Source organism: Pelodiscus sinensis, chromosome 28 (genome assembly GCF_049634645.1).
Source record: "Pelodiscus sinensis isolate JC-2024 chromosome 28, ASM4963464v1, whole genome shotgun sequence".
NCBI lineage: Eukaryota > Metazoa > Chordata > Testudines > Trionychidae > Pelodiscus > Pelodiscus sinensis.
This window is the reverse complement of record NC_134738.1, coordinates 8684048-8811107: the sequence shown is the minus strand read 5'-3', so window position 1 is coordinate 8811107 and position 127060 is coordinate 8684048. Positions and strand designations below refer to the sequence as shown.

The window sequence follows — 127060 nt, the reverse complement described above, 5'->3', positions numbered from 1 at the left end:
CCTTGAGAGGTCATCAAGTCCAGTCCCCTGCACTAATGGCAGGACCAAACACCATTTAGATCATCTCTGACAGGTGTTTGCCCAGCCTCCCTAGACAATTGAATGTATAGTTTTTCCTACTGTCCAACTTAAACCTCTCTTGCTGCAATTTAAGCGCATGGCTTCTTGTCCTAACCTCAGAGGTTAAGGAGAATACATTTTCTCCCTTTTCCTTGTAACAACCTGTTAGGTACTATCATGTCCCCTCTCAGTCTTCTCTTTTCCAAACTAAACAAAGCCAGTTCTTTCAATCTTCCCTCATAGGTCATATTTTCTAGACCTTTAATCATTTGTGTTGCCCTTCTCTGGACCTTCTCTTGTATTTCCACATCTTTCCTGAAATCTGGCATCCAGAACTGGATACTCCGGTTGAGGTCTGATCAGCACAGAGTAGAGCAGAAGAATGACTTCTCGTGTCTTGTTCGCAAGACTTCTAGTAATACATCCCAGAATGGTGTTTGCTTTTTTTGCAACAGTGTCACTCTGTTGACTCATATTTAGCTTTTGGTCCCCTATGATCCCTTTATCCTTGTCCACAGTACTTGTTCCTAAACAGTCATTTCCCATTTTGTGTGTGTGAAACTTGTTGTTCCTTCCTAAGTAGAGTACATCTGTCCTTATTGACCATGGATATAGCAACCCCAAAAGACCAACTCTTCCAGTTTCAGAAAGATTCTGTATAATCAGTGAAACAAAAATCCTCTCCCACTAATCTGTTCCCCCATTTCTTTACGCAACAAGAAAGCCAGCATTGTTCTGGATGACTGGTGATTATCTGACAGCTTCTCTGGACCACCTATGGAGAACGATGAAAACAGTGTTGGTAGGTCGCAAACACTTCTATCTAATTCAGTGGGGGCAGTGAGCTAGAAATTTAATGATGGTCCCTGGAGGTTAGGCAGTGAGATTAGAAAGCGAGGCAGATAGAAAAAATTAAACCTCCCAAGAGGTCTAATCCTGAGCGGCATCAAATGCCCACTATTTCTTCTGCTTCAGTAGGGATAGAGCTGGATTAAATCATGAGCACTACAGGCCTGTGGCTCCTATCCTGGAATGTTGTAAATACAGGTAGGACCTCTCTGGTTCAGGATTTGGTGGTGCAGCGTAACATCTGTGGTCTGGGTGGACCAGAGAGCCCTGGCATGTGGGGACAGCTAGCGGCAAAGTGGCCGGCAGCCAGGAGCAGAACCAGTAGCCAGGGCTGGAAGCAGAGCTGGCAGCACAGTAGATAGCCAGGCTGGGAGCTCAGCTGAGGCCTGGAGCACGGCTGAGAGTGCAGCTAGTGCCAGGAATGCTGTGGGGGCCAGCTGCCAAGGCTGGTGGCCAGGACCAGGGGCAGGAGCGTGGTCCCTATTGTTGGCACCTCTTGTGGTTCTGAGTTGAGGGGAGTCTCTGCTGCCACTGCTAATGAAGTCCTATACTTCCACCCCTATTTCTATGCTATTCCAAGGAGACTGGGGTGTCAGGGTGGAGCCACAGGGATGCCATGTTGAGCTGTGCCTAGGCTCTGGAATTCTTAGTCAGGTTGTTGGGGATGCTCCCTAAATTCAAGCCTGCACCATGGAATATGGAGGCATATGGTTCGTGAGCTACATGTGATTCTTGCACAGTTAAAAGTGCGGTTCACAGAAGCCCCATCCCCAATCGCCTCCTAGAAGACTAGGCGGGGGGGAGCTCAGGGCTTCTGGCCTGTAGTGGGCTGGTGGGACTACAGGCTTTTGCCCTGCAGGGAGAGGGGTCTGCGGGTTGTAGCCCAGTGGCAGTGGAGGCATCGAGGCAGAAGCCCTGCACCCCTACAGGCAGGGCTGTCTCTAGGGTTGCCAGATGGTTTCAACAAAAATACTGGACACGCTTGACATTACATCACAATCTACATTACGTCTTATTTAGAAAATACTGCACATTTCTGTTTTCTCAATTTGTTTCCCGAACAGAAAGCTCAAATACTGGATTGTCCGGTGCAAAACCGGACACCTGGCAACCCTAGCTGTCTCTAGGGAGGTGCAAGGTCAAGGGCAATTCCCTTAGTAGGGTATGTCTACACTGCTACCCTAGTTCGAACTAGGGTGGCTAATGTAGGCATTTGAACTTGCAAATGAAGCCCAAGATTTAAATATCCCAGGCTTCATTTGCATGTTCCCAGACGGGCGCCATTTTTAAATATCCATAGTTCGAACTACCTGCCCGTGGCTACACGTGGCACGGCCTAGGTAGTTCGAATTAAAGCTCCTAATTCAAACTACCGTTAAACCTCCTTGCAGGAGGAATAACGGTAGTTTGAATTAGGAGCTTTATTTCAAACTACCTAGTCTGTGTCGCATGCAGCCGCAGGCAGATAGTTCGAACTACGGGGCATTTAAAAATGGCGGTGCTCGGGGAACATGCAAATGAAGCCTGGGATATTTAAATCCCGGGCTTCATTTGCAAGTTCGAATGCCTACATTAGCCACCCTAGTTCGAACTAGGGTAGCAGTGTAGACATACCCCTACAGGCCCCACTCCGCTTCTGATCCATCCCCGCCCTGCCCCCACTCCACCCTTCTGCCAAGCCCTCACCCCTTCCTGCCCCTGCTCTGCCAACTTGCCCAAAACCCCCTCACCCAAGCAATCCTAGTTTGGGAATTACCAGGGGACCTGGTGCAGGGTGGCAGCAGTAGTCACCCCCCACACAACCCGGCAGCCTGCTCTGCTCCATCCCGCCGCCCTCCCCAACCCCATTGCCTTCTGCTTCACTGCTGCCGCTCTGGCTCTTGTCACCGTGGTGAGTGTGGGAGGAGGCAGCCCCTGCTCCTGCCCCACTCCAGGCCCTGAGGTAACCCCTTGGGCCACCCTGACCATGGGATGCTTGAGGCAGCCGTCACAAGGCCCCCCAAGCATGGAGCTTGGGACGGCTGTCCAGAACCATCCTATGGCTCTGTCTGCAGGCGCTGTCCCATGGGGCTGCTGACGTGTGTCTCGTGGCTCTCACACTTCTGAGGATTAGTGTGTGTCGTGGCTCAGAGGGTCCGTACACGTGGCCACTCCTGGACTGTGGGCTGAAGCGTCAAGGCAGCCTGCTGTGCGGGAACAGCTGTAGGGATTAGAAATTCACTGTGCACAAGGCCCTTTTTAGTGCAAGGGGAATGGTGCACTGGCCTTGTGCCCCACTCTCTGCAGCGGGGTGAACTGCACCCATGGCTCTTAGCAGCAGGTTTCCAAACCCTTCACAAAGTGAAGCAGCAGGTCTCTCCCACTTCAAAGATGGAGTAACTGAGGTGTAGAGAGAGAGAGAGAGAGAGAGAGACTGAAGGTTGCCATGGTAACGCAGCACCCGCAGAGGGCCTGATCCAATATTTGTTAAAACCAGAGTCCTTCCATTAATATCAGCAGGCTTTAGATTAGGCCAGGGTGAGGAGCAGAACATAGGGGTTCCCTGTCCTGTGTGCTATTCCCCTAATTCTGACAACCCCGGCTGCGTTTATTAAAGGGATGCCTGCGCGTGGAGATTTAATAGCCTAGCCCTCTCAGAAGCCAGCCTGCCTCTCTCTCTCTCTCTCTCTCTCTCGCAGCTTTAAAACTGCCATTTCCCCCGTGCAGCGCTGTCTGCAGATGCTTCCAGCTCTTCAGATATGTTGAGAAGTAATGACTCTCGTAGGCGTCCAGCGCTACAGTTTATTAACAATCCACTGTCGTGCTCTATCTGTGCATGGTGCTTGGCAAAAGAGCAGAATACATTTCCTGCCCCTGAAAAGCTCACAGTTGCCTTCTTTCCTAGGGTATGTGTACACAACAGTGTTATTGTGTACACAACTGACGTTATTCCGAAATAACATAGTCGGCGTCTACGCTACAAGCAGTTATGTTGACATAATGTTAAAATAATGTTGAGATGGAGGACTTGTTACTCTGACTCCTGTAACCCTCATTTCACGAAGAGCAAGGGACATTGGAGAAAGAGCGCTCTTCCTCGGACTTCTTGCTGAGTAGACAGCACCAAAAGCCGAAATAAGCTATTTTGACTTAAGCTGATGTAGCTGAAGTTGCGTAGCTTATTTCAGCTTTAGCCCTGGTGTGTAGACGTGCCCCTAGGCAACTTTTAGCCACATCACACCTCACATGCATGCTATCTTGAAATAGTTTGCTGAATTAGCAAAGAATTTGTTGAATGTCTGCTCCCCTATAACTTCCTCCAAAAAATAATGGTGCTATTCTAGATGGTGTTTGGTCCCGCCATGAGTGCAGGGGACTGGGACAGTTCTAGTATTCTAAGTTCAAAACCCCCATCTGGTCTCTATTTTTAAACTGAATTAAGGTTCCCAGATTTCTCACTGCAAGTTCTGCAACTTTTGCCTTCAGAGAATCTTTGTCCTGCGCAAAACTCCGCAAAGCCTTACCACCCCTGGCACAGACTTTGGAGAGGAGCTGACTGGAATTCTGAAATTTCACAAAAGAATGAAAAGGAATATTTAGACAAAGGTTCAAAAGAAGTGTGTGTGGAGGGGCGGGGGGAGAAGACCTCGGAATTTTTAAAAACAGGATATGGAGTCTTTCACCTCCAGGCTGTTACTGGTCTATGTGAAGTGAACTGAACTGGTGGCTATGTGAGTTGACGGTGACTTTTTTTAATGTTAGTGACAGAGGAGTAAAGCAGAGCAGAAAATATTCCTGCAAAGTCCATTTACAGTGTCAGAGGAGTAAAGCAGGGTAGGAAATATTCCTTTCCAGCCACATGCTTGTTCTGACAGGCCAAAGAAATACAAACCCAAACAGGAAAGTGGGGGGAAGGGAAAAATAATCTTTGATGTCATGAGTGCACCAGTTTTGAACTGTGAGAGCGGAGACAGATGGTGGCTGTAGCAATACAATTCTAAATATTACACTGAGTTGTAACTAACCCCTCCTAATTGACTATATGGCCTTTGGACTCCTGGTGAATAAGAAAGCCAGGGTTTGGCTTATGCACTGGTTTCAGTGTGGTTATTCCTATGAATAAGGGGCGTGAATTTCAGTCAGTGCACAGGTTTGATGGGCCTACCTGTGTAGGGAGATCAAGATTTGACATATGCACAGGTTTAAATGGGGCTGAGCCAGACGTACTGACAGCAATAAGGGGCCCCAGAACAGAGAAATCAGTGCGCTCCCTACTCCTTCAGCTAGAGCCACAAGCCCCCCTGCCTCAAGAAACCCTGAGAGCCCCCTTGACCAGAGGACCCCTGGCTGGTTGCAGCCTCTCCCTCCACCTGCCTGGAGTTGCCCCTAACCTACTTCAGCTGCGCCTTCCCCAGCCCCAACCCCGCAGTTTTTGCTGTTCAGCTGCCCCATAACTTGCATGGGGCTGATCCAAAGCATCTTCGGAGAGACGCTTTTCCCCAGAGCAGGCTGGGCGGAGGGCGCTCAGGGCTTCTCTGGGCAGGAGGGGCTTGCAGCTCTGGCCACAGGGGGAGATTGTGGGTGGAAGGAGGGGACTCATGGGTTAGCCTTCCTTAAGGGGGCTCCACCCACCCATGCCTGCGGCCCTTCTAGGTGATTTTAAAAGGCCTGGCAGAGTTCCCAGTGGTAGTGGCCGAGCCCCCCAGTCCTTTTTAAATCACCCAGGCTTCTGGGTAACTGCCCCTTCCTCCCCCTCCCCCTTGACGGGTCTGGACTGATCATATGAACAAAGGCAGAAGGTTTATCTTACATATGTATTTGAAAGGGACACTCCAACTCCATGGCTGTGTCTACACTGGCATGAATTTCCGGAAATGCTTAAAATGGAATACTATTCTGTTTTCAGTTTTTCCGGAAAAGGAGCATCTACATTGGCAGGCTGCTTTTCCGGAAAAGCCCTTTTTCCGGAAAAGCATCTGTGGCCAATGTAGATGCGCTTTTCCAGAAAAGAGCCCCGAGCATCATTTTCACAATCGGGGCTTTTTTCCGGAAAAGACTGCTGGGCTGTCTACACTGGCCCTTTTCCAGAACAGTGTTCTGGAATAAGGACTTATGCCCGAGCGGGAGCAGAATAGTTTTTCCGGAATAGCGGCTGATTTTGTACAGTAGAGCATCGTTACTATACACGTTGCTTTTCCGGAAATTCAAGGGCCAGTGTAGACAGCTCGCAGCTTATTCTGGAAAAGCGGCTGATTTTCCAGAATAAGTGGCCCAGTGTAGACACAGCCCATGTGTGCTCTGGGGCTAGAGCACCCACAGGGAAAAAACCTGCAAGGGTTCTCATTTATACCTGGACCCTAGCACTCCGATTGGGGTAAGGCACATAGCAGCTATCTCTATAGCCAGCCTGTAACCCAGGCAGAATTCTGATAAATCAATTATCCTGTACCGTTATAATATGAAAGTTAATGGCCAGCCTGTATGAAGACATCAGTGAAAGCTGACTTGCCTTAGAAACTGTCTAGACTATCAGATGGAAACAGTTCCAAGCAGACTCAGAAAGCCGTCTGCAGTGGGTGGGGCAGCTGCTAGCAGACAGCTGGCTCCTTACTAGAGGGAATGGCTGGCATGACAGCATTGTATTTGCAGTCAGGTTTCCTCTCTATTCATGCACGCAGGTCAGGATCCTTTTCTCACAGCCTGATCTTTAGATAGATGTTACTGTATCTAAAAGCTCCTACCAACACCTTTCTCCTTTGTCAGGCCTAACAAACAAGTGGCAGGCTTCTAGGTAGCAAAGAAAAATCAGTTCTGCCACCCATGAGTTGTAATTCTGTAGCTTCCAGCCCCCCCTAAAATCCTGTTGCAAACATCCACATTGTTAGTGCCCCCCTGCATGAGACAGAAGGGAGTGTCCTGGATTTAAAATGACGTTTGCTGCATTTAAAACGCTCTAGTCTGAACCGGATCGGTCTTAACCCTCCTTATGGACAAGTCCTATGCAATGTAATCAAAACTGAGCTTTCTACAGATTATTTTTAAAACCATTCTGTAGGATTGAATGGAAAATTCTCCCTGCTCTAGAAAGATTCCCATTTTAATTACCTTATTGATTCTGATTTGTTTCTATGGAGCCCTAGTGACGTCCTCATTACTGCATGCAAGGTTTTCAGAAGTGAGCTGTGATTTTGAGGACCCTCTGTGGGGCGCCCTAAATGAGCCTGGTTGTCAGAGGACGGGGACTCTGCGCTACCTGAAAATCAGGCCCTGTGAGCTGATCCACCAGCTGGGGAAGGTGAAACACACTCCAGGCAGCTGCTCTGCTCAGTGCTTTCCATATCAACAGAGACTCCAGATAAGACAGGAAAGTGCCGGATCCATCTCACCACCCTACAGGGTCCTGTCTAGCCCTTGTCTCCAGGGTTTCACAGGCAGCTGCCTGACGGATGCAGAAAGCCCCTTCAGTGACTGAGGCTCCCTGCCTTATAGACCGTACCCTGTAGGGCGCATGACTTGAAGCAAGCGTGTGACTTTTCACCTACAACACCCAATCTTAGGAGCCCAAAGACTGCAACAGGTATATTGAGGACAGAGGCCCAAAGCCCAGGCCCCTTTCAAGTGTCCCATGTTGGGTCCCTGTTCTCACAAGTCACTTTAGGACAGTGACATAGACATGGGCCCCTATCTGCTGCAGTTCTTACCTCACACTCTCACCTTCTAGGGTTGCCAACCCTCCAGGATTGGCCTGGAGTCTCCTGGATTCAGCATCAATCTCCTGATAGAATCATAGATTCATAGGGCTGCAAGACACCTCAGGAGGTCATCGAGTCCAGTCCTCCCTGCCCAAGTCAGGACCAATCCCAACTCAATCAACCCAGCCAGGGCTTTGTCAAGCCGGGACTTAAAAACCTCTAAGGATGGTGTGACGTAGTGGGGGTACCTGGCTGGTTTCTATGCTGCTGGCTCTGGGGTAACCCCCACTGGCTGCCGTGGGTACCACGACCCAGCAAAACAGGATGAGTCACTATGCAAACCAGTGGCCAGACACCCCCCATGGAGAGGAACAAAGGAAGGTGGAATGCTGCCCGGGCTGGGGGGCAGGGCTGGAAGAGGGTTAGTGAGTTGCTGGCTGGAAGCATGGAGGAAACAGCCTAGGGAAAGGGGCTGGAGTTTAGGGGCCCAGTCTCCCCCATCTCAAGGGGGCCTGAGGCATCCTAGCCCAGCTCTGTGACCAGATTCCATCTGTGCTGTGCTGTATCCTGGAGAGGCAATAAACAACCCCCATTCTACTGGCTGGTGCAGTCTGTTTGTGCCATTTCGGGGTGCAGGAGACGGGGGAACCCCAACGTGCCGTCACAGATGGAGATTCCACCATCTCCCTAGGTAACCCATTCCAGTGCTTCCCCACACTCCTAATGTAATAGTTTTTCCTAATATCCAACCTAGACGTCTCCCACTGTAACTTGAGACCATTGCTCCTTGTTCTGCCATCAGTCACTACTGAGAACAGCCTCTCTCCATCCTCTTTGGAACCTCCCTTCAGGAAGTTGAAGGCTGCTCTCAAATCCCCCCTCACGCCTCTCTTCTGCAGATTAAACAAACCCAAATCCCTCAGCCTCTCCTTGTAAGTCATGCGCTCCAGCCCCCTCATCATTTTGGTTGCCCTCCACTGGACTTTCTCCAATGCGTCCACATCCTTTCTGTAATGAGGGCCCCAGAAGTGGACACACTACTCCAGATGTGGCCTCACCAGTGCTGAATAAAGGGGAATAATCACTTCTCTGGATCTGCTGGCAATGCACCTACTCTTGCACCCCAATATGCCATTAGCCTTCTTGGCTACAAGGGCACACTGTTGGGAAAAAAAATCTTCTGGGGTAGCTTCAGTCAGAATTGGCAACCCTATCACCTGCCCACCAGAGCCTGTAGGAGAATTGTTTATTGCAGCATGGGTTAGCTCTGAGTTGCTTCCAGTTTGTTATTTCTAGGATTAGCCACCTGGCCTTAGCTGTTTAGGGATGGCGGCAGCAGCAGTTAAGTGTAACTTGAAGTTTCTGCCCTCCGGCAATGCAACCATCCTGCCAGGCCCAATATTTTGCCAGCGTCAGAGCAGATCTGCCCGTCTAGCAGCAGATGCCTGCTCTCACTAGCCTATGCTTTTTTCTGTCACGCACTCCCTTGTGTAAAGCAAGGCTGGGAACTTCAGGAGAGCTTACAGGAGTTGTGAGGTGCCTGTCTCCCACTGAATATATTTCCAGTTGTGCTTTAGTCAAGCATAAGTTACTGGGCATGTCATTTCATCTCCCTCTCATGTTTTCCACCTTCCCTGTGAAGACTGGGCTCTCTGGGGCAAGGCCTCTCATGCTGTGTGTGGTACAGGGGCTAAAACAACGGGACCTTGATCTCTCTGCGGCATCTACATGCTATCAAAATACAAATAATAGTTTGCAATTGAAACATTAATACCAAGCCAGCTGCAACATGAAATTAAGATGTATATATACTGCACCATTTCAGGGATTCATAAGCTCTGTTGATAACACAAAATTAGCCTTTACCGAGGAGCAAAACCATAGAGCATGCCGGCCTCCCAAAGAAAGGCCTGAGCAGGCGTCTGTTAACAGCAGTGACCACTTAACATGCATATGGGATGGGGATGCGGGGAGTATTTTCCAACTGGAAACTTAGTCTCAGGCAGGAAGCCAACCACTTGTTAGCACAAAAGGGACAAGGCCTGGCCCATGGCCATGTTACGCTATCCGAGCTGCAAAGGCTGTGGAGCAGGAAAGTCTCTTGTTTTGCCCACGGTGTGATCATGCAGAAAGGGCTGCTTGGTGAGGCTGCTAAGTGCGTGAGAATGATAGCGAGCCAGCCCTTTCCGATACTTGATTAATTGTTCTCATTTTATTAACCAGTGTGTAAAGTAGGGGTCAGTGCACTAAAAACTCATTAACCAGGGCAAACAGGGACAAGCAGAGAAGCGGACAGGAATTGCATCAGAAGGGTGGCAAACAACGCCCTTGAATGGCCCAAGTCACGCTGATCCAAACGCTCAACGTGCAGCAAATGTTGCTCCCTTCTAGATTATCTAACCAATAGCTATTTATATTACAGAAATACCTGGATCAGGGCCCCAGTGGAGGGAGTGGAGGGCACCCGGCGAGTGAAAGAGTGCCTCTCTTGAAGAGGCTGCATTTTAAATGGACAAGACAAACAAAAGGGTGGGTACAAGAAAGCTCTTATTCTTGTTTTACAGCTGGGCTGTGTCTACACTGGGCCACTTATTCCAGAAAATCAGCCGCTTTTCCGGAATAAGCTGCGAGCTGTCTACACTGGCCCTTGAATTTCCAGAAAAGCAACGATGCTCTACTGTACAAAATCAGCCGCTATACCGGAAAAACTATTCTGCTCCCGCTCGGGCATAAGTCCTTATTCCGGAACACTTGTTCCGGAAAAGGGCCAGTGTAGACAGCCCAGTAGTCTTTTCTGGAAAAAAGCCCCGATTGCGAAAATGGCGATCGGGGCTCTTTTCCGGAAAAGTGCGTCCACATTGGCCACAGACGCTTTTCCGGAAAAGGGGCTTTTCCGGAAAAGCAGTCTGCCAATGTAGACGCTCCTTTTCCGGAAAAACTGAAAACGGAATAGTATTCCGTTTTAAGCATTTCCGGAAATTCATGCCAGTGTAGACACAGAATGGAGCCAGAGTGAGTAGTGATTTAGTCAGTGGAATTTAGTCTTCTAAATCACTTAGGCCTTGTTTTCACTATAGAAAAGATGTGTGTGATGTTGCACCCCAATATTTTTATGGAAATGTGTTTGAGAATATGAATATGTCTAACTAAAAATATGTTTTATGCAAAATGGAGCATATAGCCTATCACTGGAGAGTTTGTAATCCCCATAATGTGTATGCTCTATATGTGTGCATGTATCATTCCTGTATTTGAAGTTGGAAATATGAAGTATATTTGATCTAGGTATGCTACTGAAAGCCATTAGTGGTACTTAAGGAACTTAATGCCCCAGTGATCAAGACAATGATCTGTGAATAGCCTTGTTCTTCCTGTAAGCCTGGAATACCGCTGATCCTGTCAAAACATGTGGCCAGATCACCTGATGCTGGAACCCCCTATTTTTGGATATGGTACTTTTCCTAAGTGGGAAAAGATTAACCCTATGCTCAAGGATGAGTTCTAAAGAAATAGATATTAATGAACAACACATAATTAGTTTGTAGAGCTTGGAGAATTGCTAGGAACAAGTTCTTTATTCAGTGAAGTTGGCTTTTGCTTTTTGCACATTCTGATTTTCTCAAACATATTTGGTAATCAAAATCATTGGCTGAAAAATCCCTGTCAGTAAATCTTGCTCTGTCGGATTGTTGGTGACGATTCATCATTCCAAATTCAAGCTGTTTTGACTGAATACATTGGTCAGATATAATCTTGGAAGCAACTGATATTTTTGGTAAATGTCAATTTCACTGTACCCACAAACTAACAAACACAAATTTCTATCAGTAATCAAAATATACAGATGGGCAGAAAAAATGCTGACACACAACTTCTTAGAGTTTGATTTAAGGATATTCACGTTGTGTATTTTGAGACGCTAGTGTGTGCAGGGGGGCTGACAGCCACTGCGGGCCCCGGGGCCAGGTGTGAGGGGGGCTCAGTTCCATGCCTTTGGAAGGGGCGGGGCCGTGGGCAGAAGGGGTGGAGTCAAGGGCAGTCATCCATTAGTGCTGCCCAGATGATGGCACCTCCCCCCCAGCCCTCAGAGCCAGGCTGAGCAGTGCTCTGGTGCTCCAGTGGCACTTCAAAGGAGCCTGGGCTCTGTATTAGCTGCAGCAGAGGCCAGGAGCTCCAGGTCTCTGATTCTCCGGGCCCTGGGGCAATTGTTCCCTGAGCCCCGCTGTGCTGGCTGGCCTGAATGGGAGTGAGGTAGCCATGGGGATGACAGTATCCTGGAGTAAAACCTGGGAAGACAAAATAGAGAGATTTGGGAAGAAGCCCAGGGAAACAGCAACAGGGATGGGGACTGAGGACCTGGCCTGTGGTTACAGAGTCTCTGGGCTGGAGCCTACGTTCACCTGCCAGCTAGCGTTGACAGGTGTCCGGTATTGACCCGGTATTTTCACCTCCTGTCCGGTAAAAAAAATTCAGAAAATACCAGACACCTAATATGTCCAGTATTTTCTGATTTTTTCCCCCCTACCAGGAGGTGAAAATACCGGACACCTGGCAACTCGATGACACACTCAGCAATTGGCCGCAGGCAAAAAAGCCTCTTCTTAAAGAGGCCATGCTGATTTTCTTTTTATTGCTGTCGGAGTCCTTTTTTTGCTCAACAACTTTGGTCTCTCCCTTTTTTTTTCCTCAACAAAAATTTTTCCCGGTGTTTTATTTTTGGTCAAACCATCTGGCAACCCTACTGCCAGCCATGGGTGACGGGACAGAACCCTGAGTGGGGAGCTGAATGTGGCCTGGCAGGTCCACCAATGGGGGGGGGGTAAAGGGGGCAACTGTGCTGGGCCTGGAGATTCACAGGGGCCCATAGCTATAGCTGCTGCCGGCACTGCAACAGTGGTGGTGGCTAGAGCTTCTGGCCCGTTATATTGCCACTGGACCCCCGTGTGGCACACTCTGGACAGCGCTGAGAGGGGTGGGGGGAACCTAGGTGCGCTCTGGCTTGCTGGTGGCCCCTGCCTGCCCTTCCTCTTCTGCCCAAGAGTCTGTCAGCTTGCCTGCTGCCTGGAGTTGTCCTGCTGGCCTTTGTAATCCTGGAAGAGGTGGCCCGAATGATGGCCTGGCCTGAGGGCCGAGTTACAAGAAGAAAGACCATTGCAGAGTGAACAATGAGAAGCAAGGGGACAACATTCCCAGCCCCAGATGCAGGTGCACCAGCTGTGAGTGGCAATCGCGTTCAACCCTCTTGAAAGGGACCTAAGGATGCCTGGATCTAGTGCTGTCTCCTCTCCCCACTGACATGTGAAATTAAACTGCAGAAACTATAAAGCAGAAAGGGCGGAGGCGGGTAGTCACGGAGATTACCTGACTATAGAAAGGGAGATCCAGAAAAGGAGCAGGGTAGGCAAGATGGAACAGGTGGCCTTGTGGTTAAGGCACTGGACTGGCACATAGGAGATCCAGCTTCAATTGCTGTCTCTGCCACTGTTAGACTCTTGGGCCGTGTCCACACTCAGGGGTTCTTTCGAAAAAAGTACCCTTTTTTCGAAAGAACTTCCCCTGCATCCAGACTCAAGCCGCGTTCTTTCGAAATTATTTCAAAAGAACGCGGCTTTTCTTTCGATGGCGGTAAACCTCGTTTCACGAGGAAGAACGCCTTCCTTCGAAAGTTCCTCTTTCGAAAGAAGGCGTTCTTCAATGTAAAGAGGCCGTCTTCGAAAGAGAGCATCCAGACTCGCTGGGTGCTCTCTTTCGAAAAAGCGGATTTCCTCTATCGAAAGATCCGCCTGCAGTCTAGACGCGATCTTTCGAAAGAGGCTCTTTCGAAAGATGCTTTCGAAAGAGCCTCTTTCGAAAGAAGCCTGCAGTCTAGACACAGCCTTGGTCTGATTTTTGGACCAAGTGTTTAAAAGAACTCGGGGTCAGGTTTTCAAGTGCTCAGCACCCACAATTAGGGCCAGGTATGCAAAAGATCTCTCTGCTCCTGTTTAGAGAAGGCCAAATTTGCTGAAGCAGTCAGTACCCAAAGTTCACTAAATATGTTGAGCTCTTTGGAAAAATCTGGCCTTTAATTTCTTGGGACCTCAGTTCCTTTTTTTTTTTTAAACCAGTCTTGTTTCAGGGTCTGAAGTCTATAGAGCTGGAGCTGTCTTACACCATGTGTTTGTACAATAGCGACCTCAATAAAACCCTGACCTCAGTGGTGGCTTTCTGATGCTACTGTAATGCACATAATAAAAGCTGAGAGAAAGCCAGGCCCTCAGGACGCAGTTGGGACTTTTTTTTCGTAATAAATACTTGTTCACGGACAAGCTAAAAACGCCACATCTGTTGTTTTTCTTATTTCTCCTCGACCTTATGATTTACACAGACCCGGCTCCAAAGACATTTACTCATTCTGAGCCAAACTTTCTATCTGGCCAGCTGCTTGAGAGCAAAAATCTTTCAGTCATCTAAAGACCAGGCCAGAACTGAGAGGACAGCAGATCTCCACAGAGGCTGCAAAGGCCTGAGCTTGATGATTGGTAACCACGGCAACAGGGCATCCTTTGAAATAATTGCTTGCTCCCGATCCCTGTTTTGTGCGGCAAACTGGTCAGCATTAAAAATTGGAGAAGACAAGGTAAGATCTATTAGGCAAGCGAAAGCATCAGCCAGGCCTATCAGAACTGACTGCCATCCAGCTGAGTAAATTAAAGTAGGCACTTCCCGGGCGCGGGAACGGGACTAATGGTGGTTTGACAACACTCAGCAAAAGGCTAAGCAGGCTGCTGCAGCTCCTCAGCTTTTTGAATGCTGAAAATGAAGAGTTAGCAAGCAAAAGTGAGAGTAAAAGGGACCACGTGCTGCTCTCGTGTGAATCTACGGAAATTACTCCAGATGGATGTTATTGTAATGATGAGCAGAATCCAGCCATGGCCTTTGCCATATGGAAAACTCGGAAAGGCTGTTTCTGGGTTACTCTGCTTAGCATGGGAACAATGGGAAGGAAGTTTTATAAACCACCTTGTGCTTCCCATATTGTGGAGAAATGTGGGGTCCTGGCATGCCCATAGTGTAAATTGACACACTGCTCCCCATGCACCCTTGGCACAGTGCTCTGACTACATTGCCCCTTCCTCCCTCATACGTCCCCTCCTTCTGGTTGTCTCAAGCCATCCCTGACACAGCCTTTATATTGAGAGGGGAAGAGGCCTTGTTCTAGCTTTATCCTGGGCAATGAAGCCAACTGCACTAGGGCAGTGTTTCTTAAACTTTTTAAGACCAAGGAACACCAAACAATTTTTTTTAAATGAGGAACACCAAGGATTTTTTGTTGAGGAAAAAAAAAGGAGGGCTGGGGGGGGGGGGGTAGGGGGGAGGAGAAAAAAGTTATTGACCAAAAAAAAAAAAAGAGGCGGGTTGGGGGAAAGTTATTGAGAAGAAAATAAAAGTCACCTGCCCCTTTATGGGCAGCCATTTTGAACTCTGTTGTTTTCCACAGCACACCTCCAACTGCCTAGGGGCACACCAGTGTGCCACGGAACACAGTTTAAGAAACACTGCACTAGGGTAATCACCGGCGTGTGTCTCCAGTAGCTTTCAAACCCTTAGGTGCTGCTGGAGTGGAGCACTGAGGTCAGTCATCACCGAGAATTAGACCCGTAGACTTTAACGTCAACATGTTTTTCAAACATCTGCATGCATTTTACCACAGGGATGTGATTATCTATTAAGCACGGTGGGATATTTACAGAATTCAGTACAAAGGGGTTCTCTAGTTTTTAGTCATTTCCGTGAGACCCTATTACATTTTCAGGGAACCCAGTTGGTTTTATCCCTATGAAAGTCTATAGGACTCTTCTGTAAGTCTCGGGTCTCCCAGGGCACCACTACAGTAATCAAGAGGAACCTGTTGTTCAGGAGAGGTGCTGGTAACTGCAGGCATAGGGCATAGCTACAGAGCAAATACTGCAGAGGCAACAGCATTGTGTCTGCTCCCTCCCTCAGCCAAACCCAGCTCTCATTTATATTGGTAGTAGGAGCGAGGGGCACCATTGGATTCAGTGGATGTGTCTGGTTTTTCCCAAAGGAGCTAGGTGTGGGTGATCCTACACAATGCCTGTGCAACAGTGTTCCTCTAAGCTGGAAGGCAGCACAGCTTCACAGGGGATCAATCAGCCCTGCCCAGTCAGATGCTCAGTGCTTGGAGCTGAGTGACTGTGTGGGGCTGATTAATCACTTGCCAAGCTGTGCTGCCCCCCAGCTTAGAGGGAACCCTGCTGTGCAGTACTCACATCTTCGGGTACAGCTCGTCCCAGTGCAGTGGGGCCACGTCTGGAACTATTTCTGCCCATTTCTCATTCGCAAAAGAGCATTTCTTTGGAGAAGGTCTGATTCGGATACTGCACATTCGGATACTGCCTCCATGGGCCCCTGGGCAAGGTGTGGGGGGTACTCTGCATTCCCAGAAATGGCAGGGCCTCAGGCAGAAGGAGGGGGGCCTTAGACAGGCAGTGGGCAAGAGGCGGGTAACGGGCCACCAAACCCCCCGGGATCCAGGCCACGGCTGCCTTGCAGGCACCCTTCCTATGGAGCAGCTGCAGCCACTTTAAACAGCAGGCTGCTAATTGCTGTGCTGTCTGGGCAGGGAGGAGAAAGCTCTCCCCATCCCCTAGCAAAATCCCCAAGCTCCCATTGGCCAGTTTCTGGCTAATAGGAGCTGAGAAATTTTGCTGAAAGCAGGGTTAGCGAATGAAGCCGCCTCAGTTCCTCCCTCCCTCCCTGCAACTACCTGCCCCAGGCCACCACCCAAACCCTCTGTATCCCCTCTCCCCACCTCCTCCAGAGCACAACTCCCTCCCAGAACCTGCACCCCTCCCCCAGGCCAGAATCCTTTTCTGAACACATACCCCTCCCTGACCCTGCATGCCATTCCCCTGCCCTATGTCACTACCCAAATCCTCTGCACCCCTTTTCCCAAGCCACAACTCCCTCCCAGACCTTGCACCCCCTCTTACACCTCTCCCCAGGCCAGAATCCTCTCCTGTACCCATAACCCCTCATGGACCCTGCACCCCAAGCTCCTGCCCCAGATCATAACCCCCTCCTTCACCCAAACTCTCTTAAGCTAAATTGCAGTAAGCCCTGCTGAAACCATTCTACACGGGGCTTTCACTGCATCGGTCCAGAAGGGCGTGTAGCAACCCCTAGGAACGAGGAGAACCCGTTTCTGTAAGGCAGCGGCGTTTCATTGGGCTCTCAGGGCAGCCAGGACACGTTCTGTTGCCATTACTATAGCAACTTGCTACCTCCTGATTTAGTTATGAATGGCAATAGGAACAGCCGCCGTGCAGGCATCAGCGGACACCCTGCTGCTTTGAGCATGTTTGAGGATGGCTTTCTTTTTAACCCGCTAGAGACCTGTGTGTGCCAGCTGGGGCGTCTCTGGGCCTGCGCTTGTGTTTACCTCTCTGTAGACTTCACAGAGGAGGGACATCAGGGCCAGTTTTCAATACAGGCAGTCCCTGGGTTACATGGATCCGACTTACATCGGATCCCTACTTACAAATGGGGCGAGGCAACCCTGCACTAGCTGCTTCCCCCCAGCAGACCAGGGAGACACGGAGCTAGTCCACCCCCCAGCAGACCAGGGAGACGCGAAGCTAGCGCCCCCTCTCCCCAGCAGACCAGGGAGACGTGGAGTGGCTTTTCTCAGCAGACACCTCAGCTTGAGAATAAAGGACTGAGGGAAGTGAGGTGTGGGAGAATAAAACTGAGCTCTGGAGAAATGTTTGGCTAGAGTTTCCCCTACAATATGTACCAGTTCCGACTTACATACAAATTCAACTTAAGAACAAACCTACAGTCCCTATCTTGTACGTAACCCGGGGACTGCCTGTACATACCAGTGCCGTGGGGCAAAAGGGGGCTGGGCATTTTGGGAACTTGCTGTTCACAGCATCAATCCCCCCAAGTCAATGGGACTCGACGGTGCTCAGCATCTCTCAGGAGAAGGCCCAGAATATGGCTGTGGCTTATCTAATAAGCAGCAGTAAAACATCCTCTCTCCAGACAGTGCCACTCAATTCTTGTTTTCTGTCCCCTCATGCTCCTTCCTCCCTGTTGGATTTTCTGCCTCTGTGAACCTTTGCCTTTTGCAGCTGAAAGACTGCAAAACAGGGATGCATCTATCCCTTATTAACTATTATTTTGAAGTGGCAGTTCAGTGTTATTATCGCCGTTTAATACATGGGGAAACTGAGTCACAAAGAAGGGACGTGACTCCCCATAGGTCAAAGGGTATCATTAGCAGAAGAACATGGGGACATTGGGTTCCTTGTACTAGGCTCAGCCAGCACAATTTTGCTTATTATGTTAGTGCCTAGAGGCCCCAACCAAATCAGGGTGTTGTGCTAGGTGCTGTACACACACACACACACACACGATCCCTGCACTGAAAAGTTTACAATATAAACAGAGAAGCCAGACAAAGGCAGAATGGGGAGACTTGCTTCCCCCATTTGACAGATGGGGAAACTGAGACCCAGAAAAAATAAATCACTTAGGTTAAGTCACACGTGGAGCCCTTGGCTGAGTCAGGAGCTGAACCTAGATCTCCTCAGTGCCACTCTACCATTTCAACATGAAATGTAACCATTCCCCTGCCATGTAAGAGACCGCAGCACTCCGTGATTTGTTCTCTCTAGAAGTGTCTGTGCTGTGTTACCAAGAGGCTTGATTTCCCTGCTGGTAAGTATCTTTCTGGATTTACCATAGGGGTTGGCTCTCTTCTTGTAGTGTCAATTTTGCCGTGCCTGGTTAGAGTTCTAAGGTTCTGATGTGGGGTTTAAACACACCAGCAACTACAGAAACTCTTTCTACACTGAGGATCTCAGAACAACTAATATTGCAGGACTGCTGGGGAATGGTGGAGAAATTGTTCCCTTTGCAGAACATGTGCTTTTGTGTCCATGTAATCCAAGTGATTTATTTTTTCTGGGTCTCAGTTTCCCCATCTGTCAAATGGGGAAAACAAGTCTCCCCCTCCTACCCTTTGTCTGGCTTCTCTATAAGCTTTTCAGTGCAGCTCAATCCCCCTCTGAGTGGAGCAGACAGATCCACTAATGAGGGATAGGATTTAAATGTATTGCTCTTTAGAAATGCCTGGCCTTTCAGCTGTCTGAGGATGATGCATATGTAACGCCGGCAGGCGGAATCAGACCAGGGACCTCTGCAGCTTAGTGCATGAGCCACTACCACATGAGCTAAAAGTCAGCTGGTACTCAGCTAAGACTGTAGAACAGATTCATTATTCTCTCTGTAAATGGTATCAGTGCCACTAAATGTAACGATGCACCACACCCAGAAAGTATGTGGGTTACACATACACCTTGTATACCGAGTTTGAGAGAGACATTTACTGTAACATTAACAATCCTCAGAGCCATTTTTCAGGATGATAATTACTTAATTATATACAATGCAGTGTATTTTCAAGTCACTTCATTTCATTATTGAATATTTCACAGTCCTTTAATCCTAGTACCTCAAGGCATTCGACAGTCATGAATGAATGAATACTTATAATCCACCCCGATGGGTAGCATAGTCTCATCCTCCTTTTACTAATGGAAAAACTGAAGCACAAACTGGTGCAGTGACTTGCCAGAGGTCACAAAATGAGTCAGTGGCAGAGTCAGAAGTGGGGCCCCTGATTCCCATTTCCCTACTGCTGCCCCAAGATTATGTTTCTTCCCTTCATAATCAGATTTTGGTGTGTGGGGAAAGGAGGGGAAAGAGATCTGAGTTTAAGTGAGAAAATTGTTCTGGGCCTAATCTTACGGATTATTGCCTAAACAATCCTTGCACAAAGATTCCCATTGACCTCCATAATATGTATGGAGCTTGCAGCATCAGAGCCCTGTGTTACATTTACACACATTAGCAAAGCAAATAGAACAATTGTAGATGCGCATGTTGCGCTTTTATACTAACCTGACTGCTTCTGTCAGGAAAAGAAAATGGTGAACAGTTAGCGGGTGGCTCCCTTTCTCCCACCGCCCCTCCACAAGCCCTTGGATAAAAGCTACCCATTTGGAAGCTAAGTATGCTACAGAATTGAATGGAACCAGGATGATCTCCATTCTGTTCTGCAGCTCAGTCCTGCAAGACGCTGATCAATGTAGCGAGCAGAGTGTTTAACACATGCTTAACTCTTGGTATATGACAAGTCCTGGGCTACATCTACTCTAGCATGATTTTCCGGAAATGCTTTTAACGCACTTTTTGGAAAAGCGCGTCTAGATTGGCAGGATCCATTTTCGCGATCGGGGCTTTTTTGCGGAAAACAGTCCTGTGCTGTCTACACTGGCCCTTTTGCGCAAAAGTCTTTCGGAAAAAAAGCTTTTGCCCGAACGGGAACAGCATAGTATTTCCGGAAATGCACTGATGATTTTACAGTAGATCATGAGTGCTTTTCCGGAAATTCAAGCGGCCAGTGTAGACAGCTGGCAAGTTTTTCCAGAAAAGCGGCTGTTTTTCCAGAAAAACTTGCCAGTCTAGACACAGCCCTGGTGTTTTCACTATCCACAGGCTTACATGCTTTGCTGGTTCTAGGCTGGTTGCTTGCAATTAGAGGCAGAGTTCATGCAGGTGGAATTGATTTAATCAGTTGCCGTTCCCACTTCAATTTTAATAATGAAACTACTGAAGAGTAAAGTGATTCTTGCCGAGAGTTTTGTGGTCTGGTTTGGACACCAAAGCACATTCTTTGCAAAGGGAATGTTACCTCCACAGTTGCCCAGCCATCCTGCAATGAGGCACATTCTGAGCCACAGGGTAGAAAAAGTTTCCATGGCTGCTCATGTGTTTAAACCCCAAATCAGTTACACCTGCTCAGAGCAAGGCTTTGTCTGTGTTGGGGTCTACAGCTGTGTCCATGCAAACCCTGGAGTAGACCCTGACTAGCCCAGCACTCCAAGTAGGTGTCAGACATACATTTCAGGTATTAGCTATAGACTTATATTTAGACTTGTACTCGCTTATATTATCTCTACTTGAAATATGTGTATCTGGACAGTGCCTTGCACACTGGGATCTATGGTTCAGAGCCCCTATGTGCTAATGATAAACTGCAATTTCAATTAGCTGCAGTGGGCTTGATGCTTGTCTCATGCTGGCTTTAAGGTAACTCTTGATTTATACAGGTGTAAATCAGGGCAGGATCACAGCTACCATATTCTTCATTCCCTGTCCTCAGCTTTTGGGTAGCGCTGCTGTGCACCACTCAAACAGCTGCTTCATTCTGCCCCATTGGTGTAAAAGGCAGCCGTGTATGTGTAAAGCATGCTTGCTAGTTGGTCTGGCATCTCACCATACCTCTTAGCCAGAAAATCCCTTCTGCATCTCTTCTGGATGTTATAATCGGTCTCCCTAATTCAGGCATTACACTGGGTCCTGTCCTTTTGCTGCAAGTGATGTCCTATAACTGATGAGCACAGCTGTTGCAGCAGGCAGAGGGAAACAGGCACACTTAGGGGTGTGCACAGGAATAAAAATGTGGCCACTTTTGGAGGGTCTTTTTCTGTGCCCACCATGACCAGAGGAGTTGGATCCCCCCCCCCCCCCCCCCCCCCGAGCCTCAAGGCTGGAGGAGATTTCATCTCCTACCCCAATCCCATGCCCCTGCTTGTTCCAGCCACCCCATACTTGCCCCTGTTGGCAATATATGTAAAGCAATTTGAGATCCTTCTGGCCATTGAGTGCTCTGTAACTGTAAGCTATTAGTGTTCTAATCCAAGCGCTGGAAGAGTTTCCACTGCAGAGCTGATAGGGGGAGAGATTTGGTGGTGAGTTCATGAGTTAATTCCCCCAAACCTCTGGAATCTCATAGATTTATGAAACTAAAGGTCATAGTGTGGTTTAATAAGATTAGATTTATTCTATGAGTACAACATGAAGGCATTGGTTCAAGTTTAACCTTAGCTAAAAATCACGCAGAGCTAATTTTTATGGTGCAACACAGATTAATCTGATTTTGTCCATTTCTTTTTTTCCTTTTGAGTCGTAGAGTTAGGCGGTGGTATTTTAGTTTAATATTTCTCAGTCTGCTAAGTCAAGCATGACATTCAGAACTGGGACGACCTTGTCTTCCCCCTCTAATTTATCATAGATTTTCCTAGGCATTTTTGTTCCCGGGGACAGTAGTTACATTACTGCAGGAGGGTTCAGGAGAGCTGAGTTTTATTCTTGAGGTCAGGTCTACACTAGATCTGGCAGCTTGGCTTAAGGTATGCAACTCCAGCTATGTAGAATACTTAGCTAGAGTCAGCTTTCCTTATGCCAAGCTTGGCAGCCTCCACGCAGCAGGCCAATGGGTTCCTGTCGGCTTCTCTAATTCCTCACAAGACAGTACTGGGTGTTGGCAGGGGCACCCTCAGAGTTTGATTTAGTGAGTCTTAACTAGACTCACTACATTGAACTCCGGAAGATTGATCGTGGCAGCACTAATCATCTGTGGAGTGAAGACGTGGCCTGACTCTGCTGTAGTGTCCATCTATGACTTTTGGCAGGCCATTTATTCTCTCTCTACCTAAATTCCCCATCCATGGTAGAGGGTAATACTACATTCTGTATTGCCTACTCAGGTTGTGAGGCCAAGATTTTCAGAAGTAACTAGTGATTTTGGGCCCCCAGTTTGAGGTACCTTTAAGGGCCTGATTTTTTAGAATGGACTGAGCACAGTTTCTGGAAATCAGGCCCCTCGAAAGCTGTCTCAAGTTGAGCACCCAAGAGCTGTTGACACGTCTGAAAATCTTGGCATAAGCACTTGGGGGCAGAGGTTCTCTCTTATGAGCTGTTTGCACAGCCCCTTGTGAGACTCCAATCTTAATTAATACCTGATGAATTATAATACAACTGAACATATGGAGACGCTTTCGGCCTGATTCGGTCTCATTTTGTGATGGTCCATGGAGGTTACCTGGCTTGTGCTGGTGGATGTGGGATCAGGATCACGCATTTAGCTGTGAGGGAGCCAGGAAGAGTCAGATTCCTGAGACCCTTGTGCTCCTTGGTGAACGCTTGCTCACCTGATTATTTCTGCAAGTGCTCATCTCATGTGAGGCCAATCTAGCTCTATGTCTTCAATAACATTCCAGCCAAGACAACGAGGAGTCCTTTTGCAGCTACAGACTAATATGGCTACTGCTCTGATACTTATTCCAGCCACAATACATGTTCTTTTTTCTAGAACTCTCTCTGGCTTGCGTTTCCATTTGCTAAATAAAGCATGACAATCTATTTACCTTTGTCAATGGATTCAAGACCTTTCCCCTTCTTGCTCTCTAGGAACTTCCACACATAAACCCTTGTGCTCAGATGAACATGGTTTAACAGTGGAAGGAAAATGGTCCCAGAGCTGTTTTGCTAAATGCCCATCATTCCAATCCCAAGGCTATGTTTAAAACAGCCTCCAAGTCCAAAGCCACCACAGCTTAACGATAAAATCCTCCTGTAAGGCCTCTTACAAACCAGATACAGTACAAAGAGCATTAGCACCTTTCTTTATAGGTGAGTTGCTGAGTAGAATGCAACTTTGGCAATGAGCTGTGTCCCAAAATGCTTTGCTTTGTTAAATGTTTCCATTGTAGAGAGAGAGAAAAAAACTTTGATACAGGCAAAATGGTTGACAAGACTGATTCAGGAAGGCTGCTCCAAGTGGCAGGAGGTAGATTTGAGCACCAATGCATTCAGGGCTTGTCTACACTACAAAAAAGATTGAAGCTGCCACAGTCGATCTTTCGGGGTCTGAATTAGCAGGTCTAGTGAAGACCTGCTAATTCGAACGGAGAGGACACCCCCATTGGCACTGGTAGTCCTGCTCCTCATGAGGCGTAAGGGAAGTGGATGGGAGTGTTTGCTCCCATCAACTTCATGCTGTATGTATGGCGCCAAAACACAATTCAAGATACTTCAACTCCAGCTATGTAACTAATATAGCTGGAGTTGCATATCTTAAGTCTACTTTCCCCTTTAGTGTTGACCAGGCCTCCGAGTAGTTATTAATATGGGTAATATTGGGCAACCCAAACTGAGTGCCTATTAACAGAGTTGGTTGATTAATATCTAATGAAATTTGTCTATGTCTATTGATTAACCAAAATGATTGAATTTTTAGAATCAATAATTCTACTCTGTCTCCCTTTTACAATTGACCATCTGGTTCATGTTGTGACAGGTAGACCATGTTTAGGAACATAAGATTTGTCATGGTGGATCAGATTGTTGGTCCGAGCTTCAGACAAGTACGAGAGACCATGTCTAGTGACAGTTCATGGACAGAACAAGAACCTACTACTGCTGTCACCTAATGGAGTTACTCCTGGAGCACAAGTGGTAGAGACTAGTGCAGAAGATCCCAGGATCAGTCCCTAATGATGCTCCAAGGTGGAGTCCTGAATATTCGATTACTTCCCTATTTAGCATAGTTAGACTTACACTCTTAAAACACGTAACTGTTCAACATCTCTTTGTTTCTTTACCTCTTGTGTCTGTTGAAATGAATGGTCTTCCTTCCCTCCATTCATCAGGCTCTGAGTTCTGATACAGGTGCCATAAGTAGCGTTCAGAAATACACTGAAGTGGGACAATGTTGCATAGTTCGCAGACAATTCTTTCCCTCCAGTCCATACAATCTATTGAGAGAAATAATATACGATGCTTAAATATAAGTCTGGCCCACACCAGAGGTTTAGCTTGATTAATCTAGAGCAGTGGTCACCAACCAGTAGATCAGGATCTACCAGTAGACAGGTGATCCTGACTGGTTTGGCTGGGAGGCTATCAAGTGCCAACACTTCAGCTGCCCCTCCCCCGAGCTTTAAGGATGCTCCCTGGGAGCCTCCTTTTTGTTGTGCAGGGTGGGAGAAACAAAGGTAGAGGGCACTGATGTCACTGTCCCCTTCTCCTGTACCCAATCTTCACAAAGTGAGGAGGGTGGGGCCTGGGAGAAGGGGTGGGACAGGGGTATTTGGGTTTGAAATAGATGCTGGATGGATTTAAATTCAAAAAGTGATCTTGTGCTTGAAAAGGTTGGAGACCACTGATCTAGAGTCAGGCAAATATATTGTATCCAAAATATTTTTCTCTCAGGTTGATCAAAATATTTTTGTGAATTTGTGCTGATTGCATCTACATTTTTCAGTCCGAAAAAAACCCTACAAAATAAAAATAAAATCTGAAAAAAATTAAAATGTTTTGTCCTGGTATTTTCAAACTATTTTTTGATTCAAAATGACTATTTTCTTTTGAAATTTCTTTCATTTTCTTTTAACAGAAGTTGAAAATCAGAGTGAAATGTTTGATTTGACCTGAATTGTTTTTTTTTTCAGAACTGTGGGTTAAAAAAAAAAAAAGAGTGATTCACACAACTCTAATTAAAACAAATATCTCTATCTCAGACACACACTCACACACACACACATAAAATATTCATTTTTCAGTTGTAGGGCAAAAACTTACCATCCACAGAAAATCCATTAGTTTAGTAAAAAATGCAGTGCATACCAGGGAAGCTTTATTATGATTAGAGCTAGTAGCATTCTAGATGAAGAGATTTAGTGAGATCTGACTTTTTATGCCCCCTCTCTACTAATGTTTGATGAGATGCACTGGAATTCCCTTGAGGCATTACTTTGCATTTGTCCTTCTTAAAGGGATGGTCAGTCTCATGAATTCATGATGTTCTAGGCTAGTAGGGACAGCAGACAACTAAAACTCTTGCATGGCAAGATTATAAAATGTCCCCAATTAATAGGCCACTCAGGGGTGGCCTTGGGATTTAAGCTTTGAATGGGAACAGATGAAGAAAAAATTAAAGCAGGAAGGTGGTGGGGGAGGGGGAGGGAAGTGTAACGAGGGAGAAGACAGGAGAAGAGTAAGATTTAGCTGTGGAGCTCACAATTAGGCCCCAATTCAACAAATCACTTAAGCATGTGCTTAGCTTTAAGCATGTGTGTACCCCCAGTAAAATAAGCCCATGCCTCAGTGATTTCCTGAATCAGAGCCTTTCACTGTAACTTCCCTCTCAAAGCGCTTTCTGTACTTATTTGCAAACTATACCTGAAGTTCACCTCCATGACAACTGAAATGCAGCTCCTTCTGGTGTGGAATATGGCTGCTGCTTGACATCACTAAAAGTTTGGCATGCAATCTTTCTGACAAGTGGAAAAGAATGTCATAGGCAGGGGAGCTCAGAGGTTGACATAACATATTGAAGTGAATTGAAATTAGACGGGTGTGCTAGGTGTTAACACCCCTACCCTTCTGAAAAGCCAAGGGCTATTAAATGACCCAAAAAGCAGTCAGCACTAATGTTCCCTCTTATCTTTTCCATCCATGTGCAGAATAAATTTTGATGTGCACCATCAGTAGAAACAAAAAAACTAACTGTGGACACTTAGCTAATCATCTGGACAACATTTGAATCTCTCCTGAGTGGTCGCACAAGTTCACATCTTATAGGGAACACTGGTGAGTGCTTCTGGTTGAAGTCTCATCTCAAAGGCAGAATTTCTTTACAAAGTACTGTCAGGAGCCAAGGTGAAAGAGCCTGCACGGTTGTTGTCTGTGCGCTGCCATTGTGGGGTTAGATGAAAGACGTTAGACTTCAGAGATGGTTGTGTAGCACTTTTCACAAACATTAGTTTATATCTTCAAGAATCATTTTGAAGGGTGGGACTTTGAAAGGGCCGTTAGATTTCCAGTTTCCAGATAGGCAGAGGGAATCAGGCGCCAAATTTCCATGTGTGCCTTTGGAAAATCTACTCCTAAATATTTATCCTACTGGCAGTGGGCAAGATGGCACAACGTAGCTTTCAGGCAGTCTGTTTTCATGGAGTAAAACCCACTGGCAACAAAGCCCGACTGGCAGGAATTCACCATTAGTCAAAGTTGCCAAGGACAAAAACCATAATGGAAAACAAGAGTAGGCAAGGAAAAAGGAGTGTGAAATGAAATGAGCTTTGAGCATGTGAATAGACTAAGCTCTAAGCCCAAAGACTTTCCTTCTGTCTTTAATGTTTTCAAATTAGCATTATTCTTGTTTGAAGTGCTTAGTGTCAGGACAGGCCGTCAATCAGTTCAGCAATTATCATATCCCAAAGAGGAGCTGGCTAATGATTTCTCTGGACACAGCTTAGTCTTTTTGTTTTCATGCTATACTAGAACAGTAACCATGTAATCAAGCATTTTAGGATTGGGTTTGGTTCTTGAGGTCCTGGGTATGATTTTGAAGTGTAGTCGTTGCTGTTTGCTTCCCACTCTTGGTACCTTCCATTATTCCTTAATGTGAGAGTTGGGGGCGGGTGTCTCTTGATTAAATCCGGGGTAACTAAATTGATAACCAATAAAAGGAAATGGTTCTTCCCAAAGCATGTGCTCAGGTAGTAATATTCACAGACTGTTACAGAACTGCATAATAAACTGCATACAGAACTGGATAATTTCAATGGCTGCAAAATGTTATTACCAATAACATTTATGGAGATGGGCTCAAACCCAAACCTTGAATCTGATCACCCCCAAACTCTGGGGAAGTTTGAATTTGGATGCAGATTTAGAGCCAAGCTTTGTGGCTCAGCTCCTCTTAGAAACCTCATTTAGAATGGAACAATCAAATCTCAGACTTCACTTCAGCTTCGTGGAAGTCTGAAAGAAATCCTCCCTCTCGCCAATTCAGCAAGAATACTAAGTACTATAGACTCTTTTCCCTGATGGCTACCGCCCAAAAACCCGATATTGACTTACCGATCTAAAAAACTAGGACATATCTGCATTCCTATGGCTAATAAAGACCCTGGGATGAAATCTTCCATTGAAGCCAGTGGAAATGATGCCATTAATTTTAACAGGGCCAGTGTTTCACCTCAGGTGTCCAAAGAAATGTGGCATGTGACGGGTCATGAATTGTATGGCTCTTAGTGCTTTTGATTACCATGATTGCATGCACAAATCAAGCACTTATCATGTTTGCTTGCAAATGTAAATTAAGCACGCGTTGAACCCCTAAGATCTTTGAATATCTGGGGCCCGGTTCTCAGCAGATGCAAATCACCATAGCTTCTCTGAAGTCAGTGAAACCTCAGTTTACCCCAGTGAAGGATTTGACCTCTGATCCATCCCTTTCGTCTTTTGCAAATATATTGTAAGAAATGTATGTTTCATGGAATTTCCTTCACAAAATAGACATATTTGAAGGGTGCCAAAGATCCTACATTACTTGATAAATGTAGCGTACATTTAAGATATTAATAATTAATTCCTGGTAATAATGAAAGCTCCAGTTTTTTAGGCAGTCTCTGTCATTTTAATAATGGTGATTTAATGGCAGAATGTTCTACTGTAATTTCTGAGCCCTTAATTTTTAAATAATAACCAAAATGACATATCTGGGGCAAGGGTCTCCCCTAAGGTTGCTGGGAAGCTAAAGTAACTTAAAGCTCATGTTGCATTGCATTGCCGTATTACTTCAAATACAATTTGATCATTCAACCACTTATTACGTATGTAGATAATTATGGAAAAGGAATTTAATAAAGCAGAAATGACACTTGTTGTTTTGAACTTGAGAAGTCAGGTGGGTTGTTGCAATCTAGTGAAATGGAGAATCTGAAATATGTAGGATCATGGTATTAGCTAGATACAACATGATCTAGAAGAAAGAGTCCTCAGCTGTATGCCTTGAGACTTCCTGAGACAGAGTGTCCATTGCACCAGGCACTGGCCAGTCAGGAGGCCCTAGTGCTATACCACACTACACAGTGCCAAATTTCAAAATAAACCATTATTCTAAAACGTCCCTTAATTCTTCTTATACCAAGAAAGGAATAAGACTCATAGACTCACTGGATTGGAAGCTGAGGACACGTATGTCATCCACTGGACATTAGGTTACAATTGTGTGCTGCACAAGTGTAGATGTGATGCGTGACAGTAAATATGCTAGAGAACATACCTGTGTGCTGAGGTTGAGGAATTGTTTAAAGGGCAAAAGGGGGAGGGGAGTTTAGGAAAGATTTCTTTCACAATTTGGTCCCCACCAAGTATGGGTTGTAATTGTTTGATCATACCCCTACCATCACTTTGTCCAAACCATGGCAACAGCCATCGATAATAGGTTGGCTTTCCAATGTGCCAACCTCTTCATGGGACACCCTGAGGGAAAATTTCTGGAAAAAATGCACCACAAAACCAACTATATTCCCAAGATACATTGATGATATTCTCATCCTTTGGATGGTAGAGTTTAAGATCCCTCATAAATTTCCAAACTCCAGGCCATTAACTACCTACCCATCAGACTCTATATAACGCTCCCACATCAGCATCAACATCCCCAACACCACAATTAGCAGAAACAGTGGAACTCTACAAACAATATACAAGAGTCCCACTGCTCACCCTATTTACCTTCACAGATCCAATAACCACCCAAAACACACCAAAAAAGTCTGTTATGGATAGCCACATACACTGAAATCACAGAATTTGTGCCCGAGAAAGTCTGGGATGCACACCTAATATCCTTAAATCCATCTTCACGGAACAAGCACACTCCACCAGAGAGAAGCAGATTGCAACACAGAAGACCCCACCCAAATTCCCTGGAACAGTGGTCCCCAACGTGGTGCCCGCAGGCGCCATGGCGCCCGCCGGGGCATTTATGTGTGCCCACTGAGTGAGTGAATGTGAAAGAGGCTTAAGTTTATGGGTGTGCTTTTTATAAAGGAAGAAATGAACTGAGGAGCAGTTAAGCTGTGGAGTTACATGGGTTTGCCAAAGAATTACAATACAGACGCCCCCAAAAAGATCAAGATGACAAACTGCCTGTAACTGATCATTTTAAAAGGCCTGGCATGTGGTTGACTTCAAAGGATCACAACAAAATCTAAAAAAAGGATCATAAATTGACAAAATTGTAAAGCAAAGGTCCAAGAAACAGCTCAACTGAAGCACATAATTATAGACTTGGATTTTCAAATGAAGTTACATGTCTGAATTCTTAGGATCCTTTGACGATCACAGCGATAGCGGCCCCAAGCCAATCATGGGGAGTTATTCTACTGGAGGGGCTTTGATGCTCCGTGCTTGATAAAGGAGGCATTAATGATGCCCAGCTAGCTGAGATATGGTGACTGGAGAGTGCTGCTCAAGAAAAGTTGAGGTCAGATCCAGTTATCAATCTTTTTATGGGATGGGGGAAAAGGTTACAGAGGTGATGGCTGGGTCACTTGAAAGTAACCAGATTTTCATAATCTTCCAGTCTGATTTCGGACAAGGACAGAAGAGTGCATGATACATCTGAGATGGGCCTCCACATTTTTATTGTGAGTTACTTACTGAACCTTTTGATCACGAGGTGAGATAAGGCCTGACAGCATAGACTGATGGAACAGAATAGGGTTGCTTCCAAGAGGTTATGTAATATCTGGAGCACATGACCTATGAGAAGAGGCTGAGGGATTTGGTCTTATTTAGTCTGCAAAAGAGAAGAGAGATGGGAGATTTGATTGCAGCCTTTAACTACCTTAGGTCACTTCCAAAGAGGATGGAGAGAGCTGTTTTTCAGTAATGACAGATGACAGAACGAGAAGCAATGGTCTCCGGTTGCAGTCTAGATTGGATATTAGGAAAATCTATTTCACTAGGAGGAGGCACTGGGATAGGTTACCTAGGGAGGTGGTAGAATCTCCATCTCTAGAGATTAAGTCCCGGCTTGACAAAATCCTGGCTGGAATGATTTAATTAAGATTGGTCCTGCTTTGGGCAGGGGGCTGGACTCGATCACCTCCCGAGGTCTCTTCCAACCCTTGGATTCTATGAGTCTTTGGAGTAAATGGATGCCTGCAGGAGTAATTTTTATTGCTTCTGGAGTTCAGTGTGCATATGAAACCAGAGACTAGATAGATACTTGATGCTCCCTGCATCCTCCCCACATCTCGATAAAGATCCCCCCTCATAATTCTCATAAATGGCCAATCACCCTGGCACCATGATTCAATTGTACAGCAATTGAAGTCCACACTGAATGTGCCCAGAAGTGCCAAACTGACTTTGACTTGTGGCAAAAGTCAAACGTCAGTGGGACAGGGAGCACTCACAGGTCAAGTGACATATTATTGGTGTTTGCTGTGGACAGGTAGAATGGGGTCATTTCTGAGCATGAGAGCAGTGTGGAACCTTAGGGTTATAAGAGTAGCCTGGATCAGCTCTGAAACATTGAGAAGCTGTGATCTTTTCTTCTGGATCCAGGTTTCTTTACAGGTCTCGAAGCCTTCATGACTGGGTTATGGAATTTCATTTAGATTCTTCTGCAGCTCCAAAGCACCTTCCAGAAATGTGTTAAGGGATAACTGAGCTTTAGTTAGGGGTATCCCCAAAAGCCATCATATAAAGTGCAGCAACTGCAGAATGCACCAGTAGAACTGCTCCACAGTTTTCCCATGCTAATGACATTACCAAGATGCTGAGGCCTGAACTGACTGCTTGTTCAGCAGTTGGCTATTAATATTTATAAACCTTAAATAATGCAGGATTTAGCTTACCTGATAGACCATATGTTGCCCCAAGTCCCAGAAAAGCACCTGAGATTGGCAGGGCCACAGCCCTGGGCCAGCCCCAGATACAATCTTGGGAGGAGAAGGGTTTATTCCCTTGAGGACTTGGGTCTCTGGAATGTTCTCCCCCTCGTTAATCACCAAAGCACATTTCCATCATCCTTCAGGGCAAAGCTCTAGGCTCATTTTTCCTTTTTAGTCCAGAGTCTTTTTTATAATTGGACCATGCATGTATTTTATCTTCTCTTACGTCTGACCTTGACGTTACGTGGGCACTTTGCCTAATTAGTGACCATATCTTGATTTTAAAAAAAATATGTTTCTTGCTAAGGTACCTGCTACTCTTTTGGGCACAATAGCCTCTAAATTAACATTTAATGTATGCATAGACATAGATGCATATTAATGAATAATTCATAGCAATTAATAGCTTAGCAACTGAGTTGGGTCCAGAACCACATTGAATATGGACTTAGCCTTAATATTACAGATCTGCATTATTAATGACAGTATCCGATGCTTACAGCTGTGTCAAACCTATTGTGTGTTCTTATTTTTGTGATAGAAACAGCCATCCGCCCCCACCCCCTTCCCCACATTCACACACTCCCCCTGCATTCAGCTGCAATCAATCATTGAGACATTATCAGGGCCCCGTTTTTCTCACTCGGGACCTCTGAAGGGCTCATGTAGGTTTGTAAAATACGATGGAATAAGAGTTTAAAATAAATCTGTTGCCTTCTCCGGCGGGAATGGGGAGCCAGGGACTTGAGGGCGGGCAGGTGGGGTCTGTAGCCCCGCAGCTCATGCAGGGACCGTAGGTAACCAAAGGGTGCAGGGGCGGGGGTTTTGCAACGTGCGGACCTGCCCAGCTGGCAGGCTCCAGTGGCGGATCCTCCCGCTCACAACAGCAGCCGCCTCTCTGCCGAGTCCCGCGGGCTGGTGCTGAAGGGACAGCGCCCGAGGAGCCGAGGCCCCGGAAGGGCGCGTCCTTTGCAGCGGAGCGCTGGGGCGTGCGCCTGCCACACCCACCTCTCCAGCCGGCTACAGGCGCAGCGCAGCGCAGCGCTCGCCCGGGTAGGCGCAGGGTCCCTGCGCGCGCGCGCTAGCTTGCGCCGCCAGCATCAGTCAGTCAAATCTCCGCTCCCACTTAGTGCCCCGGCCCCTGCGGCAGGAGATTTTTTTGGAGGGGGGGGGCTCATTTCGGACCCCGGTGAATGGGCAAAATTCTTCTTCTCTTCCACGCCCCTCTCCCCAGGCCTCCAGGCCTCCCGCCCCCTCCAGGGGACACTGCACGAGCCTGTCACCCCCGGACCCCCCCCACCATATGATTCAGCATTTCCACCTCCCTCAATCCCTCCCCCCCCCCCGCACTGTCCCCCCCTCCTTGCCGGGCTCCCCCTCCAGCTGCTGCCTTGGCCGAGTGTGGAACAAAAGGCTCCGCGCCAGGCTGCATTTGCAGGGGAAGGGGCAGGGATGGAGGGGCGGGGGGAGGAGAGCAGATCCCTTGCAGCTAACTCGCCCCCCTCCTCCTCCTCCAGCAGGGAAGGGGCCGCTCCTCGGAACAACTTGTAGCAGCAGCAGCACGTTGCGCGCAGGCTGCGGGAGGGGGGTGGATGCTCTGAGCAGCGCGGCTCCATTTGCCAATTCGCCAGCCCGCATCACTTCCGGATCAGGCCCCAGCGGCTGCTGCAGAGTGAGGGGCGGGGGGTGAATCCCACCTCCCTCCCTCTCTGGAGGCTGGGAACTTGCAGCCGGCTCCCTTGCCCGTAGCAGGAGCTGCCCCCAGCCCCGCTGGCCATGGCCCCAGCCTCTCCTCTATGAGGGCAGGCGAGCCAGAGCCAGAGCCCGCGGGCGCAGCTGCAGCTGGTGTCTCTCCAGGGGTTTTGATCCGGTCTGGGGTTTGTCCTTAGCAGGGGGAGTCATGGCCGAGAGGCGGCCGGCCGGCCGGCCCGGCGAAGACGAGGAGGTGCCCGCCTTCTTCAAGAACCTGGGCTCCGGCAGCCCCAAGCCAAGGCAGAAATTCTGCGGCATGTTCTGCCCGGTGGAAGGCTCCTTGGAGAACAAGACCATCGATTTCGATTCCCTGTCGGTGGGACGCGGCTCCGGCAAGGTGGTGGCCCAGCAGAGAGACGTGGCCCACCTGGGGGCGGACCCCCACTCCCCCTACTCCAGGAAGGGCGGGGAGCCAGCTGTTGAATTCGGGAGGAAGGTGGAGATCCGGGCGGCCACGGGCAAAGAGGCGCTACAGAACCTTAATGACCAGGTGGGTGCGGCTGGCTGGGGGAAGGAGGGCAGGAGGGAGCGCTGCAGCTTGCACAGGAGTTAGGCTGGGGTGTGTCTGTGTCGGGAGGGGATCTTTAATCAGGCTTCTATTTCACATGCCTCCGCCTTGCATTAAACTTGCCTGCACGTGAGACAGCAGGAGCAGTGAGTCGCATCCTCTGCTCGCCAGACTTGCAATACCAGGGTCGTCTTCTGCACGAGTGGGAGGAGAGGGGGGGATTAGAGAGAGGGCTTGCCTTCCCCTCCCTGCCGCTCCCTTCCTTTCCATCTGCTGATGGAAGCTGACTTTTTGTTTCTTAGGCATTTTCAAGCACTACTCTAGCACAGTGCCCCACCCATCTGATGAAGGCAGCTCACAACAGGATAAAATGCAATTGTAAGCAAAAGAGCAAGTACTGGGCACAACCCAAATCCCCGCCGATTTCCTGAAGGTAACACTCCCCTGGTGCCCAATCCTGAAGGCCTGTCCCAGTTTTCTTTTTTGACTCAGACAGAATTCAATGGGACTTTTGGCCAAGGAAGAATTTTAGGAATCAGCAAATTGACCGAAATGGGCATTTTGCTGGAGTGAGCCTAAATTAGAACTGTAGGAATCTTAGCTTGGATTGTCAAAGGAAAGGGGGGGGGTTCAAATTCCATCGGGAGTAGCTAATCTCATTCAGACTCCTTTGAAAATCCTGGTCTTGACCCATAGTCATAGTCTGCTAACCTACCAAACCATGTACAATTAAGTCCCTCTGAACAAGAATTGTCATACCATAGCTCTGGCTGATCACCTGTAATTTCTTTCCTAGGTAAATTAAAGGCAGTCAACTCAAACAAGCTTTATTTAGATTTAAGCCAAGAAAGATTGTCCCCCTCTGTGAGTTCCACTGACAAACACTAGCCTTGAAGAATCAAGGGAATGAAGAGTTGTCCAGGAATCTGACACACTTCTAGTAGCAAAGTGGGAAAGAGTTCTTCCAAGTATTCCCCCGTGCCCATACCCAAGTATTCCCCCATGCCCATACCCCCAAGGATGCTTATGAAACAACTTCAGTCTAGAATTAATATGAATAGCTGGTACCCACATGGTGATTCACCCAGGGCATGGATGGTATATTCAAGGCAAAAAATCTGGGTGAGATTGTCTATAGGGGCTTGACCTTCAGCACTGAGAAATCATACCCTATATTTATTTGGTACTGCCGAAAACTAAATCTTGATTTTTGCCTGAGAATACCTTGTTCAATTAAGTAGTCCCAGTTAACTAAATTAAATTAATCTCAGGAATAAAATTACTCACCTGCATAAATATTTGCAGGGCATGGGTTCAAGAAGGTTTGTGTGCAAATCAAGACTTAATTTTATGTGGCATTGTTCATACAAACTAACACATGATGCTTCGTGGTACTAACAACAGAAGACCTGTGATGTAGATAGTAGAAAGGTGCAATTATTGTCTTGTGGGGAAAAGTATCCATCTACCATATTAATTGAAAATAGTAAATACGGGTTTATTTGGAGGAAAAATCAGGCATTGTAACAGAATATTAACAGTATTTTTTTAAGTGCCACATTTTATCAGTCTAATAGTCACATTTATAAATATTTTCTTTAGACTTTACTTAAGAAGGCACACAATAATGGCACAATTCACTAGCACTTTTGAATGGTGTTCCATTAGCTGTGCATAATGCTGGCAACAGTCTAGATTTTCCCCCAATGGTGGTATGAAGTCTTCTGTGGTAAATGACTGTTAAGACCCTGGTACTCATTAGCAGGAATGTTGTAGCTTTTATGGTTTCCCAGGTAACAACCTCTGAGTATTGAATTGACTGTCTAGATCCCCAACAGATATAAACTGATGTAGCTTCACTGAAATAAGTGGAGGTGTGTCTGTTTACATAAAATGAGGGGCAGGCTCAATGCATTGATAGAATAAAGGGAAAAGAAAGCACTTGAATCTACTAGACTAAATTCAGACCATTTGGCTTCAATGATTTGCACTTGATTACTCTAGGTCTGAATTTGGCCATTTACTTTCACATGTCAGCTACACAATACAGGTTTATTAATACACTTATAATAGAGCATAACCTAGCTAAGAACAGCCTGTCTGCATTTCTGTATCGATGATAATGTGCAGCATATAAAACAAAATACATTCATTCATAGGCTCCTGAAACTGGAAAATGTAGATTATCTTACAAAAGCCAAGATCTCATAACATGCTGCTTTCTTTTGTTTGGAGCTGAGAATTGTTATGGCCACAACTCACATTCTTCAAAACCCATATGTTTTTGACAGTTTGTTCTCTGGGCTAGAAATCAGAGGGCCATATCACTCTGGTATCAATGGGCAATGGCTCTATTGGAATCAGTGGAGCGAAGCCCAGTTACATTAGTCAAGGATCTGATCCAAAATACATGAAAGCACAGTTATCTTTTCTTCCTGTGTGTAGCATGACCCTATCTTATTCTCAGCAGGCATTATTAATGAGACAACTTGGATCAGCACATTTGATATTTTGCTGTACTCTTAAATTTCTGGAGGATAAAAAAGGAATTTAATTGTCTTGCATTAAATGGCATGTGTAGTTCTGCAGAGTAAGATATGAGGAATCAAAGAGTATGTCTCCCTGGCTATCTGTGGTGTTCCACGGGCACCTCTCCTAGCAGCGTTGTATTGCCATGGTGCCCCAGCTTCCGGGCTTAAAATGATTACTAGTGACATCAGAAAGGGTTTCCATCCTATTTCACACAACATTTCACGGTTAGGTCTTTAGAGGCAGTGTAGCCCAATCAACAGGGCAGACCTTGGGAGTTCTGGGTTCCGTGCCAAGCTCTTCCACTGACTTGCCGAATGGCCTTGGGGCAGTTAACTTCACTTTTCTGTTTCCCCTCCCACTCTTTGTCTATTTAGCTAAGTCTACACTAGCATTTTACAGCGCTGTAACTTTCTGGCTCAGGGGTATGAAAAAACATCCCGCCCCTCCTCCGAAGTTACAACACAAGTTACAGCGCTGTAAAGTGCCTGTGTGAACCAGTGTAAGCTACTTTCCTGCAGGTGTACATAACGCGCTGGGAGAGCTCTCTCCCAGCACTCATGCTGTGGCCATATTCTGAGTTGAAAGCACTGCTGCAGCTGCACTTTAAACTTTTAAGTTTTGTTAAAATGTTGTTAAATTTTGGGTGGGGAATGCCTCACCCTATGGGTTTTGCAGCCAGCAGTAGGATTTGTAGTTATTTGTGTACCCACGATAGTTGTACTTGTTAGCACATTAAAAATAGCAGGGAGGATTCTATGGCACAGTGTCCAACCACAGCTGGACAAACAAGTATGTACCAGGTAAGTTTGAGTAACCCATAATGAAGCCTGGACTCATGGTGTCCTCATTTTATTGTTTAGCTAGAGTGTAGCTAGCACAGGTAGGTCTGTACAAGGTGCATTCCCACCCCTCCAGCAGTGTAGATGTACCCTATGTGTCTGAGCATGTGCTAGTACAGCACTCACCACAATTGGGCACCAACCTTGGAAGGGGCCTCCAGAAAGTACCGTTGCCATAGCCACACTGATTCAGGTAAAAAGACCCAGTGATTTGCTTGAGAAAAGACTTCAAAAGCCTCAAAAGTGGCATCATGAATTTAATTTCACTGCCCAAGTGAAGTGCAAGGAGTAGAAGCAAACAAAAACAATGAAAAGTAAATGAGATTTTAAAAAAATCGAATGTGTTTAATCATAGAATCATAGACGATTAGAACTGGAAGGAACCTCGAGAGGTCATCGAGTCCGGTCCCCTGCCCTCATGGCAGGACCAAATACTGTCTAGACCATCCCTGATAGACATTTATCTAACCTACTCTTAAATATCTCCACAGATGGAGATTCCACAACCTCCCTGGGCAATTTATTCCAGTGTTTGACTACCCTGACAGTTAGGAACTTTTTCCTAATGTCCAACCTAAACCTCCCTTGCTGCAGTTTAAGCTTCTTGTTCTATCCTCAGAGGCTAAGATGAACAAGTTTTCTCCCTCCTCCTTATGACACCCTTTTAGATACTTGAAAACTGCTATCATGTCCCCCCCTCAATCTTTTCTATACTAAACTAAACAAACCCAATTCTTTCAGCCTTCCCTCATCGCTCATGTTCTCTAGACCTTTAATCATTCTTGTTGCTTTTCTCTAGACCCTCTCCAATTTCTCCACATCTTTCTTGAAATGTGGTGCCCAGAACTGGACACAATACTCTGAGGCCTAACTAGCACAGAGTAGAGAGGAAGAATGACTTCTCGTGTCGTGCTCACAACACACCTGTTAATACATCCCAGAATCATGTTTGCATTTTTTGCAACAGCATCACACTGCTGCCTCATATTCAGCTTGTGGTCCACTATAACCCCTAGATCCCTTTCTGCTGTACTCCTTCCTAGGCAGTCGCTTCCCATTCTGTATGTATGGAACTGATTGTTCCTTCCTAAGTGGAGCATTTTGCATTTGTCTTTATTAAACTTCATCCTGTTTACCTCAGACCATTTCTCCAATTTGTCCAGATCATTTTGAATTATGACCCTATCCTCCAGATTAGTCGCAACCCCTCCTAGTTTGGTATCATCTGCAAACTTAATAAACGTACTTTCTATGCCAATATCTAAATCGTTGATGAAGATATTGAACAGAGCCGGTCCCAAAACAGACCCCTGCGGAACCCCACTTGTTATACTTTTCCAGCAGGATTGTGAGCCATTAATATCTCCTGAGTATGGTTATCCAGCCACCTTATATGCACCCACCTTATAGTAGCCCCATCTAAGTTGTATTTGCCTAGTTTATTGATAAGAATATCATGCGAGACCATATCAAATGCCTTACTAAAGTCTAGGTATTCCACATGCACCGCTTCTTCCTTATCCACAAGACTTATTACCCTATCAAAGAAAGAAATCAGATTGGTTTGATATGATTTGTTCTTTACAGATCCATGCTGGCTGTTCCCTATCACCTTGCCACCTTCCAAGTGTTTACAGATGATTTCCTTAATTACTTGCTCCATTATCTTCCCTGGCACAGAAGTTAAACTAACTGGTCTGTAGTTTCCTGGGTTGTTCTTATTTCCCTTTTTATAAATGGGCACTATATTTGCCCCTTTCCAGTCTTCTGGAATCTCTCCTGTCTCCCATGATTTTCCAAAGATGATAGCTAGAGGCTCAGATGCCTCCTCTATCAGCTTCTTGAGTATTCTAGGATGCATTTCATCAGGCCCTGGTGACTTGCATTAAGGGTATATCTAAACTACTTCCCTCTGTGGAAAGAGGGATGTAAATTAGGCAAATTGAAAGTGCAAATGAAGCAGGGATTTAAATAATGGCGTCTGAGCCCTTTTTCGAAAAAGAGTTTTTTTTGAAAGTGCTGTCTAGAGTTTTTTTGAAAGTGCTGCTCTTTCTTTAAAAAAAACAAAAACAAAAACCACACCCCTTTTTTCAATAGCTCTCGTACTCCTACATGGTAAAACTAGTACTCCGAGGAGTACGGGATCTTTAGAAAAAGGGTGACTTTTTTTTTTCAAAAGAACTGCATCTAGACGGTGCTTTCACTGCTTTGTGCCTCGGTTTCCTCTTTTCTAAAGGGGGCTAATAATATTTCGCTACTTCAGAGCTGGGGAAAGGTTGCGAGGTTTAGGTGATCAGTGTTTGCTCTTTGTCCCATGATATCAATGGATTTTTGTGGCATAAAGCATTGTTTGCTTCTAATCCAACTATGGATGAAGGGTATTTATTCTGCCCTTTATGGCTTGTCCCCTATGCTGTGCATAGGCAGAAATTCAGGCTCTATCTTTACAGTCCTCATGTTCCCACTGAAGTCTGTGGGCATGTTGAGTGTTGACTGAAGAAAAGGTGGATGCTCCAGATGTCTAGTTATCTAGAAGGATTACTTTTCCTTGGGGCATAGATAACTGTCTCGTACTATATTTGAATAGCATGTAGCTCAGTGGGGCCCTTATGAGACAAATTAATAACAATGGCTAATAAACACAAACTGGGAAAGCATTTCTATTTTAAAACTGGTCAACACCAAGGGGCTAAACTGAGTTTACCGTACAAGGAAAAAGAGGTTCCCGAAATAGTCTTGCAAACTGGCCAAATGACTGGGGTTGTTGAAAAATCCTCAAGCTCCTATGACCATGTTTGCCTGTCCCTGCAAAAAACGATGACTAACAGGACACTGTACAGAGCACAAAAAAACTTAGACATTGGAATGCTAATGGAGCCATTGTGCAAAGCACAGTAGAGGTTGTTCCAAACAGCTGGAAATGCGGTTCCAAGTTTAATTTGTTATGATGCCAGTAATTTTTCTAGCCTTGCTTCAATAATCACTGCTTGCAGAATAATTACACAGAGAAATGACTTGCATATTCTCCCAAAGGATCATAATCATTTCTCTGGCTACTGAAAAGCCATTTGTCTGGCTATTGAAAAGCCAAACAAAATTCTGCAAGCTTCCTGGATCCCTCATTAACACACCAGTCTACATGTCAGGGGGATGTTACCCATTCTGAGAGTAGATTATAAAGTCTTCTATGAAGGGCTTGTCAAGAATTTACCAATTCACTCATCATTCTGTCAGATGCAGAAAAGAATCCAGGTCTTTGATATGGAGCCAACAAATACCATTTGGACTAACGAGGTTCAACTGTTTGGGCCAGATGTTCAGCAGGTGTAAATTGGCACTGATCTATTTTGGGGCTTTACACCTGCTGAAGAAACAACTTCAGGGAGCAGAATTTGCCTTCCTGTATATTGACAGTACTGATGGGGCACAGTAGTGAAGCAGTCGAGTGCTTTGAAAGCAACCCCCATACAAATAACAGGAACACAGTTTAAAATGATTAACTCATATAAGCTACAAGGCAGTCTTCCAGGTCTGGCCCAAGTGTCTTATGGACCAGGCTGTGTCTTAATTCCTCCTATTATTTGTCATGTGTGCTGTATGTTAAATTTGATTCTGTATCCAGTAGGGTTTTTGGAGATGAGATAATTTTTTTGTGGGGGGGAACCCTTAAAAAAGAGTGGTCCTGTCACATCTTCAGAGAGTATCATGAGCTTTCACGGGCACAATCCGCTTATTTTGGCAGCCAGCTCTGTACCCCAACTAGAGCACCTCAGTTCCCCTGTTCTACACAAACTGCTCTCTCATTTGAATTCCTAAACTAGGGAGGCTTCACTGGGGAGCAAACTTGTGGAAGGATCTAAGGCCCAGCTCCAAAATACCTTGAGATCTGGGTCCAATATACCAAGAATCGACCATCTTTGTGCTAAGATTCAAACACAAAGGAGATTCCCATTCCATGGCACTGATACCAAATGATAAGTTGATGGCGAGATCTACTAGGGCTGTAAAAATGGAACGGTGGAGCCGCTAACAATCACAGCGATTCCACGCGCTGCGGGCTCTGCAGTATAAAGCTTAAGTATTATACGGCAGAGCCAGCAGTGGAGGCTCCCCTGGGAGTGGCTGCCGGCCTTGCTCCTGGGGAGGCATTGCTGTGGGCTCTACAGCTGGCTCCCTGGGAGCGTGGCTGGCAGCGTTCCTGCTCCCAGGAAGCCAGCATGTAACTTGAGGCAAGGGGAGCCCGGCCCACTGTGGACAGGGGCCAGTCAGGTGCGTGCTGCAAGGCTGCAGCAGCTCTTATCTTGGGCGGGTGCCGAGATGCTCTAGTCCCTATTGGTCAACTGGAACCAGCAAGTCTCACCCACTAAGGCTTAATTGGTTAACCTCTTACGTCCCTAAGACCTACCCCGATATTTTTCCTGTCAGAATTTCCCCCAATACAGCAGAGCAGTTGAAGCCACTGTTCATATCCACACAGGACATGAATCTGCTACATCTTCCAGCTTGTTTGTTAGCTGAAACTGGAGGGCCACATCCTTTCCCTTTGGAAGGCCTCTGTTCAGGTGCAGTGATGAGCAGTTTGGCAACTTGACAGTAGATTGTGAGCGCTTTGGGGAGTGTCCTTTTATGATGTTTGTATAGCGCCTTGCAGAATGAGGCTGTGATCCCTGAGGTGCTACTGCAATGTATAAGCACTGCCAGACTGGGGCTATGTCTAGACGGCAGGCTTCTTTCGGAAGAAACTTTTCTGGAAGAGATCTTCCGAAAAAACTTTTCCAAAAGAGAGAATCTACACTGCAAAATTGCATCAAAAACATGATCTGCTTTTTCAGAAGACAGCGTCCACACTGAATGGACGCTCTCTTGCATTTAAGCTGCGATTATTATGGACCAAGTGGCCACCAGGGCACCTGTGCTTTTTCTTCTTTCCTCTTCTTTCAAAAGAACTCCCTCTTCCCTGTCCACACACTCCTTTTTCTAAAACTGCTCTTTTGGAAAAAGGTTTCTTCCTCGTAGAAAGAGGTTTACTAATGTTGGAAAAACCCCTCTGTTCTTTTGATTTTTTTTTCTGAAAGACCGCGATTGCAGTGTGGACGTAAGTAGACTTTTTTTTTTTTTTTTTTTTTGAAAATGGCCTTTTTTTCTGTACAAACTCTGCAGTGTTTGTGCATACCCTGAGTCAGACAAATGGTGCATTGAGCCCAGCATCATATCTCCAATGGTGGCCAGTACCAGACCTCCAGGGAGAGTGTACAGAACAGGGCAATTTTACCCTGTCTGCTCCTCCCAGCATCTAGCAGTCAGAGGTTTAAGGCTGCCCTGAGCATGGGGTTACATCCATTGTGCCCTGCAAGCTGTGTGCTTGTGCAGCTGCTCAGGAGAGAGTCATATACTGCCCAGCTGATTAGCAGAGTGCCCATAGCTAGGTTTTGTTTTTACTGGTGGTGCACATTGGTATGTGCCTCAGTGCACATAAAATGTATTCCGCACGTGGACAGAAAAGATTAGAGGGGACATTGGTTACATCCCTAACCCTCTTAACTAGCAGCCACTGATGAATCTATCCTCCACGAACTTACCCAGGTTTTTTTTTAACCTAGTTATAGCCATGACATTGAGTTCCGCAGGTTAATTGTGCATTGTCAGAAAAACTATTTCTTCGTTTGTATTAATCCCTCTGCCTCTGAATGACCCCTCGTTTCTGTATTGTGTGACAGGGTACATAATACTTCTCTATTTGCTTTTTCTACACCATTCTTGAATTCATAGACCTCTATCCTATCCCTCCTAAATTGTCCATTTTATAAGCTGACCAGTCTTAAGCTTTCTGTACCCTTGATAATCTTTGTTGCCCTTCTCTATTCCTGTTTCCAGTTCCGCTATATTCTTTTTTTTATGAGATGAAGCTATCCTACCTGGGCACAATGTTCAAGGTGTGGCTGCACCAGGGATTAGTAGCATGATATTTTCGGTCTTCTTTTCTGCCCTTTGCCTAATAATTAATGCAAAGTATTAGTAAGCAGTGGTAATAATAACAGTTGCAAAAGGGTGGTGCTTGTTTTGAGATGAGAACAGCGGTGGGTCCAAAATGCTTGGGATAACTTTGATCTGTCCTGGACATGGAAACCATTATCTCTGTGTTATATACGCATGCCTCTCTCTGCCTCATCCAAAGAACATTTATGTCTGTGAAAGCTTCCAGCCAGGGGTCTGGAACTTTCAAAGGAGTTTAAAGGAAGCAGGTACCCTGTTCCCATTGAAAGTCATAAGAAACTTGATTCCTGGTGTTGGTGTTTCAGTTCAACTTCTGGAGGCTCCTGCTTTAAATCTGGAGGTTGTAGGTTTGAACTTTGCTGATACAAGCCCTTATATAAGGGTCTGGGTGAACCATCCCTATGTTTCTCGAGACATTAAGAGCAAAAATGGGAATTAATCCAGAGAGACTTTTATATGCTTCTATTGACCTGTTTGTGCAAATGGAAAATAAACCTTCCACTCATAGCCACAGATACTATTTATTATAACGTCTGACCATAGAGGCTGAAAATAGTCATAAGATTGTAACCCCATGTGCATTTAAGTTATGCTGTAACATTTATTAGCCATCAAAATAAATACATAAATAAACCACTAGTCACAGAAACTTCCCTAGGTAATTCATAGCTATTAAAAATGGACATTTCTTTCATTGCTTTTTGGGAAGGACACATGTGCTCCTACAGATATTTACCAACTAACTGCTAATCCTTTAGTACTTGAGAGCATGTGGGTGGCATGTTGTACTCAATGGGGCTCTGTGCTGGGGCAGCAATGTACAGTGATGAGCAGGGCCACAGTCACCTATATTTTTAGAAGAATTTGTGTACCTGTCTGTCTGTCCGTCCATCTATAAGTCCATTTGTTCAAGAACTCCTCCTAAATGGTATGAGTGAGGACCACCAAATTTGGAATGCAGCTTCCTCTTATCATAATTAAAGCAAGGTCAGGGTTTGGTTGTGCCAGGACAATGGGATGTGCCTGGAATTCGATGGTTTCCCATCAAACGGAAAGGGAGGGTTGTGATAACAGGGACAGTTATACTGCAGAATGACCACAGGGGGGCAGCGAGCATTGGGGACTGTTATACTCCAGAATGACTCCCGGGGAGCAACAAGCAAGTACACTTCCCCCTCCCTTGACAGTCCCAGAGAGCCGCTGAACACCCCCCCACCACTCTAACAGTTCCAGGGAGCTGTGGAGCAGCTGGTGGACAGGTAGCCCGGCCCCCACCCACCTGTTCTGACCCTGGAGAGCACCACCCACTCCCTTGAGCCTTGCCCACACCTCCCAACCCTGACTCCTTCGCCACCAGATCCCTGCCCTGATCGCCTCCCCTCCCCGTATATCTCCAAGCCCCACTGATTCCTGAATTCCCCCCCACTTGCAACCGCCTGCACTGCAGGGCCCAAAAAACACCGGGTAAATCTTCTAGTCTTACCACATATTTTAGAAATACGTATGTTTGTCTGAGTCTGTCCGTGAGTCCATTTGTTCAAGAACTCGTCCTAGCTCTTTCCGTTTAGGAGCACCAACTTTGGTAGGCAGCTTCCTCTTATCATACTTTAAAATAAGGTCAGCGTTTGGTTGTGCCAGAACAATGGGATGTGCCTAGAATGAATTTGTTTCTCCTAAAATGGAAGGTTGGGGTCTGGCAGGAAGGAGTTACATTAGAGAATGACCACAGGGGGGCAGCAAGAGGCCAGAGATGGCGACTGGAACAGTTATAACCCCATTGGGCCAGCAGGGGGCAGCGGTGGAGAAAGGGACAACGATCTACTGTATATTTCAGAGAGTTTGTCTGTGTGTCTGTCTTACACCCCTTCCCTGGCTGTGCCCGCTGGAGCTGCAGCAGCCATGGAGAGGTGTTTCTCAGCTGGTCCCAAGTTCCTGCAGTGAGAGAGGGCTGTGGTTGTCCTCTCTCCCCGGGGCAGCCTGCAAACTGAACCCTTCCTCCCCAGCCCCACCCCAGAGCAATGATTTAAATGGAAAAAAAAATTAATTGAGTTAAGGACCCGAGCAATGATGGGTAAATCTGCTAGTTATGAATAAATGAAAACTTTGTTGGGCCAATCCTACTCCTCCTGAAGGCAATAAAAAAAAAAACCCTCCCATTGATATCAGTGACTGCAGGAGCAGCTAATGGAGGCAGCTTTATTAGCATGTGTCTGTCTTCCTAAGGAAAAAGATAGATAGCTTGTTGTGTCTGTTTCTAAGCTGGTTCTCGCGTACTGATGCTGTTTTGCTGGCATTTCCAGTATTACCAGAGAAGGTTTCAATCCAGCCTGATCCCTCTTTTCCTTGCACTTCAAAATTATACATTTCTGTTCACATGCCATCACACAATGTCATTAGGGAAAGGTTTTAAAGAATTTAATAGGGATAAAATCAACCACACGTGGTAGAAACTCAGCTGAGTCCTATTGCAATTACTCTAAAATCCCAGAGACTTAAATAAAGAAAGATCCTTTCCATACATTGTATAGCAGGAATGTAATTCTCCACTGCGTTTGATAGGACAGTCCAAAAAACCTATTGAGCCATATCCTAAGCTGGTGTAAATAAGTGTAGCTCCATTGACGTCAAATGGAATGGTGTTAATTTACACCAATGGAGGAGATGGAACTGAGAGAGATTCTCATTCCCTATTTAAATTCTATCTATAGGACCTCAGATCGTATCAGAGCGTTCATGTGTGTTTGAAGACCATGATTTGAAGGCAAACACAAAGAAAATGGAAGTTATGTAAGTAGGGGATATGGAAGAAGAGCTGTTGAGCGAAGTTTGAGGAGAGAAGCTGAACCAGAAGATTTGGTGCCCTTGCGAAGAACATGCTGTGCTATCGGAGAGAGTTTTGGGAAACTGAAATGAAGACCCAGTGTGCAGGGGCAGCAGTGAAAAAGGTGACCGGAATAGTTTGGTCCTGGCAATTAAGTAAATAATTGAAAGGAAGAAGCCTGTGCTGTGTTGGTTCATGCCTGCTGTATTGTCAATAAATGGGTTTTACAGAGATGGAAGAAAAGAAGATTGAGGTAGTAGAAATAATACACTGAGAACAATGGCAGACCAACGGACAGAAGACAAAGTACACATGGAAGAAGTGAGGAGGAAGATGAAATTAGCACTTTCAGTGATAGGCTGGAGAGCACGTTTCAGATGGGCAAGACGTGATAATGAGAGATCCATGACCAGCAAAGACACCATGAGAGGAAGAAGATAGCAAGAAAAGCCATGGAAGACCAAGGATAGGATGGACACTTTGGCAAGGGAAGATGGAAGAGAAAAGGACGGGAACTCCAAGACCTATGAACCTGTGCCATAAACTGGAAGGAGTTGTGAAGAATTGTGGGTACCTCCAATGCCATGTTAAGGTTTGGCCTGTCTACTGGGCAGTGTTCCTTGAACACGAAACACGCTCTAGTGCGAAGGATCTGCCATTTTGAGCCCAGTAGAGGCAAAATCTGATGACAGCCATGGTGGAGCCATTGGCCAACAAACCACTGTGACCATGCTGAGCAAAGAGTGGGCAGGATTTGTAGAGGCTGTCCAGGGACTTGCAAGCATGGTGTGAGTCTTTGTGTGGCAAAGGGATGTTAAATTGTGTGCAATCAGCCAGTCGAGTAGTCAATGGATAGTCCATCCGTTACTCAATAAGGGAGGAAACTGCAGAGCCGCAGAAGAGCTAGCTCTTGACCCTGGGAGCTAACCCCACTGCGGCTCTGCTTTTTAAATGTATTAAGAGCCGTCAGGCAGAGGTGCAGCAAGGTGGGGGGACAGCTGATTCCCGGCTTGTTCCTGGTCCTCCCCCCCCCCCAGCTGCGCCTCTTGTTTTAAATGTATTTAAAGCCTGGCAACTCTTAATACATTTAAAAAGCAGAATCACAGCATCTGGGACTGGGCGTGAGATGGGAATCAGCCGATTCCCGGCTCGCACCTCATCCCCTGCTATGCCTCTGCCTCCCCAACCCCTCAGATGGTGCAGGGGAAAACTGGCTTTTAAGCCGGCTCCCCCCAGCACTGGCTTCTGCTCCCCCCCACCCTTGCTGCCTCACTCTGATAGTGTCAGCGAGGGGGAGGGAGGGGAAGCAACTAGTCATATCAGGTAGTCGACTAGTCACTTACATCCCTAGTGTGGCATGTGGTGGGTGGAAAGACTTGGGAACATGTGAGGCACAACTACCTTATCCCCCCGGGTGTGGGGTGGGGAGGAAAGGGCTTGCATCCGGCCCTGCAGAGGCTATTATAACTATTGGGCTATAGCCCCCATGGAATTGCAGAGCAGCTACTCTCAAATCTTGGGGAAGAACCCTTCCTCCTATCATGGTGCACAACCAGACCATTTACTTTTTAATTTGGGATTTAATTGGTGCCTAGGCTCTGTGCATTGGGCAATTCCACCCTTGAGGAGGGATGCATAGGGGGACACTGGCAGAGATAGGTCTAACGTTCTTCCATTATGTCTGACCCAGCAATTTCCATGACTTGAGGTAATATCAGTGACCTTAAGAATCCCACTTCTTTGTCTGCCATTAGGAAGGGGGCATTTAGGGTTTGGGCTGACTGGCAGTTCCCCTCTGCTTATCATTTGGCGAGAAGGATATGGCAAAGAATTTACGGTGTTATCTCGGGAGCATAAAAGTGAATTCCTCTGCTGTCAGAATCTTCGAGCGAGATGATGACCCTTTCCACAGTGCATGGTCAGATTTTGGTAATAGCATTGTTGTGCTACAAACCACTAGGATGTCACAAATTAATCCATTCCATTAATTGTAACCTAGAAACTCACAACTGCAGTTAATTTTGCATTGGGATTTATTTATCTTAATGTAAAGCTTGTGGATTCAGGCAAAATGAAGACCTGTAAACAAAATAACCTCCGATGCAAAACGGCTCTCAGAGAATACAGGTTTTTAATGAATGTGTTTCACTAAGAACAAGGACGCATCGTTTTTAAGATGGTCAGTGTGAAGAAAGATACGGGCTGTCAGTTTATAAGCTATGTTTTCTTTTCTAAGTTACTGTTTCAAGGATGTTTAATAATTGTTTTTAAAAATAATTTATCTTCTGAAGTCTTTTAACTTCCCAGAAAGAAAACTCTTGGGCGCTAGACCCTCCACTTTTGTAATGGAGCAACATAGGGTTACAGCAGCTGAGGGTTTGTCCTTTACACAGACAGGTTAGAGAGGGGTTGTGAAATCTGGATCTGGGAGTGGACAAGAATCTGGATGCCTTTTGTGCTGTTCAGACCTTGACTTCAGGATCAGCCTATTATCCAGAAATCTTAAGTCTTCATCAGTGCTGTCCTGTGTGATGAAGCATCTTATAATTTGGTGATGGAAAAGAATCCCTGAGCATCTTCATATCTGTTGTAGCACTATGGGTGTCTTTGTTAGGCCTTGTCTACACTTACCTGGAGCACGGCGCTGCAGGGATTGATCTCCCGAGGGTTGATTTAGTGGGTCTAGTAAAGACCCGCAAAATCGACCACTGGTTGAACTCCTCGCTCCACTCCAGTGGAGTTGATGAAAGAGTAAGGGAAGTTTCTCCCAACGATTCCCTGCAGTGGAAACGCCATGGTAACTTGAATTAAGGTACGACTCCAGCTACACTATTCACGTATCTGGAATTGTGTACCTTAATTCAACATTGCCTACTAGTGCAGACCAGGCCTTACAGTGGTAGTGTGGTCTAGTAGGTATGAGAACCGCTGGTCTAGTGCCAAACTGTGGGTCAGGACCCCAAAATGGGTTGTGACCTCATTTTAATAGGATTGTCAGGGCTGGCTTGGACTTTCTGGGGCCTGGTACTAAATCAAAAGTCCAAGCCGCACCACATCGGGCAGAAATTGAAACTCTGGGCAGTGGGTCTCTGGTTATAGCCCTGATGCCTAGGGCTGAAGGCCTCAATCTTCTCCGCTCCCTTCCCCCTCCCACCTCCCCAGTGGCAGATTTCAGTCCCCCTTCCCAGGGTCAGGAAATAATTTTGTCAAAATAGGGTTGTGGTGCAGTGAAGTTTGAGAAACCCTGTACTAGATTCAGTTCTTATTTTGGCTGTGTCACTGACCTTCTGTATGATGGTAAGTCAATTCCCCTCTGGGGTTCCATTTCTTCTCCCACAGTTTGCCTTTATAAGCTCTTTGGGGTAGATCACTTAGAACATGGGTTCCCAAACTGGGGTGTGTGTGTGAAGAAATTCCCGGGGGAGGGAGGGGGGAACGGTGTGAGGTGACCCAGCCCCCTCCATCCCCTCCATCAGGTTTTGCTTCCCTGGTAAGTTTGGGTTGTTTTTTTTTTTTTTTTTTTTGCTCAACAAGTTTTGCTATTTTTGGGGGGGGAGGGACATGAGGGTTTCTCAAAAATCAAAAAGGGGGTGTGATGCTGAAAAATTTGGGAACCACTGATTTAGAACAACAGGGTCCTCATCTCAGATGGAACCTGTAGGCATTGCTATGCTACTAATAATCTATGTAAGACTTAAAAAACGGTAACCCTGAATCCAAAAGCTCCTGAATTTTGGCAATGGTCTGATTTGAACTTTATATACATGATGTCCTGTATCTGGCTGGCATTTAATAAATAATACAACAAGGCTACTGATAGGTACATAGTACGATCTACTGTGTATGTGACTTTCCAGCTAATAACATGCTTCTGCTTCCTTACAGCTTCCTGGCTTCATGGTTTGCTGATGCCAGCATTTTATTTCCAGGTCTCCAGTAAAAATGTGCTGAAATGTCAAAACTTCCCCCAGTGCAAGAGACCAGGAGGGGCAAGTTAATACATTTAGTGTTTTCTATTCAAATTGTTAACAGAATGTTAAACAGCCAGTAACACATTAATCATGTGGTTACTGTGATAAGCTGCTGCTTTATCATTTGTTACTGATCAGGTATTAGCGGATTGGAGCATTAACCAGTTTAAGGGTTCCTGATGTCCCTAGTATACTCCAAACTGCTATCTCTTTCTCCCTCCCTGCCACCTCCTTTAATGTACATGAGAAGTCCTGATGTTCATCTCTTTGAACAAATGTTCCCTTTAAAAAGATGTACTGCAGTCCTACACCAAAACAGTTTTTTATCTCTCTTGTTGATGCTTTGTATGTTTTGTCTAGAAGGATCCAAAGGGCCTGATTCCTGCAACCTCCTGCTACTGGAATTAGCCTCTAAATCAGGGGTGTCACTTTTTAGCGGGCAGTTGCGCTCCCCGCAACCTTGTTTTTTCATGCTGGACATTTCGTAGGTCAATATACTCCCATTGTGTCTTCTATTTTGGCACCTTCTTCCCAAACTTCACTGGATATAATATAATCACATATAATGTTCTGTTGGCTAGCATAACTTTGCACTGTCCCCACCCTGGAATTTATCTCAAATGACACCCCTGCTGTCCCACGTGGATTACTTGCATGAGTTAAAAAAGACTCAGAGGGAAAGCTGTGTTAGTCTGTAACTTTAAAAACAATGAGTAGTTCTGTGGCACCTTAGGCCATGTCTACACAAGGAAACTATTTCTATATTAGTAAATTCAACTTAACTCCTGATTTAACAAATTCGAACTAGCACGTCCACACTATTGGGGAAGCCTCGAAATTAGTCTGAGGCTGGCTCTGTTAATGTGGATGCACTGTCTCGGACTTGGAGCCCCAGGAAGCGCTGGGGAGTAATGAGTTCAAATTGCTCTGGAGTAGTTATTTCGAAATAGTGGCACCGGAGTATCCACGTTACTGTTATTTCTAAATAATTATTTTAGAATTAGTGTTACTTCTGATGAAAAGCAGGAGTACAGATTTCGAATTAAGCAGCCAGGTATTTTGAAATAATTGGCTTGGAAGTGTGGATGCTCCACTTATAAATTTGACCGTAGGGGACTTATTTTGAAATAACGTCCTAGTATAGACCAGGGCTTAGAGACTTAACACAAATATAGGAAACCCATGTGTTACGACAGCCCGAGTTGTGACCCCGACTCCCACCCCCACACTTACGACCCCCCCGATTTACGTCCTCGGCCCACATTTATGATGGCGCACGGTACCTATCGTAAATGCAGGTTCACGTTACGACGCCCCTGACTTGCGACGCTTCCCCAGGAAGCAATCGCATCACAAGTCGGGGGCCGCCTGTATACCTAGTACAGTGAGCTTTCTTGGGCAAAACCCACTCATCAGATGATGAGCTGGAGAGTAATAACAGAAACCAAGTTAATTAGAACAGGAAAAAAAGAAGTGTTACAAGACTTGCAGTTTCTGACTTGCAGGGTTTTACAGTTTGTACTGTATTTAACAAGTATAATTCACTCAGCGGGCTAAATAGCATCCTTTGTTAGTTACCTGGCCCATCAAGATCTGCAAGCAGTGGATTTGTGTCCTCTGTCCATGAAAAGGTTTCTTGAATCACACTTTCAAGGAGCTGTCCCATTGCTGTCAGGATACCTGATTGGACAGATATCCAATCAGACAGGTGATTCCAATGGCTTGAGATTGTAAGATGGTTAGAGATCCTATGTTTTCTGTGTGTCTTGTGCAGAGCTGAACGCACTGTGCATAACAGTGTCACCAGCACTTGTTCAAGTTAGTGTTTTCATTAACATCCCAGCTCTTGGAGTCTGATGCCAGAATCTCTGCTTCCATTTATGTTAAAGTAAGTTTCTAGCTCTCGGGCAAAAAGAAAAACTTGAAAACATGACCCAAGAGAGGTTCAACTGCTTTGTTTCAGTTTCTGGCTAAAGTGGAGTTATTGTTTCAAAAAAGCTCATGATTTTTGAGGCCTGTTGGCAGTATTTGAACACTTGGGGTTGGTCATGCTGCAATAATGAACGTGATCTGGATGAACCAATGGCTCTGCTTCTCCAAGCTTTCCATGGAGCCAGAGATGCAGAATATAGATGCCCCTTAGCTACTTGTGTATTTGTGGGGAAGGGTGGAAAAAAGGCAATGGAAAATAGCAGTTTTCCCAATGGAAATGTGAAGGCCTGCCCAACCTGAACCCTGTACAGGCAGTCCCCGGGTTATGTACAAGATAGGGACTGTAGGTTTGTTCTTAAGTTGAATTTGTATATAAGTCGGAACTGGTACATATTGTAGGGGAAACTCTAGCCAAACATTTCTCCAGAGCTCAGTTTTATTCTCCCACACCTCATTTCCCTCAGTCCTTTATTCTCAAGCTGAGGTGTTTACTGAGAAAAGCCGCTCCGCGTCTCCCTGGTCTGCTGGAGGGGGGGGCTAGCTTCGCGTCTCCTGGTCTGCTGGGGGGAAGCAGCTAGTGTGGGGTTGCCTCACCCCGTTTGTAAGTAGAGATCCGATGTAAGTCGGATCCATGTAACCTGGGGACTGCCTGTATTGCTATGCAGGCCTATCAAGAATTTTGAAGCCCAACCTACTCCCATTTCACCCCCCCGTTACAGATTTTTTTTTAAGGGGGTCCCTAAGCTCAGGACCTAGGGCCAATAGTCCTGCCTCAGCCCTGTTGCTCAAACTGCCCCATCTCCGTAATGGCAAGGAAGGGGGCATGGGACAGACGGATGGCGCGTGGGCCGTTTCCTGCTGCCCCTGCTCTCCAGGAGGACGTCTCCGAGGCGACTGACTGGCCTGGCGGTGCGTGGGGGGAATAAAACAGGAGCCCCCCCCTTTCAAAACACTGATCTGAATTTCAGAGGGGCAGGGGGAGCTGCCCCAGGGAGCAGCAGCCAGCTCCCTCTTCCGAAGGGCAAGGCTCAGCCCCGGGTTATGCTCTTCCTTCCTTTCCCAGATGCTTTTTTTTCCTTTTAAAAATGCCCCCTCCCGGTTCTCTTGCTAGCCTGTTACCACCCCCCCAGCCGCTCAGCGTGCAAGCTTCCGCAGCAGCATCTTCCAGCCACGCCAGCACGGTGAGGGGGGGGACCCATCCTCACGCCGCTCTGGCTGGTGAAAAAGGGCGGGGACGGCTCCGGGCATGCGGGGGGGGGGGCAGGGGGAGTTGCTTTGCGTTGCCCCTTTACTGACAGCTGCAGGCTGGGGCATGGGGGGGGGGGGAGAGGGAGCAGGAGGGAAATCCTGCAAGGTGCTGGCTGGCGCAGCAGCAGCAGCCAGGGAGGGGCCATGCAACCCCCCCCCCCCCCCGGCTCCGGGCATGCGGGGGGGGGCAGGGGGAGTTGCTTTGCGTTGCCCCTTTACTGACAGCTGCAGGCTGGGGCATGGGGGGGGGAGGGAGCAGGAGGGAAATCCTGCAAGGTGCTGGCTGGGAGGGGCCATGCAACCCCCCCCCCCCGGGCACTGGGGGGCTCCAGGCAGCATCCTTAGGCAGCTACAGCGCAGCCAACTCCAGCCCCCCCCTGGAGGCTGTTGGAGGGGGAGGGGAGGGGGGCGCCTTCATTGCGCCACTTTGCATCTTCCCCTCCCATTGCACGGCGCCCGCGGCTCATTTGCATAGCCAGGCGGCTGCCAGCCAATCCCAGCCCGCGCAAGGCAGGCTCCGTTCGGGAGAGGAAAAGGGAGTGGCCCAGGGCGCATGCGCCCCCGCTGCCTCCTTGTGCTCCGGCTTTTCGTGCTACGAGGGGTTTTTTTTTTCCGCTCTCCGTCGGGGCTGGGCTGGCGCGCGGGGGCTGCGATCCTGTCCCGGGTCCTGCGGTTTGCAAAGAGCCGGGCGAGCCCCGCCGATTGCACCTTCCCTCCCCGCCCCGCCGCCTTTGCATCGCCCGCCAGCTGGGTGCGAGTGGAAATTAAACCCTTTGCAAGAAGAACAACCCCCCCCCCCCAATAACTAGCTCGCCTGCCCCCGCTTTTATTTCGGGGGTCGCTGCCCGGGAGACATGTCTTACCAGGGGAAGAAAAACATCCCGCGGATCACGGTGAGTTGAGCTCCGTGCAGGGGGCGGGGGGGAGCGGGGGAGGGGGGGGATTAAGCCCTTTGTGTGCTGGGGGGGGGGGGGGATTGCAGGGGTTTTGCAGAGAGAAGACGACCCAGCGCTTGTGCAAAAGCTGCCTGGGCTGCAAAAAGAAGGGGGGGGGGCTAAGAGTGGGGGCCCATCCGTCCCACCGGATCTGGGCTTGTTTCCTCCGCTCAGGGATGCTGCGAGCATGGAGCCCGGCAAATGCATGGCCGCTGCAACACGCCCGGGTGGCTGCCTGGTTTCATAAGCGCTGCCTAGGGGAATAGCGGGGTGGGAAGTGGGCTTGCAACCCACGCCCGGCTTGCAACCCACTCCCCGTGGAATCAGAAGGGCGGCCGGCGGGGGAGTCCTTGCAGCTGCAGGGTGACAGCAGGGCAGGGAGGGATGGATGGATGGGAGAAGGGAAGGGTTGGAGGCAAGGAGGAGATTTTAAAATAAATCCAACTGAGGATACCATCTGAGTTTAAACTATGGGTCAGCCATAGAAATATCCGCAGGGCTGGGCTTCTCCACTACTTGTGGGGTTTTTTGGGGGGGACGGATTTGGCTGGGTTCTGAGTGTGGTTTTTTTTTTTTTTTTTTGCCTGGTGTGATTGGAGCAGCTTTTTCTCCCTCTGCTCATACAAAGAGGGCTGTGATTGTGAGGCGCTGGGGACAGTGTTTGTGTTGTTCCTCCAGGAGGTAATGGCGCTGCTCCGATGAGATGAGCAGATGGGGCTTGTTCTTTTCATCTTCCATCCTTCTTCCCAGTGCAGCGAAAACAATGCTTAAAAAGGGGGGGGGGGTGATTTTTGGGTGCGTGAGATGCTCCCCACCCCGCTTTAAGATTAGGGGTAGAAATGAGAAATTTCTCTTCTCCAGGAATATTCCTGCAACACAGAATTCAATCCACTCCTAATGAAGGGAAAAGAGAAGACGTGATTACATAAAACCATTATTATGGGAACTGATCATAGTACAGTTACCACACGTTCAGAGATACTAACTTTCTGCGGCATACGGGAGGCTGTTAAACATGCTACATATTTATTTTTTGACATACAAGTTTGCATTATTGGGATCAGTGAAAAAGCTTTCCTCTCTTTGGCGCAAGGACACACCCATTATAAATCTTGTTCCTGAGCCTGAGAGATGGAAATGTGAAAGCTCCGCTGTGTGTGTGTGGGATGGATGATATTAAATATGACATTTGGAAATGAGCTGTTGAATTGGATAGCTGTGTATAAATAGGATTTACACAGGCCAGTGTATTTCAATGGTTGGACTATGATAAGACCAATCCTTTAAATTGTAGACGAAATTAGTGGTCTCTCACCAAGAGTCCAGTATATTAAGATTTTTAGGAGACTAATGTAGATTTAGAGGAAGTTAGACATTATTGATGGATGATGCAGGGAATCTCAAGTGAACTGGTGTTTTTTGCTTATGAATGAACACTGCAGTTAATTGGGCTGGGGTGAATGTAACAGACAATAAAAGACAAAGAATAGGAGATGAGCCAGATTCTGATTTGCTTTATTCTGGTATAAACACAGAGGGACTCCATTGGGATCAGTCTGCGTAAAGAGATCAGAATCTGGCTCAATGGGTAGAAGACTTTGACCTGAATCAGCAAGGTAAATATAAACAGGTGTGTACCAGTCCTTTCCACAAATATAAATTGTATATGTGGTTTCATCCACAGCTCATTGCAGCGAATGGAAAGACTCCCATTGATTTCAGTGGGCTTTGGATCAGTCTTAGAGGGGGAAGTATTTACTAGCAGTAAGTTACAGAACGTCATTACAATATGTGTGGCTCATTTTTGTCATTATTTGTATATTTCCCTAGTGACAGTGGATTTAGGACTTTTCTTCTCTCATGATCATCTGGGGCAAAACTCCTACAGATTTCAATAGGACCAGCCTTTAATGACATAAGAAGGCTGCACTGGATGGAATTAATGCAGTGTTTCTAGGAATGATGAAAGCGTAAGACAACTTGCTGTAGAGTACAAAACCTACCACTTTCATGTATCACTTCATTAGCCCTTTTTGTCACTGCAGAACCTACATGTATAATCCAGATTTATTTTGCCACCTGTACTGAAGCAAAATTCGCTATTTACTTTTGTCTTAGATAAGAGAGAGGACTGGAGACTAAAAAACTATGATTTTTGTACAATGATTTCACAATAACTGTCAATATGAATCGTCAGCACTTTGGGCCAGTTTTCTCAACCAGTGCAATTGTAGCTCTACTGAGCAATGATAGTTTATAAACACCCAAGAATCCTGTCCATTATCTAGCATTTGTTTGTAGTCTCTTTGGGGCAGATACTGCTATAGTTATGCTCCTGCATTTTTCTTAGCACAGTGCAGCTTCAATTCTGATTGTCTCCCTGACTGCCCCCTAATAATAATAATAAATACAGCAGAAAGCATGTATTCTAATTTTATGGTCCACATGTTAAGATCATGCACTTTTTCCTCTTTTAAACCAGCCCTGGATTTCCTCTGTGGACAGTAGTACAATAGGCCTGGGGTTATGAAATACTGATTCTGTTTAAAAGAAATGGGAAAAGTATAAGCAGTTTATTTTCAGAATACATGCAAATACATTTCTGAGAGGTAAGGTTTAAATTTAGAATTATTATACATATGCACTGTGAATTAAGTATTAAATATAGGTGCACTTAATGTTTTGAGGAAAGAGGATAAATACAGTGCTAATGTTTCACTTCCCATTTCATCTAAAGATCTTTAAAGTACGTGTTTTGATAGTGTACAATTACTACAAAAGCTTCAGGGGGTAGCCGAGTTAGTCTGTACAGGATAAACTTAAAAAACAACAAATAGCCTGGTAGCACTTTAAAGACTAACAAAACATGTAGATGGTATCATGAGCTTTCATGGGCACAGCCACTTCTTCAGATGACCAGCAAAGCGATGCATTTTGTTTTTCACTTAACATAGCTGCAAAAGATATATGGAACCTAAGCAAATATCTAGAAGGAATGGCTTGAAAGCTACCTCACTGGAATTATCTTTGCTGTTTGATAGAAACAGAATCTAATTTGAGGGAGCTTTAATAATATGGCTTCTTAAATCCTTATCTTTAAGTTAATTTGCTAAGATGTGTTTGTTTTCATTGGATTATGAAATAGCTGTGTAGAAGCATAGTAAAAGATACACTGAACTGAAACCTTGCTAGACTTGGACTAAATGGGTTTGTTTGTGTTGTGTATCCAATAGCAACAGACTTTTGGTCAATTTCTCCGACTACAAGTGTGACTCAATTAGCCAAATAGTGACTTGAGTGTGGGTGGATTTAGGAAGTTATGCCTACAAGGTTAAAAATAAGAGACTTGGTTAAAAACCACTGTATGCTTTTTGGGAAATGGCGTTTAGTGCTTTGGTGGTAGGTGGGTGAATGATTTTGTTTTAATTGGTTGTTGGTGTAGTCAAACAAACAAGTCTCAAAACCAAACTTCTTTTTAATAATGGATATAGCTTGCTCTTGGATCATTAGAGTGATGAAAGAATTTGCAGTTGAAATGATATTTTATCTTTACAGTTGAAAGTACTGTAATTGACTTGTTTTTTGACATGCCCTTTGAATAATTCAAAGCTTGTTTCCCTTTCTTCTTTTATCTCTGAACTTATGCTGCAAACTGTCAGTTTTCTTACAGACTAATTATGTATTGTTACTTTTTTGTGTTTCAGAGCGATCGTCTTTTGATCAAGGGTGGTAAAATAGTTAACGATGACCAGTCTTTCTACGCAGATATTTACATGGAAGATGGGTTGATAAAGTGAGTGCAGCCTGATACAATGGTGTGATTGAAAATAGCAATTGTAATGTAAATGCACTGCAGAACTGCAAGAACAACTCAGTATCGAGAACTATATTAGAATTCAGAAAGAAATGAATGTATAATGCACTGTGAGATGCTCAGTTGGAGAGAGTCTAAAAACACGGTGCTTAAATACAATTAAAAAGTACTATATATTCTATTTAACATATTCATTAACGTTCTGTAACAAATACTTGCATGATTTGAGTTCACTGGAACTCCCCATATGCTTTATTTATGCTGGTCACATGCTTAAGTATCTTTCTGCATTGGGTGCTAGGGAATTCTAAATCCAGAGTATAGCAAACTGACTTGAAGCCCAATCCAAAGCTCATTCAAATTGTCCTATTTATAAAGATTTCATTGACTTCAAGGGGCATTAGATTAGGCCTCTTTCAGGCTCACCTTTGTCTTTAGTCCTTGTGCATGCAGTACTGGCATACTAAATGTATTACACGTTTCTTTGGAATAAAACTCATAGGGAAAAATAGACTGGGCAAAAGTTACAAACCAGGAACTTTTCCTGTTCTGGCTGTATAATCAGCACATCTGCTTTCTTAATCAGTGCTAGACGTTGGAGGAGCAAATGAAAGACCCCTCATTAATTGTGATGTGCCATCCGCAGTTCAGTGTTTGAAAATAAATCTTGGCAAAACCAGACTGAGGGGCTTTTGGGTCTCATCAGGAGCTTGGTAACAGCATATGTGCAGGTTTGTTTTTGTGGTTGCTGTACATATGTTTTAGTGTGAAACAAAGTAGAGAGGAGACATGCAGCAATTCTTGCAATCCTTCCCAAAACAACATGGAAATCTAAATGGCTGTTACATCCCAGAATGAATAATTGTATTGGTAGTTAAGGGCTGAGTTCAGCTTTCTTTGAAGTCAGTTTTAAGACTCACACTGACTCCAGTGGGATTTGAGCCGGCAGAAAATAATAATAAAAAAATGAGATATACTGCTGTGAAGCCGGCCCTCAGTGTAATGAGGCTGCGTTTTGCTATTGCTCTATGTTGTATAGGTAGAGCCCCCCAAATCCATGGATATCCGCTTTACATCCGTGGTATCCGTATATGTGGATGTGGATATCTGTAGCTTATTTTTGTGGATATGAATGTGGATGTGGATACAAATTTTGTATCTAGAACCCTATACATTCGTGCTGTTTCAGCTGCAGGCATGGAGACAGATTTTTTGTCCGCTCAGGCTCTATGGTTCGGTGACATCCGATAAAGGGTATTATATCTAGACCATCTAGCTCACTCGAGCCATGTTCTCATTATTGTATAACATTTGTAACTCACTCACTGATTGAAATCTGTTTACCCAGGCAAATTGGAGAGAATCTGATTGTGCCAGGGGGAGTGAAAACTATCGAAGCCCATGGCCGGATGGTGATCCCGGGGGGAATTGATGTCCACACCCGTTTCCAGATGCCGGACCAGGGAATGACCTCTGCTGATGACTTTTTCCAAGGAACCAAGGCTGCCCTGGCTGGAGGCACCACAATGATCAGTAAGATCTATATTTGTTCCATGGTGAAGTAGGAGGCAAGGGTCCCTTTGCTCTTTCAATCAAACCATATCTATAAGCAGGGCATATAAATTATGGGAAATATCAGTGTATTCGCCTCCCAACGTACGTGTCATCTGTAGGTTAGAGTAGGGGATTGTGAGTTGGGGTTCTGGGTTCCATTCCTAGCCCTGAGAGGAAGTTTTCCAAGGGGTAGAAGAGGGAAGAGGAATACAGGATTCCAGGTTTCTGTTCCTATCTAGGTCATGCAGCCTTCAAGTCAGTTGGTCATTGATTTCCACACCAATGCTGACTGTGGAACCTTGAAAAGTTTTCTTAGGGCCTACTCTTATTAAAATCCATGGGGATTTTGGTCGTAGATGTCAGAGACTCTAGGGTCAGACCTTACTCAATCTGTGCTCAAGGGCTTGTCTTCACTTACCCCAATATGGATGTTCCAGAGATCTATCACTCAGGGTTTGATTTAGCGGGTCTAGTAAGGACCCCTTTCCTGGTACGCCACTGGGTCACAAGGAGTAAGGGAATTCAACAGGAGAAACTCTTGTGTCGACCTCCCACGATGGGGACACTGCAGAAATTCTACCAAAGGTACGTTGACTCCAGCTATGCTGTTCTCATAGTTGGAGTTGTGTATCTTATGTTGATTTTTTTTTCCCTGTAGCATAGACCTGGCCTCAGCAATGGCTCTAATAACATCATCTTCACCAGGGTATTATAGGGCTTAATTGACATATTGTTTGTAAAGTTTGTTTTGTTATTTTAGGGTTTTAGGTGCTGTGCTGTATAAGAATACTACAGGGACACTTCACATGGGGCCTCTTGGGGAAAAATTTGAGTCCTCCTGGAAGGTAGAGGCTGATCATAACTGATGAGGCATAATGAGTCCATGCAAATTGCACATACTGTGCACCTCTCAAAATCAGACTACTTGTTGAGGTGCCTTGCTTTAAGCATCTGCATTTCAGAATTTTTGGCTCTTGCTTTTGTTAGATGTTTTAAAACAATACAGTTGAAATATACCCCATCCTCCAAGTTTGTTAAACAGCCTCTTTCCAGTTCTTGGAATGGCACCATCAAAATAGTGTAAGAATCAAGAAGTGAAACTGACTAAAATTTCTCGGCCGTCTTCTCAGCTGGTCTAAATGGCTGTAGTTCTTGATATCTGTGGCTATTTGCATCAGCTGAGGATTTGCCTCTCTAATTCCAAACATGAGTCATTCATATTTATGTTCTAACTGAGAAAAAAGTGAAGTATGTTTCAGTTCAACCGATAGTTGGCGAGTTGTCCTGGGACATTATACAGTCTGTCCTCTGCAAGTAGTGTTTGCTTCGTAAGCTTTTCTATACTGCCTCTGCTGGCTACGGCTGTGGCATATGCTGGAGTATATGTTTTATACTGCTAGAATTCTGATCTCTCAAAACAAGTTTTTTATCGAGGGAAAGAGATTTCTGCAGCAAAACTTATGAATGAGATCAGCATGTTTCCGTGACAGTGAACGCATGCTCTGCTAGCTGAAATATGATTCTCTTTGGTACCTATATGGGCCCCCCTTACAGTAAAAGATTGTGAAATGCTCACAGATCATGGTTGGCTTATTGTTCTGAGGGTAGTTTGAAGTGCTCAGAGACTGTGTTGTGTTCAACACCTAGGAGGTCTGTGGCAGAGCCAGGAAGTGAATCAGGATCTCTTGAGACCCACAATAGTGGCCTAAGCCTTTCTTTGCATGAAGAGCCTATCCACCCGCCCCATGTCTCCTTATCATGAGTGCTCTTTAAAAAATGCATCATGAGAAGTCAGCCAGTGGGAGGAATTGGTTCAACGCACCCCTACTACTGCCCAAGGGCAATGCAATACGTTAGCAGCAGAACTCCTACTACAGCTCAGCTGTCCTGACAGCCCTGTGCCTTTTAGCCACAAAGTCGTCCTTTCCCCCTTCACCGCCATCCTTCATCTTCATCCATCCTCAGTGAAAGTAGCTTTCTTGTCTGGATTTAAACTTTCCCCTTCCCTGTCAAACAGCAACACTGACTTAACTTGTGAAACTGACCATTATTATCATTAAATTGCATTGTGGTAATCGCTGGTGCCCCGTCTGAGATCAGGGACCAACGGTGGTAGGTGCTGTACAAACACAGACCCGAAAGAGAGCCTCTGTCCTGGGAAACTTACCGTCCAAGTATAAGAAAAGAAACAACAGATGGATTCAGCTCATAGGGAGGATAAAGTAACGAGATTTTACTGGTCAACGTGAAAAGCAGTGGACATAATTTACCAGCTGTCTAATCATTCACTGGAAACACTGTCCACTCTAGAGGGTTTATACTGACCTGCATTGGTGGTCCATTGGGTATGGCAATGGTGTGTGAATAATAAAACTTGGTTTCTTTTCTCAACACTATCCCTGAACCTGGCCAGACACTTCACCCATCTGTGCCTCCATTTCCCCCGTTGGGAAAATACCACCCTTTTCCTAAAGCAATTTGAGTTCCCTAAGTGAATCATGCGACATAAGGGCTATGTACTAACATTATTAGTCTTACTTTTATTGCCCAAACTGAGCTACACAAGGACCATTACATTTTTAGAACTTTCTTCAGTTTTCTTTACATGATAGGTTCTTGGTAACACGAGGAAGAACATTTCCTTTATAAAGGGTGATTGTTTTAACCTGCTATTTTTCATGTTATTGTTTATCCTCTCCACTGATTAAGGGTAGTCCAATAATGAGGGCATTAGCCTAAGGCTTGGGAGGCTACAGACTTCTATGTGACTTTGGGCAAGTCACTTTAGGTCCTAACCCTTAAAGGTATTTATGTCTCCTCTTCCCCACCCCACAGCCCTCAAGTGACTTGTTCATAAGTCATACCATTGGGGCTGGAGCTGTGAGTACAAGCCAGATGTCCTGATTCCCAGAGCTCAGCACTAACTCCAGTAGTCTGCTATATATGTGAGAGAGTTTGTCTATCTGTGCGTGAGTCTGTCTGTCTGTTCAAGAACTCCTAAACAGTAAGAGTTAGGGCTACCAAATTCAGTAGACAGCATCCTCTTATCACAGCTTAAAGCAAGGTCAGGGTTTGGTTGTGCCAGGACAATGGGATGTGCCTGGAATGTGTGTGTTTCATAAAATCGAAAGGGGGAGGGGTCTGGCAGGAGGGAGTTATGCTGTAGAGTGACCACAAGGGGGCAGCAAGGAGCCAGAGCCAGGGACTGGACCAGCTGTAACCCCATTGGGCCAGCAGGGCGCATGGGTGGAAAAAGGGACAGCTATCTACTATATATTTGAGAGAATTTGTCTGTCTGTGTATCTGTCTCTCTCTTGCAGTCGGGGGATATGCATCCCTCCTGTGGCTATGCCCACTGCAGCAGCCACAGAAAGGTGCTTCTCGCCTGGCCTCAAGCTGCTGCAGTGAGAGAAGACTGGGGTTGTCCTCTCTTCCAAGGGAAGCCTGCATACTGAGCCTTTCCTCCCCAGTCCCACCCCAGAGCAATGATTTACATGGAAAAAAACCCCCAACATTATTTGAGTAAAGGACCAAGCAATGCCATGTAAATTTTCTAGTAACATATATGAGGGATGCCTCTTGTTTGGAGGAAAAAATTAAAGGAGAATGTCAGCATGACAAAGTCATGTTATTGTCATTGGGCAAAGCTTTTTCACACACATTCTCCTCTTTTCCACAATGCTCTTGTTGTCATGTGGGTTTGAAGGAATGTAGCTGAAGGCTCCATTCATAACTTTCCCCATTCAAGCCTTGAATGGGGCAAGAAGCCAGCATTTTCTACAAACTTTACAGTTGTATATAAATAGATCCCCAGACCTGCCTGGCACAAAGTGGGGTTCAGGCCTGAGCCTGATCTTTGGCATTCCCTGTATGTGCATGTTCATTGTCATTGTCATGTTACGCAGCTTAAAGGACGGGGGTGAGGTAATTTAGTGTGGAAGGCTGGGTACACTTGGTGTGACTTGGTTGAACTGCCCCATCTCCAGCCTTTGTGTTTCTCCTCATTAACTCCTTTTCTGACTAGGGACGTTAAATTTAGGTTAATTAATTAATGAATCGAATAGTCAATGGGATTTCCATGAACTATTCAGTTTAGTCTATAAGGGCGCCTCCGCCTTTGAACTGTAGCAAGGGCCTTGCCGGGCTCTTGCTACAGTTCAAAAGCGGAAGCCCCACAGGGAGTGTGGGGCCAGCAGGGGACTGGCCCCACACTCCCTGTGGCGCCTGAGCCTTTGAAATGCACGAGACCCGGTGGAGCTCTTGAATGTTTCAAAAGGAAGTCCTGAAGGGAGCTAGAGGCTAGTGGGGGAATCCCTCACTCGCCCCACGCTCCCTGTGGGGCTTCTGCTTTTGAAATGTACAAGAGCCCCACTCTTGCGGGTTTGTGCTGTGCACCTCTACCTCCCTTGCCCCCTGTGGAGACAGTGCTGGGGGGGAACGAGCTTTTATACTGGCTCCCCCCCAGCACCAGCTGCCTCTCTCTGATAGAAGCAGCAAGGGCAGAGAAGGGACTAGTCGCATCACTAGTCAACTATCCGATAAACTTATGCTTATTGGATAGTTGCTTATATCCCTGTTTCTGACCCTTCCTCTCTTCTTTTGTTTCATACACTTTCCACTGATTTTTTTTTATATCAAAGTAATTGTAAAGATCAAAGAAACATCCCTGATTGCTACTTGGACAACACACTCGTTTGACTCCACTGTGGCTAGCTGAAGACTCTGGGAACCAGGATTCCTGGGTTCCTCACCCCCTTACTAGCATGGAGGTTCATGGGAGATGGGCAGAGGGAAAGTGATTGGGGGTAGGGGAATCCCAATTGTTTCTAAATACTTCTCATGGGCCTTTTAATAAAAGGTGAGACTGGCTCTATTGCAGTTACCGGCTTGATCCATTGCCGGACTGGCTCATACAGGATCCATCACTATAAGGATCCATTGGTGTGTGTGTGTGTGTGTGTGTGTGTGTGTGTGTGTGTGTATGTATAGATATATATAGATATCCAGGAATAGCATACAGGATAGGTGGTTGTTTGCTATTCCCTGAATATAAATCCAGGGATAGGTGCTCTATTAAATCTCAATGGCATGTCTTCAGTACGGGCCGCATCTGCGGTGCGGTGATCCATCCAGTGGTAGTTGATTTATTGTGTCTAGCATAGGCATGATGAATTGACCATCTGTTGCTCTCCCATCGACTCTGGTACTCCACCAGAACGAGAAGAGTTGAGATTCAGTGGAGGATTTTCTGTCAGCCCAGCCTGGATCAGACACCGTGGTAAGTAGATCTAAGCTACGTCAATTTGAGTTATGCTACTAACGAAACTCAGCTTGCATAGCTTAGATTGACCTATCCTTGTAGGATAGGCCTGCCCTCATTAAACCGAAATAAAGCTGCTCTCATGCCTCTGTCTTCAGAAGCAAGTCTTCCCTGCTGTTTCAGTGTGCAAGGAACGTGCTGTAATATTGGTTGAGAATGTCACTGCTGGGGCATTTCTGAATGGAGGCAAGGTGAAGGGTGTTCTGGGCTTAATGGAGGATGTGGAAACAGGCCCAGAAACAAGAGGAGGAGACGGGTGTTGAGGGTAAAAGTAGGACGGACTCTTGGCAAGCGCAGGAGGAAAGGGGAGTAGAGATGTGGGCAGGGCAGTGCTCTGCACAGCCAGGTTGATGTGGGGGCCCTGAAAGGACAGGAGTGAAGGGAATGACCTGGCAGAGGAGCCAGGATGTGGAAAGAATGACTGGCAGTAATTGCAGGATATAATCACTTCTATCAAGGGGGATTGTCAAAGGCACAAATAAGAGTTGTCAACTAACTGCCATTTATGCCTTGGAAAATCTTCCTCTTTCTCGTATCTGATCCCCACACTGAAGTGAAACCTGGGCTTTCAGTACGTGCAGCGTCCCTTTCTGCTTAAGGAAAACAGCTAAGAAAGAACCAATATAAATTCACCAGGAGGGAGAGGGGTGATCATAATGCTTGTGTTGATTCATGGAGCTGCCTTTGTGCAGACTGGCAGGGAGACAGAAAACAGAATTCTGCACTATGGGTAAAAACATGAGAAGCAAAAAGTAGAATTCCTGATCCCCAAAGTGGTGAGATACCTAAGAGCGAATGTCTTTGAAATGCCATACGGAGAACACAGGAATTGCCAAATCAGGTGTGACCGCTGCTCTATCGCATCTAGTATTTGGTCTCTAACTGTAGTTAGAACAAGATGTTTCAAAGAAGGTGCAAGAAACGCTGTGACTGGTAGTTATGTCCTTGGGAAAATTTCTTCGTAGGCACAGTTGTGACTTAAGCTGTGAAGTATAAAGGCTTATATCTTGCATGTATTTGTATCCTATCAAGAGTAGGTGTGGATGTGCTTATACAGGTCTAATGTCTTTTCTGAACCCTTTTCAAGCTCTTAGCCTCAGTGATATCTTGTGGCAATGAGTTCCACAGGCTAATTATACGCTGTATGGAATGGTATTTCCTTTTTAAGTTTCATATTTGTTGATGCTCACCTGGATTATGAGAGCACTTGATTTACCTTGTGCACATTCTTGCTTGTCTGATACCATGCTTCCTTGCTAAAATAAGGTAGGTGGAAAATAAAACGTTCTTTGACATTTGCATTTAGGCTGTTCAGTGGATCATTGCTGTTAAACACAAGTATTAAATAGCACTTTTAGTTTGAAGAGTTCTTTACATTTTTTTTCACAAGTGGCTACTGATTTTGGGACACCTAGTGTCTGATATTTTAGAAAAGCCCAAAACCTACAGTTGTGTAGTAGTGAAGGGGAGCATTATGACTTTGACATTTTTGAAACCTAAGCCCCTCATTGTTATATCCATGTACTTATGTATCCCTCATCAGTGTAGTATTCAAGTGGCTTACAGCCTCTGATGCTCACTGTGTTATGCTGATAATATCCTGTGAGATAGGGACGTGTTCTCTCCATTTCATAGTTGGGAACCTGGTGCATAGTGTAGGCTAAGTGACTTGCCCATGGTTAAAAACTCTGTGGCTGAGCAGCGTACTAAAGCCAAGCCAGGGTCCATTCTACCATGCAGTCCTTCCTCCCAAGAGGTCTTTGAGCTGTGCGCTCAAAATCAATGGCTGCATTTGAAAGACTGGCCGATGTTGCATCATTTCTGTCACTGCCATGCACTAACGTTTTTCACGCTGTGTAAGGCTAGAGAGAGATTTCTGGTTGGCAGACTTAAGCAACTGGAGCTGAGCAGTGGAAAAAAGGATGAATAATCCTGCCACACTTCAAAGCTTTGTAGAGGCTGGTTTGCTTCAGCTGTTCTCCTCTCAGCGAAATTATACATTCGCCTAAAGTTTTCTCCGCAAGGAAGCATGGAATTGCTGCCCTCATGAGTGTCCTCCCTGTGGGTGGCCTTTGATTTCTTTTTCCAAAGCAGGTGGGAGCTATTGTTCACTTAAAGATTTTCTTTTAAATAAACCTAATTGTGTTTACTAAACCAGATTTATAACATGGCAAACAAATTGCAGTCTGTAAATAGCACGCAAGAATGTTATCTGTTTGTTTTAAGCATTGTGCCTGGGACTGTTTTTAAGACATTTAAGAAAATTAGCCACCCACTAAATTGCAGTAAGTTGGGTGTCTAACTGCTTTCCCTTCCAGAGTCGATTTAAAAATCTCCTAAATAGCCTTACTTATGCTGCAAACAACATCCAAGATGATTAAAAATGAAATAGTTTTGGAAATCTGATTCACTGTTTGCAGCTTTCACTGTTTTTCCTTTTATACGTATCCCGCAGCATTGACCGAGAAAACAGACCGATCAGTTTCACGTGTCAAGTTTACTTTCTTGTTCTCATGCACTTAGGGTACTCCCAGTAGTGTGTTGTGTGCTTCAATGGAATTGTTTAAAAAAAAAAAAAAAAAAAAAACCTTGGAAGAATTTCTTCTCGTTTCGGGTTTTGTAAAAGCTGTGGGTGAAATCCTGGCTCCAGTGATGTCACTGATAATTCTGCCTTTGATGTCAGTGTGGCTGGGATTATACTCTGTGTTCGGTTTGGTTTCACTGAACTGAAGTTTCTTTTCAAATTTGTTTTGATGTTGTCCATTTTTGCTTTCACACAAAGTGTATGCCAGGGAGGCATAGACAAGTCCACAAATGTAATGGATTGTTTCCAGGCTGTCCTGTATTCTCCTAGATTTCAGTTCTCCTTTCTAAAGGCACTCTTTATTATAGTGTCTCAGCAGGAAGAACCAGATCCTACATCGGAATACATTGGTGTAGCTCCGTTGACTTACACCACCTTGGGATCTGGCTCCCAGTTCTCTGCATCTCAGCTCCTCCCCTAGTCAGTAGAAAGAAAGAATTGCTATTCCTTTCTGCCATACTGTGTGCTGAAGGCAGACTGAACAGAGGCTACCATAGGGTTCCATAATTCTTCTTTCTTCCCAAGCCCTGACCAGGTTTGCTCAGTGTGAAAGTCAAAGATATCTGCAGGACCAAAAGCTAGAAAAAGATATGTGGGCGGTGACAGTCCAGCTATGATCCTCTTGCCTCTGACATCTTCAGCAGCAAAGATTGACAGTGAGAATACTCAGTGAATGAGCGGAGGAGCATATGTTATGATTTGTATGCACTCCTGGGCAGACTGGTGGTGTAAAATGTTGCTTTTTCTGCTGGCTGCAGCCATGTTTGGTGGAACATTTTTTCCCGGGTAGGTCCCAAAGGCAATATCACACATAGGGTGTGTTGACCCTTTCAACCCTTTCAAGGTTTGGACTATTCCTTCTTTTCAAATGCTCCCAAATAGCATTCAGATGTTGTTCATCTATCTTTGTGTGTGAATGAAAGGTTCCAGCATAGTCTAGTATTTTACAAGAAAGAGTCAGGACTCCAGGGTTGTATTCCCATCTTTGCTATTGATTCATTATGGATCTTGGGCAACTCACTTACAACGTATGGAATCCTTAACTGCTGGAACTTGTTGTGGCTCTGACGTCAGTGATACTGTGGGAAATTTACACCAGCTGAAGATTCCGTGGGTCTTGGTTCACCCATCTGTGAAATGGATGTAATATTATTTTTCCTATCTTTATAGCATTGATGTGAATTGTGTTTAATTATAAGGTCAGGTCTGATCTCCATTCCCAGGGTGGGTATTAGGAGTAACTTCAGTGACTTGATTGATGTTCCTCTAACTTTAACCCAGGTAACTAATGTCAGAATTGAGCCCATTGCTTGCAAAGTACTTTGGGCCAGATTGTACCCCTTTGGGATGGAGTGGAATCTTATGACACTACAGTTGTACAACTATTTACGGAATAAAGAACTGCTTGCTGAGAGCAAGGGGTGTCTTTTGAGATCCTGAGAAGATTTGCTATTGACACAAAGGATTCCTGTTGCCAAATCTTACTAATCCTGACTCATTTCAAATCAATGGAAGACTTGCCATTGATAATTTCAAATAGGAGCATGATTTCACCCTATTTACCAAGTCTTATTTTTTTTGCTGTGTTATGATTAATTACATATATTTATTGCCTATCAGATAAAAATGGCCTGTTTCCTTTCCTAATGGGAACTGAAACTACCCAGTCCAGCCCCCCCTCCCCACACACACATTTAATAGGAGGATTTTTTTTTAAAGAGAACTCTACTTTCTATATCTTTGCTGTCCTTGAGAGAAATCGTTTGCTGACATTCCATGAATTGACTCGGTCAACCACCGTTATAATCACAGGGAGGAATTACAGTGGGTAGAAATTATAGCTCTTTCTGGCTTGGCGACTTGGAAGCCAGCTGCCTTTTGAACTTGACTACCAGTTATTCTAATAATATGGAGAAAATACTCTAGGGATCTGGGCTCTTGTATTTTAGGAGATTTATAAAATGGACACTTCAGCTGGTTCATAGCTTGCTTTCCATGTAAAGGCCTGCAGTACTTTGAAGAGGTGACTTTCAAGATCCAGGTACTCCATTCCTGTTGAATTGCAATACACTGGGTACCCAAATCCTTTAGGCTGCTTTGAAACTCCCAGCCTAAATAGTTTAACCCGTTGCAAGGGAATGCTGAATACTCCCTTAGCTTTTACGGGTGTCAGTCATGAGTAATTCAGTTGTAGTGAGATGAGGTCAGAATCGGGTTCGAATATCCTAACGGGGTGAGCTTCCTAGCAGAAATGAGGAAGAGGGACAAGCACAGGAGTGGAGCAGGGTGGGCCAGCTGCTAGGTAAAAGAAGTTGGGCAGGATTGCTCAGAAGAGGGCTGTGGGGGTGAGCAAGGGTTGTAGGAGGAGCTCTCAGATTTCATCTTCATATTAAAGTGATCACACGCAGCGAGCAGTGCACCGTCTGAAATCCCTTCTGAGCTGTTGCCTGTTGGGAGTAGGATGGTCAGTGAAGATAAATAAATAATTTGAAGCAGGGGCAAAAGCATCTGCTCTTACAACACCGGGGTGCAGTGGCATTGGCATTTCAAAGAGCGCTGTTTCAAAGTATTGGGTGTCATGCTTCCCTTCTTCGCACCATGTGTACTTCCATCAGGCTGCAAAATCTGGTCACTCAGCAGCCCCTATTTAACATGAAGTATGATTGTTGTTGTAGCAGAACTCAGAGGTTGAGTCCCCATTGTGCTAGGCACTGTACATATATATAGTAAATGACGGTAGTGTGTTTGCTCAAGTTTGCATGATTCTACAATATGCAAGGTAGTGCATCAACAGGCTATTTTTTGCCTGTGCTTCTAATAACACCTAGACTGTTAAGGACATTATTATTACCATTGATATGTAAATCTTGGGTGTTCGTTAATTATTGAAAAGTTTCCAATTGTTTTTTATCCTTATTAATTATCTTTGTGCTTCACTTGGGTTGTGAAACTAGATTGGTCATTTTCACTCTTTGGGCCTGATCCTGTAACCTTATTCAAGCGACACATTGGGAGTCTTTGCCTGAGCAAGGGTGATATTAATAATGTAATGGTAGAGTCTAGAGAGGCTGATGAAGATTGGACCTTATCAATCTAGGTGTTGCTCAGGCACGTGGTAAGAGTCCTGCTCTGAAGTGCTAAGCATGTAAATAGAGAAGAGCGACAACGGGTGGGTAGGGAAATAGGCATAGTGAGGATGAGGTGATGTGGTCAAGGGCACACGGCAGGTCAGTGGCAGAGCTGAGAATAGACCTCAGTCCACTGCCCTGTCCACTGGATGGCATTGTCTCACCAATGTTTGTTGTTTTATCTGCCTTGCTGCTGCATGGCAGTTTTTCAGCAACAGGAAAGGAACTGGCTGAGCATGCAGGGGAACCAGTAGCTAACACACGCTGCTGTGCACTTTCATGGGGGTGTTGTGTTTGAGGTTCCAGTGCTGACAGCCAACTTTTTAAATTTTTCTGTGCCAATTGCTTGAAAACATCTGTTCTGGGGGGAATCTGTATGGAAGAAGATCCCAGATTAAGTAGCCATGTTCCAGCCAGTCAGATGGTATTTTCCATTGAGGCTCCGCCTTGATTCCCACTCAACTTGCCCTGTTGCTTTGACTTTTAACTTCCGGGCTCTGCTGACGTATCTGTTCCTTTCCATCACAGCAGCCATTAGCCAGTCACTGCAAAGCCTGTCTGGATCCAGACCTGGGCAGTCCCGGTTGTGAGCGCTTCCTCTCAAACCCCACTGAGTCTGTTAGGAGTCTCTGGCTGCAGTGCAGTTTTAAGCCACGCCGTTAGTGCAAAGATGGCAGGGCTCTTGAGGAGGTGATCTGGGTATAGTTCTCAGGCTGCCTCTTTTCCAGCCTGTGGAATTGTATGTGTCGTCCTAACGGTGGGTTAAGAGGGCCCCTTGAAAATGAAAGAACTAGTCCTCTTGCCAGCTAGCGCAGAAGGGAACAGCTGTGGTGTTGTTCTTTCTCAACATACATTGCGTGTATTTGTCTTGCCCTGGGCCACGTGCTGTCTGGGCTGTGTCTCCGTCCTCCAGCCACTGAGCGGAGGGGGCTGATCTAAAAGGGACAGGAACAGCACATCTGCTGTTGTCGTGTGAGGGCTCTGACAGCCTGTCTGGTTACCTGCATTGATGGCAGCTCTGTATAAATAGGACTTGGGGACAGGTGCCTTTCAGGGGTTAGTGCAACATTTTCTTGTGCTTTCACTTTGCATAGGGTTGTACTCGGGCTTTGCCTTGAATTTTGGGTTGGAGCTGAACCCCACACAACTATGTAGATACAGGTGGAACCCCTCTCGTCCGGCACTCTCTGATCCGGCAACATCCGTGGTCCAGCATGATTTTAGTCAGCTGGATGTCCACTTATCGTGGGTGTGGCCAAGTTTCCTGCCATCCCATAAAGTTTGTTTACGGCCACCAGTCCTGTGTCAATGTTCTGTGCTGTTATTTAGCTCTGATTTACCCCTAAATGTCTTCTAAGAGCCAGGCAAGCAGTGGACGTGTTGGTAATGCTGTTAGGAAATATTGACCTCCGGTGGTCTGGCAAATTCTCTAATTTGGCACCTGTCAGCTCCTAGACTAGATATGTTAAATTGCCTTTAATCAGCTAATCGAATAGTCAATGGAATTTCCATCGACTTCTCGATTAGTCGATACGTGGGGAAACTGCAGAGCTGCAGCGTCGCTGCACCTCTGCTTTTTAAATGTATTAAGAGCCTGCAAGTTCTTAATACATTTAAAAGGCAGAGGCGCAGCAGGGGGGACAGGGCGCAAGCTGGGACAGCTGATTTGGGGCTCACGCTTGGTTCCCCCCCACCACTTGAGCCTCTGCCTCCTCTCTTCCCCCCCCCCCAAGAGATGGTGTTGGGGGGGACCAGCTTTTAAGCCGTCTACCTCCAGCACCGGCTCCTGCTCTCTCCCCTTGCTGCTCATCTCTGATAGAGGCAGCAAAGTATGGAAGAAGCAACTAGTTGAATCACTACTCAACTACCCAATAAGCATATGCTTATCGGGTGGTCGACTACGTCCCTATCCCGGACTAGAGAGGTTCAGCCTGTACTTATCTGGCCTCCTACTAGGGTTGTATCCTAGCTCCTCAAAACGTATTTGCCCTCACTGCACCTTGTGAGGCAGAGCAGTGTTGGTCTCCCCTCTTTGATAGACTCTCTTGGCCTCAGTTTCCTTATCCAAGTGATTTGTCTGATGTTAGGAAGGTAGCCTGCAAGCAAGGCAGGGAATTGAGCCACGTTTCCTGAGTCTCCCCTTACACCCTCGCCACTGGAGTGCTATAGAACTCTCAGCTCAACTCCTGATAAAATAAGTGTGTGGTTTTGGGTCAAAATCCTGTGAAACCACTAAGTTTAGCGTGATTTGCCTATAAATCAGCCATTACCTTCCCCAAATTTCCTCTCCTCCTTCACACTGCCCTCACTTAGCCTGGAATCTTCTTTCTTCCTTCCCCCAATCTTCTGAAAGTGGCCAGTTTTTAGGTTTGTAACCATATTTTTAAAAGCAGATGAATTGGACCTCGATTGAGTTTGGGACTGCAGTTGGATGTTCTGCTTTTAGCTAGGAACAACTGAAATGGCAACCGTACTGACCAACTGGTTGAGCGTGCCAGCCTAGTTTTTTTTTTTTCCCGTCCCCATCTCATCCAAAAAGGGTTTTGGCAACTGGTCGAGAGGAGTAACCCATGTTGCGTGTTTCTGCAATAGCAATAAATCCCTAGCGTTCCATAGAATGGTCTGCATCACTAAAGCTGATTTCTCCCTGCATGGGGGGTGGATCACGCTGTCTTGTTCAAAGAGAGCTGCTGTCAAGTGCTTTTGCTGCTCTCTGTCCAGTCTCTCATCTCCTTATGACCAACTTGGAGCATAGGGAGAAAGCTATAGCAGCATTATTCCAGGACACACTTTCCATTCTGCCAACTTCAGGCCCGATCCTCAGCTAGTATAAATCGGTGGTTTGCATTGTGGTAGCACCTACAGACCCAAGTCCTGCATCAGGGCCTTGTGCTAAGTGCTGTACAAATGGAGAACAAAAATAAAGGCCCAGCCCAAAAGAGCTTATGATCTAAGACCAGAGACAGCCCTCGGGTACAGACAGAAGAGGAAGCACAAGGAAGCATTGACGTGAGTGATCGATGCTGATGGCTTTGACTGCATTGAGAAAATACCTACAGGGCCCTGTCTGTGTGCATGTCTGTCAGGTAAGGTCCCTCGCTCTAAAAGCTCATAAGCAAAGACCTCCATCCTTCATTGTGCTCTAGGCAGATCATCCATCTCTCCAGGCAACTTGCAACACGGGGGTGGGGTAACAAGAATTGGGTGCAAATGCTGGTGGAAGCAAGCAGAGAATCAAACCCCAGATATTGAAAATGCCTCCGGGCTCCTGCAGTTGAACGCTGCTCTGTAAGATGATTTTAAGTAATCTTAAGGCCCTTTGTAAGTGGGAGTTTAACTTGTGAATTCTAGTGGCAATTCTCTGTCTGAATACAAAGAATACTGAAAAGAGACAACATCCTAGGTAAATTCTGTTTCCTAATGGCCTACGGTCCCAGGGGTGTTAGCCAGATGGCTTGCACCAGTCTATGTGCGGGGTGTATTTTTGGAATCCTGGGCTCTCTGTGGTTTTTTACAAGCGAGTGACATTCTCTGGCCTGCTGTATTGGCGACGTGAGGGCAAGCCAGAGTTCCTTGAGAATGATCCTCTGTCATCACACAACACTCCTTTGTGTAAAGGAAGCAGGAGAGTTTCCACAGCGTTTTGCAGTGAGGAATATTATTCTAAAAACCTAAATCCTTAGCGGTATGGAGAACAGAGGGTCTGTTTCTTCTTTCCCCTCCCCTTCCAGCATGGCTCCATTTATTTCAGGTAAAAACAATGAGGAGTCCTGTGGCACTTGGAAGACTAACACGTTTCTTAGGGCATGAGCAGTCGCAGGCTGTAGTTCACTTCGTCAGATGCATGAAGTGAAGGAATCAGATGACAGGGAAATATTTCAACATACAGAGTTGGGAGTGTTACAACAGTGTTAATGAGATTAGTTGAATTAATGTGAGAGATGCTGCCATGTGCCCGCAATGCTCTTCTGCTGCGTACATTGAACAAGCTGGATTGTCTCTAGGCAAAAGAATAAATGTACACACATCAGACCTCTGGAACCGTAACATACAAGAACCAGTAGGAGAGCACTTTATCCTCCCTGGATACGCACATTTACAGTCTTGAAAGTTGCCATTAAAACAGACTGGAGCATGAAATTGCTGGGCTGGGATTCATATGCAAATTGGACCCATCAGAATGGGTCTGGGAATGGCGCTCTCGTTACAATAAGTAAGTTTCCCCTTTAGGTGTTCCCACCTTCTTATCACTGTTGGAAGTGGGCCATGTCCTCCCTAGCTGAATTGACACCTTTGTAACACTTCCCTCTCTATGTATAAATATTTCCCTGTCATCTGATTCTTTCACTTTTTGCGTCTGACGTAGCGGGCTCCAGCCCATGAAAGCTTATGCCCTAATAAATGTGTTAGTCTTTCAGGTGCCGCAGGACTCCTCATTGGTTTTGGTGAAACAGACTTACACGGCCACCTCTCTGAAACTTTACTTCAGGTAAATTACTTCTGATTTACACCAGGGTAAGTGAGAGGCAAATTTAATCTAGTATCTTTCCTCCAAAATGAGGCTCTAAATTCTGCACATTCTGGAGTGTAAAGGGATCACTTTCTCCAGCATCAAGGGGAAGCAGCCATTTTTTATCAGTACACAACATCACTACAGGGCTGTTTAGCTGGGGAGGGGAAGTTTGGCCAGGATCCAGAACTAATGCCTGGTACTGCTGTGAAAAGTTTCACGGAATCCGTAGTACGTAGAATTTCTGGTTTATGCCCCCTATGAAAAGATAGTGCCATCAATCACATGATACTAGCTAGCCCCGTTCTCTGCAGAAGCGTGTATCTAGTAGCTCCATCCAGCTACTGACCTGGCCTGATCATCCTTAATGTGTGAGAGAAGTCCAGGATGGTGGTAGATGGGGCCTCAGCATGAAGTGCTGCAACGCTACAGAGATGCTGGGAGAGGCTACCTGTGGATTTCAGAGGAGTTACGCCGACTCTTACATCAGCTGATTCCCTCTCAACAAAACTTTGTCATCCAGATTCAAAGTGGCATACAATAAAAGTAGGTTAGAAAGTGTTATTTACTCCTTCTCATAACTCAAGAACGAGGAGTTACTCAATGAAATGAATGGGCAGCCAGGTTTAAATCAAACCACAGGAGGTATTTCTTCACACGATACACAGTCAACCCATGGAACTCCCTGCCAGAAGATGTTATCAAGGCCAAGACTATAAAATGGTTCAAAAAAGAACTATATAAATTCATGGAGGACAAGTCCATCAACAGCTATTGGCAGGGATTGTGTCTCTAGCCTCTGTTTATCAGGGTTGGGAATGGACAATATAGGAGATGGATCACTTCATGGTTACCTGTTCTGTGCCTTCCCTCTGCTGTCCAGAAGACAGGATACTGGGCTAGCTGGTCCTTTAATATGGCCATTCTTGTGTTGTTGCGCCCACAGCTGGAATCCTACCAACATTCCAGTGTCTGTGCACAGGTGAAAATGTGGGTCCAATTCTGGCTTTTCCTGGTGCAAATTGGGTGTTAACTGCACTGAAGACTGGTTTAAATGAAAGCAGAAACAAGTCCCTGAATCTGTTAATAATAGATGCAGAGATTAATATTGACATATTTCCAGAGCCCCTTCTTAAAGCATGATATCACTTAATCAGAATCACACACGCACACAAATAAAAGGAATTTTCCGTCCTTGAGGAGGGAAGATTTCTGTGCAGACTATACATGAAAGGAATGTTCCAATAAGGACATTTATTTGTAGCACCTCTTAAGTTGCCAATAAAATGCAATTCCATACATGCCTTAGATCTCCCTGAAACTTTATTTTTCAGTGATTTTTATCTTTTCATTCCCATAGATCTAAAACCTTGTTGGAACCATTTTAAACTTTTACTGTAAAAATTGCCTTGCTTGTCTGTCCCCTCTTTGGCACAAATTCTGCCTGAGGCAACACTGGTGAATGAAACTGGCGTTCAGAATCCAAGGGCAGGTCTTAGTAATTTTCCAGATTGACGGCAGAAACTCTGTTGATGGAAAGTAAAATGAGGGTCATATGCTCAGCTAGGAAGAAAACTGACAAAGGTCTGTGGATTTCAGTGGAGCTACACTGACTTTTACATCAGCCGAGCCTCTCCAATTCTAAACAAATTTTTGCCCTCTGGATATTTAGTGTGTTTTACCTTTGCTTTAAATCCAAGGCCATAGACAGTAAATCCCTTGCTCTTTCCTCCCTAGTTTGCAGACCATTTTATATTGAATTATCCTTTGAAGGGTTACATGCTTTTTCATGGGCTTCAAAAGTATAAAATGCCTCTTTGAATCCCTTGCAGGTCCCATTTGAATTGGCTTTCTCTACTCTTTTTATCATGATACCCCCTGAGATACAAAACCTAATCACAGGCTCTGGACAGTTCTACTCTAAAGAAACCAGGGATTTATTTTGCCTGTGATCTGAATGTTTAATAATTCCAACAGCTGAAAAGGATAATTAATTGTTTGGACATATGGCCTTCTCTTGTTCTTTACATTTGGATCCAAAAAACATTACATTATTATTCTTAAGTTTTGGAGCTAACGAGACAGCTGAAAAGACAAATGAAATATTCACTGCCCAGTATGTTGTCAGCTAGAGGATAACAGGACATTATGGTACATTCTCCACCCCCAGACATGTTTTATTCTTCTGACTCTGGTCCAGTTCCTGATTTTTTTTAAAAAAAGTCTAATTTTGGCTCTAGGCAAACACAAAACAATGTGACATCATTTATTCTGCCTTCCTTGGGACTAGCTATCAGAGACGTGCAAACAATTGTATCAGCACTGGGAATGCCGTTGTGTGGAGGGCTTTTAATAAACTCTCAGGAGAATCTAGGTGAAAGGAATTAACATTTAAAAATCTTTGGCAATGGGGGCAAAAAGAAAAATCCTTTTTTTTTTTTTTTTTTTTTTTTTTTTAACGTGACTTGACCCTCGGCAGGGCTCTGATAATTAGTGGGAAGCAGTTTGAGGTATGGTATGTTAAGAGAGTTCTTTGGGATTATGATGTTTCCCCACTGTAGAACAGTGAGAGCTAGTTAGATATTCATCATTCGTCTGATGAAGTGGGTTTTACCCATGCAAGCTTATGCCCTAATCTGTTTCTAAAGTGCCACAGGGCTCCTTGTTGTTTTTACAGATACAGACTAACACAGCTACCCCTTGGAGACTAGTTATATATAGGTAAACTGAAAGCAGCATCGCAGGTTTATGCGGCTGCAGCTGTAACAGAGCACTGAATTTTTTTGGGGAAGCATGATAAGCAAGGCTGGGCCAGAGTTCTAGCTGGTGTAAATCGATGTAGCTCGGGCAAAGTCACTGGAGAGGAGCTGATTTATAGCAGCTGAGAATCAGGCAAGTGGTGTGTGAGTCTCTGAAGTGTGTTATTAATCATGCTTATTAATGTAATGCCTAAGGATTCACTTAGAATGGAGCCCATTGTGCTAGGCACTGTACAGACACGGGAGAGCAGATTGGCCCTGGCCCTGGCCCTTAGCTTACGGGCTAAGTAGTCCAGGCAGACCTAGGTGGAGGGAAACACAGTGTACAATGGCAGCAAATGTGCTGTTCCAGCTGCGGTGATTGGTTGGTTGGTTTATTTGGAAGACGTATTATTGCTTCTCCCCTCCCCCATGCCCAGCTGCAACGTTCCGTGGGAAAGACACCGTGCGCTAAATTCCATTCTGTCGCTTCTTTATGCCACACGCCGCTGAATCTCTCCCTCTTCACAATCTTCGAATGGCGCTGGGAGGGAATCGTGTAGCAGGTGTAACACGGGACTTGCCGCCACAGTACCTCCTGCTGGTTACTCGGGGAATTAGCTCTTCAGCCCTGGAGCGCCCCCTTCTGGCCAGTGTCACCCGTGCTGTTAGCTTTTATTCTCCACCACTTTGTGTTAGGACCCACATCCCTCCCAGACACAACATCCTATGAGTACTGCCCTTAGGGGATAGGGCACTTGTCTGGGAAGCACAGGGTGATGGGTTCGAGTATCCCCTCCTCTCTCCCACTTCTACTCCGTTCACTCTTGGAGTGGCTGGACAGCCAACACAGGCTGCCCCAGGAATGGAGCTGCCTCCCACTGTAGCAAGGCAGGATAAGGGAGCCGCTGAAGTTAGGGAGGTTGGGCGAGTCCGTGAGTGGCTTAGGGCATTCGCTTGGGGAGCACAGGGGTCCCCCACACTCCGGGGTTCTTCCCCTCTGGGAACCCCCTACCTTCACCTTGCCTCAAGGACCCCACTGCCAATCGTCATCTAGCCCCTTTCTTCAAGGGCAAAGTGCAGTCTGAAATGGCCACTCCTCATTGGCAAGGGAGCGTGGACCTGCTGCCTTTGCCTGCCCGGGCTGTTTCTCTGCAGCATTTGTACCCTCAGGCCTTGCCGCTTGGGAGTTTGCCTGGTCAGAGCCTCCCCGCCCTGCCTGCCTTTCCCTAGCCCTGCTTTGTCAGGAAGCCTCTAGCTTCCCGGGCAGCCAGATCCCTCCTGCTCTAGAGCTGGTGCAAGAGTAAGTCTGAGTCTTCCCTCCCCTCCAGGATTCCTTATTTATACAGTCCCAGCTGGACTCTAATTGACTGTCTTTGCCTCAACAGCTGGTTCCACCGCTCCAACGCTCTCCGGGCTGGACTTTAAGCCTTAAAGGGCCAGTGCAGGCAGACGCGCCGTCACACAGGGACTAGAAGGAGGGGTTTTCCTGGTGGTTGTGCTAATTTGTGTGACTTCAGACAAGTCCCACAACCTCTCTGTGCCTCAGTGTCTAGACCTGGAGAATGCGGAGAGTGATACTCAATCTCATAAAAGCGTTGGGACAGTGTGTTAGTAGAGTTAGAAATGTCAGCGTGAAAGGTGACTGTGCCCGGGAGAGAACCTTAGGTTAGAATTTGGCCTTAAAAGTGCAAAAGTGCAAAGTATTTTCACTATGTTGTGAAAATAGAGCCTGCTGGGGCTCTTGTACATTTCAAAGGTGGAGCACCACACTAGTCCTCGACTAATGGAATAGTCGATGGAAATCCCCTCGACTATTCGATTAGTTAATTAATCGAAATTTAACATCCCTAGCCCTGGCGGCCTTTTATAGGGCCCAGCCTGGCTCTGATTGGCTGACAGCCCCCGGCTCTGATTGTCCAGGGTTGTGCAAGACTCCTTTGGTGTTTCTGCAACCCTCTCCCTGCTGGAGTGTGCTACAGCACCGCTACACGCTGTATGAAAAAAGATTTCCGAAGTGACTTTTGGGGCTTTCAGGTTTTGAATGCCCAGTGTCCGATACTGTGAGCATTTAAAATCTGAGGCACCTTCACCCATTAGTGGCTTTAGAAACTGGATGGTGAGGACTAGTTTTGCTCTAACTTACACAATGGGTGGTTCTGTTAATATTTTGGGAATTATGCCTCGTTTCACAGCTTTCTTTTATCAGCGTCATGCCTGTAACTGAGAGAGGTGCAGCGACTCCAAACTCACCTGACTAGAGATTTTAATCACTCTTTTTCGACAAAGTGGCCGGGATCACGATGCACAACCCTGTAAAATAGCCAGATTTCATCAGATGCAGCAAGAACGGTTGCTGCGAAAATTAAGCAGTGTTCTTCAGTCTTAAATATGGACATTCTAATGACCAAGCCACTGTTGAAAATCTGGTTTGGGGCTGGATGTCTGTTAATAGTTTAGCTCAGGCATGTCCAAAGTCCGGCCCGCGGGCCAATTGCGGCCCGTGTTCCGATTTAATATGGCCCCTGCTTCCTGCCCCTCTCCTGGCTCCCCGGCGCTCTTTTGAACTGGCGCGCCGAGCGCGCCGCTTCCGGCCGCGCTGCCGCCGCCCATGGCCTCTGCGGTCCTAGAGCCTGCCCTGTAGGGCACGTCCGCAGCCCCGCTCCCCCGCTCGGCTGCGGGTTCGCCCTGCCCCCGGGCCGCTGTGAGGCCGGCGTGCCCTGCGCTCTCCGCCCGCCTCCGACCCTGCGGGCCCTCCGCCTTGGGGCTGAGAGTGCGGGGACGGCCCTCACACATGTTCACTTCTTCAAATCTGGCCCTCTTTGAAAAAAGTTTGGACACCCCTGGTTTAGCTCATTCCTGTTATGGATTTGCACATTATAAGTGTCTCAAGCAATATGCATATATTAGTTATTGGAGCTTTGATCTGCCTTGCTAGGAAGAAGATCTTTAACATGGGAGTTAGAACCTCAGAGACGTGTTTTTAATTATGTGCAGCTATTGTGGCATGATCCTTAACTGAAGACCCTAGTATTATGCCTCCTTCCCTCTTTGTCAGTGGTGTTCATTAGCTCAGCTCGGGGGCAGGGGGTTCATGTATATTCTAGGGGTCAGATGCATAATCCAGTGAAAAGTACGTGTGGGTGGAGATTCAAACTGAATGCTATTAATAGAAATGTCAGGAAAAGGATGGCTAGGCAAAGGCAAGGTCTCTTTAAAAACAAAGCAGGATGGTTAAAAAAAAAAAAGTGTGCCACAATAGCAGGAAACGGTAAAACCATTAGTCCCCACCCATCACAAACCAGGGGCTGCTAGCTATTGGGCTGTGGTTGAAAGAATCTGAATATCTGTCACTCCAAGACTTGGAGAGGCTGTACAGCTTCTTGTGTGCTAACTGGCGGCAGCAAAAACAAAGAGACGCTGCGTGTTCCTCTGTGGCCTTAGAGTGCTTTGCAGACGCAGAACATAGCTTGGAACCTAAAGCATGTTTCTGGCTTGGCTTAGTGTTTTCTCACTTCTACTTGCACAGCATGAGGCATCTCTGATCAGCCAAGACTAGGCCTTGGAAGGAAAGTGAGCCTAGTGTTTAGGGACACCAGGACAGGACATGGGCGATCCAGATATCCCTGTTCTATCATGGTAGGTCGCTTAGGGCTAGAGTTTTAAAGGTATTTAAATGCCCCTGAGAATTTTTTTTAAAAGATCTGCCCCCTAACCTCTCTGTGTCTCAGTTCCCTTCTGTGTGACAGAAACAACAGCATCCCCGGGGCACTGGGAGGAGAAGCACATGAAAGAGTCTGAGAGACTCAAATACTATGATAAAGGGGTCGTGTAAGTACCTTTGCCAGATAGTTCCAGGAACCTAAGTTTAGGAGTTGGGTATAGGTGATGCCTAGAAATATGCTAGCAGCATTATATGAAACCGTGCTCTTGTGTAGAAGAATCAGCAGCGTAGGACTAGATGGGACCTCGATAGGTCATGTAGCCCAGTTCCCCTGAACTGAGGCAAGACGAAGCATTATCTGGACCATCCCTAAGGAATGTTTGTCTAACCCAGTGGTCTCCGATCTTTTTATGCCCAAGATCACTTTGTGAAATTAAGGGCAGCCCAGGATCCCCCTCCCCGAGGCTCTGCTCAATCCACGTCCCCTCCCCAGTGCTCTCTCTCCCCCACCCTCAGGGCAGGGGATTGGGATTTTGGAGGATGTGTGGGCTCTGGGCGGGGGCCAAAGGGTTCACAATGTGTGGGGGGGTGGGCTGAGCCTAAGGCAGTGGGTTGGGTGCAGGGGAGAGGTGGTAGGGTTTAGCAAAAGGGCACGTTTGCCATCATAGCTCAGTGGTCCTGCTTGGATTTTTAATGCTCACGTTGAACATTTTTGGTGGTTTTTTTTTTTTTTTACTCCACTGTAAATGGCTGTGTTTGAAATGTCCCCTTCAGCTCAGCTCTCCTGTTGTATGCTTTCCCTCTCTCTGTGGCACAGAGCCCTTTCATTGCTTTGCTCCGTCAGATACACTAATGGCTGTTATCTCTGCCTCTCAGCATCCCACCACTGGGACTGGTCGGACACGCACCACTTCACCATGGCTAGGTGCCAGCTCTGACACATTAAAACCGCACAGATAAGATAACAGTGGTTAGTGTTGTTGTCCTACTTTGGCTTATTGTCTGGTTTTAATCATGAGCGGATTAATTTGTACCAGGAGGGCGTGACAGAGACAGAAAGGCGGATTGGGTATGCGGCTGGGGAGGGGGTCGCAGTCAGAATGGGCGGGGGGAGTAAGAACAGATGCACCTGAGAAGCAGGGTGAAAACTGCGTAGAACGACAGAAGACCAAAGACAGGAAAATCCGAAGGGTAATTAAAGGCAATGTAGGATTTCCGAAGTCGTGAGATGCCTGCATCCCATTGACATCTCTTTCCATGGCAATTGGGTTTCTAGCTGGTTTGCCCAGAGAAAAATATGCTTCAAATTTGCTTTTCAGCACCCCAGGAAACATAGTGGTGGGGGGGAAATAAAGATTTGCCATAAAAAAAATGCCGCTGTCAGCTAGTGTAAAAACACATTGCACCTTTGACAGCAGCGGAGCTCCACTGGGTTGCAGCCTTTGTGCGGCGGGTGCTTTGTTTCAGCTCTTGGGTGTTTTTTTTCCAATTCTGTCTTTTTTGTCGAGGTGCTAATTCTTGATGTTGTAGACATGGGCAAGAGGGACCAACTGCTGGCTGGAAACGCACCAGGCTAGAGTCTGGGGGTCACTGTTCTAATCAGGTTTGGCCCTTCCTGTGGGTGAAATGTCAGAATCATTGCAAGGCCTGTGCACCAGGGAAGTTCTATTGAAGCCTTGTTTTGAGGTCTGAAGTGGTGCACGGAGACTGGTGCGAATCCTCCACGCTGGGGCAGATTTCTTCCTCTGGGACACTTCCCATGAAATCCTGCAGTGGGGCCTGGTTAACATACTTCACCTTGCTGCTTCGGTTTCCCCGGTTGGGCCTCACAAACATCCCCCCCCCATCGCAGAGGAGCAATTTTCTCCAGCTCTGAAATCAGGAGTCAGATGCCCAAGGGTTGCCAGATGATTTAACCAAAAATACCAAACACCCCCATCTTCTTATCTCCCCCCCCCCGCCCCCCCAAAAAAAAGCCACCGGGAAAAAATTCTGTTTGGAGGAAAAAAAGGAGACCAAAATTGTTGAGAGGAAAAAAAAAAAAAAAACGGCATGGCCCCTTTAAGAAACGTTTTTGAGGCTTTTTAGCCCTAACAGGTTCCCGGTGGCCGTCCGCTAGACAGCTCCCCTGCAGAACCAGGTAAGCACCTGGGATTTTCGCCACCTGACCAGGAAAAAATCAGAAAATACCAGACATTTTAGGTCAATACCGGACACCTGGCAACCCTACCAAGGAGAGTTCTGCAGGGTCCTCGGGGCGGTAAGCTAAGAATATGAAAATTCCTTTCAAAATTGTAATTGTGTAAGCACTAAAAATCCTGGTAGCGAAGCCTCTCTGGGATTGGGGCCCGCCATGGTTGCAAGCCCTGCTCCTGAGGGAGAAGGCTTCACTGCAGGCTCTGCAGCCGTGTGTAACCTACGGTTGCGGGCGGGGCCAAGCTGCACTCACCATGCGCGGGGGTTACGCTGGCTGGCGGTCTGGAGCACCCCCTGCTTGTGGGAGTGAGGAGCTGCTCCTTCCCCTACTGGCTAAGTAGAACAGGTAAGCCTCTCCCGTTAAGACTAACCCGTTAACCATTGACATCCCTACTTTAAACAGATAACCAGGCACATCCGTACATGTGTACATGCAGAACTGGGTGCCCTGTGTTCAGAAAGTTGCACCGACGCGGTTTAAAAATGGTATCATCATCATCATAAATAGAAAAAGAAATAGAATCACCACAGCAAGTACAGTCCTCAGCAGTGACAGAACTGAACCAATGTGGAAAGCGACTGAACCAAGATGAGTCAGAAAAAACAGGCTGAACCCGGAGCAGGCTTGCTTCTGAATGAACCTTCCAGAAAAGAGATCAAACCGAAATTTGGAGTAGTGCTCTGTTTTGGCACTACCGGGAACAGCGAGTAAATCTGCTACTTTCTAAGTACAATTGTACTGCTTGTTACTGATAACGCTGTAGATGGAGAGCTTTTAAAAAAGGGAAGACATCTTTTTAAAACAGGTAGATTTTTGTTGCTCTTCAGCGACGGTAAGAGACTGGTTGGTTTCCTTTTGATTTTGGTCTCTTTCACCATTTGCTTCGCATGCAGAACCCCAGCCCTGTTGCATGTGGGGTTCCTAATTCTCCTTTGGAGACAGTGAAAATGCAAGTCCATGTCATGGTTTCTGCTCATAATTCACCACATTTTGAGGCCCTTACCTTGGCTTCTCCATTTACCTCACCGGAAGGGGAGCTAAATAAGACGGGACTTACAAACTTCATCCCAGATCCTCAAAATTAGTAAGGTGCCTAATAGCTATTGATTTTGGTAGGAGTTAGGCACCTCAACAGTGTCCCTTCTAATTTTTTCCATCCGTGTGCAGAATAAATTTTGTTGTGTGCATCCAAGCATGTGCAGATGTGCACCACCAGTAAAAACACAGGCTGTCGGATGGGGGACACTTTGCTAATCAGCTGGTGGCATTTAAATCTCTTCTGGGTGGCCTCCCAAGCACTCGGCTTACGGGTAACACTGCCTCAATTCCTTTCAGGATCTTGGCCTTCAGGATTGGGGATGAAACTTGTGCCTTTTCAGAGAGCCAGCACAAAGCCTGTGCACCGAGCGAGTCCCGTTTTGTAGGCTTAAGTGACAGTTGTGTGTGTCACGGGGGAGAATTTCAAACTTCGTGCTTTAGGGCTGTGTCATCAATCACTTTTTTGAAACTTTGAGCTTAAACACAGTTGACAGCTTCCCCTTTAAAGACTAGCATTTGGCATCGTGTGTGCAGTAATAATGGAGACCAGGATGGAAACATCTGGGATGGGAAGGAGAGAAAATCAAAGCAATAAACAAATGAAGAAGTAAGGGGGTGATAACAGCATCTGGTGGAAGAGTTTCTTTTGAATCCATCCTGAAGTAGCCACGCCACACACTGCTTCAGGAATTGAACACCCCTTGCTTCCAAAACAAAGGAGAGAAACTAAGAACAGCACAAGCCGCGGGGTTCCCAGGAGACCAGCTGTTCTGTAGGGGCAGAGCGAGACACTGCATTTCACATGTGAAGCTTCCAGGGTGATCTCTGAGCCTGGGATTTCTGCATATTCTGGTGGGTCAGGGGCCCTTGCATCCGTGGTCTGCTAGCAGATAATACCCAAGGGTCAATGCAAGAAGCTAGGAGTGTGGGAAAAAGGGATCAAGAGGCAGATGGATTTTCATAAACTTCTCTGTAGATATGTGCAGCACAGGAGCCTTAAGGAAAAAGCTTTTGTTTCCCTCTCTGCCAGCAAGCTCTGTCTGAGGCTTGGAACGTTGATGGACATAGGCCCATGGATACCAGCTGGAGAGTTGGCTTGTACATTTTTGTTTGATGGAGCCACTAGTGTGTGGGCCTGAGCTGCGACCTCACTGGTCCGGTTTTCAACTGGCCCCCTTCCCAAAAGCACAGACCCTGCTGGGTCTTTTTCTGTGAGCTGCACACTTATGCGGCCACTCAGAAGAAATGCAGATGCCACACAGATGATTAGCAGAGCGCCCACAACTAGGTTTTGTGTTTCTATTGATGGTGCACCTGCCTCGCTGCACATAAAAAATTATTCTGCACATGGATGGAAACGATTAGTGAGAACGTTGGTTGTATCCTCTCAAGGAAGATGATCGGCTGACAGCAGCTTTTGGCTCCAAGTGTGTCCATGGAGTAAGATTTGGCTTGCGTCATATTAAGCCTTCAAAGAACTAAAGGAAACTACAGCAGTGCTGCGTCCGTGCTAGACGTTCCTAATCCTTAGGGCTGATTTTCTGTCCCAGATGTGTCACTTGCTCCATTTTCATAGCCTGACTTTAACTAGCTGTGGTGTGAGTTGGGCAGAGATCAGAGCGACAGTCTCCGTCCCCCGGGATTCCCCTTGCTCCAGTTACTCATACTCGAATGCCACATGAAATAAATGCAGAAGCAGCTGGCTATCACGACAGGCAGAGACCCACCAACTCCTCTCACGAAAGGCCACTAAGCTGCCATTGAAGGTCAGACAGTGCGTGATCCCGGCTACAGATCCAAGCTGGGGTTGAACTTGGGATGCCGCAGCAAAACATCCTCCGCCCTCTCCGCCCTTGCAGAATTACTTGCTGCACTTAGCAGCAGACCCAGCTTCAAACGAAGGGCACCGCTCGTTGAACCATTAATCGCTGACCCTCGCCCGTCACAAAATGGAGGTGACGGGCAAAGCTTTTAATTCGCGTGGTAAGGACGGTTGCTTGACGTAATCCACTTTGCTTCCTGGATCAGGCGCGCGTCGCGGGCACCTGGGGACAACACAATTTGACTATTCAGGCGACTGGCTGCGGCTAGTGAGGCGTTAAGGGGAGTGACGCCATTTCTGCCGTGGTGTGACAGCAGCGTCCCCTGTCAATCGTGGATGATTTGTCCGCTGCAAAGGAGGCTGTTTGGGGCTAACCGGGCCCGAGGGCTCGATTTCTCCTTTCAGCATTTCCGTCACGACTGAAAGCAAAAGGCGGGGCTGATGGCAGCCCAGATAGTGAACAAAATCGATTAAAAATAAAAATGCTCTTTTCCCCCCCATCTGCTCAGCAGGTTTCATGCACCCCTCCCCCCCTTTGCCAGTGTAAAGTCAGCCATGCCCCCTTCCCACCAACTGCAAGTTCAGTTTCTGACCGCTGAAGCCATGAGGTGACGTGTCTTTGTCTCCCCGCATGAGCACCTGCCCTGTCTCTCGGCCTCTTGCTTTGTGGTCTTGTTGCATGCCTGTGTGTGTGTGGGGGGGGGGGGGCGGTTCTTCCTTGGAGATGTTTGGCCCTCTGGCTGCGCCGTCCTCAGAGCCAGCTGACTCCAGAGAGCTCCTCGAGTACTCACCCAGTTTTTGGAGGAGATCTGGACTGTCCTGGCGCAGGGTTTAAACCAGGCTCTATTAAAGATTAGGCAAAGGCAGATTATCCCATGTCTGCCCAGGCCCCCTGATGGGGGGCAGCAAGGAGGTAACTGCCCCAGGGCCTGGGGATTCGGCTGCAGAGGCAGCCAGAGCCCTGAACTCTGTAAATCGCTGCTGAAGTGCAGTGTGGTGTGCTCCAGGCAGCTCTTTCGCCCGCTTCTCCAGGCAGACTGGCCACGTGCGCGTTCCAGGCAGCTCTCAGGTCTCCCTGGGGAGGCGGGCACTGCGCGGCACATGCCAAGCAACACTGGGGGGTGCACCTGGGTCCACATAGTCTCCCCTTGGCTCTGTTCCTTCTGGTAGCACAGAGCCTCCTCGCCTGCAGCTTGCCCAGGAGTTCAGTGTCCCTATTGGCTGCTCTGTATCTAGCTGGATCTGTTCTGGAAAGCCCCGTGTTCTTAACAGTCCTGAGCTTCCTGCACAGGGCTTGTCACTTGTTGATTTTGGAGCCTTTTACATTATCCCCATTTTACAGACAGAAAAACTGAGGTACAGGGAGGGGATATGATTTGCTGGGTGTGAGCACCAGGTATGGAATGTAGATCTTCTGCTCATTCCTGCCTGTACCCACTGGATCAAGTCGCTGGCAACTATGAGGTTGGTGTTATTTCTAACCTATATAGCGTCATCTGGCTCTGGTCCTGCCGTCCTCCTTCACGTGGTGCTGCTCCAGTTGCAGGCAGCGGAGGCCCCTGAACCAGTGTCCTCTCAGGAGAGGTGGCGGGCAGCACGTTCTCTGTGAGGGTGTGTAGGACTCGTGCCTCCTTCATCCGCCGGAACCCAGATGTGCCAGCCTCTCTGGGCAGGCTGCAGAATCCACCTTGAGCGTTTGGGAGGGGAGGCGGGGGGGGGGGGGGGGAATATGTTGGAGTCATTAACTACTATCGGGATATCGGCAGCTCAATACAATAGACTATAGCCTCCTGTTCTACGCTGTGAACAGACACTTGCAATGGGTTCCTTAGGGAGGTGGTAGAATCTCCATCCATGGAGGTTTTTAAGTCCCCAGTTGACAAAGCCCTGGCTGGGTTGATTTAGTTGGGATTGGTCCTGCCTTGGGCAGGGGGCTGGACTTGATGACTCCTGAGGTCTCTTCCAGCCCTGGGATTCTAGGATTCTATTCATAGGATCCTAGGGCTGGAAGAGACCTCAGGAGTCATTGAGTCCAACCCCCTGCCCAAAGCAGGACCAACCCCAACTCAGTCATCCCAGCCATGGCTTTGTCAACTGGGGACTTAACCTTTGGGGATAGTGATTCTACCACCTTCCTAGGGAACCCATCCCAGTGCTTCACCACCCTCATAGTGAAATAGTTTTTCCTAATATCCAACCTACATCTCCCCCACTGCAACTTGAGACCATTGCTCCTCGTTCTGTCATCTGTCACCACTGAGAACAGCCTCTCTCCATTCTTCTCTGGAACGTCCCTTCGAGTAGTTGAAGGCTGCTATCAAATTTCCCCTCGCTCTTCTCTTCTGTAGATTAAATAAACCCAAATCCCTCAGCCTCTCCTCGTAGGTCATGTGCTCCAGCCCCCTAATAATTTTGGTTGCCCTCCGCTGGAATCTCTCCATTGCGTCCACATCCTTTCTGTAACAGGGGGGCGCAGATACTCCAGATGTGGCCTCACCAGTGCTGAATAAAGGGGAATAATCACTTCTCTAGATCTGCTGGCAAAGCTTCTCCTAATGCTCCCTTAGACTTCTTGGCTACAAGGGCGCACAGTTGACTCCTATCCAGCTTCTCATTTTGTAATCCCCATGGCTTTTTCTGCTGAACTGCTGCTCAGCCAGTCAGTCCCCAGTCTGTAGCAATTCTTGGGATTCTTCCATCCCAAGTGCAGGACTAAGCCGGATTCGAGCAACAAAGCAGAGAATTGGCACAGAAAGTGGATCTTTCAATATCGCCCCTTTGTTGTTTTTAGACTGGAAGCTCTTGAGGGTAGGGCTAGCCCTTTTGTTCTGTGTTTGTCCAGCGCTGAGCACAGCGGGATCCCGGTCCCTGACTGAACCCCCAGCTGTTATGAGAATACAAAAAATACTTTGCAACCTTCCCTTCCTCCTTGGGTACCTTTATCCAGCATCTCCTAAGGCAGAGAGTAGACAAGGATGTCCCTCAGTTTGAGTGTGGAAAGCGACTCACAGATGCTCATGGGTGGTATTGTCTGTTAAGTTCTGTTTGTAACCCTAATAGGAAACAGGGGAGTCACTGTTCGCATAAGTGTACGTGCCGCTCCCTGCAATGGTTTGCATTTGCACTGACTTTGAACTAAGAATTTCATCTGCTTCGTTCACATACAGTTGCAGGAAAATGCTCTTTGGTACCTGAATTATTTCCTCCTTCAGTTTTTGCTTGTAATCAAATTGCAGAGTGGATTCTCGAACCCTGCCTGGGCTTTGGGAAAACCACAGAGCTTTTCAAGCTCTCATTTCCCTTTATCGAGTGGGAAAACCTCCTGTTTCACCAAGTCAGAGTTTGTCTCTTGGACGGATGCTAAAGGCCTTTGGATGCACATTCACTGCTGCCAATGCTTTCTGTCTTTCTGTAGTTGATCATGTAGTTCCAGAACTGGGCACCAGCTTGCTCAGTGCCTTTGACCAGTGGCGAGAATGGGCGGATAGCAAGTCGTGCTGCGATTACTCTCTGCACGTGGATATCACGGAGTGGCATAAAGGGGTGCAGGAGGAGATGGAAGCTCTGGTGAAAGATCATGGTAAGTTTGGGCTCATTTAAATTGATGTTTTTTTTAAATTTTGGTTCTGAGGATTGGCCCTTGCAAATCATTTTTATTCTTATTTATTTGTGTTGGCCAAATTGACGGCCAGGTCAGAGTTCAGAAGTGGTTGGTTTTGGTGGGGGTGGGGACATCAAGAGGCCATGCAGTAAGGGGGCTGGAGAAGTAAAATTAGTGTAAAGGGCAGGACCATTCTGCCTCCTTCTCTCTGGAGTGGTGATTGAGTCGGAAGACGGTGCTGGCTGCGTTTAGGGCGGAAGAGGCGATGGCTGCGGTGGTATTGCCCAAGGCTGATGTGGACGGCTACCCATGTTATTCAGGACAAAGCATAGAGGCCAGATCCTCAGATGGTGTTTTTCAGCATAGCTGCGTTGTCTTCGGTGGAGCTTTGGTGATCGGCAGCAACGGAGGATCTGGACCCTCCCTAGAAACAGGCATCTCCCTGAAGGAGCGATAGAGATTAGGGACGTGACCGTGTAACCGGTGAGCCTCACCCTTAACGGGAGGCTTACTGGTTAAGGTTAACTGGTAGGGGCTGGTTAAGGTTAACTGCTCTGGTGTCCCAGCTGGGGCAGCCTATGTCCGTGGCTGGCCCAGGTGCCCCACAGGCAGGGGCTGCTCCAGTTTGGCCAGTGCACAGGTGGGGGCTGCTCTGTCTGCACTGGAGTAGCCCCTGCCTGTGGCGGGTGTGCCGCTCCAGCTGGGGTGAAACCCCCCCTTCCGCCCTCCTCTTTAATTGGTGGACCAATTAAACAGGGTTTTACATCTCTAATGTTGATGCATGTCTAGGATTTGTGTCTCTTCCGCACCTGGACAGCGCCAGCAAGAGACCTGTAAGTCCTTCGGGGGAGATAGAGGTGGCCTGACTCTCCTTTCGCATGCAGTGGTGCAAGTCAGGAGTAACTCGAGGGAAATCATTGGAGTTAAATGAGTGGAGGAGGAAGAGTCTGGCTCGGGAAGACAATCCTTCAGTGGCCAGTGAAAGCGGGGGAGATGGAGAAGATGATCTAATCGGCCTTTCCCACCTCTCTCTTCCTTCACATTTCATCCCGCAGCTGGAATCATTTCCCATCCAGTTTATGTTTTAAACAATCCAACAAACTTCTACAGCCTCGTACATCCGACAAACCGCACACCCTGGTTAAGAATTGTTACCCTGTCATGTTCTGGAGAATGCAAGGGAGGGGAGGCAGATTTGCATTCTGTGGTTTGGTCAGTGCAATGCTCTGAAAGAAACACTGTTAGAAATTTCCCAGCTGTCTCGCAGGTGGGACTGGGAAACCAGACAGCCAGAACCCGTTTTGCAGGTATTCTGCTTATTTTCTTGCTCAGCCTCCCACAAAGCTGAATCTGGAAGAAGTCTTCCTTTGGGAGTTGAGTGACTCGCTAAGGACCTAGCTCTGCTTTCTGCTACAAGGTGTGCTCTTTCTTACTAAGGGAGTTCCTAATTGCCACATGGCTAAGAAGATCGTGTCTGTGTACTTGTCTTAATGGTGCTCTGGTCCTGCCAGCGTGGTAGAATTGCATAGGAAGGGGAGAGACCTCTTTATTCAAGGCAGGTGAAATTTTACAGGGCTAGGACTGTTTGGCTAGGTCTAGACTGGCATGATTTTCCGGAAATGTTTTTAACGGAAAAGTTTTCTGTTAAAAGCATTTTCGGAAAAGAGCGTCTAGATTGGCACGGACGCTTTTCCGCAAAAGCACTTTTTGCGGAAAAGCGTCCGTGGCCAATCTAGACGCGCTTTTGTGCAAAAAAGCCCCGATTGCCATTTTCGCAATCAGGGCTTTTTTGCGCAAAACAAATCTCAGCTGTCTACATTGGCCCTTTTGCGCAAAAGTTTTGCGCAAAAGGGACTTTTGCCCAAACAGGAGCAGCATAGTATTTCCGCAAAAAGCACTGATTTCTTACAGTAGGAAGTCAGTGCTTTTGCGGAAATTCAAGCGGCCAGTGTAGACAGCTGGCAAGTTTTTCTGAAAAAGCGGCTGATTTTCCGGAAAAATTGGCCAGTCTAGACACAGCCTTTTATTCTTCAGCTCCCAGACCATAGAGTCCGTTTTAGCTCTGAGAACTTTGCACTTGATTCTCTTCTCACTCACGCCTGTGTATTCCCATTCGCATTGCTGCAGTTCCTCCTGATTTTCACCAACACGTGTGGCAGGAGAATCAGGCTCTTGAGCTGTTATGACTGGATGGCCCATCTATTAACCAGTGTGGATCGCTTTGTTTATGTAACTTGTGCCCGGCTCACTTCTAGCGTCCGCGTGGATGATACCTGTGACGTGTACATCCTGGGCATTTTCTTTGTTCTGTTTCTGCTAGGTGTGAATTCCTTCCTGGTTTACATGGCCTTCAAAGATCACTTCCAGCTCACAGATTCCCAGGTAGGAGGGTTTTGTGTTCACAAGTGATGCGTACACAGGAAGTCAGAGTAGATGATGTCATAGTCCTGTCTGGCATATGTTCTGTGCCTGTATCAGTGACTCGGGTTGTGCCATCAGCTGGGATTGAACCAGAGGCCTCTGGATCGAAAAGCGTGAGCTGCTACTGCTGGCGCTTAAAGAGCAGCACTGACAATCGGGCTCCATTGAAGTCAATGGCAGAATTTTGCATTGATTTCAGCAAAGCCACAATTTTACCCCAGGCCTCTTATTTTTGGAGGCAGTAGCAGACTCATAAGCTGCCCTTTATTGTCTGGCCAGTAGAGGACAACAAAGAGCCTCACTGGGGCCGTGTCCACACTCAGGGGTTCTTTCGAAAAAAGTACCCTTTTTTCGAAAGAACTTCCCCTGCATCCAGACTCAAGCCGCGTTCTTTCGAAATTATTTCGAAAGAACGCGGCTTTTCTTTCGATGGCGGTAAACCTCGTTTCACGAGGAAGAACACCTTCCTTCGAAAGTTCCTCTTTCGAAGGAAGGCGTTCTTCAATGTAAAGAGGCCGTCTTCGAAAGAGAGCATCCAGACTCGCTGGGTGCTCTCTTTCGAAAAAGCGGATTTCCTCTATCGAAAGATCCGCCTGCAGTCTAGACGCGATCTTTCGAAAGAGGCTCTTTCGAAAGATGCTTTTGAAAGAGCCTCTTTCGAAAGAAGCCTGCAGTCTAGACACAGCCTGGGTGGGGATGTGGCACTTGTGTAGTAAGAATGCCAGTGCCTGATTTTCACGGCAAAGCGCTTTGTGGTTGTGTCATTGGGACCTCAAGAAGAAAAAAAAAAAAGGCCAGTGGGAGTTCTTTTTGCACTGGGTATATTGCATTGCTGGAATATACAAAGCGCAGACGGTCTTTGCTCCCAAATGTGATGTGCTGGAGATTTTCCTCAGTGCCTGAAAGTCACCTTAAAACTGATTCAGAGGTGACAAAATGTGGTACTTTTTAATCTAAGAATACGTCCAACATTTTCAAAAGGGACCACTGACTGCGATTTTGGGGTGCCCCCGCAAGATCCAAGACACCTCATTGTCAGAGGGGCAGAGCTTCCATGACTCCCATCAAAGGCAGAGAGGGTTGTAGGAGCTAACCAGCTTTGAAAATCAGGCCCAGTGCTTTAAACTTGGGCATCCTTGACTTGAGGCCTTAAAGGTGCCATTTTTGAAATTTTGTCCTTTTAGAAATTCCACATGTGATGCCCTGGACAGTGTACCAATTCCTGCTTTCTGCTCCCTTGGAATAATAATAAATAATAACTCTTATATCCAGGGCTTGCCAAACCGCAGCGAGCCCCGCTCGCCAGCTGCGCTGTCCGGCGATCTTCCGGGTTGTAATCTACTCGCCACAGGCGACTAGATTGCATTACTTGTCAAGCCCTGCTTATAGCGTGCTACTCACCTGTAAGTCTGCAAGCGCTCCAGAAAGGAGGCCGTTATTCTTATCCCCATTTTGCAGCTGGGAAAACAGAGGCACAGAGACATGAAGTGACTTGCCCAAGACTCCCCAGCAAATCCGTGGAAGGGGCAGGAATTGACACCCAACTCTGAATTCCAGTCTAATGACTTATCGTGTAGGGCAAGCTAGAGAGAGCTTTTCCTTTTGTTTTGGTTTTATATAACAGTTTATGCTGCAAGAACACTGGAGTGTTTGTCAGAGTCAAAGGTATCTAACAAATGGCTTCCCTTCTTTCTCCTAGATTTACGAAGTGCTAAGCGTAATCCGTGATATAGGTGCCATAGCTCAAGTTCATGCTGAGAACGGTGATATCATTGCTGAGGTAGCTTATCTCTTTGTTTTGGAATTTTAGCTGCATTTTGCTGTCAGGTTTTCGAAGCCCCCAATCCCTCGCTTAAAACTCACAGCAGGAAATCTCTAAAATGTGTCAAGGCACTGCCTGTCCACCTTAGACACTTCCCTATAGGAAGCAGAGGTAAACTTCAAACGTACAGCTCCTGTAACACACCGTAAAAGAGCAATGGTGTCACAGGTTTATATAGTTGCTTTTATTCAACAGCAGTTACAAACTGTATACAAAAATCTTTTCACTCATCACTGAAATGCAGCCACCTCTGGGGTGGACGGTGGCCACTATGTATATAAATATTACATAGCAATGTAATACAGGAAGTGAAGAAACATTTCTTATGTTTTGCACAGTGCCTAGCCCAATAGGTCTTGGATTTGGTTTGGGTACTACTGCAATAGAAATATTACAATAATAATTAATATATTTGGCCCTGATGCCTAGATGAAGCAGCTTGGAGTTGGATAGGTTTTCAATGCAAGGCTTGATAATTTGGGGGATGTTTATTTTGTTTTCTCAAACACCAAACTCCAAGTGAAACTTGCGGGGTTGTGAAGTGAAATTCAAAGAAGGGTTGGCATGACAACACTACGGATGAATTGGAAGGCTTTGCAGAGCTCTGGTAACCCTGGAAGTTAGTCAGAAAACTGGATCTATTATCCTGCCTTGATGGAGGTACTATGGGACCTTCAGGGAGCATAATGACAGGGATATCAGTTTTACTTCTCTTCCAAATATCTCCAGGTGCTGGAATTAGTTACTACATTGTTTGATGTCATCTTCCTGTTTTTTTCTGCCTTAGGAGCAGCAAAGGATTCTGGAACTGGGAATCACGGGCCCTGAAGGACATGTACTGAGTAGGCCTGAAGAGGTGAGGCTGTTGTCCATTTTCACTTAATCCCCCCCCCATTCTAGGTCATGTCCTAGAATGCCAGTAAGAACCTCACGCCTTGGTGAATGTGTCCATAAATACGGTTTCCATCGTGTGCCTTGGAGCTGTTGAGATGAGAGGAGGGGAACAGAGGAGATTGTTCTGTGGGTGCAATACACACTAGATAATGGTGATGCCATTAGTTTTGATTGGAATTACCGTGGCTGTTATAGCAGAGATATTTCTGACGTGCCGCATGTCCTGAGATCTCGAAATGAAGACCCTTATAAGTCTCATTAGTCCTTGGCACATGGGAAGCAGAAAGGTTAAAGGCTCCACATTTCAAAAACTGCCCACCAACATCAGGTGGCCCCCTGGTGATATAGCCAACCTGAAATGCCGTGGCCTTGCTAGCAGAAGCACTGTGAGCCCACGACGACCTCTCAAGCCAGTGGGAGTTGTGGATGCTCAGTCCCTTTGAAAACCACGTGTTCCAGAGTGGGAGGCACAAATTAACGGACGCTTGAATATTTTGGCTGGAGATCCTTACCCGAGGTCACGTAGCTTGGGGCTGATAGAGAGCCTAGATGGGTAACTGAGGCTACTTTGTGGGCTATAGAAGTAGCCCTCCTTCATCTCCGTGGGCTGCAAGATTGTCTTAATCAAGACGGTCTCCCAGGACAGAGCAGTTTTGCTACTTACGTTTGCATGCCTAGAATTTGCAGGATGTGCCGATAGAACCGTAGCAGCGCTGGGATAGGCTGCAGAGGGGCGCACGGCTCTCAGTCAGTTCTGTGTGCAAGCTGCGCACCCTTCACCTCACGTTCTGTGGCTTTGTAGGTAGGTCGTTTTAGTAATACTGGGAGAGGAAAAAACTAGGCAGATGGAAACCAGTGGAATGTGGCAACGCTGTGCGTGGGCAGCAGTAAACAAAACGTATCACAGGCCACACCCAGAACCCTGATGGGACACGGGTTGCTGTGTGCAAGGTGAAACTATTCAGCACTTTCCTTTTCTTTCATAATGGTCTTGGTCCTGAAAACCGTATTCTGATTTTACTTGGGTCAAAATCCTGGGGTTCTTGCACAGTTCAGATGTCAGCAGATTCCCATTAACTCAGGAAATTTGCCCAAGTAAAAGGCTTTTGGATTTGACTTTGCATTGGATTGTCACTACAATTCAGTTCTCTGTGCTCCATACTCTCAGGTTTGTATTTATTGTTTACTTGGTCCTTGTTTGGGCAAAACTTCTTTAAAAGTAAGTGTGAGTTTGTATATATAGGATCAAAGTTCTATCTGTCTCAGGTTTTTATATGGCCCCCATATAAACTCATGATCAACTCATGATCTTGAATGTATTTACTCCTGTGAGGTAGGGAAGTGTGAAAGACTCCTGTTTTACACATGGGGAAACTGAGGCAGAGAGAGAGAGAGAGAGACAGAGTGACTTGACCAAGGTCATACAGGAAATATGTGGCGGAGTTGTGACTGAAACTGGTGTCCTAATCCTCGAATCATACTTCCTCTCCCATTGATTTCTCTGGGATTAGGTTCCCACATCATACTGAAATTAAGTGGGCAGTTGATACCTAAATCTCTTTGGGTCCTTTTGAAAATTGTTACATAAGTAACAACACAAATTTTGGTCCTAAATTCTGTTCCTACTGTCTTGTACTCCTCTAAACTTTCAGCGTCTCTGGGCAGGACATTTCACCATGAAGGCCTGGCTTTGTGCAGGCTGTCCATTCTGTACAAGAAGATTCTGATTAATCTTCCAGAGCATCAGGGCTTTGCTGAGGGTGCCAGATGTGGGTGAAATCATTTGCACAGCTCTCCCCCCCCCTCCCCGTCCCTTTTCCTTATTTATTTTCCCTCCAATCAAGGAGCATCCAAAGACATTTCAGTGCCAGCCATAAATCTTTCCATTTCAAACGCTGTTGTGGATTGAGAGGAACGCTGCCCGGCCTGAGTGGAACACAAGCCCTCTCCTTTCCCCCCCATTGTTGGCTCCTGGAAGCTGTGTGCAAACATCTGCATCCAGATTTCCCATCCATCCTTGTATTCCTTTGCATATTTTTCTGGTTGCATAAGGAAAACAATAACAGATGGGGGCATCGGAGGAGAACTGCATGACACTTGGGTTCACGCCGCCGAGCACCCTCCGCTCCCATGGACTTCAAAGGGAAAAGAGGATGCCCAGCATCCTGGAGGATTAGCTGAGGCCTTCGACGTACATCCTAAGGAATCCCACTCTCTGATGTGATGGATGGGCCGTTCCTGTACGGGGGGGAGGCAGTGACATCTGCCTCCTGCGGCTTGAAGGAGACGCGCAGACGCTCACTCATCGTTCCCTGCGCCGCTCGTGCTGCGGTCTGAAATGAGAAGCAGCCCAAGTCATCGGGAGTGGGCGGCGGGTATCGCTGCCACTGGACAATGGGCCGCAGTGCCCCCGCTTCCCTGAGAACCCTAATGCCACCGCCTCTCCGTTCCCCACCCCCGAAGGGCCAACTGCTCACCAGGTCCCTCCTCCAGGCGCTGGGGGAGCGAGGGGTGATGCAGTGAGCTTACAGACCCTGGGCGGGGCCTTTCGGGTGGAAGGAGCTGGCGCTCGGGTAGGCTGCAACTGGGCTCTGCACCGGGGCCAGCCAGCGTGTGGTGGCACTGGGACCGGCCCAGCGCTCAGAGAGGCGCTTGGGGTCGGCCTGTTGCTCGGGGCCAGGGATGTGGAGGCTCAGCAGGCAGCTCGGTCTGTAGTCACCGAGGCAGGCGGAGGAGGGCTCCTTTGGTCCAGGGGACCCCTCAGGGTTTTTCTTTTTAAGGGGAGGGGCAGCTTTGGGGCAGGACCTTGGGAGGAAGGGGGGGGGCGTTGAGTTTGCCTCCTCGGAGCAGCGGTCCCACTGCCCATTTCCTGAGGAGCCACGTTCGCACCTGAGGGGAGCTGATTCCATGCAGCTAATGGCGCCATGGCCACGTTCGGCTCCCTGACAACAAAGGTTTATTGACGGGCCTCATCCTGAAAGGGGCTGAAGTTTCCGTTGAGTGGAAGGGGCTCCGCATCTAACAGGCCTAATTCCTGCAAGATGTAACCATCTGGCGACAGGGCCGGCAGCTGTAGACTTGTCTCCTCACACCGGCTCACCACTGTATCAAGGCCTGTCCCTCCCCTGGGGTGGGGAATAAGCGAGTGGGTTGCTCCTTGTTTCCTGGCAGTCCTTGTTTTTTTCCAGGCCTGTGCCTGAACCATAAATGACTGGGAGTTCTTTCATTGTCATCACTGCATTTTGGGGCGCGTGCTGCTCACCTCTTTTTATCGAGCACTCTGAGAACTGATGAAAAGCGCCATGTAGGAGTCGGGCATTTAATTAATTTAGTAAAAAGGCTTCAGAGGGGTAGCCGAGTTAGTCTGTAACAGGAAAACCTTAAAAAACAACAAATAGTCTAGTAGCACCTTAAAGACTAACAAAACATGTCGATGGTATCATGAGCTTTTGTGGGCAAAACCCATGAAAAGAAGTTGGTTTTGCCCACGAAAGCTCATCATACCACCTGCATGTTTTGTTAGTCTTTAAGGTGCTACTAGACTATTTGTTGTTTTTTAAATAATTTAGTGTTCAGTTAAGGATCTGAACCTAGGCTATTCAAGAACTGAAGGACCATAAAATATTAGGTAATATTATTGAACTGTGCTTAGATTTCTAGAGCCCTACGTGGATACAAAATTTGTATCCACATCCATATCCACAAAAATGATCCACTTCCACAGAGGCGGATATTAAGTGGATAGCTGCGGATTTGCAGGCCTCTCTACATTTCTGCTGTGGATTGATTAGATTCTCCAAGAGGACACTCAAACGTCTGTGAAAGGCTCCTATTATGGCTAGATAAATTCTAGGGCCAGATATAGCTGCAACCTAAATTGCTCCTGCAGAATTTGTAAGGGGATCTTATTTCCTTGTGCAACAAGGTGTTCATTGTTGTAATTTTGTGGAGCTTTGCACATCGCAATAGAGCCCAGGCGAAAAATTGTGGTGGGAGGATACAGTTTAGGAGGTTTCCTAAAATATACGGCTAATGTGATCTTCCCCCTACGTGGGACAGGGCACTGATGGCTTTGCTAAGTTAACATTTGATTACTCACTTTTTGGAGAGTATTATGGAAACTGCATCGTCATAATGATCATGCACACTATGGATGACTTTTTAGGGCTTAACACATTCATTGTGTTGGCCCTCTGCACAAGGGTCAATTTCACTGCTAGGCCTGTGACTGAATAAAGAAACTGCCCACAATGTGTAGTAATGCATGAGATTGGCAGTCAAATCTCATGCTTCTGGGTGTATTGTCTGCAGAGGTCAGGAAGGTATTTTCTCCTGTGTGCAGCACTTAATGACTGGTGGGTTGTTTATGGGGAAACATGCTATCCTCTGATAAAAGGTGTAATGTTAGTAAAATGCTCGAGGCAGAAAGCATTTCAGCGCAGTGCTGAGCATACACAGAGAAGATGGTGATACTATTAGGTGTATGATCTGTTCTTGCATGGAAAAATCCTGCCGGTAAAATTGTCACAGCTGGTCCAGCTCCTGTAAACCAGGAAACAGAATGGGAGTGGCATGAAAGCTGTAAACCCTGGATCCAGCCTGGGAAGGAAAAGCCCCAGCAGAGGGGGTGTGGCAGGAGGAACCTGGGGGCAGGACTGGAGCAATTGCCTGGACCATCTATGGGGATTTTAGATGCTGCAGAGCAGCCTGTGTGCAGAGAGGCTGTACATTAGAGCAGCTCTCAAGTCTGCCCAGTTTATGCCCAGAGCCAGTCCAGTCCCTGCAGCAGCCTGAAATCTAAATGATTTAAGGCCACCAAGCCCTCCCCCTTCCTTTGAGTCCCACGCACCCTCTGCTTGGAAGAAAACAAAGGTGTAACTCGGGGGGGGTTGGAAGAGCTGGCCCTGCCAAGCCAAGCGGGTTCTAATGTGCAGGTGGCTTTATTTTGTAGGTGGAGGCGGAAGCCGTGAATCGGGCAATCACCATCGCCAACCAAACCAACTGCCCCCTGTACATCACCAAGGTGATGAGCAAAAGTGCCGCCGATGTGATTGCTCAGGCCAGGAAAAAGGGTAAGTTATTCGTAGCTGCTAACGATGGAAACGTCCTATGAGCTCAGCCAGCCTGTCTCCCTTCCAAGCTGGATTGTTCCTGGAAGGACATTTTCCTGCGTTTTATACGTCTCAAGTAACCGGCTCTGTGTCGCTCCCCATGGGAACACTGCCGGGCTGTTAGGAAATTTTTCCTGATCTCCAGCCCAAATGTTCTCTCTTTGTCATGTATCCTGTTAGGCTGTGTCCAGACTCCATGCCTCCGTCGACGGAGGCATGTAGATTAGCCAGATCGGAAGAGGGAAATGAAGCCGCGATTAAAATAATCGCGGCTTCATTTAAATTTAAATGGCTGCCCCGCTCTGCCGATCAGCTGTTTGTCGGCAGATCGGGAGAGTCTGGACGCGATGCCCCGACAAAGAAGCCTTTCTTCATCGGCACAGGTAAGCCTCGTGAAACCAGGTTTACCTGTGTCGATGAAGAAAGGCTTCTTTGTCGGGGCATCGCGTCCAGACTCTCCCGATCTACCGACAAACAGCTGATCGGCAGATCGGGGCAGCCATTTAAATTTAAATGAAGCCGCGATTATTTTAATCGCGGCTTCATTTCCCTCTTCCGATCTGGCTAATCTACATGCCTCCGTCGACGGAGGCATGGAGTCTGGACACAGCCTTACCCTCAGTAAGTTCCTTTGTTAGACAGTTATCAGGTGCCCTGCCTTTAATAATCTCCTGTATATTTGAAGGAGTTTGTGTGTCTGGACAAGAACTCCTCCTGAATGAGGGGTGGGCAAGAGGGCTTCTGCGGGCCAGATCCGGCCTGCCAAGCAGTGTGATCCAGTTCTGAGGCCCTGCCGCTCCCCCATTCAGCCATATTAAACAAAGCTCTTTCCTTGGAACTCAGTCCTTCCACCGCCCCCCGTCTTTCTTCGTGACGGCTCCCTTCCGTGCCCAGAAATGAACACGATCTCCCCGAGGCAGCTGGAGTGGAGAGAAATGTTCTCGGCTTCCTGATGCCTGTCTCCCATATCACTGCGTTGGGCCAAATTCAACACTGGCGGGGACTTGGGCGCGTTGCTTCCCGCTTCTCCGACTGACGGCGGAGGAAGAAGTGAGCTGCACTGGCCCTAAGTGGGCGATGTGCTGAAGCTGGGCGAGCAAATGACATCACCGCATTCCAGACCCAGGGGAATGACAACGAAACAGCAGCGAGAGCTCCGGTTTCATCCCCTTACGCTGCTCCTCAAGCCTGGTTAATTTCCATTTAAATCATCTGGAGGTGGGCGGTTAAGCAGGAGGATTTTTTTCCCCTTGTGCACTCCCGGATTGGATTGAAGTTGATGCAGTCTAAATGAAACCAAACCACGACACAAGTGACATCAGTTTCCATGTGGGTGCAAGGTGCTGGAAGAATTGGCACTTACTGCAGCAGACTCCAATTCGGGGGGGAGAGAAGTCTTGAGTGGGGAGGGAAGGGGGACATGTGGAGTCACATGCTCCTCTAGACAGGTCATGTGCCCCCCTCGATTTGAATTGTCAGAGCTGGGTGCGTCCCCCCACGCTCCTCCCCCAGCTGCAGGAATGTGTCACCTCTGCCTAGACCCCTGGTTCCTGTTAAATTCATGCAGAGCTGGTCAGAAGGGATCCAGGGCTCTTTTAGCCACAGAACTGGGATGGTACAAGGAGCATCAGGCCTCTCTTAGGGCCTAGAGGGATCACCAGAAATGACCGGGTGCATTCATACAGTGATGGGACGGTGTGGCCGAACACTCAGCTTGCTGACTGTCAGAAAATCGATAGCAATTGCTTGGACAGTCTGTTGCTGCTTTAGCTCTCCTATTGAGGTGACCAAATGATTTGAGATTCTGTCTTTTGGTGGGGTCAGAGAAATCTGCCTCACCCGTTGCAACCTATTGCTTGCAAGTCGCTTTGGTTCTGTTCTCCTCGTGCACACACTTTGTGCGGTGTCTGGTGGGGCTGCAGAAGATGCTGCAGAGTTTCCGAGTGGCTCCCTTGTCTTCCAGGCTCAGGGCCACATGGATTGTCCTTCTGTCAGTCACAGCTTTTCTGATCTCTCCGACAGCAGTTTCGTTCACAGCCACGCACTTTGGGGCAGCTTCTTGGTGGAGCTCTGTTGCTGAAGGCTGTGTTCTGCAACTGCCTCAAAACGTGCCGTCAGGTATTCCGTGGCCAGAGCCTTATCTTCTGTACAAAGGCGCTGTCACTTCCCACTGTCCTTGCTGAGAGACTGCTCTATGGCTCTATCAGACCATCCACCACCAAAGGGTCTGGCAGCTCAGTATACTGCTTCTTGACGATCATCTAGGGCCACGTAGGAAGGAACAATCAGTTTCTCTCACACAGAATGGGAAACGACTGTCTAGGAAGGAGTACGGCAGAAAGGGATCTAGGAGTCATAGTGGATCACAAGCTAAATATAAGTCAAGGGTGTGACACGGTTGCAAAAAAGGCAAACACGATTCTGGGATGCATGAACAGGAGTGTTGTGAGCAAGACACGTAAAGTCATTCTTCCACTCTACTCTGCGCTGATTAGGTCTCAGTTGGAGTATTGTGTCCAGTTCTGGGCACCAGATTTCAAGAAAGATGTGGAGAAATTGGAGAAGGCCCAGAGAAGAGCAACAAAAATGATGAAAGGTCTAGAGAACATGACCTAGGAGGGAAGAATTGGGCTTGTTTAGTTTGGAAAAGCGAAGCCAGAGAGGGGACGTGATAGCTGTTTTCAAGTATCTAAAAGGGTGTTACAAGGAGGAGGGGAGAAAAATTGTTCTCCTTGGCCTCTTATGATAGGAGAAGAAGCAATAGGCTTAAATTGCAGCAAGGGAGGTTTAGGTTGGACTTTAGGAAAAACTTCCTACCTATCAGGGTGGTTAAACACTAGAACAAATTGCCTAGGGAAGTTGTGGAATCTCCATCACTGGAGATATTTAAGAGCAGGTTGGATAGACATCTATCAGGGACGATCTAGATACGGTGTGTGGTCCTGCTGTGAGGGCAGGGGACTCGAGTCGAGGTCCTTTCCAGTTCTAGTATACAAGGATTCTGTGATGCATATCTGGCTAGCCTGTCTTGTCCAACTCACATGACTCTGCTGGACATCAAGTGCAATAGTCTCCCTGGAGTTGTTATTGTCTTTGCTGCTATGAATTCGATCAGTACAAGGGAGAGACCTGCTGTCTGATTTTTCCAGAACTGAAATGTATCTGAACAGTTCTTTTCCTTGGGTGACATAAGTGTCCATGAATTGGTGGAATGACTGGGCATGGTTCATGAAGTCTGCTTCCATTCTGGTTTCTTGATGTGGCTTCTCAACAGCTTCAAATGCGGCAGTGTGTGTTCAAGGTTTCTCCAAGATGTATCTCTTTTCATGTTTTGGGAGAACATAATTGTTCATGAGGACTCCATTTCGAAATGTTACATCCATTTTGAGCAGCTCCTTACCTCACTCTTGAGTTTGTGGAATTTAATGCTGTGGTTATAAGCTGCAGCTGATGACTAAAGCATTGTGAATGTTGGCTCCCCCATGGATGTCTTGAAATTCACTTTCCTCCATCACAGTGCCTGTATGACCCGTGACATTCATTGCATGATGCATGCTTTCCATCTCAGGGTGATCTTTGTCAGCTTTGTTGTGACCGCGCCGTTTAATCAACTGTGCTTTGCCACAGATTCCTTCATCATATGCTGCATAGGTTGTGTCTTGGCCCAGAGATTGAAGCTGATCTTGAAAACATTTCATCATAGTGTACATTGTGTTAACATCAGTTGCTTGGTGCAGGAGTATTTGGTCTTTTTCCCAAATGAGTCCACTCTACAACATAATCCTAGAATCAAAGAATCATAGGGCTGGAGAAGATCCCAAGAAGACTTTGAGTCCAACCCCTTGATAAAAGCAGGACCAATCCCAACTAAATCATCCCAGTCGTGACTTTGTCAAGCCGGGACTTAAAAACCTCTAGGGATCGAGATTCCACCACCTCCCTAGGGAATCCATCCCAGGGCTTTCCCACCCTCCCAGTGAAATAGTTTTTCCTAATATCCAACCTAGACCTCCCCCACTGCAACTTGAGACCATTGCTCCTCGTTCTGCCATCTGTCACCACTGAGAACAGCCTCTCTCCATCCTCTTTGGAACCCCCCCTTCAGGGTGGCTGCTATCAAATCACCCTTCTCTTCTGTAGACTAAGTCATCCCAAATCCCTCAGCCTCTCCTTCTAACTCAAATGCTCTAACTGAATGAGACTTTGCTTCTCTTCAATTTCTATCAGTACTGCACGTAAGTCTGTCCGGATATCTCAAGATGTCTACAACCTTTGTACCTGACCGGCAATACACCATGCATTTCTCCTGGTTACCCCACTATCTTTATTTCTAATGATCAGATCCTCTATTCCTATTACCTGGCTCTTGCTAATAACTGGGGGGTGGTATCCTGAGTCAGAGAGGCTACCATGACATCACCTGGAAGGAGGGCCGCTACTCTGGGATCATTGCCCTCTGCTCCAGCTTGATAAGAACATAAGAACGGCCGTACTGGGTCAGACCAAAGGTCCATCTAGCCCAGTATCCTGTCTGCCAACAGTGGCCAGCACCAGGTGCCCCAGAGAGGGTGGACCGAAGACAATGATCAAGCGATTTGTCTCCTGCCATCCCTCTCCAGCCTCTGACTGACAGAGGCCAAGGACACCATTTTATCCCCTGGCTAATAGCCTTTTATGGACCCAACCTCCATGAAATTATTTAGCTTCTCTTTAAACTCTATTATAGTCCTAGCCTTCACAGCCTCCTCTGGCAAGGAGTTCCACAGGTTGACTATACCTTTGATGTTCTCCTTTGAGGCTTTCATCCTTCTTCACAGCAGGGAGGCTGTCAGACTGGGGCCGAGACCACTTTGCTGTGTTCCTGGAGGTCCTTGCTACATACCCCCGTCACCATTAACTCCTCCAGTTCAGCCACTCTCACGAGCCTGTACTCGGTTGCTGAGGGCCATGAGTTGCTTGCGCCAAATGCAGACATACGCCCCCTGCTGCAAGGCAGCTAATCGTATGTGCTGCTTTCATTGCAATACACATCATTGCAGGTGGCAAGCAAGCACACAACTAACATTCAAACTCACACCAGAGGTCGTGTTGTCTTCCCTGGTTGCTGCTCTGGTTCGCTAGCTCTCGGTTGATCTCCTAGGCTGTTTCTACACTAGGAAACTATTTCAAAATAACTAAAATCGATTTAAGAACTCCCGAAATAACAAAATCGAAATAGTGTGTCCTCATTACGGGGAAGCCTTGAAATTAGTCCGAGGCAGGCTCCGATAATGTGGATGCGCTACCTCAACTTAGAGTCCTAGAAAATACTGGGGAGTAGTTGGTGTGAATTACTCTGGGGAGTAATTATTTTGAAATAGCGGCACCACACTACTGCTATTTTGAAATAACTATTTCAAAATTGCTGCTATTCTCCAAGGAAAGCAGGAGTACAGATTTCGAAATAACGGTCTTGGTAGCATGGACAGTCCACTTTCTAATTTGGTCAAAGGGGGTTATTTTGAAGTAAAGCTCTAGTGTAGACCAGGGCCTACTCATAGAATGATAGGCTTTTAATAGTCCCGCTAGGAGGTAGGGAAGAAGTATTATCTCCATTATACCGATTGGGAACGGATCCACAGAGAGGCTAAGTGACTTGACCAAGGCCGCTTTGGAAGTTTGTGGTAGTGTAAGGAAATTGAAGCTGTCTGTTTTGTAGGAGCCCATACCACTCGGCCATCCTTTCTCTTTAGTGGAGGCTAATGCACAATTCTTGGTCAAGTGACATTTGCCCCTAATAGGTGAATTTTTGTATAAAGCTTTAAAAAAATCCATGCAAAGCCTGGTTACACAACAGAGAGAAGGCCACACAGCCAACGCCCATCAGCCCTGAGCTGGTAGAGTGAGTCACTGAAGAACTTCCAAACGAAGGAACAAAAGGGAATTGATTTCTGACTGGGGAAAAAAAGAGAACTTTATGTAAAGCCAGATGCACATGGTGATTTGCATGGTGAATATTCCCTGCAGACAGTGTCCTTGGCAGCCCTGCAAGAGGAACGATTGCTTGAGAGAACAATTCCCCCAATGTACTGGGTCCAACAGGCTTGCCTTTCACATCCAGCTTTCCCTTTGGGGTCCGGTTCCCCAATCCCTGGACCTGTTTGCTGTGCGTGCTCCCAAGAAGGCTCTTCCTCCAGGCTGGAGAATCGTCTCTTCAGCTGTCCCTGTGGTGGGGTTGGAGGCCAACATACCATCCACGCTCCAGGCCTGGTCTTTAGGCTGCATCATCAGTCCTCGAGTGTCGCACGAAAGTGGCCAGATTCAATGATCGGTGCCTCCCTTTCGCCTGTTCTTGGAGTCTGAAAACTGAGCGCGCCCCAAATCCCTTCTTAGGATGGGAGTAAGGAACTGTGCGTGGATGCCCAGGAGACGGGTACATTCGTTAGCTCTCAGAGTGGTTCATTTGATTAGTAGTTCAGTAGTTCTAGTAATTGTCAGAGCTTACAGAGAAGTGACAGCCTCCAAAATGTGCTCTGTAGACAGGCGGTGATGGTGGTCCCCACCCATGTAAAGAATCATGCCCTAAAACATGGGCTGTTCCCTGCTGTGGTTGGAAACATTTCTCTGAAGAGGAAGGATGGCTTTGTGGTGAAAACACAAGACTGTGGCTCGAGATCTGGTTTCGTTTCCTTGCTGTGCCACAGACGTTGGCATCTATCTTCACTGTGCCTCAGTTCCCCCTCTGTAAAGCAAGGATAATACGTCCTTTCTTCTTCCCTTTATCCTTTCTATTCAGGCTCTACACTCTTCTGGGCAGAAATTCTCTCTGTGTATGTACAGCACCTCGCACTGTGGGCCCCAGTCTGGTTGACAGCATTACTGTAAATGTATAACAACATTTTCATTCTGCTCTATTTTTATCAGATCCCTTCTGATTTATCTGATAATGAGCCTTTAGACACACTGTTGCTTCCCTTCCCCCTTATCTGTATGGTCCCGGTATGAGGGCTCCAATAAACTGGGTATTTACAAGTCTTTAAAGGCAGGATTTAAAGATTGCTTTCAGACGTAGCAATCTTGTAACAGGACTGTGCAACTCCTGCTGTTTTAAATGCTCATCAGAAACAAGACTGTCACTGATAACTCACAGATACTGAGAGGCATGTACATGTTCAAAAGCAACCGGTTGTTTTAGGTGCCTGACCTGAGCTGCCATAGATGAGTTTCAGGGAATGCTGAATATCCACACTCTGAAAATCTGAGAGTCTGGAAGAAGTGATAGAGCAAAGGACTGAAACTCAGGAGACATGGGCTCTGTTTCCTGCTCTGCTGTCACTGGTGACTGCGTGACTGTGGGCAGGTCATGTTGCTGTTTTGTGCCTCAGTTTTCCCATCTGTAAAATGGATGATGACACTGGTCCTTGAGTGCCACTGAGGAAAAGCTGTATATAAGAGGTAGGGGGCGGTGTTGTTGTTAAGGTTTCTCAAGCTGGGCACTCAAAATCACCAGGGACTTGTGAAAAATGTAGGTCTTCAGTAATATAACAGCAAGCAATGGTAGCATGAGTACTTCTGAGGGAGCATGTACCCACACCCCTGTGTCCAGTGACACTGATCTAAGATGATATCTCAAGCAGATGACACAGTGGAAATGTATACAGTTGTCCTCTTATCAGCAAATATGCCTTTCATAAACAGCACAGGCCTCGTTATTTACATTGTGGTTTTCCACTAGCAGGGTGGGGCGGTTTGTCCATACCGATGACATGTTAACATTGAATACGCTCCAGGATACTGTGGGGTGGATTAATAAGGACAGAATTTTGTTTCCGAGAATATTTTTGGCCAAACCTTGCGGTTTGTGTTGGTTCTGATTTCACCGGCCTTAGGTTTGGGGCATTTCTAGCACCTGGCGGCTCGTCATTTGAGATGACAGATTGGGTTGGGCTCGAACAGCAGGAGAGAGCATGGAGCTGCCATCTTGCTTCAGACCATCTGGGCCAGTATCCGGCCTCTCTTGGTGTCCAGTACCAGCTGCCTCAGGGGAAGGTGCAGAAAATGCTGCTGTAGATACAGGATCCTTAGGGGCAAGTTGTCTCCCTGAGCTCTCTTAATTAGGGAGGTGCTGCTAAGAGATGCACGTTGCTCTGCTGGCGGTGTGGTGCTTACCGCTGTCCTCTTGGTGTCTTCCTGCCCCACAGGCACCGTGGTCTATGGGGAGCCCATCACAGCAAGCCTGGGAACCGATGGGTCTCATTACTGGAGTAAGAACTGGGTCAAGGCAGCGGCCTTTGTCACCTCCCCACCACTGAGTCCTGACCCTACCACACCTGATTTTCTCAACTCCCTGCTGGCTTGGTGAGTAGAAGAAGGTGCATGTTTGTAGACACCACGCCTGTGCCGCGTGCTCTGCCTCTGGGTACCCGCCTCGGGCTGCCTGCTCGCGGAGTCACAGCTCTGACGCAGAAGGCCCTGGGCTCTAAGGACTTGAGCGGCTAATTTGCGGCGAAGATTAAGTCTCTTACGTAATTGCCGCCGTGTTTGGGTTTCAGCGGAGACCTCCAGGTAACTGGCAGTGCCCACTGCACCTTCAACACTGCCCAGAAAGCTGTTGGAAAGGACAACTTCACCCTGATCCCTGAAGGAACCAATGGGACTGAAGAAAGAATGTCCATCGTCTGGGATAAGGCTGTGGTATGTCCCTCGGATCCATTCTCTCCCTGAGGAGGCGGGTTACGTGTCTAACCCCCCTTCTGGTTTCTCTGTTTAGCATCTAGACAGGCCACTAACCAAAAAATAGCAGAAGTGGTCTTTAAAACAGGCTCTAATGAGAGTTGTCTGTCCTCTACTTAGAGGTAGGTGCCCACTTTTACACCCTCCCACTTCTGGGCTGTTATAAGGGGCTGGTGTGAGTTAGAGCAGCCCTGAGATTACTCTAAGAGCATCCGTAATAGCATCTCGTGGGCTGCTTTGCAGCCTCCAAGTGCCCATGTGGAGTAAGGATGTTAACTTTAGATTAATCAACTAATTGAATTGTCGACGTAACTTGCATCAGCTGTTCGATTGGTCGATAAAGGCGCCTCCGCTTTTGAAATGAGCCTCCTGCCGGCTCTTGCTACATTTCAAAGGTGGAAATGCTGCGGGGAGCACAGCCAGTGGGGGACTCAAGCAGCCCCCTGCGGGTCATGGGAGGGCTCTTGTCCATTTCAAAAGCAAAGTGCCACCGGGGCTCCTGTACATTTCAAAGGCAGGCAGCGTGGGGCCTGCGGGGGACTGTTTGAATCCCCAGCTCACCCCCGGCTCCCTGCAGCGCTGCTTCTTTTGAAGTGCAGCAAGAGCCCTGTTTCCTGCTGCGCCACTGCCCCTTCTCCCCACAGACACAGTGCTGGGGGGAACTGGCTTTTCAGCCCGCTCCCCCCAGCACCCGATCCTGCTCCCCCCCTTGCTGCCCCTCTCTGATGGAAGCAGCAAAGTGGGGGAAGCGACTAGTCGAGTCACTAGTCTACCAGTCGCTTACATCCCTAGAGTAGAGCTCTTGGGTCTCGTTCGCTAATTCCTTGCATGTCCCCTCAGGCTTTGTCCCAACTAGGGCTCCACGGGGGTCAAGTGCAGGATCCTGGTGGGGGAGGGACTTTCTCAGGGGGTTGAATCTGAAACTAAAACCTGTCTTAAAATTCTCCAGCCCTTATTGGGGAGATGCAGTCCTTTCCACCTGTGTCTCTGTGCTGCTCCGATTCCTCATCCGTAAACTGTCTAATAAACTCATCCCACTGGCATGTGGGGTGCTGCTTGTTTAAGGTTTGCACTGCGATCGGGAGGCAGTGTCAGCTAGTGAATACTGTACTGGCTTGGGATAACTGCTGGCCCTTTGGGTAACCTTGGGCAGGCTGCTTGCCCTCCCCGTGCCTTAGTTTTCCCATCTGTAAAATAGGGATACTAGCAGTGACCTCCTTTGCTTTTAAAAAAGTGCTTTAAGATCCCCTGCGAATAAGAATGAGTGTTTTTAGATCTAGGAAGGAAGGAAAGATATTAACCGAGCGTGGTGGTTATAACAATTAATAGGTAACATGGATACAAAGCCAGCCACCTCCTCCATCCACTAGGAACCAATCTATGTCTAGCAAAAGGCTGCTTTCAGCAGGAGGCGCTGTTAGTGCAGGTTTGCATTTTGCTGATGCAGTGGTTTCTTTGCTCCTTCCCCAGGTGACTGGTAAAATGGACGAGAACCAGTTTGTGGCTGTGACCAGCACCAATGCCGCCAAGATCTTCAACCTGTACCCGCGGAAGGGCCGCATCGCGGTGGGCTCTGACGCTGACCTTGTCATCTGGGATCCTGACAGTATCAAGACAGTCTCTGCCAAGACTCATAACATAGTAAGGACCTTCTGCAGCTGAGCCCGGCTTATCCTCCCTTCTGCACCAAGCTCCAGGCATGTCTGCGCTACAGCACAGCTCTGGGGCTGCAGCTGGGTGCCAGGAGAGCCGCGGCACGGAGGCTTCCAGGAGCTAGGTTGATGGATGAATTCTCCCACCGATGTAGTCTCATCTATAGGAGGGGTGAAATTGAGTAACTACAGAGCTCAAGGTGTCAACTTTTTCACATCCCTGGGCAACCCTGTCCATAGTGAGCGTTCTCATCTAGCTTTCTCCATAATTTTCTTAGCGCTCCTGCTGTTCACAGGGAATCCTAGAATCCGAGGGTTGGAAGAGACTTTCGGAGTCCAACCCCCTGCTAAAAGCAGGACCAACTCCAACTAAATCATCCCAGCCAGGGCTTTGTTAAGCTGGGACTTAAAAACCTCTAGGGATGGAGATTCCACCCTCTCCCTAGGGAACCCAGCCCAGCGCTTCACCACCCTCCTAGGGAAATAGTTTTTCCTAATATCCAACCTAGACCTCCCCCACTGCAACTTGAGACCATTGCTCCTCGTTCTGCCATCCGTCACTACTGAGAACAGCCTCTCTCCTGCCTCTCTGGAACGCTTCAGGTAACTGAAGGCTGCTATCAGTTCTCCCTCATTCTTCTGTAGACTAAATAAGCCCAAATCCCTCAGCCTCTCCTTGTAAGTCATGTGCTCCAGCCCCCTCATCATTCTTGTTACCCTCAGCTGGACTTTCTCCCATATGTCCACATCCTTTCTGTAATGGGACCCCAGAATCAGATGCAGTACTTCAGATGTGGCCTCAGCAGTGCTGAATAAATGGGAATAATCACTTCCCTGGGTCTGCTGGTAATGCTCCTGCTAATGCATCCCAATATGCTATTAGCCATCTTGGCTACAAGGGCACACTGTTGACTCATATCCAGCCTCTCATCCACTGTAACCCCCAGGTCCTTTCCTGCAGAACTGCTGCTTAGCCAGACAGCCCCCAGCCTGTATCAGTGCTTGGGATTCTTCCATCCCAAGCGCAGGGCTCTGTACTTGTCCATTTGAACCTCATCAGATTTCTTTTGGCCTAATCCTCCAATTTGTCTAGGTCACTCTGGACCCTATCCCTGCCCTCCAGCGTATCTACCTCTCCCCCAGCTTAGTGTCATCTGCAAACTTGCTGAGGGTGCAATCCATCCCCTCATCCAGGTCATTCATAAAGATGTTGAACAAAACCAGCCCTAGAACTGATCCTTGCGGCACTCTGCTTGAAACCGACCTGCAGCCTGACATCGAGCTATGGATCACTACCTGTTGGGCCTGACAGTCTAGCCAGCTTTCTGTCTACCTTAGAGTCCGTTTATCCAATCCATACTTCCTTAACTTGCTGGCAAGAATACTGTGGGAGACCGTAACAAAAGCTTTGTTAAAGTCAAGGTATAACACATCCATCCACTTCCCCAGAGTCTCATCATAGAAGCTAATCAAGTTGGTCAGGCATGACTTGCCCTTGATGAATCCATGGGAGCTGTTCCTGATCACTTTCTTCTCTTCCTAGTACTTCAACATGGATTCCTTGAGCATTCTCTCCTTGATTTTTCCATTAATTGCGAATGTTTTTACACACACCTGATTCTGACTCCTGATTACTCCGTGGCACTCCAGGGGCAAATAAAAATTGGCCATAGAGCCCCATCCTTTAAAGCAGAGTCAATATCACTGTAGAGTCCCACTGAGACCAGACCACCTATGTGAATGCTCTGCCGTAGCTGAACCTTTAGTGCAACGGGGCAATTAAGTGTTCACTGCCCCATGAACATGGGACTGGGAACCCTGATCTCAACCCTAGGACACTCCGGATCCTGGGGGTCCATTTTTCAGCTACTGCTGCAATATGTCACTTGGTAGGACACTGTTCAATTGAAACCTTAAGGTGAGCACATTAGAGCTGGTTTTTGAGACTTAAATTTTGCTGATGGCTCCCTTGTCATTATAACGGGTGGACTCAAATGTCAGGATTCAAGCGTGTGCTTGAACTTCAAAGAGTTTGAATGGCAGATTGACATTTTGCAGACTGAACTGCCCATTAAAAACACAGTCGAGTTTAACCAGGACTTTCCACGCTTGCTGTGGGATTTCTGCGCTCTGTGAGATTCAAATGGTTAGACTAGATAAATGAGAGAAGTTCTTTCGGGCCTGAAAGTCTGTGGGCTGGATTGTGAGCTGGAATCCATCAGGAAGAAGTCTGCTGAAGTTGTATTAATTTACTGCAGCAGAGAATCCAGCTCCTTGGTCCTGCTTTTAGCAGGGGGTTGGACTCCTGAGGTCTCTTCCAACCCTATGATTCTAGGATTCCTTAAGTATGCGCTCCAGCATTTGAATGAGGAGGTCTTGAGTACTAAATTAAACGTTTTGGAAAATGTCAGTCGTGCAGGAGAGAGAGCAACCCCCGTGTGGGTCTCTTTGCAACTGGCTTAGCTGTTGGCTATAAACACAGGGAATGTTTCCTTGGAAAACCTCCTTGTGTGTTTTCCGTGAATGGCTTTATTCATGTCACTGCTGAGGCAGCAAACTTGCCCTCACCCATTGGATCCCTGGGCACAAAAGCTTTTTTTTTTTTTAGTTTGGCTTACTTTCCTGTTCCTTAACGCTATCTAATTTGGTAACTGGGCCATTAACTTTATAGTGGATGAAAGATCCTCGATAAAACAAAGCCTGCAGAGTGTGAGTAGACCAAGGTGGTTATAATGGACTGGATCAAATCCTGCTTTAGTAAGTAGCATCTGGCCAGTCTTCCCTTCTGATGGGTTTTGTTTATGTGGTGGGAGTTGGGTGGGTTCCCAAAAGGCCTGTGTCCATATCACAAAAACACAGAGCCTGATTTTTCATGGATTTACACCAGTATAATCAGAATTAGCTCCATCCCTCTAGCCAGCTCCGTCGGTATTGGTAGTGTAGAGCAGGGGAGAACCAGACCCATGTAAGGGAAAGTTTCAGAAGACCAAGTGATTTAAGAGCACAAGCGCACTTGACTTTCAGTGGGAATTCTGCACCTTACTAGGGCACTCTTGGGAATTTCTGGCTTTGTTGGCAATCGAGAACTCCATGATTGAACCTTGCACGTCCTAAAGATGTCCTCAACAGCAGGGCTGCGGGAAGGTGCCATATCAGGCCGGCAGATGGAGGCCCTCATGCCCATTAGGTGTTGAGCTCCCACCAGAGCTAGTTTATATGTGAGGGGGGGCAGTGTTGACTAGTGGGTTGAGCATTAGTCTGGGACTGAGCCACCCTGGCTTCTGTTTAGCTGGCATTGAGCTCATAGGGCAGAAGCTTGTGCATGTAGCGCCAAAGACCCCTGCCTGCTGAGGTCGTGAATGAGTCCCACAAAGAGTCTGAGTTTCACATTACAACACACAAACTTTTATAAGACACATCTATCAGGGATGATCTAAATCATACTTGGTCCTGCCATGAGTGCAGGAGACTGGACCTGATGCTCTTCGGAGGTTCCTTCCAGTTCTAGTAGCCTATGACTCTGGAATCCATGGGAGTTGGGTAGTGAAACTACCTTTGGGTACATCTACACGGCCACATTATTTCAAAATAACTAGCGGAATTTCAAAATAACTTAGTTTGTGTCTACACAGCAGGCAGGCATTTCGAAATAATGTTGAAATACTGTCAAGCTGGAGGGCTTCTTATCCTGACTCCTGTAACCCTCGTTGCACGAGGAGTAAGGGAAGTCAGAGGAAAAGTGCTCTGTTTCAGAATAAGTGCTATGTAGATGCTCCCAATTTCAAAATAAACTATTTTGCAAGAAGCTACGCAATTGACGTCGCTCTGTTTGCATAGCTTATTTCAAGGTAAGCCCTGCTGTGTAGATGCACCCTTTGATAACCTGAGCCCCAGTTAAAAGCTTTAAAATTAAGAGATTTAAAAGCTACCTTTTAAAAAGTCAAGATGGGAGAGACTTCAACTGAAGACAAACAGCACAAACCATGAAGTAAAGCTACAGATGTCTAATTTTCATGCAGATATCTACTCCTCCTCCGACCCACTGTTGAACATGTCCCGAGAAGTACAAGCAGTACATAAAATAGACATTCATTTCCAAATAGCACGTTTATTGCTTCAAAAGACTTCCAAGAGGCACTAATTTTTGATAATACAATACCACTTAGAGCAGGGGGAGGGGTCAGCCTAAACTTGCGAAGGAGCCAGAATTTACCAATGCACATTTCCAAAGTGCAACCATTCTATGTCAACCTCCCCACCACCACACTCAGCATATTCCGCCCATTGGCAGCCCCACCGATCGGTGCCGCCTCCTCCTTTTCCTCCTGCCCACTGTGCTCAGCTCTGTCTTAGTGGGAGACACTGGAGGGGGGGGAAGCATGGGTGTGACAAGCTCAGTGGTAGGATCCTAGGGGGAAAGAGCCTAGGGCAGAGCTGGGGGGTGAACAGGGAGCACTCTCCAGCCCAGTGGAAAGTTGGCACCTGTAGCTCCAGCCCTGGATTTGGTATCTATGGAAGGAGCTGCATAGTAACTTCTGTGGCTTTGGAGCCACAGGTTGGCCACCCCATCCTGGCCTAGGGGATAGGGCGTTCACCTGCGGAAGGCAGGGTGGTGAGTTCTAGTCCCGGCCCTCAGGGGGAGGGAGGCAGGATAAAGGGTGCGCTGACTTAGAGGCTGCCGTGGCAGGACTCAAATCCCAGTTATGTTAGGCGCTGTATAAACACTCAGTAAAGAGAGAGCCCAAGGCCTCTGACTTGGCTATAAAAAGGGAGGGTGCGTGGGAGGACGAGGTTATAGAGAGATTCTTTAGATGTTTGTCGTCTCATGTTTGGGTTACAGAAGCAATAGGAAGTCTCTGATGTTCCCAGTGTACTAGATGCTGTGCAGACTTTAGGCAGTGGTGAACCGTGACTGCTGTGTGTCATACTTGATTGTAATGCTCTTTTGTTTGGTTGTCGGGCCCCTGCCCCTATTTGCCCTAAAATTATGCTTTCTGGGTGTAGGAAACGTGCCCTGCATAGCGTCTGTTAGTTATTGGGCATCGGAAGCACCTCTTAGGCTCTTGGTAATGGAGGCAAAAGTGATACAAGTGCAGACTGATTAGGAAACTTTGAAATACAAGGAACAGCAATTCCTTAAAGATAAAAGCCAGGCCTGTGTGAAACGCAGGAGACGCTGTAGCTGCTGCACAACCAGAGCTTGTGATTCTGGGGCACTGGCTCGTTAGAGCACCACATTTTCCAGGCGTTCACAGCTGTGCCACTCTCTGGCAAGGGAACATTCAAGTTAGAGGGGGAATCTTTTTGTGCTCAGACCGAACCTAATTCCTGGGCTTTTATCCAGACCCTCATCAGTGGAACCACAACCCTTTGCAGACGGGACCCCGTTTGCTTTTTGTTTAACCACCATTCTAACTAATGGGAAACCTATAACCCACTTAAAGACCAGACCCCATCATTAACTCAGCAAAAGTGACTTGGATCAAGTTGCTATTTCCCTCAGAGAGGATCACAAGAATAACTGTTCCCAAATAACATGTTGGTGGAGCCTCCATGCCAGTTCTGTTAAGGGCTGGAGCATTTACCAGTGTTTCTTCTGGAACAACTCTGTGTGTCTCCACCCAGCCCCTTGGGGAAATATTTCAAATCCCATTAATTAAGGATGAGCAATCCTATTAGAGTAAAATAAGATTGCCCTAGTCCTCGACTCAACCAAAACGTTGACACGAGCTCCTCAAAATGCAGCATTAATTGAATTAGCAGTAGATGTGCGGTATGCTTTTACGACGCATATGAGAGACTCAAAACTGTTTCCAATTGTCTGACTACACTCGTTTGTTCTTAAATGTTCAGAAGACCAAATAATGAAACTTAGTCATATTTATTGTCTAAAGACAAAACCGTACAATACGAAAAGGCAACATCAGTGCCCTTTTTCTAGCAAATTCTCATAGCTTGTTCACCTTGCACCGAAACGTTCTTCTCAGATGTGCATTTCAGCTAGAAAAAAATAGGGCTTTGATCTCAGTTGGGACTTGTTGGCAATAGTAGAATACAAATATGATTGATAATGCATGCAGTACTCAGTGAATAGAGACCTTAGGCTTTAGCCTCATCATAAAAGCAGTACAGATGAATGTGATGTCACCGCATATATTAAGGATGGGTGTATCAGTAGTGTCGCCTGTCTCCCACCTGAACTCTACATGGGGGAATCAGCAAGGATCACTATTTTTAAAAAACTGGGGGGAGGGATATTCCCTCTAGATGTAAAACATGGCACCTGGCATGGGGGGGGACACTTTGTCCTGATGTCGTCTTTTTGTCCTAGTCGCTGGAGTACAATATCTTCGAAGGCATGGAGTGCCGGGGGTCTCCGCTGGTGGTTATCAGCCAGGGAAAGATTGTGCTGGAAGACGGCAACCTCCATGCAACTGAGGGCTCCGGACGGTACATCCCCAGGAAACCATTCCCTGACTTTGTTTACAAGCGCATTAAAGCCAGGAGCAGGGTGAGTATGTCAGCGAATGCAAGTTAGTTTATGACGCTTCTGCATGACGGGGCTGATAAACACCCCCATGCTACTTCTTTCATAGGAAACACTGTGGGTATTGTCCAAATTGACCTCCTTCCCAGTGTTGGCTTTTATTATTTTCTAAACTATGAACTTACATAAGAACAGTCAGACTGGGTCAGGCCAAAGGTCCATCTAGCCCAGTGTCCTGTCTTCCGTCAGTGGCCAATGCCAGGTGCCCCAGAGGGAATGAACAGAAAAGGTGATCATCCAGTGATCCATCCCCTGTCGCCCGTTCCCAGCTTCTGACAAACCAAAGCTAGAGAAAGCATCCCTGCCTATCCTGACTAATAGCCATTGATGGACTTGTCCTCCATGAACTTACCTAGCTCTTTTTTGAACCCTATAATAGGCTTAGCCTTCACAACATCCTCTGGCAAGGAGTTCCACAGGTTGACTGCGCATTGTGTAAAGTTATTACCTTTTGTTTGTTTTAAACCTGCTACTTATTATTTTAATTTGGTGACCCCTAGTTCTTGTGTTATGAAAAGGTGTAAATCAATCTTCTTTATTCACTTTCTCCGCACCAGTCATGATTTTATACACCTCTATCACATCCGCCCCTTACGTAGTTTCTTTTCCAAGTTGAAAAGTCCCAGTCTTATTAATCTTGGTGGCCATTCCATACCCCTTAAGCCTCACCTTGAACTTGGTTATCCCTACAGAACCTCCATGTCTACTCTTAACTTTCCTTTCTCTTAGTTTTTGTCTACACTGGCAATCACAGATGCTTAGCTCCTTCCCCACAATCCTAAAAGCATTGCTGTGGCACTAGTATGAACAGTGCTTTCTTGGCAGGAGTGCCGTGTTGCTAAAATATGTGTAGTGTAGACATACTCTTAGAGGGACAGCAAAAATAATAAGAAGCATTTGTTCTGTCTGGCAGGGTGAGTGAGCAGAATAACTGCTTCTACAAGGTACTAGCATTCTGTCACAGTAGGAAGAAAAAAGTATATAAATAGTATTTAAGTTAATTATCATCCAGTAAAATGTACACTTTTAAAATAAGCACTAATTATACTGTTTGCTTTGTTTCCTTTGCATTTAATCCATCTTCAGACAGTGAAACGAGGCTAGTCACACTTGTTTCAGGCACACACCCTCTGATTCTCTTGCAGTTCAGTTTACAGCTTTGTTGGCTTTAAATTCAAGTTTTGAAAGATTTAAATGTAGTAAGTTGACACGTAGGCAGGAAACATCAAATGCACAGCTACAAAAAGAAGACGAACGGGCTAGGCAGCAGTACTGCTCAAGGAACAGGGGTTAAAGTGGAGCACCTATTGAATGGGATGCTGTTGAGAGAGGCTAAAAATGTGGAGTGAATTAACAGAAGTGTTTGTGTGCAGCACATGCGAGGTAGTGGTCCTACTTTGCTCAGAAATAGTGAAGGCTCACTTGGTACCACATTAAGTTCTGGGCACTGCATTTTAAGAAAGATGGACAAATTGGAGAGCCACAAAAAGGAGAAAAGATTTAGCAAACCTGATCTTATGGGGAAAGGTTAAAAACTGAACACAATTAGTCTTGAGAAAATACTAAGAGGAACCTAATCACAGTCTTCCAATAGGTTAAGGGCTGTTGATAAAAAGGTCAGTTGTTCTCCAGTTTCACTGAAGGTAGGACTAGTAGTAATAGGCTTTATCTGAAGCAAGGGAGATTTAGGTTAGATATTAGGGAAAAAATCTTTCTAATAAGGATAGTTAAGAAGGCTCTTAGAAACCCATTGTTGGGGGTTTTAAGAACAGGCTGGACAAAACATCTATTGGGGTAGTCTAAGTTTACTTGGTCCTGCCTCAGGGCAGAGGACTTGCCTTGAAGGTTCCTTCCAGCCTGACCTTCTATTATGAATTGAAACAAATATAGTGAGAACATTTTCTGCTTTTGAAAAATAGTAGACTTGGTCTTCGAGGCTGAAAAGGTACGTGGAGCCCAAACAGACGCCGTTAGAGAGCTCCTGCATCAGTAGAAGTCAGCATAGCTACATGGAAATCAACCCAACTCTACCGTTTTACACCAGCTGAGGATCTGACCCGTAGAGTGCTTGTTTCAAAATGGAACAGTAACGTAATTGTACGTGTTGGTTAACTTGTCGGAATCTTTAAGGACAAAAGGAAATAATCCAGGCTGTACTGGCGTATCTGCAACACCGCCCTCTGCTGGATAGGATCTACTGTTTGCCTGTGATTATACTTTGTTAAAGTAGTCCTTGCAAATGATACTCTTCTTTATGAATGGTGTGTTTGAAAATGTTGATGGCAAAGCTTTGAAGGCACTGATTTATACTACTGGAGGCCCAGGAAGGTTAATATGAAATCCCATTATTTTGGGATACTGTGGTCATTACAGAAGTATTGATTTCCTTTCCAGGTCTGGTTGGCCTTTTCTCAGTGAGTGAAATTAAATTCAATGTAAAGTAAGTTATCGCAGCTGGAGGGTTAAAGGCTGGTCTCCCTTTCACTTGTGCTGTCGAACAGACGTAGTTTTCAGTCGGCAGCAGCACCATGCAGAGATGTGGGTTTTGAATTCCAGGGAGAAAACTGGACCTTGACTCAAACGTCTCAGACTTGACGGCATCTGGCCCCCATTCAGGTCTCCTCCCAACGCTGCCTTTAGCTGTGCTGTTTGGAGATTCACTGCTTGTGTGTTTTCCAGCTGGCTGAGCTGCGGGGCGTCCCTCGGGGCCTGTACGACGGGCCCGTCTGCGAAGTATCTGTGACACCGAAGACTGTCACACCAGCATCCTCGGCCAAGACGTCTCCAGCCAAACAGCAGGCCCCACCTGTCAGGAACCTGCACCAGTCTGGATTTAGCTTGTCTGGTACATACTTATGTATGGCTAAATTATTACGTTGAAATCTTGGTTGTTTTCTTGTGGGGCCGGGGGTTCGGTTGTAATAACAGGGGAAGACAGGGATTGAGAGGGCTTACAGCAGCAAGATTAATTTCATAGCAGAAGAAAAATCTGAATAGAAGCCCTCCTAGAATTTTGATTTATTTCAGTGCCAAAGCAAAGGACTCGATTTCTCCCTCTACTTCAAAGGCCAGGTCCCCAAGCTAGAATGCAAGTTAGGTAGGTCCAGAACTTTGCAAGATGGGGATCTGGCGCTTCGTAAATTTCACTTTTTAATCTTGCAATATCTATAGCTGAGGTTTTTCATCCATGAAGTGCATGCAGTTGGCATGCAGAGCCAGATTATGTGGAGCTATGCTATTGTACACCTTGCGTGTGGGCTCTCGTCCATGTACTCCAGAGCAAGGCAGAAAAGATCTTTCCTGAATTGGGAAGAGAGGGTTCAATGGTGAGTTACAAAGAGAGAGCAACTCAATATCTGGAAAATAAGCAGCCTCTTCTCTGGATCTTCCTGCTAAGCTGAGAGCCAATCAGGAAATTAACTTTTCCTGCATGGAAGATTTTTGATTAATGCCAAAACTGACTCAGCTTTTTTGGATTTGTCAACAACAACAAAAATCGATTGATTTTTTTTTCAATAAAAACCCAAAATTTGCTGACAAAAGTGAGAGGAAATAACGTTAAGAGTTTTTTGGGTTTTTTTTTTTTTTTTTTTGCCTATGTCAGTGACTCGTTTAGAGGAGGCCAAATTCAGAGGAGTAAAGTAAAAGTACATACGTAGAAGCCCAGAATTGTAGGGTGGACATTGGAGTAGGGATGTGAGCGACGAATCGACTATCTGATAAGCATAAGCTTATTGGATAGTTGACTAGTGATGCAACTAGTCGCTTCCCCACCCTCTATCAGTGTCTCCACGGGGGGTAGGGGAGGTAGAGGCACAGCGGGAAATGGCGTGAGCGAGGACTGAAGCCGCTTCTGTGGGGGCTCTTGCTACATTTCAAAAGCAGAAGCCACGCAGGGCCAGAAGGGGACTGGCCCCACGCTCCTTGGGGGGCCACAGGAAGCAGCATGGGCTGAAGGATTTGCTGGCTGCTGGGAAGTGTTAAAAGCTCATTGTTAAAGTGTTAAGAGTCTTAAGTTCTTCAGTACCCTTGTTGGGGAAGAACCGGTTCATAAGACCCCCACCAAGTCTACAGAAGAGAAGAGCGAGGGGGGATTTGAGAGCAGCCTTCAACTTCCTGAAGGGAGGTTCCAAAGAGGATGGAAGGAGGCTGTTCTCAGTGGGGACAGATGGCGGAAGGAGGAACGACGGTCTCAAGTTACAGTGGGGGAAGTCTAGGTTGGATATTAGGAAAAACTGTTTCCCTCGGAGGGTGGAGAAGCCCTGGGATGGGTTCCCTAGGGAGGTGGTGGAATCTCCAGATATAAGTCCCGGCTTGACAAAGCCCTGGCTGGAATGATTTAGTTGGGGTTGGTCCTGCTTTGGGCAGGGGCCTGGCCTCCTGAGGCCTCTCCAGCCCTAGGATTCTAAAGGTCTCAATCTAATCTACATCTCAGGACCCAGCATGGTAATTAATGGGGCCGCCTCAGCAGAGAGGACTAGGACTGAGTCCGCTAGAGAGCGCTGGTGGTTTGGATTAGAGCAATTCAGCGGGGCATCGTGATTCCCCACCGCACAGAGCAGCTGCCTGTTTTGTGGCTAGTTAAGAAGAAATCTTCCCCATGGCAGGAAATCCGTTGGTTTCCATGGGAATTAGGTGCCTACTTACCTTTGAGGAACTTGACCAGGGGGCTTAATTCAACCTGAGGCCTAAGAGGACGGCATCGGTTTCAGAGGAGCTGCGTCCTCTTAGCCCCAGGCCTGAACGCGGCCCGTAGATGACTGGGCCTGTCATGGGTCTATGTTACTGTGTTGACAGCTACTCCGCTCCAGCCCTGCACTGACATGGCCTCTTCTCCCTCTCCTTCCAGGTGCCCAGATCGATGACAACATCCCCCGCCGCACCACTCAGCGCATCGTGGCGCCGCCTGGTGGACGTGCCAACATCACCAGCTTGGGTTAAGAAACGAAATCCCTCTGAGGCCGCCTAGCGGACCAGGGGAGGGGGCGGGGTCTCTGGAGACCCTTTTGATTCTTTTAGAGCCTGTGACGGTTACTGCGGGCAACCACCGTGGGGCTCCGCTAGGGTGCCACTTTCAGTCCCCTCGGTCTGCCCTCTTCATTGTCAGCCCACTCACTCCCACCTCTCCCCCGATCCCTCCACAGTCAAAGAAACAAACGCCATCTGACACGCTGGACATGCAAAACTTCACTCTCAAGAGGGTGTTTGAGGTGTGGCCTCCGTTCCCCCTTAAACATCTTTTCTTTTGACAAAGGAAGGATAAAGTGAATTTCCCGGGAGCTGCCTTTTAAAAAAAATTGCTTTCTGAGACGTCCAACAGAGCCGTAATTCAAGGGGTTTTAAATTGCAGATTGCTTAGGGTCCTGACCTGCAACAGCACAGCTAAATAAGGATGGAGGGATACAAGGCTAAACTTACATCAGCATTCCCCCATCACGACCAATCTGTGTTGTTACGGATAGGAACCTGTGCTAGAAATTGACAAATAGCCTCTTATCCGTTCGGGTGGAGATTTTGTTTTTCCTTCTGGATTTATCTGCAAATTGGATCTTGGAGGAAATTTTACAAGTTGAGTGTCATTTGCATTTTGTTTTATTGTTTTGTCCCATTGTGTTGGCGGAGTCTTATCTCAGAGTGGACATCCCTGCCCCCTTCTCTCTTCCCCTCCCTGCTTCATTTGTGTCATTGCTTTTTGACCTTCACCAGCACCATCATCACAATCATTTGATTGTAGGGAGTTCTCATAGCATCATTTCAGCCAGCCCTTGATACTTTTGTTAGTTCATAGACACGTGTAGGCCTCAAAGCTAAGCTCCGATCTCCCTCAAAATGTCACAGGCCCTCAGCTGGTGTCAATCATCCTAGTTCCACTAAAGATGAGACTTAATTGACACCAGCTGAAGTTCTGAAACAGTTTCAGGAAACCCTGGCTTTCCAATTGGAGGTGAAGTGCCGTGAGCTGAGGTTTTAGTCAGTAGTTCATTTGGCAGTATGTTAAATTCAATAGCCGCTCCCAATATTCCCTCTAATTTTTCCATCCAGGTGCAGAATAAATTTTGTTGTGTGCACTGAGTCATGTGGGGATGTGCACCACCAATAGGAACACACACTGCTGGCTGTGGGTGCTGAGTAGCACCTAAAACTCTCCTGGGCATCTGCCCAAGAGCTCAGCTTACAGGGAATAGTGGCCACTCCTCTTTGAGGATTAGATGAATAGCAGAACTGAGAAGAGCACTCTTATCATAGATAAAGAATCTTCCTTAGTATCACGTAAAGATGCCCTCACTCCCCTAGCAGAAACCTAGAATAGCAGTTCCATTTCCAGGGTCAGAGGCATAGCTGGTGGTAGCAAGGCTGATTTATGTTAGGATTTTGCTGGTGATTTGGAAATGGTTATACAGTAGGTCACGGCACAAGGGCAAATTTCACCCTAAAGCAAACACCCAGGAAAAGGCCTATATTTATTCCACCCTGACTCAGTGGTAGGTCTTTGTCCTTATCTACTCGCCAAACTCCATATAGAGAATACGTAGTTCCTGTGAGCTCAGGCCAGATCGTCAAAGGTTTTTAGGTGCCTAACTCCCTTGGAAAGCAGCGAGAGTTAGACACCTTGGGGGGACTGGTTGTGCTGATCCTTTAGCTCAGATGATGGATGATCCTGGTTTCAGATCCAGAGGGCAGTTGGCTCATATGCACCATTTAAGTCCTACTCAAGCTGTATTTTGAGGGGTTGGGGCCTTGAGCTGGTTCTTTGCACAGGGGGTAACGTTCACCCATTGTCACAGCATTTGCCTTCGCCACCTTTTTGTCCCCTGAAGCATTGTTGGAGCCACGGTGGTCCCAGGATATGAGGGAGACAGGGTGTTTGAGACAATATCTTGGTCCAATAAAAGATATTACCTCACTTACCTTGTCGTTGTGTCCCCTGGTATTCGTGGGTGGCATCTGCTTCTTCTGTTTGCATTTTCCCATGTGCATTAACTTTATTTTTCCGTGTTTTAAAAACAGGTAAAATAGTGTTTCTAGGTTCTTAAGGAAAATAGATATATGCAGGCTTTTAAAAACTAAAACCCAAGTCTGCTTTTGTAATGTATCAAAGCTGGGATTTTCCAAGTAATCTTACAGCAGTTTAGGTACCTAAGTCCTATTGGATCTCAACATCTAACTCCTTCAAAAATATCAGCCTTAAAAAATAGGTCAGTATGTTTATTTGTCCAGCCACGTTTGATTTTGGTTTAACTCTTGGGTCTTTTGTTCTTCGTAAAAGAGATTGCACTTTTTTGTTGAAGTAAATCGTAAACCTAATATATACTGCAGCTGGTTTTTTCCACCTGTACGTTGAAATAAATTTGAACAAGTTGGGGAGAAAAAAGAAACAGTCGTTTCAATTTTACGAAACATTTGCAGCTCTTCAGTATTCACTTGAGTCTTCCTTGTTCTTTTTTTCCCCCTTCACTGACTGACTTTTCAGGTAGATTTATTCATTCATTACAAAGAGAAAAAAATAAAAGATTTTTGCAGGCTATGTAAGCATGTTTTTCTGTGGGAGCTCATTTGCGTTGTGTCCGTTTAATGAATGTCATATGTAAATGCTTAAAGAAAAATAAGACTGACAATTAACCGCAGTGACTTGAAGCTCTTAAAAAAATGTAGGATTTAATGCTAGCTGGATTTAACCCTTGGATTTGTGATTGTGAACTATGAGAGGAGGAACTGTAAGTGCTAAAGCTGATCATGTGTGTAGACAAAAAGTACTGATATTTGACCATTGTCTCAATGGCAGACCCCACCCCAAAAGTCTTGTGTTTTATTCCTTACCAGTTGTGTTATATTACCATGGGAACGCGTAATAAAGACAAAATGTTGTGGTTCCACTCGATGTTTGTGCCTCTTGAGGGATCCGTGTTGTGTGAGTGTATGTGGGGTGGGGATCTCAGCTGGTATAGACTGGCATTGTTCTGTCTGACATCAAGGCTGATTGACAATAGCAGAGTATACACCCCATGCCACACGTGCCTTGGAACATACCAGTCACAGCTCAAGGGAGGCTGTGGGATGGAGTCCTGGCCACCAAGAATTTCCCAAACACACCCATCATGCTAGTCCTCTCAATGGGCAAGCCATGAATTGAAGAGTCTGTGATGATTGATTTAGCGGGTCTTAACTAGACCTGCTAAATCAAACACCAGACAAATCAATCTCCGCTCTAGTGGCCTAAGAGTCGTGTGAGTAAGGGATAGTTTGCACCATTGCACCCTGCATAGTTTTACTACAATTAGCATCTAAGGATAACTAGACTACTTGTCTTCACAGAACTTGATCGAGCCTCTTTTGCAGGCAAATTCCCTCCAATATTTAAGAGACTTTTCATACCAGGTGTCTGATAAACACAGCATCTGGCAAAGTAGAGAAGTGTGAATTCCCCCACTTGTTTGTCTGAAAACAACACTCTATGTTTACATAGTGAGGCAGTGACCAATGATCTGAAGCCATCTGCTTTGATCAAGGGGGATCCAAAGCGATTAACATGGCTGGCACAGCTCTCAAGCCTCCAGCGTGTGCCCACACAGGCCTTTTGTGGGGTACGGCCCCAGAGAGAAGCAGGCGCATAAAGTCATTCGAGTGGGCTGGGAAAATGCTGATGAACCATTGAATTGAATGGGCCGGTTTGTCGAACTGTTCTGCAGTGACGGTGCAATTTCGGCATTGCACTAGATCCCAGGCCGGAGTCCGACGGAACCCTGCGTGCCAGGTCAGTGGTGCAATCCCACTGGTTTTGTGCCAGCTCACTCACCCCGTTCCTCAGCAGCCTGGGATTGGCGGTTTCCTGCTCCTTGGCACATGAGGTGGAAATCAGCGGAAGGGAAGCAGGACATGTCCGACTTCTACAGGGGCTGGAGGGACCCTGCTTTCATACCTCAGTTGAAAGGTAGCATCCCTTAGAGTGTCACTGCCCTATCTTAATGGCTACAGTCAGTAAGGCATGACCCTTTAACTCAGGGTGGCATGGCCTAGTGGTCAGAATCTATAGGGGTGACCCTTTAATTCAGGGTGAGCACATATTGAGTGGGGTCGAGCACCCGAGTTTCCTGAGTCTCCCAGTCCACCCTCGATAAGTCAAGTATGATCAGGGGTTGTGTCCCCTAAAGGAGATTGAAGGGAGAAAACCCTGTTGAGACAAATGTAGAGTCCTGCACTTGGGACGGAAGAATCCCAAGCATAGTTACAAGCTGGGGACCAACCAGTTAAGTAGCAGTTCTGCAGAAAAGGACCAGGGGGTTACAGTGGATGAGAATCTGGATATGAGTCAACAGTGTGCCCTTGTAGCCAAGAAGGCTAATGGCATATTAGGGTGCATTAAGAGGAGCATTGCCAGCAGATCAAGAGATGTCATTATTCCCCTTTATTCGGCGTTGGTAAGGCCACATCTGGAGTATTGTGTCCAGTTCTGGGCCCCCCACTACAAAAAGGATGCGGACGCATTGGTGAGGGTCCAGCGGAGGGCAACCAAAATGATTAGGGGGCTGGAGCTTATGACTTATGAGGAGAGGCTGAGGGAGTTGGGTCTGTTTAGTCTGCAGAAGTGAAAAGAGTGAGGGGGAATTTGATAGCAGCCTTCAACTTCCTGAAGGGAGGTTCCAAAGAGGATGGAGAGAGGCTGTTCTCAGTAGTGACAGATGGCAGAACAAGGAGCAATGGTCTCAAGTTGTGGTGGGAGAGGTCCAGGTTGGATATTAGGAAAAACTATTTCACTAGGAGGGTAGTGAAGCACTGGAATGGGTTACCTAGGGAAGTAGTGGAGTCTCCATCCCTAGAGGTGTTTAAGTCTTGGCTTGACAAAGCCCTGGCCGGGTTGATTGAGATGGGATTGGTCCTGCCTAGAGCAGGGGGCTGGACTTGATGACCTTCTGAGGTCTCTTCCAGTTCTATGATTCTATGATAAGGGTTGATGAGATAATATGATCTTGGTAACTAATTGACCATTCATTTTCAGTGGGAAATAGGTCAATGGAGGGATGATAGGAGTTACTATAGAGAATTTCTGGGTGTCTGGCTGGTGAGTCTTGCCCACATGCTCAGGGTTTAGCTGATCGCCATATTTGGGATCGGGAAGGAATTTTCCTCCAGGGTAGATTGGCAGAGACCCTGGAGGTTTTTCGCCTTCCTCTGTAGCATGGGGTACAGATCACAGCTGGAGGAT

The 127060-nt window shown here is 46.7% G+C and overlaps 1 protein-coding gene across 4 annotated transcripts; it reads left to right on the top strand.

The window, feature by feature from the left end:
- Nucleotides 1-32977: 32977 nt before the first annotated feature.
- DPYSL2 (dihydropyrimidinase like 2) lies at nt 32978-124733 on the top strand. Of its 4 annotated transcripts, none has more exons than XM_075911075.1 (14): nt 32978-33440; nt 57435-57523; nt 58893-59077; nt 89515-89679; nt 92021-92082; nt 93821-93901; nt 94731-94799; nt 99789-99909; nt 108129-108285; nt 108480-108621; nt 110131-110301; nt 116644-116823; nt 119539-119716; nt 121709-124733. In XM_075911075.1, exons 1-14 carry the CDS (start codon nt 33099-33101, stop codon nt 121798-121800), a joined length of 2034 nt encoding a protein of 677 aa, XP_075767190.1. In that variant the 5' UTR covers nt 32978-33098; the 3' UTR covers nt 121801-124733. The 4 variants fall into 4 exon arrangements, with proteins under 4 accessions (XP_075767190.1, XP_075767186.1, XP_075767187.1 ...); XM_075911071.1 differs by having other exon boundaries at nt 33082-33440; nt 119539-119704; XM_075911072.1 differs by lacking the exon at nt 32978-33440 and adding an exon at nt 53362-53688.
- The last annotated feature ends 2327 nt before the right edge of the window (nt 124734-127060 follow it).

What these genes read in the sequence shown, in the direction of transcription:
- DPYSL2 (XM_075911075.1), top strand. Translation starts at nt 33,099, where the DNA reads ATGGCCGAGAGGCGGCCGGCCGGCCGGCCCGGCGAAGACGAGGAGGTG. An exon ending in TACTGAGTAGGCCTGAAGAG is followed by an intron (nt 94,800 to 99,788) that starts GTGAGGCTGTTG and finishes TTTATTTTGTAG; the next exon opens with GTGGAGGCGGAAGCCGTGAA. An exon ending in CTTGTCTGGTACATACTTAT is followed by an intron (nt 119,717 to 121,708) that starts GTATGGCTAAAT and finishes CTCTCCTTCCAG; the next exon opens with GTGCCCAGATCGATGACAAC.